Source organism: Hyperoodon ampullatus (assembly GCF_949752795.1).
Source record: "Hyperoodon ampullatus genome assembly, chromosome: X".
NCBI lineage: Eukaryota > Metazoa > Chordata > Mammalia > Artiodactyla > Ziphiidae > Hyperoodon > Hyperoodon ampullatus.
In genome coordinates, this window is record NC_136913.1 from 43,404,410 (window position 1) to 43,548,588 (window position 144,179).

The 144,179-nt window shown below is 45.0% G+C and overlaps 6 protein-coding genes across 10 annotated transcripts; 2 read left to right on the forward strand and 4 right to left on the reverse strand.

Moving 5' to 3' along the window:
* Positions 1–28,829: 28,829 nt before the first annotated feature.
* On the forward strand, positions 28,830–37,700 carry ARAF (A-Raf proto-oncogene, serine/threonine kinase; the record flags this gene model as incomplete). Of its 2 annotated transcripts, none has more annotated exons than XM_079726920.1 (15): positions 28,830–28,925; positions 29,065–29,168; positions 29,930–30,032; positions 30,123–30,277; positions 30,381–30,488; positions 31,930–32,071; positions 32,176–32,203; positions 32,288–32,433; positions 32,528–32,730; positions 34,454–34,630; positions 34,734–34,780; positions 35,308–35,426; positions 35,665–35,796; positions 36,787–36,921; positions 37,125–37,700. In XM_079726920.1, the coding sequence occupies 15 exons, from the start codon at positions 28,830–28,832 to the stop codon at positions 37,257–37,259; spliced, it is 1,830 nt and encodes a 609-aa protein (XP_079583046.1). In that variant the 3' UTR covers positions 37,260–37,700. The 2 variants fall into 2 exon arrangements, with proteins under 2 accessions (XP_079583046.1, XP_079583047.1); XM_079726921.1 differs by having other exon boundaries at positions 30,390–30,488.
* A 924-nt stretch (positions 37,701–38,624) lies between these two features.
* SYN1 (synapsin I) lies at positions 38,625–81,337 on the reverse strand (the record flags this gene model as incomplete). Of its 2 annotated transcripts, none has more annotated exons than XM_079727707.1 (13): positions 38,625–38,760; positions 39,719–40,310; positions 40,409–40,496; positions 40,851–40,997; positions 42,342–42,444; positions 42,533–42,607; positions 42,705–42,847; positions 43,938–44,000; positions 67,740–67,829; positions 68,002–68,158; positions 69,777–69,868; positions 69,972–70,029; positions 80,961–81,337. In XM_079727707.1, the coding sequence occupies 13 exons, from the start codon at positions 81,335–81,337 to the stop codon at positions 38,625–38,627; spliced, it is 2,121 nt and encodes a 706-aa protein (XP_079583833.1). The 2 variants fall into 2 exon arrangements, with proteins under 2 accessions (XP_079583833.1, XP_079583834.1); XM_079727708.1 differs by having other exon boundaries at positions 38,695–38,722.
* On the forward strand, positions 48,340–51,960 carry TIMP1 (TIMP metallopeptidase inhibitor 1; the record flags this gene model as incomplete). The annotated part of the gene is given in 7 exon segments (XM_079727742.1): positions 48,340–48,379; positions 48,382–48,481; positions 49,335–49,471; positions 50,235–50,314; positions 50,498–50,624; positions 50,873–50,997; positions 51,693–51,960. Coding segments are annotated over 7 exon segments (780 nt in total). The 3' UTR covers positions 51,864–51,960.
* Positions 81,338–85,800: 4,463 nt separating the features above from the next.
* CFP (complement factor properdin) lies at positions 85,801–90,380 on the reverse strand (the record flags this gene model as incomplete). Its single annotated transcript, XM_079727938.1, is given in 10 exon segments — positions 85,801–85,827; positions 85,829–85,967; positions 86,663–86,774; positions 86,934–87,125; positions 87,378–87,551; positions 87,742–87,933; positions 88,071–88,241; positions 88,714–88,889; positions 90,071–90,221; positions 90,305–90,380. Coding segments are annotated over 10 exon segments (1,410 nt in total).
* A 6,016-nt stretch (positions 90,381–96,396) lies between these two features.
* ELK1 (ETS transcription factor ELK1) lies at positions 96,397–109,109 on the reverse strand (the record flags this gene model as incomplete). Its single annotated transcript, XM_079727803.1, has 6 exons — positions 96,397–96,495; positions 96,581–96,682; positions 97,370–97,837; positions 98,538–98,987; positions 101,656–101,867; positions 109,058–109,109. 6 exons carry the CDS (start codon positions 109,107–109,109, stop codon positions 96,397–96,399), a joined length of 1,383 nt encoding a protein of 460 aa, XP_079583929.1.
* Positions 109,110–110,389: 1,280 nt separating this feature from the next.
* UXT (ubiquitously expressed prefoldin like chaperone) lies at positions 110,390–116,616 on the reverse strand. Of its 3 annotated transcripts, XM_079727379.1 has the most exons (6): positions 116,492–116,616; positions 115,439–115,520; positions 115,236–115,303; positions 114,859–114,966; positions 110,694–110,757; positions 110,390–110,480 (listed from the first exon to the last, which is right to left on the reverse strand). In XM_079727379.1, exons 1-6 carry the CDS (start codon positions 116,587–116,589, stop codon positions 110,430–110,432), a joined length of 471 nt encoding a protein of 156 aa, XP_079583505.1. In that variant the 5' UTR covers positions 116,590–116,616; the 3' UTR covers positions 110,390–110,429. The 3 variants fall into 3 exon arrangements, with proteins under 3 accessions (XP_079583505.1, XP_079583504.1, XP_079583503.1); XM_079727378.1 differs by lacking the exon at positions 114,859–114,966 and having other exon boundaries at positions 116,492–116,597; XM_079727377.1 differs by having other exon boundaries at positions 110,390–110,757; positions 116,492–116,597.
* Between the last annotated feature and the right edge of the window lie 27,563 nt (positions 116,617–144,179).

Consider the following 144,179-nt stretch of genomic DNA (forward strand, 5'->3'; position numbering starts at 1 on the left):
TCTAACATATGAATAGTTACCTCAAATATAAATGGTCTAAATTCATCAATTAAAAGAGATTGGCAGAGTGGATTAAAAAACACGATCCAATAACATGCTAGAATAAAGAACTCTTAAAGCTCAGCATTAAAGAAACAAACAATTTCTTTAGAAAATGGGCAAATTGAGGGACATTCTACAAAATAACTGCCCTGTAATGTTCAAAAGGTTATGAAAGATAAAGAAAGACTGAGGAATTATTCCCGATCACAGAATAATAAAGAGATGTGAAAACTAAAGGCTAAACATAATCTCCAATTGGATTCTTTTGTTATAATGAACACTGTTGGGACAATAGGTGAAACCTGAATGGGGTCTGAGGATTAGATGGTAGGGATGTTAATTTCTTGATTTTGTTGGTTGTCCTATGGTTATGTAGGAGATGGTCCTTGTTTGTAGAAAACACTGAAGTATTTGGGGATGATGGAGTATCAGGTTGGAACATACTTTCAAGCAGTTCAGAAAAAAAGTTACTTTTATTGTACTTGGAACTTCTCTGTATGCTCGAGATAGTTTCACATAAAGACTATTAAAGCAAAGCAAAATAAAATTATTCATCTAAACACATATGCAATAAAAGCCATATTTTTATGGCAAGACAAGAGAGATTTAAACCAAAAAATCTTCTCTGCCCTTTGGCCTCCTCACTTCCCCCACTGTGCATTGTGTATCTGCATTATGCATCTATCAGATCTGCCCCATCAGCAGGAGCACCTGCTCAACCATAAAGAGCAATATTCTCCTAGCACCAACAAGACAACTCCTTAAAAGATAACATTCCTTCTTGATCTTGTAAGGGGTACATGACCCACCACAATGCTGCTTAGATCTGGATTATGTAAACTGTCAGTAATACGTCGTTTGATGTACAACCCTCTGTCTCAAAAAACTTATATAACTGTGCCTTGACTTCTAACTGGCGGAACAGTTCTCAGGGCTTTCTGAGATGGTCTTCCTGGGTTATAACCTCAAATTTGGCTTGAATAAAATTTTCCATTTCTTTCTTAGATCGACTGATTAATTTCTTATTGACACACGCCATCAAAAAGTGAAAAGAAAAGACACAGACCAGGAAAATATATTTTCTATGCATATAATGGACAAAGGATTAGTATCCAGAATATAAAGTATCATTAAGAAAAAACATGGACAACTGCATAGAAAAAAGAGTAAGAAATTTAAGCAGGCAATTGAGAAAAGAGGCAAATAATCATATAAAAGATGCTCAGCCTCATGAATAAAACCTCATAAAGAACCAGAGGTGGTATCATTGTGCTATTAATCCAATACTGGAGATTTTCCAATACTGTGAAACCCATTTAATGAGAAAAGGATTGTTTTCCTTATCATACATATAAAAATGATTTGTAACTAGTATATTCAATATCATATGAGTAAATGTAGCTAAAGTGTCTGAGAATACAATCCACAGTTTAATCTTCATAGTGATTCAAACCTGTTCAGCAATATTTTTAAATTAATTAATTAATTAATTTATTTATTTAACAGCTTTATTGAGATATAATTGTGCAGGCAAAAAATGTTGCCTGGCATTCCAGGAAACAACAAATGTTGCCTGCCATCTAGCCTCAGCCACTGCATCCACCACCACCGGGGCGCCTTGAGGGGAATTCAGGATGGAGAAAAACAAGACAGTGGCCCTAGATAGTTAAGATGCATATCTAAGGAATAATTTTGATGAATCTGGATTCTTGCATCTTCCCATACATAGAAAAGCACTAAAATAATTAATTTGAGATGTCTGTTTTTCTGGTTAATTGTAATCTTTTGATGTTCGATTATATGTTTTTTTCCCCCCTAACAAAAAACTCCTATATATCCTGGCTCCTCCCTTACCTCTTTGGGGCAGTTCCTCTGAGCTATCTGAGAGGCTGCATCCAAGGCTATAGTCCTCAATAAGGTCCTTGAATAACACATAACTCATAACTTTCAGATTGTGCTTTTTTCTTCAGTCAGCAACTGGCACATAACATAGTGTTAGGTACCACCTCCATCCTGTTGCATAGTTACGATTTCTTCTTTGTGGTGAGAACATTTAAGATCAGCTTTCTTGGCAACATTCAAGTATATGAAACAGTATCATTAGCTACATTCATCATGCTGTATATTAGAACCCCCAGAACTTGCTCATCTTAAAGCTTGAAGTGTGTGCCCCTTGACCGCTACCTCTCCATTTTCCTACCCCCAACTCTGGATAACCACCACTCTACTCTCTGTTTGTGAGTTTGGCTTTTTTACATTCTACATATAAGTGATATCATTCAGTATTTGTCTTTCTCTGTCTGGCTTATTTCATTTAACATAATGCCCTCAAGGTCCATCCAAGTCATCACAAAAAGTCCTTCTTACTCATGGCTGTTTAAGATTTTAGTATATTTTGGATATTAACCCCTTATCATATAAATGATTTGCAAATATCATCTCCCATTCCATAGGTTGCTTTTTCATTCTGTTGATGGTTTCCTCTCTGTGATATAGTCCCACTTATTTATTTTTACCTTTGTTGCTTATGCTGACATATCCAGGAAATTGCTGCCAAGAACAATGTCGAGGAGATTTTCCCCCATGTTTTCTTCTAGGAGTTTTATGGTTTCAGGTCTTAAATTAAGTCTTTAATCCTTCTTGATTCCATTTTTTGTGATTGGTGTATGTTCAGCAATATTGTTTTACCCAACAAATGGATAAAGGAAACACATATTTCAGTTAGCTGTCTTACATTCTGTTGGCTCAAAGCCAGAGAGCAAAATTTACTTGTATTATTAATCATTTTAAACAACTCTTCTCTTATAAACTTAAGATGAAGGCAATGAAAACCTTTTCCTTCCCTATCAACTTGGAGATTTTGATGTCAAAATAGCATGTATCATGATTTCCAGGTGCTGTGACTTTTCCCTATTCAAGTAATGTCCTGACAGCGTTCTATTTCTGGTAGTGATTATTTTAATTACCTGTTCTATGGCATTGTCTTTCTCTGTATCTCACTACTTATAAAACTGCAGATTTTTAAATAAAAAATAAATGAAATATTTCCAATACTTCTAGAGTATCTAGTAGTTACTTGGGGAAAAAAATGAAAACTTGAGATCTGTCTTCTCCTTGTACCAGAAAAGAAATTCCATCTGGTTTGAAGCTTTAAATGTTAAAGAAAAAAAAAGAAAACTAAAGGAAAGAAAAAGCCTTTGAAAATGTTAAATTAAAACAAGGCTGAATATTTTTATAATTGACAAATCAGATGTCATGAAAGAAAAAACATTGATAAATTAAGCCTCCTAAAAATATAATTGTTTGTGTGTGCTTCTGGACATCTTGCTATTCTTATACCAACATATTTTTTTAACAAAAAATGAGATCAGTGAATAATTATTGCTCTGCAACTTATTTTTATTCACTAGACAATAAAATAAAGGCATCTTTCCAAATCAGAGCCTTTGTTTTAATGAATGTGTATCTCATTATATGGAAATCTATAATGTATTCTCTTTTGTATTCTTCTCTTTTGTTAATATCTTAACTAACTAGGTTATAGGAGGAACAAAGAGTAAGCCTATACCAACACTTATAACGCCTAGAGATTCTTATCAAAGGGTTTCAAAGCACCTAATCCAATGCTTTCATGACTTCCTCTTCTCCAGCAAGTGGCTGGAGATAAGTGATTCTGAAAAGAAAACTGCTGAGTCATGGAGCATAATTTTTTTTTCACCACCCACAGGTGGATATGAAGTTTAATATTTTAAAAAAGTAATTAAGATTCTGAAGACTGTAAAGTTATGGATGTTGAAAATTACATAGTTTTGCTTTTTGGAGTGATGATAAAATGCACCATGTTAGTAGTTAACTTTTAAACGAGGAGGGAGAAGGGCAAGCTGGGACAAAGTGAGAGAGTGGCATGGACACATATACACTACCAAATGTAAAATAAATAGCTAGTGGGAAGCAGCCGCATAGCACAGGGAGATCAGCTTGGTGCTTTGTGACCACCTAGAGGGGTGGGATAGGGATGGTGGGAGGGAGACGCAAGAGGGAGGAGATATGGGGATATATGTATATGATTCACTTTGTTATAAAGCAGAAATTAACACACCATTGTAAAGCAATTATACTCCAATAAAGATGTTAAAAAATAAATAAATAAACTTAACACACCAATACATCTCAGGTGTTGCTAACAAAAAGGAGAAGAAAAATTAGATTTCTAATTTCATGATCTAAATATTGTGTCTTCCAAGCAACTTCCAAATTGTGTACAAAATCAAATGTATACTTAGTTGTTTTCTTTGGTTCTCAGAAAAATTTTTCCCTACCTTCTCCTTGGCTTTTTTCCTTCCAGAAAGTTCCCTGGATGGAATTTTGCACATAGCCCAGCAGAGGGCTCTGTGTTCTGAGCCACAATCAGGCATACATAGAAGACGCTGCAGACACCAGTTAGGGAATCAGGAATGAGGGCTCCTACCTCCCACACGCTACCCACGGGACTATCAGCTTCCAGTTACAGCTGTTCAGCGAACAACAGATGGTGTCTGCACTTCCTTATTTAACCAAGGAGGCAGAAGAAATGGTTTCTAAGAATAACTAGCAGCTCAGAAAAGTATCCCTATTATGTGAATTGCCATGCAAGTGTTTTATATTGCAGCTTTTATTCCCCTAAGATTCCTATTTTAATTTAAAAATGTATTTGAAAGATATACAGACATATAACATAAACGCTCAGGGAAAATACATTAAAAAGAAATATGTTACTGTGGTAAACAATGGTTATTAACGAAGAGATTATGGCTGATTTTGCTACATTCTTTTTTCCCCCGGATTTTACAGTTTGTGCAGTTCTTTTGTTTTGAATACTCCATTTTCAAAAAGGGAAAATATAGAAGAATGAAAAAGCAAGAGACAGGAAGTAAATAATGTTTATCAAAAAGATTCAAATCATTTGGAGCAACTTTGGGAATTCCCTGGTGGGCCAGTGGTTAGGACTCAGTGCTTTCACTGCAGGGGCCTAGGTTCAGTCCCTGGTTGGGGAACTAAGATCCCACCATGCGGCCAAAAAAACAAAACAAAACAAAACAAAAAAACCCACAGAACAAAACCACCTGGAGCAACTCTAAGCAATCTTTACTGAAAGAGTTTTTAGAACAGCATAAAGTGGTGTACATGAAAATGATTCATTTAGCCTTTATCTAATTGGTCATTTTTATCCTTTCAGCAAAAAAAAGTAGAAGAATTCACTTATTTGAAGAAGGAATGGATCTCTTTTCCAGAAACAAAGTTTAAAAACTGCTGTTGTTTTTATCTCGATTTCAAGGAGGGGGGAAAACCCTGTCTGATGACTTTCTGTCATTAAAGTATATTTTGAATTAAAGGATCATTTACTCTTTTATTCCACAAATATTTAGATTCCTTTTATGTGCCAAGCACTTTTCACACCCTGAACGGCTCCCCCATCAAACCCACAAAAAAGGTTTGCCTCACTAATCTAGATCACAAGCCCTTGTTATCAGGAAACTAGAACTGTTACTATCTTATCCCATCTAGGTAGGTCCCCTATCTCCCCAACTCCAACTGTGACTTAGCTAGGCCTCCTTCATTCTTAAGTTCTCCAACTATTCTTTTTTTTAAATGGAAGTATAGTTGATTTGCAATATTTTATTATTTCAGGTGTACAACATAGTGATTCAATATTTTTATAGATTATACTCCATTTAAAGTTATTGTAAAATAATGGCTATATTTCCCTGTGCTGTACAATATATCTTTGTTGCTTCTTTATTTTATACATAGTAGTTTGTACCTCTTAATCCCTTACCCCTATCTTTTCCCTCCCCCCTTCCCTCTCCTCACTGGTAACTACTAGTTTGTTCTCTATATCTGTGAGTTTGTTTATCTTTTGCTGTATTCATTTGTTTGTTTTATTTTTTAGATTTCACTCTCTAGCTATTCTTCAGGGAGATCTTCTCCCCCCCACTGCAACTGGCTTCTGCCCTCTGGACATTGGCGTCCTCAGTATTCTTGGATGCGTGCCCTTATCAAACTCCTTGCAGATACTACCAGGTCATTTGCTGAACTGTGGGCACCAGGAAGGAAGGACCAGGAAACCCTTGAGCCAAACCTGCTGACATGGAAGTCCCATGTATGTGTAAATGAACTGTACTTATAGAATAAGTAGGTTTCTAAGCATTCTCTAGTTCTGATATGGGGTCTTTCTTCTCTTTCCCACCATATTTTATTTTACTTTTTAAAAATCGAAGTATAGGGCTTCCCTGGTGGCGCAGTGGTTGAGAGTCCGCCTGCTGATGCAGGGGACACGGGTTCGTGCCCCGGTCTGGGAAGATCCCACGTGCCGTGGAGCGGCTGGGCCCGTGAGCCATGGCCGCTGAGCCTGTGCGTCCGGAGCCTGTGCTCTGCAACGGGAGAGGCCACAACAGTGAGAGGACTGCATACTGCAAAAAAAAAAAAAAAAAAAAAAAGAAGTATAGTTGATTTACAACATGTAAATCAGGTGTACAGTAAAATGACTCAGTTATATACATATATATAGATATAGATATTTCAGATTATTTTCCATTATAGGTTATTACAAGGTATTGAATATAGTTCCCTGTGCTATACAGTAAATCCTTCTTGCTTATCTACTTTATGTATTGTAGTTTACAGCCATTAATCCATACCTCCTAATTTATCCCTCCTCCTCTCCCTTTCCCTTTTTGTAACCATAAGTTTGCTTTCTATTTTACATTTTAAAATGTTTATTTTGAAATTATTTCAAACTTAACAGAAAACTTGCAAGAATAGTACAAAGAACTCTTGTATACCCTTCATCCAGATACTTCACTTGTTAACATTTTGTCCCATTTGTTTATCCTTCTCTCTTTCCACCCCCTCCATTTGTACATATAATATTTCGGCATGATTTCCATTTACCCTTAAATACTGTGGGACTGTAAAGAAAATATTTTCATGTTTCTGCATAGTTAGGGTTTTCTGAGAAAAGAAATTTGGGCTAAAAGACAAGACTTGGAAGCTAAAGGGTAAATAGATAGTAGGAAATCATAGGGAGAAATTTGGCATCCCAAAGGTATGTGTTTACATTTCAGAGTGAGATGAAACCCAGAGCCAGGTGTTTACATTCCAGAGGATTCGGAAAGGCTGAGACTATGGTGCAATGGGTTCTCTCTGTCTCTCTTAGAAAGGAAGTGGCTGGGCAGCTGTCCTATTCCTATATAAGCTCCAAGATTCCTAATTTTGGTGCACCTCCCTTAGAGTCCAACCCCTGTGTTGCAGGTCTGTCCATCTGGCTCTGAATGCATTGCCCCAGAAGGGGGAAGGAATGGGGCAAAGGGAAACTGATGTAGTTATTCCTGTAAGTAATAATAACCTGCCTGAAATCTTATATTTACTTTCAATATAATATGAATAAATACAGATATTAACATTTTATCAAATACTTCAGAGTGTATATCCTATTAACAAGGGCATTTTCTTACAAAATCACAATTCTATTATTAAATTCAGGAAATTTAACATTGATACAAATATTATCTAATCTTCAGTCCTTATTCAAACTTTGCCAATTTTCCTAATAATGCCTTTTAAAGCAATTTTTTCCTGGTCCAGGATACAATCCAGAATCACACATTGCCTTAATTGTCAAATTCTTTTTAGCTACTTTTAATCTGGAACAATATATTTGTTGCAATATTAGCTTTGATCACATGGTAAGGTGATGATTGCCAGGTTTCTCTATTATAAAGTTACTGTTTCTCTCTTCCTAATTAATAAGCATCTTGTAGGGAGACACTTTGATGATGAATAGGATATTTTGTAGACTCAAACTCCTCCCCTCCCATTTAGTATTCATTGATTACTCTTGCCTAAATCAAGAATGGTTGAAAATGATGATTTTCTAACTGTCATTATTTTTCTAAATTTAATAATTGCTTTCTAATGTAAGGAACCTGGTATAGATTGAATGTTTGAATACCCCTAAATTCATATGTTGAAAACCTAACACCCAATGTGATTGTATTAGGAAGTGGAGCCTTTAGGAGGTGATTAAGTCATGAGGGTGGAGCCCTCATGAATGGAAGAAAAGAGACCCCAGAGAGCTCCCTTTTCATTTCCACCGTGAAGACACAGAGACAAGTTGGCAGTCTGTAACTCAGAAGAAGGCCTTCACCAGAACCCAACCATGCTGGCACCCATGCTTGGACTTCCAGTCTCCAGAATGGTGAGAGATAAATTTCTGTTATTTGTAAGCCACCCAGTCTGTGGTATTTTGCTTTAGCAGCCCAAACAGACTAAGATAACATATATATATACACACATATACACACACACAAATATATATACATATATATATATATAATATATATGTTATATAGTATTGGGGGCTTCCCTGGTGGCGCAGTGGTTGAGAGTCCGCCTGCTGATGCAGGGGACGTGGGTTCGTGCCCCGGTCCGGGAAGATCCCACATGCCGCGGAGCGGCTGGGCCCGTGAGCCATGGCCGCTGAGCCTGTGCGTCCGGAGCCTGTGCTCTGCAATGGGAGAGGCCACAACAGTGAGAGGCCCGCGTACCGCAAAAAAAGAAAAAAATATTACAAATATGGTAGATATTAGTCCAACTACTTCAATAATCACTTTTAGGTGAATGGTCTAAATATACCAATTAAAAGAATGTCAGAATGGATGAAAAAATCCAAGACTCCACCATATGTTGTCTAAAAGAAACTCATTTTAAATATAAAGATACATACGAATAAAAGTAAAGGGATGGAGGAAGATAAATCAAGCTAACACTATTCAAAAGAAAGGTGAAGAAGTTATATTAATTTCAGTCAAAACTGACTTCAGAGCACAAAAAATTATCAGGGACAAAGAGGGACATTACATAATGGTAAAGGAGTCAATTCTGTGAGAAAATACCCTTACTGTGAATGCTTCTAAGAACAGAGCATCAAGATACATGAGGTAAAAGCTGATAGAACTGCATGGAGAAATAGACAAATCCACTATTATAGTTGAGACTTTAATACCATTTTACCAGTAATTGATCCAGCAGGCAGAAAATCAGTAAGGACATAGTTGAACATCATTAATCAACTGGATCTAATTGACATCTTAGACTACTTCATCAAGCCACAGGAGAATATACATTCTTCTCAAGCTCACATAGAACATTCACCAAGATAGACCACGTTCTGAGCCACAAAACACACCTGACCAAATTTAAAAGAACAGAAATCATATAAAGTATACTCTCAGGCTACAGCAGATTAAAATAGAAGCCAATAACAGAGATAGCTAGAAAATGACAAAATATTTGCAAATTAAAAAACACACTTCTACATAACACATGGGTCCAAAAAAAAGAATTCTCAAGAGAAATTTTAAAATATTTTGAATTAAATGAAAATGAAAAAAACACCTTATCAAAATGTATGGGATGCTGTAAAATCAGTGCTTAAAGGGAAATTTATAACATTAAATGCATATATTAGAGAAGAATAAAGATCTAAAATCAATAATCTAAGCTTCCATCTTAAAAAACTAGAGAAAGAAAAGCAATATAAACCTAAAGCAAGTAAAAGAAAAGGAGTAATAAAAATTAGAGCAGAATTCAATGAGACTGAAAACAGTAAAGCAATAGAGAAAAATGACAAAACCAAAACCTTGTTCTTTAAAAAGATCAATAAAATTGATACATCTCTAGCCAGCCTAACTAAGAAAAAAAGAATAAAAGAAACAAATTACTAATATTCGGAATGAAAGAGGGACCATCACTACCAACCCCATGGACATTAAAAGGGTAATAAAGGAATGTTATGAATCACTCTATGCCCACAAATTTGGTAACTTAGATGAAATGGACAAATGCCTTAAAAAACACAATCTACCAAAACTCACACTAAGTGAGATAATCTGAATAGGCTCTTTCTATTAAAGAAATTGAGTCAATAATTAATAACCCTCCAAAACAGAAAGCACCAGGCCCAAATGGTTTCCCTGGCAAATTCCACCAAATATTTAAAGAAGAAATGACATAAATTCTCTATCATCTCTTCGGGAAAATAGAAGAAGAGGGAATACTTCCTAATTCATTCAGCGAGGTCATCATTACCCTAATACCCAAACCAAATAAAAACATTACAATAAAAGAAAACTATAGACCAATGTCTCTCATAAACATACATGCTAATATCCTCAACAAAATATTAGCAAATTGAATCCAGGAAAGAATTATACACCATAACCAAGTAGGATTTATGTCAGGTATGTAAGGCTGGTTCAGTATTTGAAAATCAATTAATGTAATTCATCACATCAACAGCCTAAGAGGAAAAATCATATGACCATATTGCTAGATGCAGAAAAAGCATTTGACAAAACCCAACACTCTTTCATGATAAAAGCTCTCAGCAGGATAGGAACAGAGGGGTATTTCTTCAACTTGATAAAGAACATCTACAAAAACCTACAGATAACATCATACTTAAGAGTGAGAAACTAGAACTTTCCCATTGAGATCAAGAACAAGGCAAGGATGTCCCCTCTCACTACTCCTTTTCAACTTTGTACAGGAAGTCCTAGCTAATGCAGTAAGGAAAGGAAGTAAAAGTTATACTGATTGGGAAAAATGAAATAAACTCTTTGTTCACAGATGACATGATTGTCTATATAGAAAATCCCAAAGAATCAACAAAAAAACCCTGGAACTCATAAGCAGTTAAACAAGGTCACAGAATATAAAATTAATATATAAAAGTCAATTGCTTTTCTATGTACCAGCAATGAACAATTGGTATTTGAAATTAGAAACACAATACCATTTACATTAACATCAAAAAATACTTAGGCATAAACCTAACAATATACAGACAGAATGTACATGAGGAAAACTACAAAACTCTGATGAAAAAATCAAAGAAAATATAAATAGATGAAGAGATATTCTGTGTTCATGGATTGGAAGAATCAATGTTGTTAAGATGTCAATTCTCTGCAACTTGATTTATAGATTCAACACAATCTTAATCAAAATCCCTGCAAGTTATTTTGTGGATATTGACAAACTGATTCTAAAGTTTATATGGAGAGGCAAAAGACTCAGAATAGCCAACACAGTACTGAAGAAGAACAAAGTCAAAGACTGACTCCCAAACTTTAAGACTTAATATAAAGCTACATTAATTAAGATAGTGTGGTATCAGTGAAAGCATAGGCAAATTGGTCAATGGAACAGAATAGATAGAGATCCCAGAAATAAACCCATACAAATATAGTCAATTGATCTTTGGAAAAGGAATAAAGGCAATTCAATGGAGAAAGGATAGTCTTTGCAACAAATGGTGCTGGAACAATTGGACATCAATAAGAAAAAAAAATCTAGATACAGTCCTTATACCTTTCACAAAAATTAACTCAAAATGGATCTTAGACCTAAGGGTAAAACGCAAAACTATAAAACCTCTAGAAGATAACATGGGAGAAAAATCTAAGTGACCTTGGGCCTAGCAGTGAGTTTTAAAATATAATACCGAAAGCACAATCCATGAGAGAAAAAATGGGGGACTTCCCTGGTAGTCCAGTGGGTAAGACTCCGCACTCCCAATGCAGGATGCCCGGGTTTGATCCCTGGTCAGGGAACTAGATCCCACATGCACGCCACAACTAAGAAGCCCACATGCCACAACTAAAGATACCATGTGCCACAACGAAGACCGGGCACAGCCAAAAATAAATAAATAAATAAATAAGTAGTAAAATATTTTAAAAAAGAAAGAAAAAATCGTTGTTGGGCTTCATTAAAATTTAAAACTTCTGCTCTGCAAAAGACACTGTTAAGAGAATGAAGAGACAAGCCACAGACTCAGAGAAAATATTTACAAAACACATATCTGATAAAAGACTTGTATCTAAAATATACTAACAACTCTTAAACCTCAACAATAAGAAAACAAACACCTCAGTTAAAAATGGGCAAAATATCTGAGCAGAATAAAGAACAAAGAAAATATATAGTTGACAAATAAGCATATGAGAAGATACTCAACATCATATGTTATTAGGGAACTGCAAATTAAAACAATAGTGAGACACCACTACATACCTATTAGAATGGCTAAAATCCAGAAACTGACACCATCAAATACTGGTGAGAATGCAGAACAACAGGAATGCTCATTCATTGCTAGTGGGAATGCAAAATGGTGCCACTTTGGAAGATAAACATAGATTTACCATACTACCCAATTGAGTTGAAAACTTATGTCCACACACAAAAAAACCTGCACGTGGATGTTTATAGCATCTGTATTCATAACTGCCAAAAACTAAAAGGAATCAAACTGTCTTTCCTTAGGTGAATAGGCAAACAAACCGTAGTACATTCATATAATAGAATATGATTCAGTGATAAGAAGAACTGAGCTATTAAGCCATGAAAAGACATAGATGAATTTTAAACACACATTGCCAAGTGAAAGAAGCCAGTCTGAAAGGCTACATACTGTATGATTCCCAGTATGTGATATTTTGGAAAAGGCAAAACTACTATAGAGACAATAAAAGATCAGTGGTTGCCTAGGGTTCGGGGTAAGGGAGGAAAGGGATAAATAGGTGACACATGGGGATTTTTAGGGTGGTGAAATTATCAAGTATGATGCTATAATGCTAGATACATATCAGTATGCGTTTGTCAAAACCCATAAAGTTATATAATACAAAGAGTGAACCTTAATGTAAGCTATAACTTTTAGTTATACTTATGTGTCAATGTTGATGTATTACTTGTAACAAATGTACCACATTAATGCAAGATGTTAGTAATAGGGGAAACTTGTACCAGTGCCAGGAGGGATGTGGAGGCCATGGGTATATGAAACTCCATGCTCAACTATTCTGTAAATTTAAAACTAATTTTTTAAGAGTAAAAAACCTGTAGTTGGTCATTATGAAGTTTATTTGACAAGATTGGAAGAGACATGTTTATTTAAATTTTTAGTTTGATTTATAACTTTTAAATATATATATTCATATATATGTATATATATGAATATATATATGTGTGTGTGTATGTATGTGTATGTGTGTGTATATATATATATATATGCATTCTTGCTTTAGGACCTGCTGGAGGTGGGCTTAGATTGTGTAGATGATCTTTTTGAAGAAAAGCAAGTTTGGAAGACTTGTTCCACCAGATGTCAGAATGTATATAAATTAGGGCGATGTGGTAATAGTGCAGGGATAGGCAAGCAAATAAATGAAGTTGAATGGAAAGTATAGCAGTATGTCCAATACAGAGCCTTGACCTATGATCAAGGTGTTATTACAGAGCAATGCGGAAGGTAGGCCTTTTCAATAAGTGGCTCTGGGCCAATTGTGTATCTACGTGGAAAAAGGCTGAAATTGGTTCCCTATTTCACACTATCCACTAAGCATTAACTAGCAGGGCATTATAGTTAAATAAGAAAGGCAGAACTATAAATCCTTTAATAGATAAGATACGGGGATAGCTTCATGACTTGGTGGTAAGGAATTTCTTTTTAAACAAAAACTTCAAATCACAAAACTTAAATGAAAAGTGTGATTTATTTTACTCTATTAAATTAATAAATTTGTTCATCAAATTATACTATAATTAAAATAAAGAGACAAGCCACAGAATGGGAGAAAGTATTTGTAACATAGCTATGAAAGTTCTCTTATCCAGAAGGTGAAAAGGGTTTTTGCAAATCAATGTAAAAATGGGCAACCCAACAGAAAAGGGTCTATACAAGCAACTCATAATTGAGGAAATTCAGATGGTATATAAACATATGAAAAAGGGTTCTATTTTACTAGTAGTAGGGAAATTGCCAATTAAAACCACAATAAGATGTTACTAAACACCCAACAGATTGTCAAGCATTTTAAAGCGTGATGGAACTGTAAAAGGCGCACATTTATAGGAAACAGCTTGGCATTATCTAATGACATTAAGGATATGTACTCTCTATGACACAGAGGTGCAAATACATGTCTGTCTGAACCATCCCTCAGGATAGGCTGGCTGCAGTTTAATCCATGCCAGTGCAGGGATTTCCCTAAATAGTTCAGTCGGTGTATATATCCTGAACCTCAGTAATCTGACCATTGAAAGCACATTTTTAACATTCACAAGCTAATAACAAGCACTAATTTTGCAATTGAAAAGACATTTTAAATGTTCATTACACAAATTAGTGAAGCTTCAAGTGTTGATCAGAGATAATATAGATGAACAACCAGAGTGAGCCCTTTCCGAACAAATGCTAGCTCACTGTCCTTGCTGTGGGAATTCTCAGTTAGAACAACTTGTTGTCTTAGGTGTCAATTAAAATCAACCCACCTATGTTGGTCAAAAGGTACATACTTATAGTTATGAATAAACTCTGAGAATCTAATGAACAGCATGGTGACTATGTTAATAATAATGTATTATATACTTGAAATTTCCTAAGAGAGTAAATCTTAAATATTCTCACTATTTAAAAAAAAATGCCAACTCTGTGAGGTGATACATGTGTTAAATAGCTTAGTTGTGGTAATCATTTTGTAATGTATAGGTATATCGAATCATCAGGTTGTACATCTTAAATACATATAATTTTTATTTTGTCCATTAAGCTAGGGGAGAAAAAACCAACCCACCAATGGTAGACACTCTGATGTGGTACCTAGATCCCCCTTCAAGCAAGGACTTGTGGACCCAGCTGCTGGGAGCACTGGGAGCGCAGTCCTCAGCCATCAGTCCCTTCAGAGAGCCTCCTTGCACAAGGCCATGCCCTCCCAGGGTGGTCCCTGCCCAGTCATTGACCAATGTGGGATGGGGATGGGGTTGGGGGCATAAAGGCCTGGCTACCTTCAGCCCAGCTTGGGAAATCTCTGATGGGCCAACCTATCTCCAGAGCTTTCCTGTGTGATCAGCCAAGGCTATCCTAGGGACTGCACGTAACAACTCGACGTGTCCCTCTGTCCAGTCTGGCCTCTCCACCTCCCCTCCACATGCACCGATACCAAGAACATTCCAGAACAAACAGTCTGAACACTAAACTCCATCGTGGGGTCTGCTTGTTAGAGAGCCCCACCTGCAATACCACCTTCCTATCTTGCAGCCTATGCTGTCAGGTTTTAAAGGAAATGACAAACATTGCAACTACCAGACCACATGGATGAGTCTTTGGCTTCAAGGCATATGGTTTCAACAAACTTCTGTATATAACATAGTTAATATTATATAGCTAGAATACACCTCAAGTTGCAAAGCTTTGGCCTACTCTGAAACGTGTGCATTTTGAAGATATAAATGGAAAAAAATCCTTTAACTCAGCTTAGATTTCAACTAGTTTGTACGAATACTAAGGCACTCAGATTCTTGGATTAAACCTGAAAACCTGCCCATTAATTGGAAAAAAAAATAGAAGAAGAAGAAGAAAGAAAGAAAAAGAAAAGAAAAAAAACTGGTGATCTAGAAATGTAAGAATCTTATCTGAATTAAAACTTCATATTGAGGATGAAATGTTTTTTACCATCTCAGCCTTTTTTGTTTCTTATACTTTAGTGTGACATAAATTTTAAGATTAATCTGAAGAGAAATATTTGAACTCAGAGCAAAATATTTGCATCTTTTTACAATCTTGTGTTAGTTTCAGATGTATAGCAAAGTGATTCAGTTATATATATATACATATATATGTATATATATACACACATATATTCATATATATATTCTTTTTCAGATTCTTTTCCATTATAGGTTATTACAAGATACAGAATATAGTTCCCTGTGCTATACAGTAGGTCCTTGTTTATTTTATATATAGTAGTGTGTATCTGTTGATCCCAAACCCTTAATTTATACCTCCCCGCCCTGCATCTTTTTGATATAGAAATTTTTAGTGCAGTATAAATGACTAAGTCCCTGTTGAAATCTTTCAACAGTGCCACTAGAGGGCCTGCACCTTAGGAAACACTTGGTATAGTAGAGGTTGCTAGGTTTAGCAATTGCTCGTTTTAAGAGTCTTAAAAACTTTAAGATAGAAAATAACTTGCGTGAAGAAAATGAGAAAGAGGGAGACAGAGAGAGAGAGGTAGACAGTGACAACAAAGCATTAGGTGTTGATGGGTTACAGGAAGAATCTTAGATGTCCTAGGGCTTAACAGTGCCGATACTGCTCTTCAGAATTAAGAAGTACCATTTCTCATGGGAGCCTGAACTTTTAAAGAAAAAAGGTTAAAAGAAACTCACCCTTCTGTGGCATTCTTAAAAGCTTTGGCACCGTTTTTAGCATCACTTAAATTTCTTCTAGTATTACAATGCAAATTACATTGTTTTAGGAGCAAGATTGGGAATAAAGGAGTGGACAGAGGTTTAGAGAGCTAGGCTAGGCCCTGCTGGGAAGGGTGGGTCTAGGCCCCCTCATTCCGTCCCTGGTAATTTTAGCCCCCTCATCCTTAGGACCAGGGAGGGAAGAAAGGGAGTCTGATTCTCCTTACTTATTCCAACTTCATGTTTACCAGCCTCTGCCTAAATTGTCTCAACCTTTGGGCACCTCACTCTACATTAATGCCTTAAGACATCTCTTTTTCCTTTTGCATTGGAAGAGGTTTCGCATGAGACAGAATGACCTTTAGACTGGAAAGTTAGGCATTATCTATAAAATTGTAAAGATTTTCAAGTGAGTGTGCATTTCTGAATGCCAAGAATTGTTATTTTTCAGTGATTTCTCAAGGGAACGCTGATAAGATGTTTTGAATATTTTCCTTCCATGCCCTTTGCTAACATCATCTTTGCTCACATAGTTGTTGAGAATGTGAAACTGAGACAAAAATGTTGTGTAATCTAGAGGAAAGAAATGTTCCCAGATCCTTATCCTTGAACAAGAAATACAGTGTATTTAGCTTCTGGAGTTGCCATAACAAAATACCACAGACTGGGTGGCTTAAACAACAGAAATTTAATTCTCACAGTTCTGGAGGCTGGAAGTCCAAGATCAAGCTGCTCCCAAAGTAAATTTAATTCTGAGACCTCTTCTCCTGATTTGTAGGTGGCTGCCATCTCACTGTGTGCTCACATGACCTCTTCCTTGTGAAGGGGAGGGGAGTGAGAAGAAGAGAGGGAGGAAGGAAGGGAAAGAGGGAGAGATAAGAGAGAGAGGGAGATGGAGAGAGGGAGAGAGAAAGCACTTTTTGATGTCTCTTCTTTAAAGGACACTAATCCATCACATCAGGGCTCCACCCTTATGACCTCACTTAACTGTAATTACTTCCTTAGAGCCACATCTCTAAATATAGCCACACATGTGAATTTTGAGGGGACACAACATTCACTCCAGAACATATGGTGAAGATGCCTTCATTCTCTTCCATAAATAACAAGCTGAATATACTGGATGTACTTGTTCCCCATAAATATATTGGTAAAATCTCTTTAAATATTAAAGCTAAAGATGGAATTCCACAGCATAGTAAAATTTTTTCAGAAGGCTCAGAGAATATTCTCTCTATGCCTGAAGGTATTTATGTTTCCTATAAAATATCTGATTGACAGAAATATTGTGCTGAAGCATATTGTATACCTAGACTATTTCTATATTAAGCATTTAACTGCTAACCTAGAATTAAACCCAGGAATAACAGACAGGCCTTTTCAAGAGGAAGGATGCTGTGTGTAGCAAAACTTCTCCTGCCACTGTGAAAAAAACCCCAAAACCCAAAAGTTTCAGGGAAACAGCAGCTTTTAAAGAGAATTTAGCCAGAGTTATATCATTATTTTGGAAAAAGCACCCAAGGTCTTGGTTTGGGGGATTGCGTGGAGTCATTAAGAAAAGGAGCAGGCACTTCTGCTTCCAGCCAAGATGAAGTAACAGGTAACAGACATAACCTCCCATCTGAAAGAACCAAAATAAATGAATCAATATAAATGACAGTGGACAATATAAATGAAACAATGGTTTTTTAAGACACTGGATATCAGGCAATGAAGGACAATGATCCCTGAGATATGGAACATAAACAAGATGAGACCTGTGATTGCCCCAGCTTACTGCCTTGAGAGAGTTTCCGTGCCCAGCAAAGCGTCAGAGAATGAGATGAAGCCCAGTAGACTCCTTGAGTTGAGAAGATCTCCTGGTTGTGATAGTGTACTACAGTTTTGCAAGATGTTACCATTGGGGGAAATTTGGAAAAGGGTACATGGACTTCTCTGTATTATTTCCTACAGCTGCATGTGAATCTACAATTATGTCAAGATGAAGTTTTAAAAAACCTTAACTTTAAAGATAAGAGAGGGCTTCCCTGGTGGCGCAGTGGTTGGGAGTCCGCCTGCCGATGCAGGGGACACGGGTTCGTGCCCCTGTCCGGGAAGATCCCACGTGCCGCGGAGCGGCTGGGCCCGTGAGCCATGGCCGCTGAGCCTGCGTGTCCGGAGCCTGTGCTCCGGAACGGGAGAGGCCACAACAGTGAGAGGCCCGCGTACCGCAGGAAAAAAAAAAGGGTAAAAATAAGAGAAATAAAGGTGCTTTCAGATATAGAAAATCTGAAAGAATTAATCACTAGTAGACCTGCAGCATGAGAAATATTAAAGCATGTCCTTCAGGCAGAAAGCAAATGATAACAGATGGAAATCAGGACCTACACAAAGGAATGATGAGGGACTTCCCTGGTGGTCCAGTGGTTAAGAGTCTGCCTTCCAATGCAGGGGATGCCAGTTCGATCCCTGGTTGGGGAATTAAGATGCCACATGCCATGGGGCAACTAGGCCTTCATGCCACAACTACTGAGCCCACATGCCATAACTAGAGAGAAGCCTGCATGCAACAATGAAAGATTCCGCATGCTGCAACTAAGACCCGACACAGCCAATAAATAAATAAATAAATAAATAAATAAATAAATAAATAAATAAAATATTTTAAAAACCCCAGAGGAATGATGAACACTGGCCTTGGAAACTACATATTTAAATATATAAGATTTTGTATATTCAAATCTCTTTAAAAGAAAATTGCCTGTTTAAACAAAAATAATAATAATGCATTATGGGGTTTATAAGATGTAAAAATATAATGCATGACAACAATAGTATAAATTTCAGGAGGGTAGAAATGGAAGTATGCTATTGTAGGGTTCTTATACTATATATGAAGTGGTATATTGTAACTTGAATGTAGACTATGATAAGTTAAATATGCTTACTATGAAACCTAAAGCAACCACTAAAATAACAGTTATAGCTCATAAGTCCACAAAGGAGATAACATGGAATCATCATAAAAATATCAATCCAAAAGATGGTAGAGAAAGAGATAAAAGGGCACAAAGAACAGACGGGACAAACAGAAAATGAATAGCAGGATGATAGGCTCGAACCTAACCATATCAATAATCACACTGAACATAAATGGTCAAACATCCAAATTAAAAGGCACAGATTGTCAGATTGGATAAAAAGGCAAGACACTACTATATGCTTCCTACAAGAAACGCTTTAAATATAAAACCAGAAATAGGTTAAAAGTAAAAGAGTGGGAACAGATACACCGTGCTAATACTAGTGAACACTAGTGGAGTGACTATATAAATATCACACAATGTTGATTCCAGAGCAAAGACCATATCACAGAAAAGGTCATTTCATAATGATAAAGTAGCCCATTAATCAAGGGGACATAACAATCCTAAACATTTATGCACCTAATAACAGTGGATCAAGATACATGAAGCAAAAACTGATTGGACTGCAAGAAGAAATAGAGATTTCAATACCCGTCTTTCAAAAGCTGATGGAACAAGTAGGCAGAAAATTAACAGGGATATAATAGATGTGAACAACACTGTATTATTCTGTTCAGGCTGCCATAACAAAAAAGACTGGGTGGCTTAAACAACAGAAATTTATTTTCTTACAGTCCTGGGAGCTGGAAGTCTAAGATCAAGGTGTTGGCAGATTTGGTTTCTCCTGAGGCCTCTCTCCTTGGCTGCAGATGGCCACCTACTCGCTGTGTCCTGACATGGTTTTTTCTCTGTGTGTGTGTGTGTGCTCCTGGTGACTCTCCCTCTTCTTAAAAGGACATCAGTCATACTGGATTAAGACCAACCCTTATGACCTCATTGAACTTTAATTACCTCTTTAAAGGCCCTGTCACCAGATATAGTCACATTGGGGGTTAGGGCTTCAACATATGATTGTGGGGGAATACAATTCAGTTTATAACAACACTACTAACCAGCTTGACCAGACTGACACTTATAGAACAATCCACCCAATAATAGCAGAATATATTCTTCTCAAGTGCACATGGAACATTTACCAATATAGACCATATTTGGGGCCATAAAACAAGTTTCAGTAAATTTATAAAGATTAAAGTCATACAAAGTATGTACTCTGACCAAAATGAAATTGAATTAGAAATCAATAACAGATGAATCCACTATCGTAGTTGGAGTCTTCAACACCTTTCTCTTATAAATGGACAGATGCAGCAGGCAGAAACCAATAACAAAAAGATCCTTGGAAAATCCCCAAGTATTTGGAAACTAAATAACCCATGGATCAAAGAGAAATCAAGAGAAAAAATTTTAAAATCTTAGAATTTGTGGGATGCTGCTAAAGCAGTATTTAGGAGGAAATACCTATATTAGGAAAGAAGATCTCAAATCGATGAGCTTAGCTTCCACATTAAGGAACTAGAAAAAGAGGGGAAAATTAAATCCAAAGTAAGCAGATGGAAGGAACTAATAAAAATCAAAGCAAAACTCAATGAAACAGAAAACTGAAAAACAATAGAGAAAATCAATGAAATCAAAAGCTGTCTTTTTGAGATCAATAAAATTGGTAAACCTCTAGATAGACTGATGAGAAAAAAAAAAGGCACCACTTACCATTACCAAAATCAGGAATGAAAGAGATGACATGACTACAGATTCTACAGACATTAAGAAAGATAATTAGGAGGGCTTCCCTGGTGGCGCAGTGGTTGAGAGTCCGCCTGCCGATGCAGGGGACACGGGTTCGTGCCCCGGTCTGGGAAGATCCCACATGCCGCGGAGCGGCTGGGCCCGTGAGCCATGGCCGCTGAGCCTGCGTGTCCGGAGCCTGTGCTCCGCAACGGGAGAGGCCACAACAGTGAGAGGCCCGCGTACCGCAAAAAAAAAAAAAAAAAAAAAAAAAAAAAAAAAAATATATATATATATATATATATATATAATTAGGGAATATTATGAACCACTTTATGGTAATAAATTTGACAACATGGATGAACTGGGCAAATTCCTCGAAAGACAAATTACCAAGGCTCACTCCAGAAGATAATCTGATTAGCCTTAAAGAAATTGAAATTGTAGTTTAAAATGTTTCTACAGAAAAACAAAAAACAAAAAACTCCAGGCTGTGGCTTTACTGGTGAATCTACCAAATATTAAGGAGGAAATAATAACAATTCTACACAAACTCTTCCCCAAAATTGGAGAGGTGGCAATACCTCCCAACTCATCCTATGAGGCCAGCATTATCCTCATACCAAAATCAGACAATAACATTACCAGAAAAGAAAACTACAGACCAACATCCCTCAGTAATATAGGTAAAAAATTTCTAAACAAAATTTTGGCAAATCGAATTCCATAATATATTAAAATGATAATACATTGTGACCAAGTGGGATTTATCCCAGGAATGCAGAATTGGTTTAACATTTGAAAAGCAATTAATATGATTCACCACAATTACCACAATGACAAAGTAAAAAAGAAAACCATATGATCATCTAAATAGATGCAGAAAAGCATTTCACAAAATCTGATACTCATTTTGACAAAAAACCCCAGAAAATTAGGATAGCAGGGAACTTCATAGGGTATCTGGGAAAAGGAAAGGAAAGGGAAAAAAAAAGAGGAGAGCTCCTCAAGGCCATAGCCCTGGCTGGCGAAGCTGGGTACCTGCAGGCCACCAGGATTGCTAAAACATCTGTCAATGCTGGGAATGAGCCTTCTGAAATGAAACTAGCCTTCGTATTGGATTCTTTGAGATGTTTAATCTCTCGTAATCCTGTCGGTGTCCTTGAACTTGGATCATACATCAAGTTCTGCCAAGGGACATAGATCTTTGCTTTGATACTTTATTAATATCAGTGGTGATGATAGTGATAATAGGAATAGCTAACAGTTACTGCACAGCTACTATGCATCAGGCACTGTGTAAAGTTTGATATAGATTAGTTCACAGAATCTTACAACCACCCTATGATGGAAGTATTTAAATATATATATATTAAAGATAAGGAAACCGAGACACGGAGAAAGGAAACAATTCGTCCAAGGTCACACAGTTACATAGCAGGACATGGGGATACTCACCCACTCTAACTAGACAAAAGGTCAACTCTTAAGACATTCTGGGTAACTTCAGAATTGATTTTCTCATACTACATGATGGTACACAACATGTATATGGGCGACCCAAAAACTATGAGGAATTTTTATATATACAAAGCACTAAATATAATACATATATAATATCAAGAATGATATAGCAAAGACCACATGTGGGTCATTTATCCAGAAATAATGAAAATTTATTTGGGGCATATTTGTCTGAAATCTCATTTACAATGGTTTTACAAATTGAATAAAAATTTATTGAATATGTGTGAAGTAAACCAACAGATATTAAACTTTTTTTTTCACCTTTGATGGACCTGTGGGTCGGTGTACATGTGCTTGGAATAGATATGCTAACCTTGAGAAATTTTTTACCAAATGCGTTTCTCATCAAAACCAAAAGCAAACATTTCAGAATCACTTCCTTTGGGGAAATTGCTTTTTGTTTGTTTAATTAAAAATTTAAAAATAATTGCTGAACATATTGAATTGCAATCCCTACCAAAGGAGCTACCAGGGAGGGCCAGAGGTGTGTGTCACTGTTCATGGCATTTCAAAGATGGTTCCACTGATCAGTTTGTAGGTTTATATTGATCCCTTTGTTGGACTATTAAATATTTTCATATTCGAGTTTTGCTTTATTTCTAAGAAATAAGCATAGCCACCGAAGGATTTCCTCATCAGAGTAAACTTTAATAACAGAATTACAGGACCTGTTATTTGGTTTAATTATTTTTTTCTTTTTTCCCCCAGCTTTATTGAGAAATAGTTGACTTTTTCTTTTTTTTAACTCATCTGGTCCTTGAGTTTGGAAACTGAAAATATACAAAACCGCACGTTTTATGAAAACATGGAAGTATCATATTTAACATATAAGGAACTTTTAAAAAAATTAATTTAAAACAAAAGAACCCTGTCTGTTGGTTTAATGGTATGTTTCTCATCCATTTGGATCACAGGGATAGCAAATTCAAATTACCACCCAATGCATCTTGTAGGACAGACTTTTTAATAAGGAATATTAATGTTACAGGTAGTGTTTCAGTTCACTTGCAAATTTCCCACACTTCTGACCCCTGGGTTGTATATTAAAAATGTCTTCAAGAAATATTCAGAAATGGAAACTTCCACACTCTGCTTTAGATGGAACAATTACAGTTGCACTGGCACTCATCTAAGAGCAACATTAAAGCTGGTTTGCAGCAAGTCTCAGGCCCGCACCACCTCTCATTGGCTGGGACGGCCCAAAGACCACCTGGGCTCAGAGTGACTCCCTGCAGACCACTGCAGTGGCCTAGAGGAGCCGATAATTGAGGGCGCTGAGCCAGGACTGTGGGACTCCCGGCTAAGTCTTGGTTTGTCACTCAGCAAAATGTGTATACGCAGTCCCCTCCCACAGTCATCTCTCCTGTAATGGGTTGCTGAGCGGGAGGCAGGGTGATGGGGTTTCAGAGGTGGCGTTAACCTGGCTGCCACAGGGGCGAGCAGTGGCCTTGGGAAATGGGAGTGGCAGGTTTCAGAGGGGAGCCTCAGGCACGCAGGACTGCTGGGGTAGATCCAAGATTCCTTAAGGAGGTGCCCCTGGCTTGCACCCTTGTTCAACATATTTTTGTTAACCAAACGTTTATTCCTGGGGCTCCCTCACCTCTGTCCAGTAAGGGCAGCCTGAACCTCAATTTGCTCAGCTGTAAAATGGGTAGCCTTACAACAGCAGTCGGTGGATACTTCAGGTTTTGAATGTTTCTCAGAATTTAAAATCAACACTAACAAAAATCAACAACGAGTTTAAAATCTTTTAAAAGTTTTAGGTGGATAATTTCGAGGGCGATGTCAGAAAACCATAATCAGCTAGTTTGGGTTTTAATTTTTGTTTTAATACATGGTGCTTCTGATGATTTTAATGTGATGATGATTAAAAACCCAAATCCCTTTAATGGCCTTCATGGCTTGTCAGGTACCTGTGAGGTACATGGCTGAAGTCGTGTTAGTTGGGATGGGTTTTGAGTGAGTCTATGAGTCTTTGGAGAGAACGGATTGCCTTTGAGTGAGCCTCGCCCCCCCCAATCCCCCATCCCCCCACCCCATCCTTCCTCTTCCCCACACAGCACTGTGCAGTGAGCTTACCCTGGGATTTTGCTCATCTTTTTATAAACGTTGTGCAAAGGAGTCAGAAATCTGTCTTCAAATACTGCCTAGAAATTAAAGTTTTTAATCAAATTAAATAACATTTAAATGAATTGAAATTTAAAATGCACTCTCCCCATCCATGAAATTACTGTTTCTCCTGGTGAGCATTTTGGAGCCCCTCACTGAGCTCCAGCTGGAGTTGTTCCTTACACCACGTGGCGCTAAGGTGGCCGCCAGGGCTCCTGCACTGGGAGACAGGCATGCCTGGTCCAGGGATCCAACTTCAGAACAGAGAATTTGTTTTTAAATCCTCTAATCAATAAGAATTCATAAGAAATCAAATGTTTAGAATTACGTTTGAAGCCATTTTTTTGCCATGCATTTTAAAAATCAAGGTGTATTTTACATACAATAAAATATGCCCATTTTCAGTATAGAGTTCAATGAATCTTGACAAATGCATAGAGAACGGCCCAATCAACCTCCAAAATTCCTTCATGCTCATCCCAGTCATTCTCCCCCAAGACAACAACTAGTTTGATTTCCTTCACTACGGATTATTTTTCCTGGCTTAGAATTTCATACAAATGGAATAATTACAGTATTTCTATTTTGTGTCTGGCTTCTTTCACTAAACCTTGTGCTTATGAACTTCACAGACATATGAAGTAGTTTGTCCCTTTCATTTGCTAAGTAGTATTCCATGATCCCATTGTTGTGTTTCTTTGTCAATTCTTATGTTGTTGGACTCCTGGGATGTTTCCAGTTTTTTTGCTATCATGAAGAACGCTAACGTGAACATTTGAGCACAAGTTTTTTGTGTGGACATATTGCGGTAGCATGCTGTGGCCGGCTCACCAGAGCCAATTTTGCAAATCTCTTCTCAACTCTGGTTCTGTGACGTCGTATTAGTACACAGTTTGAAATAAGCCATGATGGGAGTGTTTACACCATAGTTGACAATCGCTACAAATTAGAGCTTTTTTCCCCCAGAGAGCTGGTTGGTAAACACTTACCAGCACACCATTGGACATACGTTTTCTTTTTTTTTTTTTGGAGTAAATACCTAGGAGTGAGATTGCTGGATTGCATGGTATGTCTGTTTTACTTTATATGAAGCTGCCAAACTGTTTTCAAAGTGGTGTAACATTTTACACTCCCAATAGCAACATATGAAAGTTCCAGTTGCTCCACATTCTCATGAATACGTGGTATTGTCAGTCTTTTTAATTTTAGCCATTGAATGAAGGTCTGAATAGAAGAGGGGTGATGGAAAATGGAGGTTATATGGCAGCCCAGTAAGCTGTACATTTGTCTCTCTCCTTATAGACAGAGAAAGTCCTCAGTAAATCCAAGTTGAAGCATGTTGAGATCCCCTCACATAATGCCCTTTCCCTGATCCTTCCCATTTTATCGCAGAGGAATGCTGAGGCTCCTAATGGGAGAAGGTAGTCACTTCAAACACAACAGGCTGCGTTCATACTGTTGGGGAATAATTAAAAATAAAATCTTGTGCCAACCCAGTGAATTCGCTCCACAAAGGTAAAAAAGAATGAAATAGTTTTATTGTCGAATAAGCATTAAACCAGCTCGTGATGTGCATCACAAGCAATTCACTGAAGAGATTTCAGAGAAGGAAAGAAACCTCATCCTTTTATATAGCCAGGCAGAAACAACCTATTGCATACATGTTCTTAAGACAGATGATAACTTGCCCTCAAGAGAACTTGACAGCACCTTTTACTACACACAGGTCATCTCAAATTCCCTGGTAATCGGTGTAGCCATCTGCCTTTAGGCAAAGGAAGAATAAAACACATATCTCTTTGACAAGCAGGTGACGACTTGGAGCCAGCCGCCTAGGTCAAATTCCTAGGGTCGTGGAGATAGGGCACTATCTCCGCTGACGTTTACATTTCAAAGAGATGGCTCCCAGGCCCTCAAGAACAACATTCCTGAGTTGTAAAACTGGCAGGAGGCCTATTTAGATTTTTTAAAGAGTTACATATATCTTGAAGGTATGGAGAAAAAAATTACACGTTTTCTGAAGGAAATACTCCAAGAAAAAGGAGGATGGAAAGTCTCTTTCACTTGTGACATCAGGAAAAATTCAACTTTTAAAAACTTTGTGTCTACCCTACGATACTTCCACACTCTTCCCTGCGTTATGGCCTACTCCAGGTCCACAATTTCCCCTGACCTTCTACTATTAGTCTTTCAAAATCCTTATCAACTCCATTCCTAAAGGAAGCCTCCCCAAACAGCAGGCCGCCACTCCTAGAGCCACAGCCACGGCCACACTAGAGACTCGCTGTTATCAAAGGCTATGACTACAGTCTCTTAGAATTGGAAAACTTTGCAGATATTTGGTCTGATTCTAACCCATTTCAAAGACGGTAAAACTGAGACATAGGAAAATCCCAAATGGGTACTTAGGGCGCTGGGTCACACTGGAGCAAAAAGGACGCTTAAGGATCCCCCGCCCAAATTCGGGGATCCCTAAAGTCAGCCCCAGGTGACCAAAAAAAAAAAAACACCCTGCTTGATTCCACTACGGCACGATTGGGGTTAAAGCCCATGGAACGCAGGTCTCCTCCCGACTGCGCCTGCGTGAGTCAGGACTTGCGAATTTGCCCTGGACCCTGACGTTTCAGGCAGCCCCTCCTAATGCGGAACACGACCCACATTCCGCCGGTCCTGCCTTGATAGGCGTGACCCTAATCCAATAAGAATGGAGGGCTAAGTCCTCCGGAGCCAATAGCCAAAGCCCAAGGGGCGGTGGAGGCGGACTCTGTAAGGAAACAAGAAGACAGGCCCAAGATGGAGGCGGCGGCGGCTGTAGCGGCGTGACAGGTGAGGGCGGGCCCGGCAGGGTTAGGTTTCTGGAGCGACCGCTGGGCTCGGGTAGGGAGCCGGGACCGAAAGCTCAGCTCCAGGATGGCTGCGCCTGGGCCCCAATGCCCCCCGCCCGGAACCGGAGGAGTGGTTTGACCCGGGGTGAGACCATCGTCGACAACGCGGGGGGGGGTAGCCTGGAATAGGGGTGCAAGGCTGCGGGGGATGGTTTCGCCCGTCGCGTGTGGCAGCGCGCCTGCGCAGAGCTGGAAGGCCCTCGGTGGGCGGGGCCGGGCCGAATGGGGCTTGCCTTGTGGTGTCTTGTCATGTGCAGTCCCTCTTAACCTCCTTAAGGTATCTGATGACCCTTGCTTACCGACAACGGGGAATGCGTGAAGACGTAGCTCACTTCTCTCTTTCCTTATTCTGGATCAGTGTCTAGCCCACTAGGAGAATGTTTGAGGATTCCCCCATTCCTCCTCTTTAACCCTCCCCAGCCTCCTTCCATTATCACCAGTAATATGACTGCAACCCTTTCATTAGTTGTCAGGGAGAATTTTGGAGCGCCCTCCGCCCCACCCGCGCTTTACCCCCATTTATCTCACCTCATCCATGTCTGGTGATGCTCCATTACCCTCCTTTCCCCCATGACAGTGTCTGGTGACACCCGTTATCCACTCTTCTTCCCATTACAGTCCCTAGTGACCCCTATTACATCTCCCCTCAGCGTAGTGTCTGCTGAGCCTCTATGAACTCCCCATCACAGTCTGGTGACTCCCATTAGCCACCTAACACGGTATCCATGAACCTACCATCATTACAGTTCAGGGCTTTGGGATGCCCACAGTGCCCTTATGAACACTGTTTGGTGCAATTCCCATTTCCCTCAAACTAAGCGCAGTATCTGATGATCCTCTGTTAGTTCCCCATCACCCTGTCTGTGACTCACCCCACACCACAGCATATGAACCGCCTTCTCCATTAGAAAGCCAGGGCAGCCTGTTCATGTCTATTATGTACCTGACAGGCCCCAGTGCAGTGCGTGCTGACTTCCCCGTTAGTCCCTAGCACGGAGACTTATGTGCTCCTGTGCCCTCCGGGACAGTGTGTGTACCTCTCACTATGTCCTACCCCCCACCCCACCCTGCCCTACGCAGTGAATCCGAGACCTTGGCCCTTAAGTGTGAGACAGACAACAGGAGTGGCTGAACAGAGGAGGAACTGGATCCCTTGGGCTGTGTGGAAATTAGGCTACAAGGGGTGACGTGGAGCTGGGAGATTGAATTTTTGACCCCTGCCACTTTGCTTCCAGACCATCATTATGGGACCTCTGAAGTTTCCCTCTGTCTTCTAGGAGCCCCATGGCACCTGCTCAGCCTCACCTTAGCCCGTCTTGACAAAGTCCTAGGCTCCATGGAGCCACCACGGGGCCCCCCTGCCAACGGGGCCGAGCCGTCCCGGGCAGTGGGCACCGTCAAAGTGTACCTGCCCAACAAGCAACGCACGGTGGTGAGTCTGACGGGAGCAAAACTGGCAAGGGGTGGGCATGGACCCGGTTTTAAATCTTGGATCAGAAAGGTGACAAGGGCTGGGAGAGTCAGCTGGGGACCCCACTGAGTGCTGACTCCTCACATCTACACACACACAGGTGACTGTCCGGGATGGCATGAGTGTCTATGACTCTCTAGACAAGGCCCTCAAGGTGCGGGGACTCAATCAGGATTGCTGTGTGGTCTACCGGCTCATCAAGGGGTAAGTGTGGCACCGCCACCTCCAACTGGGTGCGCAGCCTCCCAGCCCCTCCTCAGAGTCATGCGACTCTCCACTCTGCTGTGCAGTCTCCGTTAGTCTTCCCTTCATTCAGTGAATCCGTGAGTGCATCCAGCTTTTGTCTTATTACTTCATTAGTTTATTGGCCTGTAAGGGCAGCAACTCATTTTCTTCTTGCACCCCAAATCCTCACCGTGCTCCGTCATGTCCTCCCGGAATTCATCTGTTTCATCTTTCACTGTTTTATCAATTTGTCAGCCCTCTCCTTCCTCCGTTTCCTTGTTCTCTGTCTGCTGTGTGGGCCTCGCTGACCTTCCATTTATTCCTCTGCTTTAGAGTTCCTTAACTTTTTTGTATTCAATTCACGCATTGCTTTTTATTTGTTATTTCAGTGCCTCACCAGCTGCTTTGTCGGGGGCTTGCTCAGGACTTCTAAGATTTAGTTGTTTCTTCAGTCTCATTTGCTCCTTGTCTTGTGGCTAAGAGCATGGAGTCTTCGCACTGTCCTGCCACTCACAATCCCTTGTGGCTCTGGACAAGTCATTTCATCCCCCTGAGCCTCAGTTTCCCCATACATAAAGTGGGGGCAAGGATAGTACTAGTTCCTAGAGTTGCTGTACTGAGAATGAAGCATGTCATCTATTATTGCATGGATGGCAGGCTTGGAGGGACTTTTGGGGGGTTCCCTTCTTCCCCATGGCCCCGTCCACCCTCCCACTCACTCCCTTCCATGCCTTCTGCAGGCGAAAGACAGTCACCGCCTGGGACACAGCCATTGCCCCCCTGGATGGCGAGGAGCTCATTGTGGAGGTCCTCGAAGACGTCCCCCTGACCATGCACAATTTTGTGAGTGCAGGGTAGAAAGTGGGGGCAGACCGTGGGTGTGGCGGGAGGGTCCCTGACCAGGCCTCAATCTTCTCTACTCTGTGACAGCAGGTACGGAAGACGTTCTTCAGCCTGGCCTTTTGTGACTTCTGCCTTAAGTTTCTGTTCCATGGCTTCCGCTGCCAAACCTGTGGATACAAGTTCCACCAGCATTGTTCCTCCAAGGTCCCCACAGTCTGTGTCGACATGAGTACCAACCGCCAACAGTGAGCCTGGCCTGGGGTGGGCAGGGGGATGGGGAGGACAGAGGCCCAGCCACAAGGCTCTTACAGACAGCTGACCCATGTTCCCTTGCTTTACACCCTGAATGCCCTCAAGGTTCTACCACAGTGTCCAAGATTTGTCCGGAGGCTCCAGACAGCATGAGGCTCCCTCGAACCGCCCCCTGAATGAGCCACTCACCCCTCAGGGTCCCAGGTAGGGAACGCCTTAGCTGAAGCGCCGCTGTCAGAAGAAAAAGATCTGGAGGCCTCTGTAGAGTACAAGCCATACTTAATCCATTTGTTTACTCCATGAACATTTATTTAGCACCTACAAGTGTGAGTAAGGGCATGGAGCTCTGGGGCCTTGGGTGAGTCCCCTAATCTCTCTGGGCCTTAGTTTTCTCATCTGTAAAGAGCAGATAATGACCACATAGGGTTCTGGTGAGGATTAAATGAGTTAAGACGTGTCCAATGCTTAGAACAAGATCTGGTATAAGATAAGTTCTTATTAATTATAATATATATCTATATATATGCATCTAACTACTTAGTTAATTCTTCCAGTATAACCACGCTCAAGCCTTTCCACTTTGAAATACATATTATTTTATCGTAAATTCCCTTTCACTTCTCCTTTATGTTAAGTATTATAATACTATAGTATTTCAATGTTGAAATATATTATTGCTCTAATATATCGTGTTCATATGATATGCATTTTATATATCTATATTTTATAATGTCAATATTTATATGCTATATTTATGCTATTATGTGTTATGTTGATAATATTTTTATATAATGTAGAACATCAAACATTTTTATGTAATGTATGAAATAGTAAAGTTAGAGCATTATGTTATTTTTAATTATGGGTATATGTGAATAAATTATCTATGAATTGCATTTCAGGATAGTGAAGGGACCGTTAAGAAATATTTTTGTAACATTATAATATATTTAGTATATATCATGTATAACAGATGTGTATGTGTAACATATAACATTATTATACTATGTGTAAAGCATTGTAACGTTAATATAGATAACATACTGTATGTTATATAATACATAATATATTTGAATAGTACATATAGTTATACAATATTATATATTGCTCTTCCCCCACTATCTGCATGGCTTGCTGTCCTTCCTTTAAGTCTTTGCTCAAATGTCACTTGCTCAGAGAAGCCTTTCCTGACATCACCAGGGACACTTCCTATCTCCTTATGTTGCTTTAGTTTTTGCTTTATTGCACCTATCACCATTGGACATATTAAATATTCTTTGTTTTTTATTTCTCTTTTTTCCTGCTGCAGTCAGCCCCATGAGGGCAAGAACCTTTATTTGTTTTTTGTTTCTTTGTTTTTTTTTTAATTTTAAAATTTTAGTACAGTTCAAATCAGCATGCGTGTAGAACCTTTATTTGTTTCATTCACAGTTTTATTTCCACTACCTAGAATGGTATCTGGCACATGGCAGGCACTCAGTCAACGCTTCTTGAACAAATGCATAATAGTAATGACAGTGGACGTTTACTCTGTGTGAGCTAAACACACACTTAGGACAGGACGGGGCGGGGCGTGGGCGGTGGTGGCAGCTCTACTGGTTTTCTCATTCACTCGACAGTGATTTCACAGCCTTTCCCCTGCCAGCTCCTGCACCCAGCACCGCGACACCAAGCACTTCCCCTTCCCTGCCCCGGCCAACGCCCCCCTCCAGCGCATCCGCTCCACATCCACCCCCAACGTCCACATGGTCAGCACCACGGCCCCCATGGACTCCGGCCTCATCCAGGTTGGTGTCAAGGTGGGAGGTCACGGGGAAGCACCGGGCAGAGGGGAGGGCCATTCCTGTTGTCTTCCATGTCCTCTCTCTGACGCCCAGCCCTCTTCTTCCAGCTCCCTGCCCAGAGTTTCAACACTGACGGTGAGCCCCCCGCTACCTGCACCCTGAGTCCCCCACCCCACCCCACCCCACCCGGCTCCACTCACATCCTCTCCGCAACTGCAGCTGCCGGGAATAGAGGTGGTGGCGATGGAACCCCCCGGGGGAGCCCCAGCCCAGCCAGCGTGTCCTCGGGGAGGAAGTCCCCACATTCCAAGTCCCCGTCAGAGCAGCGGGAGCGGAAGTCCTTGGCCGATGACAAGAAGAAAGTGGTGAGCTCCAAGGGGCACCTTTGGTGGGGGCACCGCAGGCCGAGTGATGAGGGGTGTGGGCAGGCCCCTGAGATGCCGCCCTTGTGGCCCGCAGAAGAATCTGGGGTACCGGGACTCGGGCTATTACTGGGAGGTGCCACCCAGTGAGGTGCAGCTGCTGAAGAGGATCGGGACGGGCTCGTTTGGGACCGTGTTTCGTGGGCGGTGGCACGGCGATGTGGCCGTGAAGGTGCTCAAGGTGGCCCAACCCACAGCTGAGCAGGCCCAGGCCTTCAAGAACGAGATGCAGGTGCTCAGGTGAGATTGCTTGCGCGCAGGGATGGGGGCAGGGGCGGTGGGCACCGCCTTGGTGCCTCTCTGGGGGAAGGCCATACTGAAGGCACTTCCTGCACATCCCCTGTGTTTGTGTGGTGTTATAACCATAATGGTAAGTTTCTTCTCTATCAGAGAAACCCCTTTCCCCTCTGGGAAAGGGGTATGTTTAGAGGACCTCTGGTCACATTGGTGTTTGTGTTTGTGTAAATACTGATATTAATTAATGGCTCTGCCGCCAAAATGTGGGTCTTTTCATTTGTCTGCTGTGAAATGGGTATCACTAATGTTACTGTGGTACTTACATCAATAGCATAATGTGAGTTAACTGCATCGCCAGGCAGCCTGGCATCCTTCCCTCTCCTCTGCTTGTTCTGCATCATTAGTATACGTTTATTGTGTTGCCTTGTTACTAATTATAACAATACCATACTTTAAAGAACAGTATTAGAACTATAAACAGAACCATAACTTAATCATTGTTTGATTAATGATTGTGGTTGCTCTACCTAATATGTCATTCATACTATATTAACTCATTTGTGCTAAGAAACCCTGGCGCTCCGTTTTTGCCACCCTAGTTCCTACCACTCCTGGGGTTGCCAGTGTGGGCTTTCCCCTCTGACAAGTGGGCACAATTGTGTTGCAGAGTTGACGTTATCATAATTCCTTGTGCTATTTTAATACTCATCCTCATAATGGATGCCACAGTAAGGAAATTTTCAGTCTCTGCTCCTCTCTATGAAATGGCAATGATTTGAGCAGGCTGTGAATTTGCGTTGTGTTCGTATTGAAACTATAACCTAACTGCTGTGAAGAATACTAATGCGCTGTGAGCAAAATTGCAGAAGCATTGTTGATGTTCTTTGCGTGTAAGTTACCATTGTAAATGCAGTTAATACTTCTATAAGGAATGAAAGTTTTCTTCTAAATGAGGGTGGCTCCATTCATACAGGACAGAGTTTCTGTCAGGTAACCTAGGTACCCAGTAGCGATAACAGCAAGGACAGTGATGTTTTCAGAGTGCTTGCTTGTGTTCAGCTGTTCTCATAAGCACCTTACAGGTTATTTACTCACATATTCCTCCCAACACCCCTGTCAGGTAGCTCACAGAATTATCACAGTTTTTCAGTTGAGGAAAATGAGGCACAGAGAAGTTAAGTGTCTTCCCTGAGATTGTACAGTGAGTACCCAGGGAAGCCTGGATTGGAACTTAGGATCTAATTTGAGTCCAAATCCCAAGCTCTTTACCTCTAAGCCTCTTATGGTTAACAGGATATAGTCACACATCACTGATATTTTTACCCAGCATTTATCAATATTATGTTGATATATCACTGATGAAGGTTGGCATTCCACTTTCTCATCTCAAATGGTCACAGGCTCAGGTCATGGTCAGGGTCAGAGCTATGGCAGGTATTGATGATTAAGACACTCCTGGTCAGTAGGGGGTGAGGGGTGATCCCTCCCTCCTGCTTTTGTTGGGAGACTTGGATGAGGAAGCCCAGGACGTAAGCGCCCAGCGTGGAATCATAGCCCAGCAAACATATCTCACAACTTCATTGAATCTGGCCATAGTCTGGCCCTGAGCCTCCTGAAAGCCAGGGTGGGGATGATGGCAGAAGGCAGCAGTGAACAGCGCCATTCCCAATGCTCAGAAAGTTGCTGTTTACCCTCCCTGCCCTGATACCTTCTGCCCTGCCTGCAGGAAGACACGTCACGTCAACATCTTGCTATTCATGGGCTTCATGACTCGGCCGGGATTTGCTATCATCACACAGTGGTGCGAGGGCTCTAGTCTCTACCGCCACCTGCACGTGGCCGACACACGCTTCGACATGGTCCAGCTCATTGATGTGGCCCGGCAGACTGCCCAGGGCATGGAGTGAGCGTCCTGGCCCGGGGACTAGGGAGGGGCCTGGGGGATCTGGGGGTGGGGAGATGAGGTAGCCCCCAAACAATCTGACACCTGCTTGTACTCCCAACAGCTACCTCCATGCCAAGAACATCATCCACCGAGATCTCAAGTCTAACAGTATCTACATGTTCCTCTAAGGGCTGGGCTGGGGTGGGGGGCATCAAACAGGCTTAGAGGGATGGCTCTTGTGGGAGGCTTTCTGGGGGCAAACAGGGAGGGGCACATGTGGCATTTCCCTTTGCCAGGTGCCAGAGCTGTGGCTGGTGAGGGGCCTTTAATGGGAGTCTCTTGGTCAGGAGTCAGGATTTTGGCTGGTTCAGGTGCTCTTCTTCGGGACTCTGGTCAGGGTCTGAGGAACGGCAGCTGTGGAGGGCGTTAGGGGGAGCTCCTGACCAGTGTCACAGGCATGGTGAGTGTGGGTGCCATTAGAGGAGCTTCCTAGTCAGGAGTCACAGGAGGGCCAAGTGTAGGGGGAATTAATTGGAGCTCCCCACCCAAGTCAAGGTTGTGGCTAGTTTGTGTGACATTGCGGGGCTTCTGGTCAGGGTTAGAGGCATGACTGGTGAGGTGTCAACGAGAGCCTCCCAGTCAGGGCGAGAAGCCTGGCTACTGGGAGTCCCTGTAGTGGCCCTTGACCCTGGCGGACATCTTCCTACACGAGGGGCTCACGGTGAAGATCGGGGACTTCGGCCTGGCCACAGTGAAGACGCGGTGGAGTGGGGCCCAGCCTTTGGAGCAGCCCTCGGGCTCTGTGCTATGGATGGTGAGTTGGGCCAGGCTGGACTGAGGGCATATAGGGACATGGGCTGCTGGGCCAGGATGTGGGAGGCCAAGTGGGGCCGGGGATGCCTGTACCCCGAGGTGTGGGTGTCTGGACTGCTCATGCTTCACCCCGTGTGGGTGGCTCTGAGTTACACCCAGTGTGGCTGGTGGGCCCTGGGCCTATGGGCCAGTCATTTGCTGACCTCCACATTCCTCCTGCCCGGTCTGGCCTATTGAAGGCAGCTGAGGTGATCCGTATGCAGGACCCGAACCCCTACAGCTTCCAGTCGGATGTCTACGCCTATGGGGTTGTGCTCTACGAGCTCATGACCGGCTCGCTGCCTTATAGCCACATTGGCAGCCGTGACCAGGTGAGCCCCATGCCTTACCTGCTATCTCCCAGGCCAAGGGATCCCCTCAGCCTCCAAACCTCTGATCTCCACCTTTGCACAGACCAAGAACACCACACTTCCCCCAGAAACCCCGAGTTTTCTGAGCTGAGGATTCCCAGATTCCTCTGGGTCTTCCGTACCCAGAATTCCCTCCTTCACCCACATCTACTCCTCTGGGTCCTCAAAGTCCAGAATCTCCTGAATCCCTTATACCCAGAATCCCCCTAGGCCCCCAAAAGCCCAGAAGCCCTCTGGACCCCTGGACACACACAGTCCTCTGGCCTGGGTACTCAAACTCTCCAAAGTCCCCAAAGCCCGGAATCCCGTTTCTCCCAGAAACAATCCCTTTGTACTTCTGGAATCCTCACAGATACCTACAACCATTCAGGCCTTAGGTATCTGTCAGACTTCAGGGCCCTTGAATCCACAGTACTCTAGGCCCCAGACATTTCTCCAGGTTCAAGGCCTGGAATCTCCCAGACCCTCAGAAATCCAGGATCCTATAGGCTTCACGTACCAATAGTCTTTGGGTCTTGAGCACTCACAGTCGTACAGACCACGTGGACCCATAGTCCTGTAGGCCCCAGACCTCTACAGAAATACAAACTACTGAGGGCTAGAATCCTTTAGCTTCCTCCAGACCCAGAACTTCATGTTTCCCCCAGACTCAGTACTTTCTAGGCCTCTAAGCCCCCTAGAAACCTGTGGACCCATAATCATCTGGGCCCCGGATACTTACAGTCCTTGACTTCCCCCAAGCTTAAATCCTTCTGTTCTATAAGCAGAGAATCCTAAGTCCTCAGAGACCCAGACTCTTTAGATCCACAAGATACCCACAATCCTCTGGGCCCCAATACCCAGAATACCCCAGTTCTCCTAAAAGGAGCCCTCCAGGTCCCTCAAGACTCAGAATTCCCTGGGCTTCCCAGCCCAGACCCCCAGATCACCCCATTCCTGTCCCCCTCCCAGATTATCTTTATGGTGGGCCGTGGCTATCTGTCCCCGGACCTCAGCAAAATCTCCAGCAACTGCCCCAAGGCCATGAGGCGCCTGCTGTCTGACTGCCTCAAGTTCCAGCGGGAGGAGCGGCCCCTCTTCCCCCAGGTGGGCCGAGGAGGAGGGCTGGACACCCTGGGGTGGGAGCCTCTGAGGAGAAGGACTCTGAGGTGTGAATGTGAACTGTGTTGTGTTCAAGGCTCCGAGGTGTACAATGTGTGAGTGTGTGCTTCCCCATTAGGCTGGGGTCTGGGGGTGTCGGGGTGCCCACGCGGCTCTGGACACCCCTCCTCACCCGCCCCTGCCCCCAGATCCTGGCCACGATTGAGCTGCTGCAGCGGTCACTCCCCAAGATTGAGCGGAGTGCCTCCGAACCCTCCTTGCACCGTACCCAGGCTGATGAGTTGCCTGCCTGCCTACTCAGCGCAGCCCGCCTTGTGCCTTAAACCCCACCCCCAGCCACCAGGGAGCCAATCTCAACCTGCCACGCCAAGGAGCCCTGTCCACCAACCAATCAATGTTCTGTCTCTGCCCCGTTACTGCCTCAGGATCCCCCATCCCTGCCCTGGGAGATGAGGGGGTGCCCATGTACTTTTCAAGTTCCTCTGGAATTGGGGGACCCTCGAAGACCGAGACCCCTGCCTCCTCCATAATTCGGTTTCCTCTGGGCTTTGGCGATACTTCTAAATTCAGGAGCTCCTCCATCTCCAACGGCTGGGATTTGTGGCAGGGATTCCACTCAGAACCTCTCTGGAATTTGTGCCTGATGTGCCTTCCACTGGATTTTGGGGTCCCCAGCACCCCATGTGTATTTTGGGGGTCCCCTCTGTCTCCCACCATTCAAGGACTCCCCTCTTTCTTCACCAAGAAGCACAGAATTCTGCTGGGCCTTTGCTTGTTTATTTTTCTTCCCGACTCTTCTCATGGGGTTCAGAGCCGCTGAGGGGTGAGGGTGAGTCCAGGCAAGGGTTGGAGGTTGGGGGTAGGTGCGGACCACACAAACAGCGCCACTGCACGCATCACCACAGGCGGCACGATGAACGAGGACCACATATGCCAAGCACGGCACGAGAGGAGGCCACGTCAGTCACAGACACAGACATCACTGCAAAGGTGGGGAAGTGGGGGACCACTGGCCTTCTGTGTGCAAAGGATTCTGGGAGGATGGGTGGAGTTTGCATATTTAAAGACAGCTGTCAGAGGCAGGAGAGTGGGGCAGGGGTCCCTGGGGAACTGAGGGGTCCTAGCAGTGGGAGGAGCTCCCAGTGTGTTGAGTGGGGTTGGTTGGTGGGGGTGGTGGTGAAGGGAAATCCTTGGGGAGCTGGGTGGGGGCAGTTGAAAGGTGGATCTCCAGAGATGGGAGATCCACAGAAAGGGTCTCAAAGGTAGGGGTTTCTTAAGGATTTGGGAAATTTTGATGGGGAACAAGGTGAGCTTGAGAGATCTGGTACCAGGAGTGGGGTTTTCCAGGAATTTCAGGGCTCCGGGAGTTGCCTGGTGTTTGGGAGAGCTTCCAGAAAGGAAAATGCACTCTGAGGGCACCAGGAGTGGAGGTCTTCGGGGATTTGGAGGTTCTAAAACTGAGAAGTAGGTCTCAGTTTTTGAAAGGCCTTGGGAATTCTAAACATGAGAACTGGATTTAGGACCAGGAGTGAGGTTTCCCCAGGGACTTGGGCATTCTGAGGAGTGAGAAGAGGGATCTTGGCGATCCAGGAGAGGGCTTCTCAAGGGATGAGATTCCAAAAGTGAGAAATAGATTCAGGGCCCAGACAGGGGTCGCCCAGGGATTTGGGGGCTCTCAGGGTGGGGTGTCAGTCGGAGAAGAGGCTGGCGAAAGACTTCCTCAGGCTGCGGATGGTCTCAGCTTTCACCTCATCCTGGCTAAGGCTGGGCCTGGGCGGGGCTGGCTCTGGAAGGTTGAAGGCATTGGTCAGAGACTGGGATTTGCTAGAGAGAAACAAGGTGGAGGCGTGGGAGGAAGGGGGGAGAGGAAGGGAGGAGGGGGAGAGAAACACAACGTTACCCCAGGCCCGGCCCCAGCCCTGCCCCTCTGGTCCTGGGGCTGTGCCTGTGACCCTCCCACCCCCCAGCACGGGCCTGGACCCTGAGGGATTCTCAGGACGGATGGAGGAGCCCTGGGCCAGGCTGGGAGGACTTGGATCCAAGGTGAAGAAGCCTGGGATTGATGGGAAGAGTTCTGGGCTGAATCTTCTCTTATAATTCTAGGCTAGATTGGGAGGAGTGTGATATAAAGGTGACGATGGGCAGGGAGGTTTCCAGTCTAAGGGTGAGGAGTCCAGAAAAGGGGTGGTGGTTCTTGGACCAAGGACAGGCTGGAAGGGGCAAATCTAAGGGGGAGCAGTTGGGTGGGGCAGGGAGGACTTCTGAGCTAAGAGAGGAGGTCTGGAATGGACCAGAAGAGGCAGAGAGGATGGTGTGATTTGGGAGGAGACTGAGATGGGCTAGAAGGGAGCCTAGACTGTAGGAAAAGCATGAGGACGACTGGGAAGAGTGAAGTAACATAGGAGGACTGTGGATTGGGCCAGGAGGAGTTTGCGGGTTCGGCTGGGGGGAGTCAGGTGGGGCACGAGGAGGATGGGTTTGGCAGGGAAGTACTGGAGGAGGGTCAGCAAGGCGCCTGGGGTGGGCCGAGAGGAGCTGGGCTGGGGGGCTTTCCCAGGGCCTACTGGGAGGATTCTGCACTTCAAAGGGGGTTTCTCTAGGATGGAGGGCAGGAGCCTCTGTGAAATGGGAGGGGTCTGGCCCAGACTGGAACTGGAGAGAGAGCTCTCAGGAGCCCTGTACAGGACCTGGGTCTGAGGAACCTGGGAGCTGGGGCTGCCCTCCAGGTGCAGGAGCGCATTCTGTGAGCAGCAAGGCGAGGGCTGCTGTGGGGTCCCCTTACTTGAGCTGGGGGTGTGGGGGTCCCCCGGCAGCGGCGGTGGCAGGTGGTGGCACGTCCTGGCTGGGTTTCTGGGCCAGCTGTGGCTTGGTGGGACGTCCAGCGGGGCCCGAGCCACTGGGTCGCGGCTGCTGCGTGGTGGGTGGCCCAGTGCGGGGCATGGGACCCGCCTGGCTGGCCTGGCGTGTGGGGCCGGCAGGGCCTGGGGGTTTCTGGGGTGGGCCCTGGCGCTGCTGACCACCCGGTGGAGCCCCTGAGGCCTTTGGCGGAGCCTGACCAGCAGCCGATGTCTGACGAGTAGCCTGTGGGGGGCCTGCCTGGCGCTGGGGAGAGGGCGAGGCAGGCGGGCGGGCTGCTGGAGGTGCCCCGGGGCCTCCCGCCACTGGCCGGGATTGGCGGCCTTGACCCTGGGGCAGCGGTGTGGCCTGGGACGCAGGCTGCTGGGGCGCTGATGTGGGACTCGGTAGGCGCTGGGGCAGGGGGCTGCCAGCTGGGGGTCCAAGGCCCGAAAGGTGCTGCTGACCCTGCGGGGTCGGGCGCTGCTGCAACGGGGGTCCCTGGCGTTGGGGGCCTGGGCCCGGCTGTGGAGGGCCGCCTGAGGGACAGAGAGAAAGTGCACACGTGAGAGCGAGCAAGTGAGAGGTGGGGGGCTGCCGGCAGGGTCCGGGCCCAGGAAGCTGGCCCCTCACTTACCCTGTGGCGGGGGTCGTTGCTGAGCTGGGGGCCCCGCGGGCTGCTGGGAGGTCTGGCGGCCCAAGGGCAGGGCCCCTGGGGATGGAGTCTGCGGCAGAGGAGTGGAGCAGGAGAGGTTAAAAATAGTTACCAGCCGGTGGAGCATCAGCCAATCAGAATGACATGGGTTCCCTGTGTGCTGGGTGTTGCCGAATTTGTGGCTGAGCTGAGAGGATGGCAGGTTGTGGGGTGCGGGACTCATTCCCAGGGGAGGGGTCAGGAGGCACTCAGGGAAGTCAGGGTAGCAGCTATTTATCATTTTTTAAAATAGTCGGTAACTGCTGCAACACGGGTGTGTCATGGCGATGCCCTTAGCCTGCTGATTATCAGCTCTGTGACACAGTATGACCAAGGGCTGGCCTGCCCACCACTAGCCTCCAAGGGCCAGAGCCAGGGGCCTGACCTGGCTGTGGGAGCCCCTGCCGGGAGATGCATCCCGCTGCCGCTGCCGGGGCAGGGCCTGGGCCATCTTGTTGACCACAAGCTCTACGATGAGTTGCTTGTCTTCATCCTGGTGGTCACCGATGAGCGGCATGGAGGAGCCCACCACCTGGGGGAGGAGAAGGGATCCAGTGAGGAGAGAAGCAGGAAGTGCATGGGAGGGTGACGATGACGAAGTGCTGTAACTTGGGAAAAGGCATGACTGGCGGCTGCCCAGGAAACCAACTTCAGTATGGGAAGCACCAATTACGCAGTGTGGGGAAGGCTTGTCTTTTACAAGATACCTTACAGCTTAGGACATACTAGCAAGGGTGAGCTAACGAGGGCCTACCGGCCAAATCCGGCCCAGCACCTGTTTCTGTGCAACCCCAGGCCCCGGAGCTAAGGATGGGTTTTACATATTTTAATGATTGAAAAAAAAACCCAAAAGATTTCATGACGTGAAAATTATATGAAATTTAAATTTCATTGTCCACAAAGCAAGTTCCATGGGAACACAGCCACCCTTACTTTCTTTTTTTTTCTTTTTTTTTTTTTCTTTTCCTTACTTTCTTGCCATATTGTCTGTGGCTGCTCTTGCAGATTGAGGAGCTGCGGTAGAGACTGTATGGCCCACAAAGCCTAAAATACACACCATCTGGCCTCGACAGAAAACGTTTGCCAATCCCTGCTTTATAGTTTACTAGGTGCTCTGTGTTTTACAAAGAACTCTGTGGTTTACATGGTACTTTACAGTTTACAAAGCTCCTTGCCCTTTACAAAGGACCGTTACATATATGGTGTGTTTAGACTTTGGAAAGTGCTTTGCAAAGGGCACCACTGTTTACAAGATGCTTTACCATGTATAAAGCGCTACCGTTTACCATGCACTCAGAAGTTTCAAGGTATTTTACAGTTTGCAAATTGCTTTACTGTTTACCGGGGACACTGCTGCTTATAAAGAGCTTTAGAATTTTGAAAGTGCTTTGCTTCAATAACGAGGATTTCCCGGTTTACAGAGCTCCTCTTTAAAATAATTTTATAAAGCACTTTGCTGTTCACCAAGCAGTACCTTCCTAAGGTACTTTACAGTTTACAGAATGCTTTAGTATCAGCCACCACTCTCTATAAAGTTCTTTATAGCTTACAAAGTACTTTGCTATTGGTCCAGTACAAATTCACAGAACACTAAAGGTTACTAAGTGCTTGGTCATTCACCAGAATGTCTCAGTTCACAGAGGACGTTATAGCTTCACAAGTGTTTTGCTCTTCACTAAACATGTCCAAGTTCACAGAGCCGTTTAGAATTCAGTATTTTGCCATTTGCCAGGGATGTCCCGGTTCACAAGGCACTTTACAGTTCTACATCTTGCCATTCACTGAGGGCTCTCTAGGCCCTGGCGTGCTTCACAGTGTCACTGCCCTGCACCTGCTCCCCCGTCTGTGCCCCCACCAAATTCTGGGGTGCTCCTACCTCAATGATGTGATCCCTTCCGTCCTTGCCATGCAGCGCTTCCACCGCGCAGATGTCCAGTCCCCCGAAGATCTCTGAGCACGTGTCCACCCACAGCTTGTACCTGCCAAGACACAAGGCAAGGCAGCCCGTCAGTGCCTGGTCTGGGCGGCCACACTTCTACCTCCCACCCCCGAGTTCAGGCCGCCCACCTGTCAGACATGGCGATCTGCTCGAGCATCGCAGAGCCGGTGTTGGTCTTCCAGTTTCCTGACACTGACGTCCTCCTGGAGAGTAAGAAGAGACAGGAGAGAGGCTTGGGGGGCCTGGGCTGCACGAGGCAGGGCAGGGGACCCCTACCCAGGCCTTGGTCTCCTTCCTCACATGTAGGCCTTGTAGTTCTGCCCGATCTTCTGGACGCGCACGTCGTATTTGGCATCAATGAAGGGCTCGGCAGTGGCATATGTCTTGGTCAGTGCCACGACACTTGCGATGTCCTGGAAGTCGTGCTGGTTGTCCACCTTGACCTGTGGGAGTGGGGTGGGGAGCAGGGCCCGGTCAGGAGGGGGCGGCAGTCGGGGTGCCTTAGGGCAAATGACACAGGTGAGGTGAGTGCACAGAAATTCGGCGGACACCCCAAGGCACTCAAGCATGCATTAATTCTGGGTCTCCTGGTTTTTACATGTACACACAGACACTAAATTGGGTGTCTACAACTCTGTGAACACACAAAACCCGATCTTTAGACTTGTTTACTTTAAATGGTTAAGTTGTATGGTATGTGAATTATATCTCAATAAAGCTGTGGGAAAATTGTGTGTATATACAGTACATGCATGTGGGCACCCAGACAAAATCAATTGTACACACAATATATAAACATACAGAAGCATGGACACACTCAAACATACAAATTACAAGTCTGCTTTTTATGGACACACAGACAAAATCGGATGGACAGCATACAGGACCCCAAGACCCTCAAATGTAAAAGATGATGTAGTGTGTGTTCAACACAGAGGCCTGCCTATATACAGACACAGTGCTGGATACACTAACAAAATAACAGGACACACAAAACTGGCTGAACGCATGATAGAAAATTGGGCCACCAAAATGTAAGAATATGAGGAAAAATACAAATAGATAAAGGACACACAATTATACAGAATTATTGTGTGCACTGAATACACAATATACTTCCAACAGGCATACCTTCTCGGAGATACTGTGGGTTCAGTTCCGGACCACCGCAATAAAGCGAAGGTCACAATAAGGCAAGTCACACAATTTTTGCACACAATTTTTTTGGTTTCCCAGTGCATATAAAAGTTATGCTTATACTGTAATCTGTTAAGTGTGCAATACATCTAAGTGTCTAAGAAAAACAATGTACATACCTTAATTAAAAAATACTTTATTGCTAAAAGATGCTAACCATCATCTGACCACGCAGGGTTGTCACGAACCTTCAATTTGTAAAAAAAATGTAGTATCTGTGAAGCGCAATAAAGCGAAGTGCAATATAACGAGGTATGCCTGTACTTATATCCGCATGATGCCAGGAACATGCATCTTTTACAAGCACGCACGTACAAAGCCCACCCGGGGACTTACCTTACCCATCCCAGAGTGTGCATGCCCCATCTTCACAACCACAGGGTACGTTGTGCTGCTGAGCTGGTAGGGTGGAAAGGGAGAGCATGGTCAGGGCAGGAGGGCTGACAGCCATGGCTGGGGGTGGTGCTGAGGGGAGCCCATCCAGCGGGAGCCACACTGAGAGCGATTTTCCCAGAAGAGGTAGGTCAGAGACAGCCAGCCACCAGCTTGGGGTCACACAGTACCTCGGAGTCCAGAATTGAACCCAGAGCCCTGCCTGCCTGTCCCTCCCTCCACCACCCCCAAGTCCCAGACTTCCCGCCTCTGCTTTCCTGGGCAGAGGCATGGGATAGGGGTGGGGGATTTTCCGGAAAAGGGAAAGTTTGTTTTTACAGTGAATGGATGATAGAGAAGTGAGTGTGTGCATGTGCATGCGTGGGGGTGTAGTGGCGAGCATGTAGCAACTGGACCCCTCAGCCAGGCCTTGTGTGTGTCTCCTCCACACACATACGCAACCCAGAGACACACAAACCCTCAGAACTCAGACCTACACAGCCAAACCCAGAGCTTCCCACACATGCTGAGACCCACGCAGTGGAAAGATCCACCACCAACACTGGTTCCGGAGCATGCCTTACTGTGTGGCTGCACGGAGACCCTCACAGCCAGCCAGCCAGCCCAGCAGCACACACTCAACACTCGTAGACACGCAATCAACACTTTGGGGCAGAGACATACACACAACCCTCCTCCTCTCACCCAAATCCATGTAACAGGGACACGCAACACGAAGGTTATCCATGCAACACAGAGATGAACAACCCTCAGAGGCACAGCCACAGAATGCAGAGGCACACACAACTCTGACAGGCACACAAAACAGAACTGGGCACATACTCAACACTGACAGATACACATGCAATGCTCCTAGGCATACGCACAACAAACAGAAGGACCCACACCACATAGACAGGTATACACACTTCCAGGTATTCACACTTCTAGGTATTCACAGAACCACCGAGACCCACAACACAGAGACTCATACTCCTGGGCACACGCAAAGTGTATGCAGGGACGCGCACACAAAAAACGTGCCTTGCTATATATACAGATGGAGAGGCATGCACACGACCAGAGACACCCACAGCCTCCTAAGTACATGGACAACACCCTGGGGTGTGTACATGCACAGACACATTCAGGCGTGGGGATACCTCAAGTGTCCCCCAACCCTGGGTGGAGTAGAGGGGACCTAGTTGGCCCAGCGCCACCATACACGGGTGAACATGCAGGGCTTCACCCTCCCTCCTCTGTGCGGACAGGGGTGACAGGGTAGAGGATGGCATTCCCGGAGGGGCTGCTGGGGGCGGTGGTGGTTCCCAGTTCCCGACAGGCACAGGAAGCCCGCAGGGTCAGGGTGACCAATTGGCCTTCAGGCCTCACCCTCCCTCTGCACGCCCCCCCGCCACCTTCCTCATTTCCCAAATGACTGGCGTCAGTATGGGGCGCTGAGAGGCACTGAGTTGTTACTGGGATGCTCTGATTAGCATTCCAAGGAAACCAGGCTGAAATGGCAGGTGACGTAACACAGGCACACACGCAGCTCACAGAGGTGACAGCACGTCCTCAATTCCATTCGCAACCCAGACCTGTTTTACAGGGGCAGGCACAACTCCAGAAGCAGCACAAAACATACTGGGCTCGGGACTTCCCTGGTGCCACAGTGGTTAGTCATCCGCCTGCCAATGCAGAGGACACGGGTTCGAGCCCTGTTCCAGGAAGATCCCACAGGCCATGGAGCAACTAAGCCCCATGCGCCACAACTACTGAGCCCACGTGCCACAACTACTGAGCCTGCGTGCCACAACTACTGAAGCCCGTGCGCCTAGAGCCCATGCTCCGCAACGAGACGCTACCACAATGAGAAGCCCCATGCACTGCAACGAAGAGTAGCCCCCGCTCGCCGCAACTAGAGAAAGCCCGCGCACAGCAGCGAAGACCCAATGCAGCCAAAAATAATAAATAAATAATACAATTTAAAAAAAAACACTAACAAAAAACCATACCGGGCTCAGGTACACTCAAGTACACACACACACACACACACACACACACAACACAGAGGGGCACACATCACCTAAAGGCACACCCGCAACCCTCAGAGGCAGAGACACAGCAGGAAACTGTGTGCAAGCACACACGCACACCGCCCCCTGCCCCGAGGTTGTTAGGCTCTTTTCATAAACCTTCCTTGTTTTCTCTGGACCTAAGCCTGAACACAACACTGTGTATATGTGTATGCGTGTGCCCACACATGTGTGCATGCAGGGAGCTCTGAACACTGGGATCCCCTGGCCAACCCAAGGTTTGAATCTTGGCCTCTCCTCTTCCTAAGGCCATGTTCAACCCCAGGCAGGTCACTTAACCCTCTCTGGGCCTCAGTTTCCTGATCTGTATAAAGGGTACAATCAGGCCCAAGCACTTGGTGTGTGTGGGGACTGCCAGGTGTCTGCTGTGCACACCCAGCTGGACCCCACGCCCCCCACACCCATCCAGCTCGCCAGGAGGCCATACAGCCGGGCACCCACCCATGAAACGCCACCCGTTTCAAAACCTGCACAATAACCCGGGTCCACACAACCCCTCACATGTAGACAGTGGACAAAACTCTGTGCTGACTCAGGTTTCAAAGTCATGATGCTGCAGCAGGACTTCCCCTGCCCTAACTTCTCCCTTCGCACCCACCACTGACTTAGCCCCCGTCTCATTCACTCTCATTCCCCACTTTCACCATCAGCTTCTCCAGATTCCTGGTTTACTTCTCTTCCCCCTTACCTGGTCCTGCCCGCCCTGCCCCCGCAACAGAGTCACTTCTTCACTCTCCTTCCTGGGCAGATCACTTGACCCCTTTGTGTATCTCATTTTCCTCATTGGTATAATGAGCACATGAACAGTCTCTAACTCACAGATGTTGTGAGGAACACATTAGTTATTTCAGGCAAAATGCTTAGCACAGTATCTGGCACACAGGAAGCCTCCATCCTCAAAAGGTGTTGGGCACTATTATTATTATTGGTTTAATATCCCTAGGTTAGCCAATATTAATTAACAAGGAGGTAATCGGGATTGACTGATAGATAAAGTACTTCCAAAGATTTTAGAGCCGTGTTTGATACATAGTAATAGTAAGCACTTCATAGTGCTGGCGGTAGTTTCTGTTGTGGTGGTAGTGTTGGTGGTGATGGTTGTGCTAACCACTCTGAGTTAATCAAGCTTAATTAGCAAGGGGGTAATGGGGATTGGATGAGAGAACTACACAAAGGCTTCAGGGCACAGTACACAGTAAGTGCTCCATAAGTGGCTCCTATCATCACTACCATCATCATTATTATTATTGGCTGGTCCTCCTTGACCTAACCAAGGATGTTAATCGGCTCTCAGAGCCCTTTCCCAGGACCCCAGGGAAGATTCAGGCAGCATCTGGAAGTTGGTGGACAGAGATTGCCTCATGCTGACCCCCACCAGGGGCGTGGGAGGGTTGGTGGGGAAGGGGCAGGGCAGGATGGGAGGGGATCAGTTTCCTACTGACTCACTGGCCTCTTTCACCACCATTCAATTCCCCCCACCCCAATGCTCATTCATTCACCAGCGACCTCCCCGCTTGCCAGGACTGTGCCCAGCCTGGGTTAAGATCCTGGTGCCAGTTAGCCTAGGTTCAAATCCCAGCCATGCCCTGTGGTCCTGGCAAAGTTCTTCAATTCCTCTATGCCTTGTCTGGGAAATGGGAATAATACTGATAACCATCTCAGCGGCTTATCGTAAGCTTTAAGTGAGATAAATTATGCCGAGTGCTGCCCCGTACACAGTTGGTGCTATATAAATGCTGACTATTTGCCTGCGTTTTTTTTTTTTTTGAGAAGGGGTAAGACCCAGGCTCTGGCTCCATCCAGGTCTCCTGAGTTCCAATCCCAGTTCTGCCACTTATTAACTGTGACCTTGGATAAATCACTTAACCTCTCCGTGCCTCAGTTTCCCCACTTTGTATCCTTCCTCCATTCACCTGCCCTATCTCCCTCCACTGCTTCTACTTGTTTGCTCTCTGCCGCTCACCGCCCCCCCCCCACAACAGTAGGTGCACAAGAAATGCTTATTGAAGGAATGAACTAATTTGGACTTTAGCCATGGGGATTTTCGGGAATGTGGGTGATCGGATAGATTTTGGAGACTTTAGGGAATTGCACTGGGTGGAATCCGGCCTGTAAGCCCTCCATGAGACCGCCTGGAGGGACTGATGCCTGACGTGGAGATGGGGGAGGGGGATGGTCAGGGCGAGGCTCAGGGGGAGGGAGAGGAGGAGGGTGCATCTCTTTTTCGGCAGCCCAGGGCCCGCCCCTTGGCCTCCACGGATGGTGGGCGGATGAGTAATGCATCCAGGAAGCCTGGAGGCCTGTGGTTTCCTACCAGCTGCCACCCCGCCCCTCGCTTGGATATTTATCCTCCGCTGCTCCGGCCCTGCCGCCATCGCCGAAGACCCAGCGCCCAGAGAGGCTACACCAGAGGTAGGCAGGGGCTTGGGCGGCCCGCAGGGCCTGGAACTGGGCTGGAGCTTTCCTGCCTGATGATACTCGGCTGCTCAGCCTGGCCAGCGGGTACCCGGAGCCTAGGCTGGTCCAGGGGAAGAGGGTGGGGGGCTGGAACTGCTTCCCTCAATCCCGACACTCCAAATTCCTTTGAACCCCTGACATCCATCCTCAGCTCCCCGAAAGCCATGAGCCCTTAATGTCAGATGCCTCCCAAGCTGCCAACTCCTCTAAATTCCCTCCCTGTCCCCCAGCAACCCAAACCCCTGATGCTCCCTAAACTCCCCCAGCCTCCCAATCCCCAGCCTCCCAAATCTCTAAACTCAAAGCTTCCTCTGAACCCAAATCCCTCAGGCACTCCCACCCCCTTAAGCCCCCAAACTCCGTCAACTCCTTAAATCCCCAACCTCCTCCAAATTCCTCAACTTCCCTCAACTCCCCCACCTCTTCCACCTCTCAATATGCGTAACCCCCAAACTCCCAGCCTCCCCGAAAACTCCTCCAGCTCCTCAAAGCCCAAATTCCTCAGCCCCCCACTTTCCGACTTCTTCAACACTCTTAAATTCTCAAACTCCCCAGCCCCCTTATTCCCCAAATGCTACAGCCCCATAACTCCCCCACTCACCTAGTCCCCTAAATCCCTCAAACTCCACAACTCCTAAACTCTCCTGACTCCCTACCCCCCTAGACTCCCCTGGGCTCTCAAATCCCCAAGCCCCTTAAAATCCCCAAACTCCCCAACCCAGTGTGTGTGCAGGGTAGAATGGGGTGGGAGGCCTGCCCAGGTACATGGATTGGCTGAGCTGGGGGCTCTCTGAACCCTCCTCCCCAGCCCCACAGAACGCACCATGGCCCCCTTTGCACCCCTGGCCTCTGGCATCCTGTTGCTGCTGTGGCTGACAGCCCCCAGCCGAGCCTGTACCTGCGTCCCACCCCATCCACAGACGGCCTTCTGCAGCTCCGACCTCGGTGAGTGTATCCGCCCTGCCCACACACTCTGGGCTTTGGTTTCCCTCTCAGTCCAGTGGGGTTCACGATGATGCCTACCTCTAGAACAATTCCACTCAGCCCCACACTGACTCTGCTTTAGCCGCTCTGCCATCCTCACACTTTCTTGATTACTCAAGGCCCAATCCCACCTCAGGGCCTTTGTACTGTCTACTTCCTCTGCCTGGTATACCCGTCCCCCCAGGTATCCACATGGGGGGACGGGTATACCAAATGTCACCTTCTCAGGGTGGCCTTCCCTGACCACCCTGTTCAAAACTTGAGCCCCTGTCCCCTACTATTCCTGATCCCGCTCACCCAGCTCTGAAGTTCCCCATCACACTTAATACTGTCTAACTTCCTATACACTTAATTATTTTGCTTGTGTTTAGTCTCTCTTCTCCTGGCTAGAATGTGAGCTTCACAAGGAACGGATTTCTGTGTTTTGTTCACTGTTATGTCCCTGACGCCAACAACAGTGCCTGGCACAGAGAAGGCGCTCCAAAATATTTGTTGAGTGAACGAACACATGATGAATATGTGAAAAAGGCTTGAAGCAGTGCTTGGCTAAGAGTAGGCACCAACATACAGATGAAGCAATTAACAAATGCATAAATCGCTAGGGTGCTGTATGGCATTCAGCAATCCCTATTTAAGTATGTGCTTTGCTAGTATTATTATTGTGATTGTTTTTATTGGCTCATGCAGTCCCTTTTACTCGTTTTTTTCCCCTGTTCTCCTGCAGTCATCAGGGCCAAGTTTGTGGGGACTGCAGAAGTCAACCAGACCACCTTTTACCAGCGTTACGAGATCAAGATGACCAAGGTATCCCTCCTGCCCCTTCCCCCAGCAGTTCCTAAAATCTTCCTCCCTGTCGAAACAAAAGCCTTTGGCCACTGGTTTGGCGAGGAAATTAGCTGTGATATCAGAGTGCTATACGGCTTCAGGGAAGAATGTGGAGTGGGAGGAATATGTCAGTAAAAGATCCTTCCCCTCATCCGTTGACAGATGTTCAAAGGGTTCAGTGCTTTGGGGGATGCCTCTGACATCCGGTTCATCTACACCGCCGCCATGGAGAGCGTCTGCGGATACTTCCACAGGTCCCAGAACCGCAGTGAGGAGTTTCTCATAGCTGGTGAGGCCCCACCCCATCGCCCTGTGCCACGCCACCCCTCCGCTGCTGCCTGGCAACTGCAAGGGAGGGAGGGGAGGCTCTGTGGGAATGGTCCCAGTTGAAATGGGGACCGCCCCAATTTCAGCCTATCAGAAGGCTGGGGCTTTGCCCAGCGGGGTCTGTGGTCCTGGGATACCAATCTGGCGCCACTCTGTCCCTGGCCCAGCCAATCAGAATCCGCCTGTTGAACCCCCCGCCCCCTCCCGCAGGACAACTGTCGAACGGGAACCTGTACATCACCACCTGCAGTTTCGTGGCTCCTTGGAACAGTCTGAGCTCCGCTCAGCGCCGGGGCTTCACCAAGACCTATGCTGCTGGCTGTGAGGAATGCACAGTGAGTGCCTGGACATTGCCCGCCACCTGGGGAGCAGTCCTTGGGCTCTTCCCCAAACCATGGCTTGTTTCTGGTTCCCTCTGACTATTCCTTGTCCCTATGGCTGCTTCCCAAACCCTAGGGATGTCCCTGATCTCTCTTGCTGTTCCCTCAAATCTGAGACTGTTCCCCTGGACATTCTGCTTGTTCCTTTGCCCTGTGTCTGATACCTGGGAATTCACTGTTTCCTGGACTTTCTGGCTGCTTCCTGTCCCTCTGACTCCCCCTTGTGACTGCTCGGCCACTCTGACTGTTCCAAGACTGCTCCCTGATGGCCCTGAATGTCCTCTGACCCCAGTGACTATCTCTGAGCCCCACATCTCCTTATGCTTAAGTTTCCTGCCCACCGGTTGTTCCCTGCTACCGCCAGCTGTTCCCTATCCAATGGGACAGGTCCCCAGGAGACCTGCCTGACTGTTCCCCCATCACCATTCCGGGAAGCTGATCCTTTCCCTGGATTGCTGTCACCTCCTCAAGCCCAATGACTGTTCCCCACAATGGGAGGGAGTGTTCTTGAGTCTGTACCCAGGTGGGGTGACACCAGGTCTCCCCAGCAGCTCCAAGTTAAAAGCTGAGGAGCAGAAAGTTCTCCTCTGGAGGGGAGGTAGGGGCAGGAGGAGAAGCCCTCAGAGATGTGTTTCCCTCCCCTCCTCCAGGTGTTTCCCTGTTCATCCATCCCCTGCAAACTGCAGAGTGACACTCATTGCTTGTGGACGGACCAGCTCCTCACAGGCTCTGACAAGGGCTTCCAGAGCCGCCACCTTGCCTGCCTGCCCCGGGAGCCAGGGATGTGCACCTGGCAGTCCTTGCGGCCCCGGATGGCCTGAATCCTGCCCCCAGCAGAAGCTGAAGCCTGCACAGTGTTCCCCATTCCCACTCCCGCCTTTCTTTCTCCAAGACAATGAAATAAAGAACTACCACTCAGCAGGCAGTGTCCCTGTGTAGTGTCTGGGAACAAACCTATGTCAGACGACTTGGTGGGAGCAACCTGGGACCAACGCTGAGGGGGTGTGGCATGGGGTCCAGCTCCATGGGTAGCCTGGGGGCTGGCCCTACCCTCACCCAACCTTCAGTACTTCTCCCTGAAAAATGGGTCTCACAGTCCCTACCCAGAATCCTTCCGAGGTCTGTGCTAGGGTTGGAGGATGATTAATGGGTGCATTCATTCATTGGGTATTTTTTTTGGGGGGGTCAAAACACATGAAACTCTCATAACAATAACTTCCTGTGTAAGATTACTAACAGTGATTTTAATTTCTAGACTGGCAGTGTAGTGTAGTGGTTAAGAGCCTAAACACTAGAGCCAGGTCATTTGCAGTCAAATCCTGCCCCTTCCATGTACTAGCTCTGAGACCTTGGGGAGATCACATTACCTCTTTATGCCTCAGTTTCCACATCTGTAAAATTCGTATAAAACGAATGCCTAACTCCTAGGGACAATGTAACTTTATGTGTAAAGTGCCTGGAACTGTGTTAGGCACATAGCACTTACAAGTATTAGTTCGTAGTAGTAAGATAAATGTAATTTAATGTATAACTTTAGTAGTGATCATTCTTCTCACTAATGATTATTTACAATATTGAAAATCACATTTAATGTCAGGAATGATAATTTACAATATTGGAAATAATGTATAATGTCAGTAGTAATAATTGAATGCACCCTGGAAACTTAGTTTAACTCGTGATCCTGATAATCTCCCCCACAGATGTTACAAATATTTAATATGCTCATTTGTTTTTTCTTATTACTATGATACTTTTACACTGCTTCCCAGTGTGCAAATCACCCCACTTAAAAATACCAACATTAAAAAGACTTCTGAGGACAACCCCTCTCCCCACTGATAACGTTCCCCACTATGAAGTCCTCACTGTGGACAAATCACCACATTTATAAATCTCTATTGTTGCCAAAACTACAGGTGACAAATCTCTAAGCCCTTGGTAAATGTTTCCTTTGAAAAGTCCCCTCTCTTCACCGTACAAATACCTCTTTCACAAATACCGCATTAACAAATACCTCTGTTGAGCTACCCTCTTTATTCATAAATATCCCATTGACATATCTCCATTGAAGACCCCCCCCATTGACAAATATTCCCATTCACAAATACCCAGCAGTAATCTATCACCCACTCATGGACCCCAGTGACAAATATCTCTCTTCATAATTACCTAATCCATTGGCATATCTCCTATGACCACTCAGTTGACAAATCTCTCTATTCATAAATACCTTTCTATGACATAATTCTCATTGACAACCTCTACTGACAAATCTTCCCATGTATTCTACTGGCGTATCTCCCCATTCAGACATACCCATCAAAATGCTCTCATTGTCAATCTTCCTATTCAGAAATACCCACCATTGATATCTACCTCATTGATAAGCCCACTTTAAAATCTTTCCATTCATAAAACCCCATCCATCCATCCATATAGCCCCTCTTGATTGACTCCCCCCATTGACACATTTCCCCATCCTTAGATATCTCTAGTTGGAAAATCTCCCTGCTGGAACAGCTCCCAATATATTACCCTATATGTTGAAACATCTCTCCACACCCCCCAATGACAGATGAAGAGGCAGATTTCTATACGAACAACCCTTCCTTTTTATCAATACTGACACCTATATCTCACTCTCCAGCCTTGGACACTTCCTATGCCAGTAGTGGTGAAATCTGATGACCAACCCCAGTTATACTGTAGAGCGCCCACCAAAGGAAGTGATTAGGGCACAAGTTCTCTCTGGATGTAGGGGTGAAGGTGGAGTTTAAAAAAGAGATTAGTTGAAAGTCTGCATGAGAAGCTGTGAGAACCCCAGACAAGCCCCAAATACCAATCCCCACTCCAATAGAAGGCTGTAGACATGATCTCTTCTAAGAGTAAAACAGAGGGTTCAAATGCGCAGGAGTGCCCAGGCCGCACCTCCCTGTTGTTGACTATTTATCCACCACTGAGCTTGGGCCTCCTGCTGAACCTTTGTGGAGAGCTACAGCTCTGATGAATGGAGGTGGGGCCGTTGGTACCAGAGGCCCAGTCTCAGTGTCCTTTCCCCCCACCACACCATGGGGTCCTCCCCTGACCCCAGGCCCCTGGAAAGTAGTAGTGTTAACTAAATGTTCCCTGAATCTTCTCTTGATTGGGGGTGAGCTGGGCCAGGGAAAAGTCATGCTTCAACTCCCCCCACCCCCACTGTGTCTACAGGTCCTTGCCATGAGTTCCGACTTCCTGCTGGTCCCTGCTTTGCTCCTGGCTCTGTCCCTGACCACCCTTGGGCTGGCTCTCATACTGTTTATTGTAACTCAGACATGGGTAAGTCTGGGTAGACCTCAGAGAAGCCTCCGATGCAGGGACTCACAGTGAGGTTCCAGAAGGGTGGATAAAGCCCCTTGAGGTGGTTGAACCTGGATGGTAGCTGCTCTGCAAACCCTTTTTTCCCAAGAGTCTTGGGGATGGGGAAAATCTTGAATGTTTGAACCCCAAGGGGTCCCCTGACACATTTCCCCCACCCTTAGTCCTTGTGGCTTAATTCCTGGGTCTTCTCACTGAGATCATGAGGCATTATGAGTTCAAGTAACCAGGGCACCCTGCTCACCTCTTCCCTGTACCCACCTCCCCACCAAAATACAAGCCCCTACCTTGCTCTGACTGAAGGAATAGGGTGGGTCTTTAAGATCCAAAAGCTAATGATGTGATACTAAGACCCAGCCACTCACCCCATAAATGCTCCTCAGTCCCAGTGTCCCTCTCTTTTCCCCCCGCCCACAGACAATCAACGTTCTGAAAGGGGTCCTGAAACTCTGGGTCATGAAAGTACCCAAATATAAAGAGCAATGTGGTTGTATCTATCTACACACCCACCAAGAACAGTGGTGGTGACACCCATGGGGAGAAGTTTTCTTCTATCTCAGGTCAGCCAGCCTGTCCGCACCCTGCATGGACTCCTCATCCTCAGACTTCCGGCTCTGTCCCAGCCCTGGAACAAAGTGCCCCTCCCTGGGGCATTCTTCCACCAAATACTCCCAACCTCAGGATACTGTGCTCCTCATTTCAGCCAACCACAGCAAATTCTGTCCCTGACCCATAATGCCCTGGATCTTTGGGACTGACCACCTGGGGATCACAATCTGTCCCAGCCAAATGACACTTTACTGACCATCAGGACATGGCATCCATCCCCTCTAGGCTCTTTGAGGGTTGGGAACCTGCACTGAGTTGTGTAGCCTTGGAAGGGGCTCGGGGAGGAGTATATCAGGAAGGTATCTTGAATGTCTACAGGTAAGGATGCTAGGCCTTGAGTGTGCCCCCCAGGTATGCCTGCAGCCACAGCTCCAGCTCCTCCCTGTTCTTTCTGCTCCCTGTTCCTGTTTGCTCGTCCCTACTTCCTCTCCTGATCCCCTGCCCCAGCTCCTTCTCTGTGTTCTATCCCTCCCCCCGCTGCTGCGCCCTCTCCTCGCTCTCTTCTTTCCTCTCTGCTCCCCACTCCTCTTTGTTTCCTCACTGTTTGCTCTTCCCTTTCATGGGTCCCTGGCTCCCCTGCCTATCCTTAGCGTCTGTGGCCCTTCTCTTCCAGGAGCAGAAGCTATGAGGAGAAGCGAGTGGAGGAGTGCCCTGCCCAACCACCCCCAGGTGCCTCCCTGCCACCCCTGCAAAGCCACATACCTCAGTCCCAACCTTGCACAGTGTCCGTGGAGGGACCTCTGTTTATCTGAGCACTGGCAAGAAGAACATGGAGCCATGAACTTGGCTGTCTTCCCCGGTGACCTGATATCTTTTATTGAATCTTCCTGTACAACAGCCTCTGGCCTTGGACCCAGACTTCTCTTCAGCCACAGTGGGCTGGGGACACTTCACCTCCTTCAACATCACAAACTAATCTAAGCCCATCAACCTCCCCCCACCACCCCCTCAAGCCTCCCAAAGACCACCAGCTTCTAACTGTGCTAGGGGTCTATCTGGTTTGTGTTGTGTTTCTTTTTTTTTTTTTTTTTTGTGGTACGCGGGCCTCTCACTGTTGTGGCCTCTCCCGCTGCGGAGCACAGGCTCCGGATGCACAGGCTCAGCAGCCATGGCTCACGGGCCCAGCCGCTCCGCGGCATATGGGATCCTCCCAGACCGGGGCACGAACCCGTATCCCCTGCATCGGCAGGCGGACTCTCAACCACTGCGCCACCAGGGAGGCCCTTGTGTTGTGTTTCTTGATCTGGGTGCAGAAGACAGGAGTGTGTTCACTTTGTGAAAATTCAATGAGCTGTACACTTATGATATGTCCCCTTTTCCAAACTTGTTATACCTCAATGAAATTGGCCCCTCAAAACGAAACCCCATAAGCTACAAGAATATACTGTACAGCACAGAGAATATAGCCAATATTTTATAATAACTGTAAATGGAGTATAATCAATAAAAATTCTGAATCACTATGTTGCACACCTGAAACTAATATAATACTTTAAGTCAACTATACTTCAATAAAAAAATAAGAAGTTAAAAAAAAGAAAGGGAAGAAAAAGAAACCCCCACCCTGTTGACATATCTCCCTCTCTCTTTACTTCAATTGCTCCCTCACTCCTGCTCTCTCTCTTTTCACACAATCCCCACATCCCTGACCCTGTTGATTCTCACCCCAAAGCACCCTCTCTTTCCTCATAGCACAGGGACCATGAATCCTGGGCTCAGAGAGGGGACTGGATCCAGAGAGACCTTGGTGTTGGACTCCACCCGTCACACCATGAACCCTCTGCAAATATCTGCTGAGCCACAAATCACCTGGAGTGCAGGTAGCAAGGGAAGGGAAGTCCTTATTCCCATAGCACCCCACCCTCTATGTCTGCATGACCAAGTTGATGTAAGTAGATCACCAGGTTAGGGAAGTCGGGGTGAAAAGAAGTCAAACTGTGCTTCACAAGATCTTCCCTGTGCCCCACCCCTGACTGGTGACTATTTAGACACATTGAGTTGAGTATCCCTGAGGATTCCTGGTGGTCTCCAAACTGGATGGGAGTAGATGGGGTAGGGGGGCCAGAGTCCTGATATGTGTCTTCCAGCTTCAAAGTACGGGGTGGCGCAAGACTGCTCCCACAAATCCAGGCCTAGCTTTTGCCCCTCCATTCTGCACAGTAGGGTTGGGGACAACAGAGGAAATAGGGGAGGCAAGCTGGCCTGTGGGAAGTCTAATGCTTCTGCCACCACTCGCCACCATTACCCACCATTAACTTTGTCTTCTTCCTGGCCTCTGAAGTCCTGTTCTTTCTGTCCCTTGACAAAAATAGCCTCTGCACAGCTACAGACAGCCAGGAGGTGCGTCTGCCCTACTAGATATCAGGAATTAATGAGAAAATATAGTTACTAAGACAGTACTGCACTGGAACAGGTATAGAGAAAGTGACCGACGGAGTAGAACAGGGAGTCCTGAACTTGCCCCACACATATATAGGATTTTAGGATATGACGGAGGTGGCATACCAGATCAGTGGGGAAGAAAGTGTTGCCTATAAGGAAAAAGATGAAACTGGATCCCTACCTATCTCACACTGTATATGAAAATCAATTTCAAGGAACACATGTAATAAAGATGTTTGGAAAAGTGCTACTTGATTGCTACACTGAGAACAGCATAATGTAAGTGAATGGATGTGATGACCCCTCTGTAATGCATGTAGAAAAGCATTAAAGAAAACATGTAATAAAGATGTTTGTAAGAATGCTAAAAAAAACAGAAAAAGAAAATCAACTTCAGATGGATGAAGAACTTAAATGTCAAAAACAAAGCTTGCCACTTTTATCATCTGCTAAATTTCCATATGTACATGGATCTAAATCTGGGTTTTTAATTTTTCTTCTTTTAGTCTGTTAATCTATCTATTCATGTGTCAGCATCATATTGTTTAAATTAGAAAAGCTTCATAAAATGTTTGCTGGCAAACGCATTAAACTCCTTGTAGGCTGGTAGGGCTAGTCCCCCCTCATAGCTCTTCTTTTTCAGGGTTTTCCTAGCTATTCTTGCATGTTTGCTTTTCCATATGAACTCTACTGTCAACTTGTCCAGCTCCAGATAACAGCTTATAGGTATATTTTGGGGGTCACATTATATTTATAAATTAAAAATAGAGACCTAAGAAGGGGAACTGACATCTTTATGATGTTAATTAATCCTATCCACAAATAAGGAATGCCTTTCCAGTTGTGTAAGTCTACCTTTGAGTCTTTCAGGAGTGTTTTAAACTTTTCCTCATATAAGTTTGCACACCTCTTGCTAAATTTATCCTGAAATATTTTATCTTCTTTGTTGTTACCTTAAATGGGGTTTTCTCTTCTATCTGGTTGTTTGTGTATATGAAAACTACTGATTTCTGTATGTTGATTTTATATTCTGCTATGTTATTAAGTTATTTTATTGTTTGAATTTGTTATTGGTTCTCTGGAGGATTTCCAGATATACTATCATATCATCTATTAATAGAGATATTTTTACATCCTCTTTACCCATTCTTGCATCTATAATTGCTTTGCCTAGTCTAACTGCATTGGTCTAATACCTCTAAGTATTGTACAATGTTGAAAAGGAATGGAGACAGTGGGCACCTTGCTTTGTTCCTGACCTTACTGGAAATGCTTTCAATGTTGTCCTATTAAGTTGATAATAACTTTCAGATTGAGGTATACAAATTTGATTATGTTAAGAAGGCATGAGTTGATTTCTGTTTTTGAATGATTTTATCATAATGGGTGCTGAACTTTGTTAAAGGCTTTTAAAATATCTATGGAAATGATCATATGACTTTATCCTCAGATCTATTAATATGTTATATTATATTAATACGTTACCTATAAGAAACCATCCTCACATTCCAAGAAGGAAATTTACTTACACAGTTATGCTATCTTATTTTCTTAATTTAGTTCTGGGTTTGTTTGCTAATATTTTATTTAGGATTTTTGCATTGATATTTATGATTGAAAATGGTCTATGCTTTTCTTTTTGTGTTATCAATGTTATAATTGCTTTAGAAAAATAATGTGGAAGTTTCTCTTCATTTTCTGTTCTTTGTAACAATTTATGTGGCATTGGGATTAACTGGTCTCTAACAGTTTGGTAGAATTCCCCTGTGAAACCATCTGGGCCTGATGCTTTTTTAGGGGGTACTTCCTTAATAACTTTGTTTCTTTTATGGAAATTGGTCTGTTAAGCTCAAATGGGGTCGATTTTGGTAAACTGTGTTTCCCTAGAAAATTATCCATTTCCTGTAGGTTTAAAATTTTATCTGTGTATGCCTTTTTATATTTTAACTTTTGGAATCATGCTTACATATTACATTTAAATGCATAAAATTAAGTCAGTATAGATGGGAAAAAACCTAAAATTTAATATAAAGGGAAACAAACTATATTTGAAATAACATGAATAATATAACCATGTTGAATGACAAAATGAACTAGACCATGTAACATTTGAATACTGTACTTCGTATATCCTCATCTAAAGACATAAAAAGGGCAAACAAATCTCAAGCTATACCTTACTACAGTTGTTTTTCACAGTGGTACGGATGTTGAAATTCTAAAAATACTTTCTGTGTATTGTAGGATTGAGCAAATGAGTAAATATATTGATGATGTTGGAAGCTAGGGTTCTCAATGTTAGAGAAGAGAAATATAAATATAGAAAGGGGGAAGGCTAGAAGGAACCCTATGTTGCGTTGGGATTAGAATTGAAAGTATCGGGGATCCCAGCTCAAAGAGAAGAAACTTCTCCCAATTCCCTGGTCCAACTGATTGCTGATCACCAGGATCCAGTGAGCTTCTGCCCAGAATGAAAAAAACAGTTTTCATCAGATACACCACACTAATACTGGTAGGAATGTTTCCCTCCTGCTGTTCCAGTGACTTGCTGATCTGCACCCTTTCTCCTTCAGTGGAGCCAACCTGCACAGTGAGACAATGTGGTGAGGCACCTCCTGTGGGTAAAAGGCGTGTAAATCCAGACCCTTCTCCCTCCATTTTCCTGCCTGTGATCTTGAACCAGTCAAGGGCGACCCTCTCTCCATGGCCTCTGTTCCTCTCAGGCTCACATCCCCCCTTCTCCCAGAGATGCAGGAAGGAGGAAAGTGTGTGAAGTAAACTCTGAAGAAGCCCCAGATGAAGTGACACAGCCAGGAAATTTCAGAATAACAAAACTCTGGGGGAATTTCATGACATTGAAAACACAAAGGATCCAATGTGGAAGGCTGATCCAAACTTGGCAAGGAGGATGACAATTTACAAAGCATAGAAATAATGTTGGCTCCCTGTAATCAGGTATGCCATGAAAAGAAGGCAGTCACTGCTCACGCTACTGTTGATAAGTTTATTATAAAGAAATAAAACAATTTAATTCTAAAAAAAAATAGAAAGTATCAGGGGAATTCCCTGGCAGTTCAGTGGTTAGGACTTGGCGCTTTCACTGCTGGGGGCCCAGGTTTGATCCCTGGTTGGGGAACTAAGATCCCACAAGCCGTATGGTATAGCCAAAAAAAACCCCCAAAGAGTATCAGTATGAACACATTTCATATATATGTATATATAAAATTTCATATGTATATATTTCATATATATATAATGAAATTTCCTAAGCTCTGCACAATGAGAGGATCTAGAAGCAAGGACATTCCAGTAGCAATGAGTACATCTAGCTCCCAGATCCTCGCTTTGAAATACCATTATCCTAGGGTTGTGAAAGAACAAGATATGCCTGGAGGTGATGTTGGCAGAAATGCCAAGTAAGGGCCTATAAAAATCCTCTCCTCCATAAAAGCAATGAGAATATTGGTAAAAATTGTCACAATCAATTTTATCAGAACTCTGGAAACTGACCAGAGGTTTACAATAATTCAGGAAGCACTTATTGAATAAAAAGGCTGAATCTCACTAAGAACAGTAAGTTTTGTGGCATTTGAACTTTTCCTGTTCCCATTCTCTTCTTCCCACTTCCACAAGAGATTTTAAAATCAACACCCTTGCAATTCTGATGAAAACACAGCAGGCTGGCTAGCAGCCAATGGAGGAAACAGAACAGGGTAGGAGTTCCTCCAAAGCCCCATTCCCAGAAACTATCTTTATTTGACCTGTATGGCACTTCCCCAGAAAATTCCATTCACAGGACTTGTCTATTTGACCTGACTCAGAATTCACCTGGTGTGAACAGTTTTTCTTGGGGGTGCTTTTCAAAAATAATCAGCAGCAATTGTTAAACACAGCAGCTGTTTGAGGCAACGATTACAGTTAAGACAATCAACAAGCTGACCAAAACCTAACAGAAAAATCTGAGTAATAAAACATTCATAGGAGGCTTTGAAAGTTCTGACATATTCCTAGGAATCTAGAAAGCCATAAATATGCATAATGCTGTGTGGATGCCTAGGATCTCTGGCTGACCTTGAGGCTCTGCACAGGCAGGAAGTAAAGGCTAAGGCAAAGTTGTAAATAGCCTGCCTGAACATTGAAGGCATGCCCCCAACATGCCCTCAGAGCTCATCAGCAAAGGCTGGGAGACTTACTATATCCAAGTGTTTAAAGAAATATCTGTCCAATCATTAGTTGACCACTAAGCTAATAAAGCAGAGACTTCAATGACCATATATGACAAAGAATACAGACTTTACAGAATTAGTTCAGGAAAGTCCCTAAAAAACCCCCCAAAGAACAACAAAAGCAAACCCTGGGGAGGAGGGGGAATCTGAATTCCAGAGTTGTCACATTATATAATTTAAGATATTCAGTTTTCAACTAAAATTTATAAGACATGCGAAGAAACAATAAAGTATGACCCAAACACAGAAAAATAAAGCAGTCAGTAGACACTGTCCCTGAGGAAGTCCAGATGTTGGAATTAATAGACTATAAATCAACTACTTGGAATATTTTCAAAGAACTAAAGGAAACCATGTCTAAAGAACTAAATGAAAGTATAAGAATGGTGTTTTAACAAATAGAAACTATCAATAAAGAGATAGAAATTATAAAATAATAGAAATTCTGGAATTGAAAAACACAATAACTGAAATGAAAAATTCATTACAGGGGCTCAACAGTAGATTTGAGCTGTCAGAGGAAAGAATCAGCGAATTTGAAGATAGGTCGACTGAGATTATCCAATCTGAGGAGCAGAAAGAAAACAATAAACAAAATGACTGGAGCCCCAGAGGCCTGTGAAACACCACAAGCATGTCAACACACACATATTGGGAGTCCTAAAAGGAGAGAGAAAAGAGAAAAGTGAAATAAAGAATATTTGAAGGAATAATGGCTGAAAACCTCCCAAATCTGATGAAAAAGATTAATCTGTACATCCAAGAAGCTCACTGAACTTCAAATAGGATAAATCATAGAGATCTACATCTAGGCGCATCAGAAACAAACCTATAAAAGTGAAAGACAAAGAGAGAATCTTGAAAGTAGTAAGAGAGAAGTGACTTTTCACATACAAAGGATCTTCAGTAGGACTGACAGCTGATTTCTCATCAGAAACCTTGGAGGCCAGAAGGCAGTGGTAGAACATATTCAAAGCACTGAAAGAAAAAGACTGTCAACTAAGAATTCTATATCCTTCAAAACTATATTTCAAAAATGAAGGAAAAGTTAAGACATTCACAGATAAGCAAAAACTTAGATAATGTGTCACTAGCACACTTCTCCTACAAGAAATACTAAGAGAATCCTTCAGGCTGAAGTGAAATGACACTAAACAGCAACTCACATTCACATGAAGAAATAAAGAGCACCTGTAAAGGTAACTACATAGATAAATATAAAAGACAGTGTGAATGCATTTTTTATTTGTAATGCTTTTTTCCTCCTGTCTGATTTAAAAGATAACTGCATCAAGCAATAATTATAAGTCTATACTCATGGGCATATGATGTGTAAAGATGTAATTTGTATGACAATAATAGCACAAAGGCAGAGTGAGGGAATAAAGCTATAAAAAGGCAAAGTTTTTTTTAATACTATTGAAATTAAGTTGGTTTTAATTAAAATGAGAGTGGTATAAATTAAAATGTTAATTGTAATCCCCAGGGAAACTACAAAGAAAATAATTTTTTAAAAAACATGGAAAAAGAAACAAGAGAATTAAAATGGCACACAGGAAAAGATTTAACACATAAGTATGCATTAATGGAGGAATACAGGAACACAAAAGGCATAAGAAATATAGAAAACAAATAGCAAAATTACGAGCATAAATTCTACCTTATCAGTAATTACACTAAATGTAAATTAATTAAACACTCCAATTAAAAGGCAAAATAGGTGAAAAACATGACATAATTATATGCTGTCTATAGGAGACACACTTTAGATTCAAAGATACAATTAACTTGAAGGTAAATGAATGGAAAAAGTTTTACCATGCAAATTGTAACACAAAGAGAGCTGGAATGGCTATACTAACCTCAGATAAAATAGACTTTAAAACAAAAATTGTTACTAGAGATAAAAAAGGACATTTTATACTGATAAAAGGGTCATTCCATCAAGAAGATATAACAATTATCAACATATATGCTAACAACAGAGACCCAAATACATGAAACAAAAAAAACAGGCAGAACTGAAGGGAAGAAATAGACAATTCAATAATAATTGTTGGGACTTCCCTGGTGGCACAGTGGTTAAGAATCTGCCTGCCAATACGGGGAACACAGGTTCAATCCCTGGTCCAGGAAGATCCCACGTGCCGTGGAACAACTAAGCTCGTGCACCACAACTACTGAGCCTGTGCTCTAGAGCCCGTGAGCCACAACTACTAAGCACATGCACTGCAACTACTGAAGCCCGTGTGCCTAGAGCCCGTGTTCTGCAACAAGAGAAGCCACTGCAATGAGAAGCCCACGCACCACAATGAAGAGTAACCCCCGCTCGCTGCAACTAGAGAAAGCTCATGCACAGCAACAAAGACCCAATGCAGCCAAAAAATTTAAAACAAGCAAAAAAACAATAATTGTTGGAGATTTCAATACTTCACTTTAAATAATGGATAAAACAACTAGACAGAGGATAAACAAGGAAAGAGAAGACCCAAACAACACTATAAACCAACTAGACCTAACAGACATCTATAGAACATTCCATCCTACAACAGCAGCATACATATTCTTCTCAAGTGTACATAGAACATTCTCTAGGACAGACTATATGTTAAGCCACAAAACAAATCTCAATAATGTAAAAGAGCTGAAACATACAAAGTATGTTCTCTGACCACAACTGAATGAAATTAGAAACCAATAACAGAAGGAAATTTGGGAAATTCACAAGTATGTGGAAAGTAAACAACACACTCCTAAATAACCAATGGGTCAAAGAACTCACCATGAAAATTAGAAGATACTTTGAGATGAATGAAAATGAAGACAACATACAAAAATTGCTTATAAGGAAATTTTAGCTGTAAACTTCTACATTTAAAAAGAAGAAAGATATCAAATCAATAACCTAATCTTCTTAAGAAACTATACAGAAAACAAAAACAAACACCAGAGCAAGCAGAAGGAAAGAAGTAATAAAGATTAGAGTGGAAATAAATGAAGTTGAGGATAGAAAAACAATAGAGAAAATCAATGAAACCAAAAGTTGGTTCTTTGAGAAGATCAACAAAATAAGCAAACTTTTAGACTAAGATTTTATTTATTTATTTATTTATTTAAACTAAGATTTTAAAAAAGAGAAAACTAATTACTAAAATCAGGAATGAAAGAGACATAACTACTGACCTTAGAGAAATAAAAAGGATTATAAGAGAACACTTTGAACAATTCTATGCTAACAAATTAGAAAACCTAGTTGAAATGGACAAATTTCTAGGAAGACACAAACTCCAAAACTAATTCAAGAAGAAATGGAAAATCTGAATAGACCCACAATAAGTGAAGAGATTGAATTAGTATTTAAAAGAACAAAAAAACTTCCTACAAAGAAATACCCAGGACCAGATGTCTTCACCAGTGAAGTATGCCGAACATTTAAAATAAAATTAACACTAGGGACTTTCCTGGAGGTCCAGTGGTTAAGACTCCATGCTTCCACTGCAGGGGGCGCAGGTTTGATCCCTGGTCGGGGAACTAAGATCCCACATGCCACATGGCACAGCAAAAAAATTTAAAGATTTTAAAAATTTAAAAATTAAAAATAGGGGGCTTCCCTGGTGGCGCAGTGGTTGAGAGTCCGCCTGCCGATGCAGGGGACACGGGTTCGTGCCCCGGTCCGGGAAGATCCCACATGCCGCGGAGCGGCTGGGCCCATGAGCCATGGCCGCTGAGCCTGCGCATCCAAAGCCTGTGCTCCGCAACGGGAGAGGCCACAACAGTGAGAGGCCCGCGTATCGCAAAAAAAAAAAAAAAAAAAAAAAAAATTTAAAATAAAATAAACCCTAATCTTTCATTAACTCTTCCTACAAATAGAAGAGGAGGGAACACTGTCCATTTCATTCTATGAGGCTACTATTACCCTGATACCAAAACCAGACAAAGACATCATAAGAAAACTACAGATCAATATCCCTTATGATTATTGATACCATAATTTTCAATAAAATACTAACTGAATCCCATAGCATATAAAAAGGATTATATGTCAGACCAAGTGGTATCTGGCCCAAGAATGCAAGTGTGGCTCAATTTGCATGAAAATCAATTAACGTAATACACCATATTCATAGAATAAAGGACAAAAAGCCGTATCATATCAATAAACATAGAAAAAACATTTGACAGAGTCCAGCATCCTTCCATGATAAAAACACTTCAACAAATAAAGAATAGAAGGGAACTTCATCAACACTTAGGTAGCAGTTAATAAATGTCAGATGCACTGTTGTAACCACTTTATGTTCATTAAATAATTTAATTCTCACATTAACTCTGTAAGGCAGGAACTATTATTACCCATATTTTACAGATGGGAAAACTGAGGCACAGAGCATTTAACTAACATTTCTTATGTTTGGAAGCTAATAAGTTGTGGAGCTAGGATTACAATACAGAAATTCTGACTACAGGGTCCATGTTCTTAACCGTAGCCAGCTATACTGTCTCTCAGTGAATGTAAAATAATAATAATGATAAACAAACTTGGTTTCCTAAGAACTAATGATTTGATCTTCATCTGTTAGTAAACTTAATTCATATCGCTGTCGACTTATATCAGTGACCATAATTTGTAATACTTGTAAGAATTTTTAATATTAGTACCAATGTTTATTTAAGTTGGTAAAGCTGGGTCAATATTGATATTTAATTGTAATTTAATTCATAAAACTGGTGATCATTTATATAAGTAAACATAATTTGTAACATTGTAAAAAACTTGTTAAATTAGTTATAAAACTTGATGGCATTGGTAATGGTGATTCAATTTCTTTTTTTTTTCCAATTTCTATTTGTAACTAAAACCTGATTCATAACTGTGGTACTCATAATTTATACTAGTAAACATAACTTTAATATTAGTAATTGCTTATGATATCAATTGGATGTTAACCATATTAATAATGATTTCTGTTAGTAACTGTAGGATAGCTCAAAACATAGGTACTCATAATTTATATTAGTAATCTTAATTTGTAACATTGGCAGTAATTTGTAACAGTACTTTACAATGTTTGTACTAATAGTTTAATTTCTTTTAGTAATTATAACTTAATTCACAACATAGGTACTAATCACTTATATTGATGATCTTAATTTGTAACACTGTAATAAATTGTAATCTTAGTTGTAATATTTGATGACATTAGTAATGATAATACAGTTTTTATTATTAAGTATAATATAATTCAAAACAAGGACTTATAATTTAGATTAGAGCATAATTTATAATATTGATAATAATTTGTAATAATAGTTATAATCTTCAATGATACTAGTAATAATTACTCAGCTTCTATTAGGAACTATAATATAATTTAATTCGTAACATTGGTACTCACAATTTTTTATCAATAACAGTAATTTGTAATACTGGTTATAATTTATAATATTAGTGATTATATTTGTGGTAAAAGTAGCCAACAATCCAATTTTCTATTTGTATGCAATCTAATTTTTAACATGGCTACTGATAATTTTTATTGGCAATCCTAATTTGAAACACTATTAACAATTCTATCAGGAGGAATATTTGGTAATGTTAGTAACAGTGACTTGATTTGTATATGTAACATAATCTGATGTGCATCATTTTTTTTAAGTCTTTATTGAATTTGTTACAATATTGCTTCCGTTTTATGTTTTGGTATTTTGGCCGTGAGGCATGTGGGATCTTAGAATTATGGAACGCTTCATGAATTTGCATGTCATCCTTGAGCAGGGGCCATGCTAATCTTCTCTGTATCGTTCCAATTTTAATATATGTGCTGCCGAAGTGAGCACTATAATCTGAATCATTACATTAATTCTGCTAATTTACATTAGAAATCAGTTTTTTAATACTGGTGAGAATAGATACTATAACAGGATCAATGATTTAATCACACTTGTAACTACATAGTAAATTCCTGGTAGTAATAAACCCTATCACGAAGCAACGTCACCCTCCATGTGCATGTGCCGGCTGCACTTTCTGATAGCATACCACTGGTAATACATCCATTGGCAATACTATTGCAATAGGCATGATGCTTTTCCCTCCAGCTCACTCCCTTTCCCCAGACTCACCATCTCTTTGTGATTGGGGTAGAAGGTCTGATCGATTAGAGGGAATTCCTCTGTCCCCAGTTTCTTGTGCAGTCGAACCATCTGAGCGAACTATGAGAGGCAGGAGAGACAGGTCAGCAAGTCCCTTTACCTGGAGGGAGTCTCCAAGCTGGGACTCCAAGCTTCCAAACTTCCTCCGTTCCCCCAGATCACAGTGGTTTCAAGCTCCCACATGCATGTATGAGCTGTTCCCTCTGCCAGTAGCACCCTTCCTGTCACTTACCACCCAGGGCTTGTCACAGAAGTTGTAGACAGAATGCAAAGAGTTAACGCTGGGGATTCCGGCATACTGCAGCCCAATGACCAAACTGCGGTAGTCTCCATTCCGTGCCATGCTGAAGGCATGCTGGCGGATCAGCACGAAGTCTGGTTTCAGAGACCTGGGGTGGCAAGGGTAGAGTGTAGATGGTCCTCCCAGAAGCTCCCCACCACCTTTAGAATAAAGGTCAAGTCTTGAAATCTCCACAGCTCCTAGAAACTACACAATGGTTTCTCACCTCAGCCACATACACAAGCTGTTCCCTCCACCACATGTGCCCTTCCTACCCTTTCCTCATCTGGTGGCCCTCTTAAGCCTTTCCTGCCTGCTCCTCTCCTCACCAAGGTGAGCTCGCAACTTGCCCGCTCAGCTCTCACAGCTCCCAGTCACATAGGATGCTGCCCAGAATAAATTCCAGCCTCAGGGCCTCTACATGGGCTATTCCCTCTGCCTGAAACGCTTCCTCCCTAGATTTCTACATGCCCCACTCCTCCACCTCCTTCAGGTCTTTCCTCAAATGTCTCTCACACTACTGGTCTACCCCCAACCAAACTGCAGACCCTTCCCCAATCACTTCACCAATCCCTACATCCCTTTGCTGATATTTTTTTCTTAGCACTTTGACATTTTCTTCTTTATTTGTTTATTGTGTGTATCCCACAGTAGAATGTAAGCTTCATGAGAGCAGAGGGTTTTTGTCTTTTTTGGGGTCTGTTTTGTTCACTGCCAGGACCTCAACATGTACAACAGCTCCTGGCACACAACAGATACTCAATAAATATTTGTTGAATGTAAAATGCTGAGAGCAGCACCTGGCATGCAGTAGATGCTCAAGAAATGTTTGTTGAATTAATATTTGGTTGGCCAAAAAGTTCGTTTGGATTTTTCTGTAAGATGTTATGGAAGAACACGAATGAACTTTTTGGCCAATCCAATAACTGAAAAGTTTGGCTTGTGGTCTTCTGGGATCCTTGGCTCTTCTCCAGAAGAGAAGTTATCTCCTTACATTCTGTGCCTACGTTCTTTTTCTAAAAATTGTAATATAATGGGCACGTTATATGTCAATTATTGTATAAGTTTAAGGTGTATAACATGTTGATTTGATACATTTATATATTATAATATGATTGCCATTGTAGCACTAGTTAGTACCTCTACCATGTCACATAATTATTTCTTTTTTCATGGTGGGAATAATTAAGATCTGGTCTTTTAGCAGGTTTGCTGATTATGATACAATATTGTTGTCTGTATCCACCATACTGTGGATTAGATCTCTAGGATTTATTTATCTACCAGTTGCAAGTTTGTACTCTTAAACAACATCTCTCCTATTCTTCCACCCCACTCCCCAGCCTCTGGCAATCACCTTTCTACTCTCTGTCTCTATTAGTTTGGCTCTTTCAGATTCCACATATAAGTGATAGCATACAGTATTTCTCTTTATCTGTCTGATTTATCTCACTTAGCATAATGTCAAGATCCATCCACGTTGTCACAAATGGCAGGATTTCCTTCTTTCTCATGGCTGAATAACATCCCATTGTGTGTGTGTGTGTATGTGTGTGTGTGTATCACTTCTTTATCCATTCATCTGTTCATGGATACTTAGGTTGGCTATTGCAATGTGCCTAAGTTCTTGCTCACAGAAGGATGGGAGGGGAGGTGGGGACTCTCCCTCAGCTCTAAGGGAGCCCTATGCCTCCCCCATAACACCAAGGTAACCTTTTTACACTCACCGCACAACCTTCACCCCATTCCGAAGAACTTCCATGTCCACAGAGAATCCACCATTGGCATGAGCCACGAGGTTGAGATCAGAGAATTCAGCCTGGGAAGAAAAAAAAATCAGGGATTCACTCACATCACACAAAAAAGACCACTCAGTTTGCAGTCTGGACAGTTGACCCCCATGTCCACCTGCCCCAACTGACCTGTTCTACTTTAATGTCAATTTCTCCATGGATCTTTTTCCCTTTGAAGTATTTCGCCCTGAAGAGGAAAAGCAGAGCACATCCGTCAATACTCCAATCTCAGGAAGACAAAACCCAGGCTGGTCCTTTGACCCCTTTGCCCCTCCAGTGCCACTAGAGAAACTATAATGTGATTTATAATTGTTGAAATGCTTTGAAAAACCTAACAGCTCTTTGTGAACAATGAAGTCTGTTGTAATCCTTGTGGAGTTATGTAAATGTCAAAGGACATTGCAAACTATAAAACAAGTTCTTAAAACACAGAGAGCAGGCATTTCCCAAAGTACGGTCTGCTTGTCACACTGCTATCTGAAAGGCTTTGCAAAACAAGGAGTGCTTTGTAAAGTGTAACATACTTTGAAATTGCATGGAGGTTTGTAAATGGCAAAGAACCTTAGGGGGTATATATATATGGAGTGTGCCCAGGTATGTGTCAGCACCTATGTCTGCTTGTGTGGCCTGAAGCATCTCTCTGCTCTCTAGCCCTTTCCCAAGGAAGAACACATTCACCATGTGTGGTTGTGCACTGAGAGGGACACAGCAGCCATGAGTGGGCAGCTGCATTAGAAAAGGAGGAGCAGATTGAGGGGTGCAGGCTGGTGGGGGTTCTACAGAAGCCAGAGTCAGCCATGATGAGGGTGAGGAGGAATGCAGCTGAGGATGAGGGGAAGCCACAGGAGCAGAGAGGCGTAGGAACAGCAGTAGACACATCACGAACTGCTAAGTCACTGTCCCTGGGCCCATTCCCATATGGGCTTCTCCCCCAGGCCCAGGATTCCTTCCTGACAGGCTTCTCCACAGACAGAAGCTCATCCCCAATCAGGTTTCCCGTAGAAGAAGGCTGAGGGGATGAGCCACTCCTGGGATTGCCTACATGCACACAATCAGGGTCTCTGATATACACAGCACAACCAGCCCTAGTGATTTCACTGACATACCCCTAAGACCCCAAGCACAGCTATTTTCTCCTCTCTCTCCCTCTTCCCTCCTACCCCCTACTCCATCACTGACACTGTCCCCTCACAGATGTTGGAAGAGAATCTCTTAGACCTGTGCATTTTTCATTTAGAAAATGATGGTGATCGTATGATATCGCTTATATGTGGAATCTAAAAAAATGGTACAAATGAACTTATGTACAAAACAGAAATAGACTCACAGACGTAGAAAACAAACTTATGGTTACCAAAGGGGAAAGGTGGGGAGAAGGGATCAATGAGGAATTTGGGATTGACATATACATGCTACTGTATATAAAACAGAGAACTAGTAAGGACCTACTGTATAGCACAGGGAGCTCTACTCAGTACTCTGTGATGACCTATATGGGAAAAGAATCTAAAAAAGAGTGGATATGTGTATATGTATAACTGATTCACTTTGCTGTACACCTGAAACGAACACAATATTGTAAATCAACTATACTCCAATAAAAATTTTTTTAAAAAATTAGATGAATGGAAAAAGAAATAAATAAAAGTTATATATATATATATATATATATATACACTACTTTTTGACCATATATGTAGTGGATACTGTGGTGTATATATATGATATATATCACTTTTTTAAACTTTTTTGACCATAAATGTAGTGGATACTGTGGTGTTCTGCTCAGATCTCTTCAGGGCCAATGCACCCTGAATATCAGCTGAAAGATCAGAATATCAGTTGAAAGATCACAGCTGTGTCCCCTTGGGAATTGTCTTCTGTCACAGAGCACTTCCTTGGCCAAGGTTATACTTACTTACTGGCAGCCCATGGCTGATATCTGGTCTATGAGTGAGTACAAAGGCCAGCCTCTTTGCCTCAATATAGGCTGACTCTGAAGGGCCATCCTAGCTCTAGAGCTCCCCCTTAGGATCAGCTGAGGCCTTGGATGCAACCGCACTGGGGACCCACTTCTCCCTCTGCTCAACCTTGCCCTCCTTACAGGTGCTGTTTCCAAAGGGACTCCCCTATAAGCCTGTGCATGCAATTCTCTGCCTCAAAATCTGTTTTCAGAGACCCCAACCTAAAACAGTGGGCCAGAGAATTCAAACCACAAAGAAGACTCTACTGCCTTTCTGGAGCTGGGCCACCCAGCAGCCAGCAGGCAATAATGAAGCATCATTTGTGGGGGTGGAGCACAATAGTCCCTGACGTGCTGTAGCAACACAAAGCGCCCTGTGACATGTCTGCGCTGTGGTGCAAGCAGGATGCCACTTGAACCATATGATCTGACAAACCCTATGATACTGGAGATGTCTGTAGTGAGAAAAGATGCAGTGTGGAGTTGATTCTCCTGAGTGGGAGACTTATAGTGCAGGCCTATGGGGTTTTGAAGCAGCAGTAACTTTAACTGATGGTGGACTGTAATGAGATATGAGTGGAAGGGAATGCACTAGCTGGTGAAATATTCCTGGTACTAGAGAGGTGTGAGGGAAATGGTAACCAGACTTGGGTGACTATTCGCTAAACACCCTTGATTAGCTGAAGAAAGATATGGCATGCTCAGGGTGAATAATCACCAATTCAAAGCAAAATGTAAAAGGCAGAAGACCTCCTTGGCTGTACTTAAGGAAACCCCAATCTTCTGCAACCAGAGGGCAGACAGAGGAGAAGATCAGACTTAGGACTTAACTGTAAGTGTAGTACAACTTCAGAGAAGGTTGAATTCTCAGGCCCAGTACATCTCTTATGCCATGCTCAGGGCCCTAAATAAGGACAGGAGTGGAGCTCTGAGATTGTGATGGGGATATCTGGGAAGATGCATGTAACACCTTGAACTTACAGATTCACCTGAACCCACTGGATCTGCTGGAGTAGCCCATTCCTTGTTAGAATACAGAAACTTCCCTCTGCTTGAAAATAATGCAGAGGCCTAGAACGAAGCATATGTCTTACAAAACAATTCTTACCCCTTTCAGAATCAACTTCCCTTCCCCTCTCGGCAACCAGATCAATAACCAGGGTCAAATCCTAGCACAACCTGACTGGAGAGGTTCTAAGCTTGCAAAGGAAGGAAAGGAACGATACACAGAAGCTGAAGAATCTGGCTAACAGGTATCAGCAGGAGCTGGGAAAGCATGCCTGAGACTGGATGCTGAGGACAATGGACCAAGGGAGTGAAGCATGAACTTGGAGCACTCTCCCAGGACACAGAACTTAAAACCATGGCAAGGGCTCCAGGAAATGTTGCTGATACAATTTTGGATGACTTGTGGAAGCTTGGAAAAAACAGTGGCCCACACCAAGTGAAGTAGAAATACCAGACTTCCATGGCAGATTGTGGAGGAAAGGATCAAAGGGCTCAGAGAAGCAGATGTGTTAGAGTAGATACACAATACTTAAGTCTGGAAAACCAACCAGCTGACTCTATTCTATGGGAGTGCCCAGAGGATATACCCGACTTACAAAGTGAGGAATATGTTGGTGAGAGTGGCACCAGCCATGTTGAGAAGCACAGTGGACATAAGGTCATAAATGAAGTCCTGGCCCAGGTCCTGTTCACAGTGGGTACATTGGGTCCACAGGTCCACCTAGTGGTCACTTCCCCAGCTCACAAATACATAATTGGAATGGACATATCTGTAGTTTTCAGAACCCCTACACGAGTTCCTTGGCCTGCCAGGGCAGAGCTATGGTAGTGGGGAAGTTCAAATGGATGCCTCGGAAATTATACCCCCCTCCCCTGATCAAAACTGTAAATCAAAGACAATATTGTATCTATCCTAGGGGTGATGGTGGAAATTAGTGCTCCTCTGAAAGAGCTAAAGGACGCAGGGGTGTTAGTCCCATCATATCTCCACTGAATTAACCAGTTTGGGCTCTGAGGAGGCTGGATGGATCCTAAAGAATGTAGACTACTGTGAGCTCAACCAAGTAGTAGCCTTGATTGAAGCTGCTGTACTGGTCATGCTGTCATTGCTGGAGCAAATTAAAGGATCTCAGGTACAGCAGGTGGGCACTGACTTAGGGAATGACTGCTTTTCTATTCTGATCAGAAGAGAGGATCAGAGACATTTCACACTCATGTGGGACTGACCACAATATATATTGATGGTCTTGCCATAGGGCTATGTTATCTTTCTCACCCTATGTCATCCTATGGTCCAAGAGGACATGGACCATCTGTATATCCCAGAGAATATCACATTGGACTACTATATCGATTACATCATATTGATTGGCCAAGATGAGCAAGAGATGGTTAGCACATTGCCTTGATAAGACACATGCACTCCAGAGGGTGGGAGATAAACCCTGAAAAGACTCAGGGTCCTGCCACATTAGTGCGATTTTTAGGGATTCAGTGGGCCAAGGTATGCCAGGACAGCTCCTCCAAATAATCGCGCAAAGCACTGCATCTTGCACCTTCCACCATGAGGAAGGCCTCTTCAGGTCCAGAGGAGAGGTCTCTTTAGGTTCTGGAGACAGCGTATTCCACACCTGGAAATACTGTTCCGATCCATATTTCAGGTGACACGTAAGGCTGCCAGCCCTGAGCAGGTCCAGGCTGTGGTGTGAGCAGTCTTGCCAGTCAGGGCATATGATCTGGCAGATCCTACGATACTGGATAGTGGGGAAAATGCAGTGTGGAGCTTATGGGATGCCTGGAGTTCTGGAGCAAGGCCATGCCATCTGCAGCACAGAATTACACAGCTTTTGAGAAACAAATCCTGGTGCAGTACTGAGCCCTGAGACAGACAGAATGCTTGACCGTGGGGTACCAAGGAACCACGTATCCTGGTGCCTATCATGAGCTGGGTCCTGCCAGGCCCACCAAGTAATGAAGTCAGATGGGCCCAGGAGCCAGGATCGACCCCAGGCAGGACCATGCAAGCTGCCTGAGCAAGTAACCCGGATGCCCGTGTCATCCACACTGTTGTGTTAGTGTCTCCCTCATCTCACTAAGGGAACACCTTACAACCAGCAGATGAAGGAAGAAAAAGCCTAAGCTTGGTTCACAAATGGGTTGGCTTGGTACGTGGGTGGAAGCCAAAAATGGACAGTGACGATGCTATAGCCCCACTCGGAGAGGTCTTGAAAAACAGTGGCAAAGCTCCCAATGGGCAGAGCTTTGGGCTGTGCACCTGGTCATCTATTTTGTGGGGAAAGAGAAGTGACCCAAGATTCGAATACATATTCACTGATGGGCAGTGGTAAATGGCTTGGCTGATTAGACAGAGGCCTTGAATGAACAATATTGGAAGATCAGGAAGAGGAGGTCTGGGACACCAAAATGTGGGTGGACATACGGGAGTGGAGATGAAACAGAGTGAGTGTGTTAACACCCACCAGATAGTATCCACCCTGGAAGTGGCACTAAGCAACCAGGTAGACAGAATGACTCAGCCAGATGATGTCAGCCAGCTTCTAGAATCAGCCAGTGCTGGCAGATGGGCACACGTATGAAGTGGCAAGGGTAACAGAGATAGAGGCAGCATGTGAGGCCTACGGCATTATTGCTGAATGTCCAACCTGCCAGCACCAGAGACCAATATTGAGTCCCTGACACAGCACCATCCCTCAAGAAGACCAACCGGCCACTCCATGGCAAACTGACTACACTGGGCTCCTTCCACTCTGGAAAGAGTAATGACTGATTTTGACTGGAATATTCTATATATGGGTTTGCCTTTCCTGACTACAGGACCTTAGCCAGCAGCCCTGTCCAAGGGCTTACATAATATTTGATCCACCAGTATGGGATCCCGCATAACATTGCATCAAACTGAAGGACACACTTTACAGCAAAGGAAGTGCAAAAGCAAGCCCACGACCATGGAATCAACTGGTGACATTATATACCGCGCCACCCAGAAGCTGCTGACCTGATAGAGTGAAAGAACAACCTGGTGTAGCCACAGCTAAGACCTAAGCTTGGTGGTGATACCGTGCAGGAATGGGATACCATCCTCCAAAACACGGTGTACACGCTAAATCTGTTGTTTGTGCTGTGCTCTTTAGAGGTAGAATACACCGGTCTGGGGACTCGGAGGTGAAAGTAGGAGTGGCCCAGCTTACCATCAATTCCAGTGATCCACTTTTGGAATGTGTGCTTCCTGTTCCCTCAGGGTTCTGCAAGGTTAGAGGTCCTGGTTTTCCAAGGGGGAACACTGCTACCAGGGGACACAGCAAGAATCCCATTACCTTCTAAGCTTTGACTGCTACCAGGACACTTCAGGCTTCTCATGCCAACGGAACGGAAGACGAGTCACTGTCTTGGCAGGGGCACGTGACCCTAATCATCACGAGGAGATAGGGCTGTTGTTACACAGTGGGGGCAGGGAGGAATATGTTTGGCCCCCAGGCGATCTGCTTGGGCATCTGTCGGTACTCCTTGCTTAACACTGATGGCAAATGGACGAGTACAGCAGCCACAGCCTGGGGGGATGGGGACCAGGAGCTCAGGGATCCCTCAAGGATGAGGGAATGGATCACTCACCAGATAAGCCACTGAGACCAAGGAGGGGGGAGCTAGCCGAGGGTGAGGGGAATCTAGAATGTGAGGTAGAGGAAGGAAACAATGCATCATTTACTTATGCCACATTTATCAACTATGGCAGTGGAGGCTGTAGTTTGTCCAACTAACTGTGTTCTTTCAAGTGTCTCCCAGAAAGCAAGATCAATTAGAATCCTGGAAACGCTGTTCCCAGATGGGTGAACTTACTTCTAAAAAGCAAGTGAATCTGAGCAGTCCAGGGGGTAGGCTGTGCGCTCCACCCCGATCTTCACACTCCTCCTTCTTGTCACATCTGTCCCCCAGCTTCTGGGAATACCTGCTGCTGAAGGCTCACAGTGCTGTCCGTCCCTGGGAACTGCCCTCTGCAGCAGGGACTCACCTTCTGCAAGATTATGCCTCCTCCCAGAGGGCAGCCTGCAGCCAATGACTTACTGATGCAGGACTACAAAAGCCTGGCCACCCCATCTCAACTGGGACAACTCTGAAGGGTCATCCCAGCTCCAGAGCTCCCCAGATGATCGGACAACTGTTGTGAAGCATCACAGCTCAGCCTTTCCTTCTGCCAAATCCTGCTTCCCCCACTCCTCCCCTGCAACAGGTGTTATTCCCAAGAGCTCTCTCCGATCAATCTGCACACAAATCTCAGAGTCTCAGGGTCTGCTTCCAGGAAAGTCTAAGAAAAGAAGCCACAAGAAGAAATATATAACCCACTATATACACATTTACATAATAACCCATCCTATATATGTAATATATATTATATAAGACATATAATGTTGTACAGAAAATTTAATATAGGATGTCTTATATAACATATTGCATATTATATATTATGTGTTACAGTACCTAGAATGTGTATAAATATGCATATATTAGAATGAAAGTTTCAGTAAATAATTACCTTTAGTATTTGCAATGGAGTCTGATATTTCCTATTCTATTCCATTTCATGAAGAAAAACATACACATATATATGTATTATATACTATAAACTCATCATATAACAAATGTATTAGAGAATATACATAATATATATGGTACACATTATTGATTACATTTCTTGTTGGAGTAACAGTTTCACTAAATAATAATTCCACTTACTATGTGCAATATACTCTGTTACTATTTTCATGTAACGATATTATTTATCATAGTTCTACTTTCATTTCATGAAGAAAAAGAAATGCTGGTCACAAGCCAAGAGGTGACCCACAGCCTAAAAAACACTGGACTAAATTATCTGTAAAAAGAGGTGACGAGTCTCAACTCTGAGTCTGCAACTTTAAACCACACAGGACTCAAAGACCCAGGAAGGAATGAGAGTGGTGAGGTTTGGTGGGAAAGGCATCAGACTGTACTTAGGTGTACAATCCATTACAGAGTTTGCACAACTCCTCCTTTATTCCAGGCTGAAATCCCTAAGCTTGCGTGGTTCTGAATGTCTGCAAGTTGGTGACTCAGAGGTCTCTGTTCCTCACACTGAACCTGGTGTACACAGGCTCTCCCCCTTTGCCCATCCCACCCCACCTATAGCAGACACTAAATAAATGGTTGCTAGGTTGACTGGAAGAAAAGACTGGGGTGGCTGCTGGGATAAAGGAGGGCTTTCGGGATACAGAAGTGGAAGGGAAGAATTGTTCACAGAATTCAGCAGATGCTCAATAAATGCTCGCTAGACAAGTTAGGAGAAAAAAGTGGAAAACACTGGAGTTGTGATTATGGAAAGGGGAAGGGTCTTGTCAGTAGTCGGTAGATAATTAATAAATGCTTGATGGAACGAAGGAAAAGTCAGCAAAGGACCTGCCTGGAGGGTCGAAGTGAAGAAGGGAAGTCTAAAGGAGGGTAGTTACCAATATACAGCAGGGGCTTCATTAAGGTTTGTTGACTTCAATAGATCAAATTTAGCCAGGAAGATGGCATCTGTGTGAGTGGGTGTTAGTGAAGGAATTACAACATGTGTTCAATAAATGCTTTATGGATTGAGGGAGAAGAGAGTGGAGGAGTCTGCTGCGGCGAGGGGAATGTCGTTGTTTGAACAGGACACAGTAAAAGAATGATAAATGCTTTTTGGATTAATTGGGGGAAAAGGGCAGTTGGGAAGATGGCTACTATGTGGGGGAGGGAACCTAGCCCGAAAACAGTAGGTACACATCATGAGCTTTCGATTGTGTCGTGTGAAAGGCAGGATGGAGATTGTTGAAGGGGGAGTTAGGGCTACAGGAGGGGGAGAAGAGGCACTGAATATGGGGCTCTCAGTAGCATACAGCAAGTGTTCATTAAAAGATTGGTGGGGCTGAGTGGAGGAGAAAGTATGGAGAATACAGCTGGTGGTTGGGATTAGAAGGAAAGGGAACTGAGGAGGGTTCATCCTAGTATATAGTAGTGCTTAGTAGATGCCTCCCATACTCTTACACATGGAAAGTGTGCAATAAGTATCTGTAGAATGAATAAATAGAGAGAGCTCTGAAGAGAGACAAAGGCTTCTGGGTAAGGGCTCCTGGGGAGAGGGGTGACTAACCAGTAAAGAGCTGGTACTCAATAAATTCAGGCTGAAAGAGACCCCTGGAGAGAGAGCTCTTGAGACAAGGGAAGGAACTTCCAAGCTTGGCAAGAGGAAGTTGCGAATGGCTCTTATATAGTAGGTGCTCAGTAAGTGTTTACTGGCTTAAATAGAAAAAAAGGCCCTTTGGGGTACAGACTTAAGATTGGGAGAGGGAATCCTAGTGATACTGAAGGGAGTGGGAAAAGGGTAACCCTTCTAAATTTGGTTCTAGATTCATTGAAGGAAAGGACCCTGGGGAGAGGCTTTATGATCGGCACAGGTTATCCTAGGAGTAAAGAAGGGGAATCTACTTCCTACGCACGACAGGTACTGCATACGTGCTCACTGGACCCACTGGAAGAAAGGCACTTTGGGGAGGAGGTGTGACTATAGAACACACAGAAGGCACTCCATCAATGCTCACAGGAGCTATTAGAGGAAAAGGCTTTCGGGGAACGTGATTTAGAATCGAGCACCTGGCAGACAATGACTAAATGCTCACTGGATCCATTAAAAGAAAAGGTCTTTGGGGAAGGGGGTTGGCTAGAGATGGGCATATCATCACCGGATCCATTGGAGGAAAAGTCTTTGGGGGAAGGCGAATGGGGATACAGTAACTTGATTTATGTAAGCTTGATTCTCCATTCTTGGGAGGAAAGGCTTTTACGGAGAAGGCACAGAATCAGGCACACAGTGGGTGTGCCACAAATGCTCCAGGAGTGATTTTTTAAAAAGGTCTTTGGAAAGAAAGATTGAAACGGTGCACATAGTAAGTGCAGATATATGATCACTATTAATTGAAGGCAAAGGCCTTTATGGAGAAGGTCTAAGGTTGGGTCATGCAGATGGTGCTCAATATATACAGACTGAAGCCACTGGAGGAAAAGGCATTGGGAAAGGGGTCTGGGGCGAGGTAAACAGCAGGCACTCAATAAATGCTTGCTGAATACACCGAAGGAAAGAGCCTTTAGAGAAGGCTCACACCTTTAGATCAGGCAGTTGATAAATGCTAAGTGGGTCCACCAAAGGAAAGGTCTTTGAAGAAGCAGCTTGAGAATAGGGGATAAGGGAGTTACTGAAATGAATGCTTTCTAGATCCGTTGTAGGAAAAGGATTTGGAGCAGAGAGTCTGAAGATGAGCCCCACACAGAAGGTTCAAAAATGCTCATACAACTCATTTGAGGAAAATATGTTTGAGGAAGGGGCTTGGGGGTGGGGCATACACCAGGCACTTAATAAATGCTTCCTAGATCCTTTGGAGAAATAGGTTCTTAGAGAGGGGGACTGAGTTGGGGCACACAGAAGGCATTCAATAAAGGCTCACAGGATCCATTAAAGGCAACGCTTTGGGCGAGAATCTGGGATGGGATACACAGCAGGCACTCAATCAATGTTTAGTGAACAGTTTAAAAGGTTTTTGAGGTGAGGGCTGGGGTGCGGGCACATAACGCACTCTGGATACATGCTCACAAGATCAGAGAAGGCCTTAGGGCAAGGACCGAGGGGGACAAGACACATATCAAGCTCTCAACGAATGTTCACAAAATTCACGTAAGCCAAAGGCCTTGAGGAAGGGCTCCCAATGAGGCACACTCCAGGTACTTGATAAATGCTCACAAGATCCATTAGAGGACAAGACCTTTGGGCACGGGTTGGGGGTGCAGGGCACATCAGGCTCTTGATTGCTCACAGGATATACTGAAGTCAAGGCTTTTGGGAAGAAGGCACACAGCAGGCGCCCGATAACTGCTCCCTGTATGGATCTAGAGGGTCTGGGTGGGGAGAGGGGGGAGGCAAGGGCGGGGCACACATGAAGCGCTTCGCATAATAATTTAAAGGAAAAGGGTTTGGGTGAGGGGCCCAGGCACAGGGCACACAAGCGGCGCTCGATAATTGCTCATGATGGAACCATCTGGGGACCCAGAACCGCGGGGGGACGTCCGCAGCAGTGGCTTACCAGTCGGTGTGGGGCTCGTCGATTACCAGCAGCACCCTGGCGGCGGCGCCCCCACGGCCTGCGCCCCCAGAGCCGCCGCCCACTTGCTCGCTGAAGGTGGCGGCCGCGGCCGCCGTGGTCTGCTTGACCGCATTAGACAGCGACGAGAAGAAGCCACCGCCCCCCGAGGACCCGGGGCTAGGGGCAGCCGGAGAGGCCACGGGGGCTGCCGATGAGGCCCTCTCAGCAGTGGCGGTCGCAGGACCGGGCGTGGCTCCCGGGCTGGGGGCAGCGGGCGGCGGCGGGGGCGGCTGCGGGCGCTGCAGGTCTGTCATGTACCCATTTGGCAGATTGGCCATGAAGTTGCTGTCCGACAGGCGGCGCCGCAGGTAGTTCATGGCTGCGACGCGGGGCAGGGGGTCCTAGGAGCAGTCTGGTCAGGACCGCGGGGGCGGACCGCGCGGGGCCCAGGAGCACAGCTGTGCTCTCAGGCACGACGCGACTCTTCCGCTGCCCGCTGCAGACTGAGGCAGCGCTGAGTCGCCGCCGCCGCAGCGCGGATGGTCGCGCCCGTGACCCCCTCTTTCGCGCCCCGCGTGGTGCAGTCCGGCTGGGCCGGTGGCGGCGCGGACGCGACCAAGGCGACTGGGAAGGGGAGTTTGCGGAGGAGCGGTGAGTGACGTCAGCGCGCCTTCAGGGCTGGGGTGGCGGTGGCGCGCGCCGGCAGGCGGGGGCGAAGGCACTGTCCGCGGTGCTGAAGGCGTCATTGCGCAAGCGCCACGCCGCATCCTGTCTCCCCTCCCCCGCCTCCGATTGGGGATGCGCAATTTGGGTAGTGGGGGTGGGGTGGGTGTTTGTCCGGAGGGTCCGGGTGGGTGCGTCAGGCAAGCCCCCCACCCCGCCTCATCCTGGTCTTCACACGCACTCGCACTCACACGCAGGACCCTCCGCAGATACTCGGATTCCAGTGTTGATAATCACCACAGGAGGCATTTGCGGGGGGTGGGAACACCCGGAGACTCAAAAGTAGGGAAATAACCCCCTCACGGCGAGGGTTGGGGGTCACACGCACTACTCCACGAGATCAGTTTCCCACGTCCACATAGGCTCAGCTAGGCAGAGAGATGCATGCGTGGGTGGTGTAGACAGCATCAGACAGGGGGACGTGGACACTTGTGGGGAGTACATACCCTTGCGCTGGGGAGGGGGCTGGAGGCACACAGGGAATGCCACATATGTGGAGAAACATAGACACACACAAAAGTAAGGAAACATACGGAGGCATGTGCAGAGAGAGAACACGCCGATCCAGGTATCTATACAGACACACATAAGCCCAGGGTAACAGTCATGGACATGCATGCATTCATAAACGCAAATACGCCTACACACGCACACAGGCACCACTCGGACACACGGAGACCCAGGGAAACTCACATGAGCATGCACACCCAGACAAAACACACCCACAGACAATCATGGACAAACCTAGATCTCCACACAGACACATTTCCTGAAGCTCTAGCCTTGATGTGTGTTCACTTCCCCACCTCACCTCACCCCCCTACACACACAGTTGGCCTATAGGTCCCCATCCGTTTGCCCTGGACACAGTCAAAAACCACGATAACCATCTGGCATTGTCAGTGCCCAAGGCCATCTTTCCCTGCACCAGAGAACTTTCCACAGACAGAGGCAGACCCATCCTAGGGTATGCAAACTGTAGGTGCCAAATAGTGTTTGCCACATGAGCAAATGATCCTTGTAGGTTAGGCAGAGGTGGGCTGTGGAAGCTCCTGTAAGATCCTGACTACAATGAAAACACAAATCCATTTAAAAATAATCATTTGTTGACCGATTGTACCCAACCCTCACTACAATACTATGGGGCGGGTAATGTGATTTCCATTTTACAGATGGAATCCACGAACTCCAATTCATTCCCAAAGGGTCATGTTCACTTTGTGATCCATACATTTGTTTTTTTCTTTTATGAATGTGCCAGAAAGAGGTGTCAGTGTGGCTGGAACAAAGTGAGTGAGGGAGATTGTGGCAGGAGATGGGGTCAGAGAGGTTAGCAGGGACCAGATGGAGCAGGGCCTTGTGGGCCATGGTGAGCGATAATGGTGGACCAAGTGAGGTGGAAGGAGATATGGCAAGAAGTAGGCAGATTTGGAGTCCCTTGTGCCATCAGGATTTTCAAGTGAATCATCCACTTATTCATTTGTACATTCTTCATTCATTAAATCTTTGGCCTGTTTAAACAAGGTCATGGTCTGGAGTCAGAGAGCCTGGGTTCAAACTGGGCCTCCACTATACTCTTGAGAAAGTAACTTACCGGCCTCTGAAACTTGGCTTCCTCATCTGTAAAAATGATCACCCAACCCGACTCTAAGAGGGTGGGGGTGGGGGAGTGCTGTGACTTCTGCCAGGAATGTCCTTTCCTTCTCTCTCTCTCAAGGATCATCTTTGGCCTAGTTCTCCAGGAAGTCCCCTCTTCCCTTAGGCTCTCACAGTCCACTATCTCTGTTCCCTCCTCCATCGCAGCCAGCTTCAGTCCACCTGCAGGCCTCTGCTTTGGCCATTCCTTCCCCCTCTCATGGTTGCCCTCTCTGGCATCCCATATCCCAGTGTTCCCCAAATGGGGAACTCTCCAGAAATTGGGTATCTCCCAACATTTTTTTTTTTTTTTTTTTGCAGTACGTGGGCCTCTCACTGTTGTGGCCTCTCCCGTTGCGGAGCACAGGCTCCGGATGCACAGGCTCAGCGGCCATGGCTCACGGGCCCAGCCGCTCTGCGGCATGTGGGATCCTCCCAGACCGGGGCACGAACCTGTGTCCCCTGCATCGGCAGGCGGACTCTCAACCACTGCGCCACCAGGGAAGCCCTCTCCCAACACTCTGAAGTATGTGCTCCCCAGTTTTTGCTCAGTAACACAAGCAAACAAGCTCTGCTGGGCCTGTGGCGCCTCTCTGGGGGATGGGAGCAGCTGCAGGTCTACAGATCTTTCTGGCTCCTCTGAGAGTGAGAAGTTGGGCTCCTTAGGAATCTGTCTCCAGTCTACCTCTTCCCAGTAGCCCCATTGCCAGGTTCCTAGTACTCATGTCCCCCAATGTCATTCCCTTTCTCCAGGTGGCTCATTTTCCAGAAATTAATTTTTTTGTAGACTGTTTTGCAGAAAAACGAAGATTCCCCCGATCCTCACCCCAGGAGTGTCTCAACTCCCTGAGGCAGAGGTAAGGCTCCTCTGTACTGGCTTCATCTTCTCCAACAGGAAGGCACATACAGAAGGGGCTCCAAGAATGTGTTTCTTTGTTGTGCATTGGTGAGCAGTGACTCTGAAACACACACACTTGACATATGTTCGTAATCAGTATTGTACCCATGTTTATAACTCACACATACATATTCATGCCACTTTCATGAGCATGCATACACACTCACACTCCTATAACTTACACATTGTTATGTGCACACGGTTGTAACTTCACACACACTCCACATACACTCAATACATCCTTAATTCCTGCACAGACCCATAGGTCTGCATATCACACATTCACAGAGATATGTGCCTCATAACGCACACATATTTTTCTCATACCCTGGCAGTAGCACCGGAACCTCTCACTTAGGCTCATTCCTTCCAAGATAACCGAATATCCATCGATTTCATCTTCACCCCAATCCATCAACTGACCCATTTTACACAAGGGAAAATTGACCCAGAGAAGTGAGCACCCTGACCGTCTCCGGGTGTCACAGATTTCCCATCTGAAGCCTCCCACACAGAGGTGCCCCTCCACTCACAGGACAAAGTCCTAAACTCTGCTCCTGACATGGTGTTTCAAAAATGTCCAGCCCACTACCTATCTGTGCCTGTTTCCTCCTTGGTAAAATGAGGATAATAATATTAACCTCATATGTTCATTGTGGATTAAATGAATTCATGCTATGGAAAGTCTTAAAACACTACCAGGCACACAGCCTGGGTTTGTTCCCTTCACTGTGGAGACACATACGGCTCTGACTCTTCTTCCCCATCCCCCATGATGTCCAGCGCTATTGTTAGTATACAGTAGGCGTTGGTAAGTGTTGAATAAAATGTTCGAATGAAAGGATCACCCATTCTAGTCTGTTCCCTTGCTTAGATGTCCTCCCCTTCTACCAGCCCTCCTCCACCCGATGCCCAGACTTAGCTCTAGTATACAGTAGATGCTAATAAGTGTTGAATGAATGAACAAACGCTAAAGGAATGTGTCTGAGTGTCTTGGGGGGCTCCTCCTGGCAGATGCTGACTCTAGCTTCTCTTTGCCTCTGTCCCGGCTCAAAGCACCTCGTAGGCACTTCCTCGGTCCGCCCCCCCGCCTCGCGGGAGCTATTTGTCGCCGCTAATTGCAGCGTTGGAGCTGGGCTGTTGGGAGTGGGTGGGTGCAGGTGTTCGCTCCGTGCGGCGCCAACCCCTGCCATGCCTCATTGCCGGATGACGCGGAATCCGCCAGCGGAGGGAGCTTTAGGAGCGGGGAGATGGAAAACAAGCACTCCGACCAATCAGAAAGTGCCTGCCAGGGAGGGTAGCCAATCAGGAAGCCCGTAATTCGTAAATCGGGACTCTGCAGAGGGACGTGCTAGGGGACCCGGGGCACTGCGGGGAAGGGGGGCAGACATCAGGAACGGACACTCGCCTTCACTCCTGTCACACCGTGGCCACGGTGGAAAATACTGTTTTCCACCACAGGCCACTGCGACTTTGCCTGTGCTGCGCTCTTTGGCCTAAAAGATGCCATGGCCCCACTCCTGGGGAAGAGGCTGGTTTATTGAAGTCTGAGAGGTCAGGGGGTCAGAGTGGAAGAGAGAGATGTTAGAGCTTCTCATCCTCAGGGTTCTTCGCAGGGAGGCGCGTGTAGACATGGCCGTTTCTCCTCCACCACCACCTTCTGCCCTTGCAGCACATCGCACAATGCCGACGGTTTCCCCCAAAAGGTCACATTCTTCTCACCCTGACCTTCGACCATGGTAATGGTGGGCCTGGTGCGTTAGGGGCGGGGGATGAAGGCGAGAAGCTCAGGGAAGGCAAGAATGCATTCAACAAACTCTTATTGAGTGCCTACTGTGTGCCCAACACTATTTTTAACCTGTGAGATATTGGGCAATTTCTTTATCTCCCGTGTACCCCAGTTTTCTTCATCTGAAAAATGGGAATGCTAGGAATACCCACCTCACTGGGCTGAGTAAGGATAAATGAGTTGATTCAGGTAAAGTGCTCAGAGTCATGTCGGGTACACAATAAGTGCTCAATAAGTTCTGTGTGTCTGCAACTGTTGTTGCCAAAAAGGCCTTAGAGTGCTTTGGGGCACGGGTGACTGAGGGAATGAGAAGGTGAATGGAGGCATGAGTGACTGAATGAGCAAGTCAAAGCTTGGGTAACTCAGAGGGCAGAGCCCATGGACACAGGAAGGACGGAGTGAATGGGAGAATGGCTGAGTGACTGAATGAGTCACTGAAGGGCACGGAGGCTACGGATTCTCCCCTCAACATCCTCTTTCTCAGCTTCTTCTTTAGTTTCTCCCCTCTTCCTACAGCTGGGAGATGGCACTCGGCCAGACAGGCACCTATGGACCCAGTGGTGGAAGCCCTGGTTGGGAGTGGCCAACTCTCCCACCCTGACTGCTGACATATCAATATCAAGACCCCTTCCAGGGCACACTGCCTCCCTCACTCACAAGAATTTGGGGAGCGTGGCCTTGCAGAGGCGCTGGCGGGTGCGGATGGGGTTGGGTCCACACGGAGGCATGCACAGCCCCCAGGTACTCCACTCCGACCAGGAGCCTTTCCCTGCCAGGAGGGGAGGGGTTCCCGAGTCAGAATTAGAGGTCTTGGTGGGGTGATGAGAGAGAGGCTGCAGGGACGTGCGGTGTGCGGCAGAGAGTCAGAAAGCCCCTGTCCCTGCACGGGCTGCCGCACCCTCACAGCATGGTCTCTGGGGCCACTTACAGAGGCAGCGCTGGATGTTGTAGCAGTGCCGGATATCCTGTTGTTCCCCGCGACATCGCTGTCCGTCAAACTTGCGGCCCTTGCAGAGCCTGGAGCGGGTCTGCTGGCCTGGGATCTCCTGGCAGCTGATGTGTTTTATGCTCCGGCGGATGCAGGTGCTCCACTCCCCCCAGAGCTCCCACTGTCCGTTCACTGCAGAGACAGGGGCAGCTGGGCTTGCACCAAAGAAAGGAGCCAGTAAGGGGCTTCAGAGGGAGGAATGGGGGCTTGGAGACGGGGTGGGAATGATCAGATGCGGGAAAGGGGGATCAGAGTTGGAACCAAGGCATCGGAGCCAGGAATGGAGGAATTAGAGACAGGAACAAGGCATTAACAGAGGGAACTCGGCAGCAGAGATGGGTGGGGGGGCTTATGCATGGAAATGGTGCATCTTGGGGTACTGACCAGGGCAGTGCACAGCCGTGTTGCAGATGTGGGTCCGGGTGGCATCACCGACACAGAAGGGGCCCCCGTGCTGGGGCACAGGGTGATCACATGTCCGTTGTTCCCGGGTCTGACCCAGGCCGCAGGTCACAGGGCAGGGGCTCACAGAACCCCATGGCCCCCAGCCACCAGCCACTGTTGGGGGAGACAGGAGTGAGGAGAAAGGCCACCTCAATCGTCCCCCTCAGCCCCTAGACCCTTGAGATGGACTGCCCCCAAATGAAGAGCTCCATGGTCACATGGTCTCAGATCGCTGTCCCTTGAAATGGCAGAGCATCTGTGCCTAAATAAAGAGCAGAGTGTTAGAGGTCTCATCCCCGAGTACCTGGGCAGGGTGGCAGGCCGGTGCAGGCCCGCTGCTCAGAGGATGACCCTGGGCAGGGATTCCCGGGAGGCTGCGTGGAGGGCTCAGGTGCAGAGCATGTGCGGCTTCGTCTCTCCTCAGATGCCTTGGGTCCATTGTGGCAGGTGCCGGAGCAGGGGCCCCAGGGGCCCCAAGCAGCCCAGGCCCCGTGTGCTGTGATGGGGTGGGGGTGGGGAGATGCCGAGTGTGGTCATGCATGCTGAAGGCCTCCTGCCCTGGAAGTTCCCTGCTGTAACCCCCAGACCCACCCTGGGTGCCCACATCATTGCCCTGTGGTTGCCCTCACTCACTGGGGCAGACCTGTTTGGTGTCACAGGCCTCTGACTCCTGTGCCTCTCCTGGGCAGTGGCCCCCACACTTGGGGGTGGGGCGATCACATGCTCGACGACGAATCCGGGTCCCTTTAGAGCAGGTGACAGAGCAAGATGCCCAGGGCCCCCAGTTGGACCAACCGCCCATCTCTGTGGGAGAGAAAAGAGGGGGACAAGATGGAGGTGGTGGTGTCATTCAGGGGTCCAGGCTTCCTCATGTATCCCACATCAGCTAATCCTGTGCTCATTGTTTCTGACACACCTGGCCCACCATCATTGCTCATCTGGACTATTGCAGTAGCCTTCACAGTGGTCCCTTTGCTTCACTACTCACCACATACAGTCTGTCGTCCTGACAGCGAGAGGGATCTGTCACAACCCAAGTCAGATCATGTTTTTCCGCCAGCACTACATCACTCAGAGTAAAAGCCAACATCCTCACTGTGGCCCACAGGGATCAGTCCCCCTCTGACTTCCCCTGCCACCACTCTCCTCCAGCCACGCCGGCCTCCTCCTCGACCTCACAAACATGAAGCACACTCCCACCCTCAGGGCTTCTGCCCTGATAGTTCCCAGTGCCGGGTAACTGACAGTGCTCGCCCGCCTTGCTCCTCCTCCTCACCAGGACAGCACGGCTTGTCCTCACACGCCTGCAGCTGCCACTGGGGGGTCCCAGGCTCCACCTTCTCGGGGCATTGCCCACCCCAGCCTATGCAGCGCCGGTGCCGCAGCTGGGAGCCCTCTGTGCAGGTCACTGAGCAGGGGGCCCACTCGGACCACGCTGACCATTGTGGGAGCCTGAAGAGAGAAGCACATGTCCCATCCTGGCACGCTCTGACAAGGATGGTGTATGGGACCACAGAGTGTGGGTAGGCACAGACAGGGGTGCGGGATAAACGTATGTGGAATGGAGTGATGAGAGTATCTACCTCTTAGTGATGTTGGGGAGGAGGTGGGCACACAGCAAATACCTAAATATCATTTACCTTCATGATCAGGAACCTGGAGTTACCCTTTGAAGTCCCCCAAGGACAGTGCCAGGCACGCAGTAACCAAGTGCAAGGACTAGGGGACCAGAACTGCTGTCAGAAGCCTATCAGGCCACAGCCATGCACGGTAGCAGGCAAACAGGAAGTGCATAATAAATAGGAGCCATCATCCCAATGAGCTCAGAGACTCCATCAGAAATACCCCAGATCCAAGCCCCTGCACAGCATAACGCTAAACAGATGGGACCTGTTGAGACTAGGGGCCCAGAGCTGCCTTCAAAAATCCCCAAGCTCCCCATCCCCATGGTGTATCTGGGATATATATAGCAAAGAGTTAGAAAATATGTCTGACATACAGAGAGGGCTCAGTACACGTAAGCTGGCATCACGATTAGGAGACTAGAGATACCCTCAGAAATTCTCTGGCTACCCCCAACCTCTGCAATGCATCTGGTATGCTGGAAGTGCTCAATGAATATGAAGTGTCGTTATAATTAGGGACCTGCAGCTGCCCTCAGAATTGCCCAAACTCTCCCCCTCCAGAAATGTGTCTGTATACAGTAAGTGCTCCGTATGAGCTGTCATCACTATCTGGGGACTTGAGCTACCTTCAGAAATACCTGAGCTGCACCCCACCCACAATGCTTCTGGTATGCAGGAAGCGCTCAACACATGTAAGCCATGGCAGTTCTCAACTCGGGATGATTTTTACCTGTCTGGAGACATTTTAGTTGTTGCAAGTTGCTACTGGCATCTAGTGGGAGGCCAGGGATGCTACAAAACATCCTGCAATGCACAGGTCAGCCCTCACAACAGAGAATTTTCTGGCCCCAAATGTCAACAGAGCCGAGGCTGAGAGACCCGGAGCCATGGTCACGATCAGGGCCTTGGAGCCACGCTTGAGAATCTCAGAGAAGGCCAGAGCCCAAGTTCTGGGTTGCCCCGCAGACAGTCCTTTCTGCCCCCCTCAAACCCCAGGCTCCCCCTAACCTGCACGCCATACAGAGCTTGCTGCCGGGCTCCTGGAAGGCATAGTCAGCATTGAGACAGCAGTCTTCCGTGCTGACACCTCCCCCAAGGAGGCCCTTGCACTTGCCCGTGGATTCTTCATACTGGGTGAAGCAGAGTACAGGGTCTGAGCCTGTAACGGGGCGGGGGAGCAGGGTCAGGGGTGTGGGGGGGCCCAGGCACCCCTGGGGGCCAGCCGGGCCCCCACCCACTCACCTGTGGCTGGCAGGATGAGCAACAGCAGCGGCAGCGGTAGCAGCAGTAACAGATGGGCCTGCCCTCGGGTGGGCATGTTGGGCACTGTACTGCAGCCCCTCCAGAAAGGAGGCCCGGCTTTATGTGGGCTGACCTGTTCCTAGAGTCAGTGGGAAAGAGGAACCAGGGGCAGGAGGAACTAGGAGGGTGAAGGTTAGCGGGGGTGATAGGGGATGGCGGGGAGGGGAGGGTATCGTGCAGGTCTCTTCAGCTCCGACCTCTCCCTTGCCACCTCTGTCCCTGAGCTTCCTCTTCTCCTCTCCCCTCCCTACTTCCTGCCTCACGCTGGGTCCTGTTTTCTTTGTCACTGTGTCCCCAGCACCCCAGGCCCCGCCCAGCAGCCCAGTGGCACTCAATCAATGCTCTTTGGACAAATTCTCACTGAGGGGGAAGTGGAGCCTGGAAGTTGGAAGCAAGATTGAACTCCCTCGCTGTGACCTCGAGCAAGTCACTTGAACCTCTGAGCCTCAGTTTCTCCACCTGTAAAATGCACGCCCTCTACCACAATGACAGGGCCAACCTCATGGGGGGGTGTTGAACAAGGGTGAAGTGAGCATGGCATGCTCAGCGTGTCCCTCCTCATGGGGTGGAGCGGGCATCGAGGTAACTACTTCGTCCTCCATCCTGACTTCACCACCACCCTCCGCTTTCCTAAAAGTGAGGTTCTTTGTGGTCAGCAATGTGGAGGGGAGGTCAGCACAAGGGAAGTGAGAAGGGGAAGTGGCAAGGGTATGGGGAGGAGAATTCAGAAGCACTGAACTGGGTATATCCACTGCCCCAGGGGCCAGCTGGGGACACCCTCAGGGCCCGAAGAAGGGGATAGTTGGCTTGGCCATGTTCCATCAAGTATCTTGGGTAGGTAATACCTGCCACCCCGCCCCACCCCATACACAGCCTACATCGTAGGGCATGTTGTGAAGATTGGGAGTTAAGATTTTTAAAAGTCCTTAGCCCAGTGCCTGGAATACAGCAGGTGCTGTTTGTTAAATACACTGATGCAACATCTACTGAGCAACTATTGGGTGCCAGTTGTTCTGGGCATTGGCTGGAACAGACAAGACAGCCCTAAATCCTGGCCCTCAAGGGATTTATGCTCTAAAAGAGGCAGACAATAAATGTCACCTCCCTCACAGAAGCCTTCCTCAGCTTTTTGTAGGGCACCTCTCATTCTCTAGCCCAGTGGCTCTCAAACCTATATGTGTATCAGAATCATCTGGAAGGTTTGTTGAATCCAGATTGCCAGGCCCCACCCCAGATTCTGATTCTGTAGGTCCGGGGTGGGGCTCAAGAATGTGAATTTCTGGGCTTCCCTTGTGGCACAGTGGTCGAGAGTCCGCCTGCCGATGCAGGGGACACAGGTTCGTGCCCCGGTCTGGGAAGATCCCACATGCCGCGGAGCGGCTAGGCCCGTGAGCCATGGCCGCTGAGCCTGCGCGTCCAGAGCCTGTGCTCCGCCACAGGAGAGGCCGCAATAGTGAGAGGCCCGTGTACCGCAAAAAAAAAAAAAAAAAAAAAGAATGTGAATTTCTAACAACGTCCCAGGTGACACTGATCCTGCTGGTCAGGGACCACACTTTAAGATCCATCATTCTAGTTCCTGACCCTTTACTTTTCTTTGTGGATCTCATGTAGAAAAATTTTTCTTCGTAATCCTTCTCTTAATAATTAGTTCCAATGCAGCCCATTTTCCATGCTTCACAGAGCCTTTTTTTTAAAAGTAAGTCCTAATGAGTGAAACTCCAGAGCCTGCTTTAAAAACAGGAATCTTTTTAATCAACAAAAAGGAGTCTAAGAATTAGGAAGGCAATATCTCATTTCCCCTGCATCCAAGGAGGAACACCATTCTGCAAATTAAAACAAGGTTGAAGGATTTGATTTGGTCGGGCATTAAAACAGAACTTTCTCAGGAATACTGGTCTTGCTTTACGAGTGATAAGGTGTGTTGACATTCGTATCCGTTACAGATGTACTGTTTCCTGATAACATAAGCCTGTCTTTGAAAGTGTGCTTTGAACAGAGGGGTCTTGTTATGCTTCTAGGACTTCAGACATCAGTGCTGTTATCCTATGAAAACAAACTCCCCAAGAAACCTGTAATTCTGGTTGGCTGCTTTATCTAATCACCTGTTGCCCTGGTAATAATGTTATAATCGATACTTCCTTTGTTCCTAAACTGTATACCTACTCACTGGATTCCCTTGGGAAGAGGACTGTCACCACTTTCATCTTCTCCTACACGTTTGGGCAATAAAATGACTGCAGATTTCTTATTTAAACAAAGACTGAGTCTTATCTCATGTAATCACTGCAACACCACCTAATATGATGTATTTGTCTGTTGTCCTCACTAAAATGCCAGCTCCACAAAGGCAGGGATTTGTGTCTGGTTTGTTAACTGCTGTGTCTGGAGGTCCTGGATGGGCACCAGCAAACAGTAGGTGCTCAATAAACCTCTGCTGAATGAGTAAATAAATGCAATAAACAGAGCTTTAAAGATTCTGATAAGCGTGAAGACGAATAATCTGGATTGGAGGTAAAAATGCGAGCATCACGGCAGGGAGAAGTAGTGCCTCAAGTGCCGGGACTGGACCAGACCACCTGGAGAGGGCTTGGCTCATGAGAAGAGGGAAGGGAAGCCCAGGCAAAGCCCCGGCGAACTCCAGCATTTCACGTTTTGGAGAACTGGGCGAAGCCAGCCCAGGGGCCTGAGGAGGAAGAGGACAGATGCAAGAGGGCTTTCCCCTAGGCCTGGCACATTCCATCCATGGGCTCTCACACACGAATTCAGCCTCAGTCATTTTTTTCTTTTTTTTACATATTCACACACACACTTCTGAATTTACAGTCTCTACTATAGTCTCTTACAAACAAGCTTACATACATACTCAAATGCACAGCCTCTCCCAGCCACTCAGGGAGTCGTTTACTGTCATTGGCCCCCAGTCTTACTATGGTCTCCTTCGGCCAAGACCACAGTTACCCTCACGGGTCAGTTTTGCACATCCACACAGTCACGCCTTTTGATAGGATGTTTCCACCGCTCACTCGGGCCGTCATTTTCTCACATACACAAATGGTTAGTGATTTATAGCCACCACTGGTCTCTCTGGAAGTTTCTCGTGCACACACCCACACCCACAATCACTCTCTCACCTCTTCACACTCACACCCATTCTGCACACCCAGAGTCACTATGCTAAGAGTTTCACATGCATACACAATCCCACAGCGTCTCAGACACCGTCTTAGTCGCCTAGTCTCATATTTCTTCGCAAGCAGCTTCCAACGTGTCCAGTCCTTGCTCTACAGCCTTTAATAAAGTCTCTTGCAGTTTTACACAGACACACAGTTTCTCAGACACTCTGTCACTTGTTTTCTCACTCTCAGTCACCCAATCAGTGTCACGGTCACTTGCCCTCACTCAGCCTCTGACATCCTGTTGTCACTAATTCACCAATGTTACTAGGCTCTCAGTAAGTCTCACACACAGAGCCTCTCAAGGCCCATCTTAGTCGTTTACACCATCATCTGCTGCATCCAGCCAGCATATTGTGTACCCTCAGACACAATTACAGCCTCATCGGTTTCTCACCCACACTGATCGCATGGTCTCTGTGTCTCATTTACTCTGTTCCATTTTCTGTTTTTCACCAGCATGTAGTCTCTGGTTTAATCTCTCATGAAACGTTTCACACTCTCACATGCTGCTCAGTCATCAGTTTTCTCTCTGGCGGCACTGACTTCCTTCTTTTTTACTCATCGCCTCTCACTGACAGCGAGGTAGTCTCTAGCTCACTTTCACTCACTCAGTCTCACCATCATTTTCTCTTACACTTTCAGAGTCCCTGAACCTGTGGGCTAGACTGGAGTAGTAACTGCAAATCAATCTGCCACTAGGCTCAGGTATACACCCACACACGTACACACACACACACACACACAATTACAGCCTCTCACACTCTTCCAGTTGCGGCCACATTTCCTCAGTCTCTCACGCAGTCTTCACTAGTTTAGTCTCGCAGGAACGGTTTTCATACACACAATTGCGTATTCTGGTATCTTTCGTCTCAGGCACCCATCTGGCCTCACAGCCATTTTCTCTCATACCATCAACCTCTCACACATGCACTCCCATTACTTTAGTTGATCCAACAGCCTTGCGTGAACAGTTTCACGCACAAGCCATCTCCCAAACGCTGAGTCACCTGCTTACTTACAGTGAAGTTCCTTACCTACGCGTGGTCCCTGACAATCTCTATGGCACTTTCGTGCTCATACAGGCTCTCACATGTTGTTTTGGTTACTCAGTCTGTTTTGCTCACCATCAGCCTGTTCAACAGTGACTGATGTGCAGTCCCCACTTCCTTCTCATAAACGTTATTTTTACACACACCACCAGTTTCTTGTATAGTACCTTAATCACTCATTCAGTCTTACAGTGGTTTTTCTGCCACCCAGCCACGATTTCTCACATAGGCACAATGTCAAGTATGCGGTTACAACTTCCACTCTCTCAACACATGGCTTCACAGACGAACGTGCGCAATCACAGCTTTCCATAGTTTTCTCTTTTTCACAAACCTGGTTACCAATCCACAGTCTCTACCACTGTTTCGGACACACACCACTATGCTCTCTCGCTCTCGCGATCAATCTCACACCCTCACCGCCTTTCACACAGAGCCACGCCTTTGCACACAGTTACTCCCAACGGCTTTAGGGGGAAAAAAAAATGCTAGCGGCCTCCAGCATCACCTTTAAAAATATATATTTACAGGAACAATTCCCCATTCTCTGGGACTCTTAGAAAAAAAGATCCATTTTTGGGGAAGTAAAACAAACAGTGGAGACAGGTGTAGCACCGTCCCCCAAATCACCAACCCCCAGGTCCCTAGGCCCAGGCTGGGCCGGTGCTGATGGGAGGTGAACCCAGGAGTCCTTTGAACCCGCCCTTCTCCAGCCTGGAATTCACACAGGACAGGCTTTATATCCCTCATTCCTCCCTCCCAACTCCAGGGACACTTAAAGGGTCCTTTGTACCCGCCCGCAGGAAACTGGGGGGCTGGGAGGGAGGGAGCTGAAAATACACGTTTGGTATCAAAAATAAACACTTGGGGGCGGCAGGAAGACCTCCCCCCAAAATCCCTTCCTTCCCACCCACCCTATCTCAGATATAGGAAGAGATGCCTCCCTCTCCCCTATTGAAAAGCCCTGTTTAAAAATAGATTATACTATCAAAATGGCAGGGGGTGGGGGACAGGGAGACCTGGAGTACTGGTGGGAGGGGCCCCCCAGACGGGGGCCACTCCCCAAAAAAACCCTCCATTGGGAGGTAACAGGCAGGACCCCAGGAATTTGGCAGACACAGGAATGGCTTCTCAGGGGAAGAAGAAGAAAAGGGGCAATTCCTCCCCGGCCAAAAAAGGTGGTTGAAAGAGGACAAGCTGTCTGAGAGAAAGGCCGGGGAGGTGGAAATTCCCATTCCCAAGGGTGTGAGTCTTCCTTGGCCGAAACTCCCAAACCTTTAAAACAGCAAAACTTCTTCCTGGACCCCTGGGGAGGGCCAGGAATAATAAACTACAGCAATCTAGCTTTTCTACCCACACCCCAAAATGGAGACAGGGCTCCCTCAGCTCCCCAAGGGCAGCCTGAGAAATAAATAAAGAAAGTTCCTTCTCAAGCCAGACCCCAACTGTCTCATCTTGGGGAAAAAATGTGGAGATGGGGGAGATGCCCTCGCCAATCCCCCCCCCAAAGAGTTGGGCCAGGCTCCTCCCAGTGGCCTTCAAAAAATAAATAAATAAACCGTCCCCACCACTGCAGTAGAGACGTGCAAGAGCGGCCACTGGGGGACTGACCAAGAAGAGAGAAGTTGTATGTTTTCTGTGGAAGGGTTACCGAGAGATCCTTTTTCCTAAGAATCCCCACCCAACCACGACCACAGCACGAGTCTGTCAGCTGAACTATGTTTCTCCTTGAGACGGCTGGCTGAAGAGAAGTGCAGGGCATGGATGGAGTGACCCCAGAAAGGGGTGGTGGCGGTGGTGGTGACAGTCATGGCTTCTGGGGCCCTGGGGAGAGCACCACGGGGGTTGAGAGGCCATCCACGCTGATGGAAGGGATGTGCACCTGGGCGCTGCCACTGGACGGAAACTGGGGACAGAAATAGGGAGAGGTCATGGATCGGGACCGTGCTAGGGTCTCTCACCCTTTCCGAGATGGGGGGAGCTGATCCTACCTGGAAGGAGAGCTTGGCCGGGCTACGGGGTGCAATGGGACTCAGGGTGCTCCAGAAGTGAATGCTGGGGGGCAGCGAGCTGGGCGTCAGCAGCACCGGGGTCTGTGGGGAAGGGGTGGTCAGGGCGCAAGTGAGCAAGAGGGCAGGTGTGGGAAAACCAAAGGAACTTGGTTCCAGCCCCGCCAGATTCCCCACTCGTACTTCTGAGATCACTCCTCAAAAGTGCACAGGCCTAGACCATAACTACTAAGGCCATGCCTGTGACAGCTCTCCAGCTTTACACAGACAACCCCTCCTAACTCCTGAGGGCCCACCCCAGCCTCATTGGGCAAGACCACCTACAAGACCCCACCCACATGCCGCTTTCAAACCTCACCATCCCAGTAGCTCAGGGTCAACTTCCAACTCTTAACCCCCACCTGCATACCTCACAGGAAACCCGCTAAGCAAATCCCAGACCCAAAAGCCCCGCTTAGGTTCCTCAAGCTATGCTCCAACCCAGAAACGGTTCCTGCAGAAAGCCTCTCGGGCCCCTCAGTCCCTGCCCACAGAACTCCCCAGACCTGCCCTTCTTTTGGGGACCCGACCCCTCGGCATTGCAGGCTCGTTCGCCTTGCAGCAATCAAGCCCAGTCTCTCCGCGCAGCCAACCCCACTCGAAGGCTCCACCCTCCCACTCACTCAGAGGTAACCGCATTGGCCCTCGCAGTCAGTCTAACTCCTCCCACCCCCACCCCGCCCCAATCCCATTCATTCCAGGTGCCAGCCCCGCCCCTTCGAAGGCTCTCACCAATGTGTGCGTAGGTAGCAGGGAAGGCGTCAGCGCTGGGCCGGGCGCCTGCAGACCGGAACCAGTTCCCGATCCTGGAGTCCGTTCGGGTCCCGGCCCACCCAGCAAGCTCGGGCTGAGTGGAAGCTCCAGGTCCCGGGGCTTCCGGCCCTTCTGAGGCTGGGCGATCTCCGGGCTGGAAGTTGTGGAAGCCGCAAGGCCGCCCACCGGCGCCGCAGTTTCCATAACGACCGCAGGCAGCCGGGCTGGCACGCCCTCCGCGGGAGGGGCTTCGGGCTCGGCCTTGGGCTCAAAGGGCTCGGCCTTGACGGCTTCCAGGACAAACCCCGCCTCCCCAGTGGCTGAGGCTTCTAACTCTTCCTTGGGCTCTTCCACTTTGACCTCTGGGGGCAGTGGCCGGCCCAACCCAGGCTCCATATTTGGCTCTTCGGATTTAAGGTTTGGGGCCTCGGGTGGGGTCAGGATGACCTGGGAGAGGAACAAGTGCAGAGGGGGTGCCTAAAGATTGCTGAGGTAGTGAAGCCAATTATTTCCCTTGGAAAGCGGGACCTGGTAATGGGAGCAGGTCCTCCAACAAGACGTGGGACTTTGCCAAGGAAGTGGGGCTCCTTCTGGAGTAGGTCCTCCTATCTGGGGGCAGGGGAGGGGTGAGACACCTGATAGCGGCACAGCTGCCTTTAGGGGCGGGACACCATGAGATACCGCCCCCATTCACGAAAGCAGTGGTTCTCAGAAATTTGCTTTATGGACCAGCAGCATACGCCTCATCTGGAAACTTGTTAAAAATGCAAACTCTCAGACCCATCCACAGACCCACACAAACAGACATTCTGGGGGGTGGCCCCCCGAAATCTGTGGCTTAAAGAGCCCTCCAGGTGCTTTCTGATGAGTGCTAGAAGTGTGAGAACCAGTGCATTAAGCAAACACATTCAGGACAACTACTACATGTTGGGTGTGCTACTAATTGTCGTGTGCTTAATTTCCTTCTTCCTTCCCAGGCTTTGCATAGCTTTCCTCCCCATCCCTTTCTCCAAGGGGACTTCTGTGTCCCTCCTTCCACTATATCTCCTTTAATAGGACGTTTATGTCCCCCCTCCTCCCAGCCCCCCTCCTCGTTTGGGAATTGTACATCCCTCCTCTTGCTGACTTTCCGTACTCTAGTCCTTACCTGCAGAGGCAGGCCGGCCTCCTCAGCCTCCAGGCAGGCCTCCAAGGGGCTTGGGCTGGTGCTCCTGCCCCCCGAGGGGGGCACTGCTGCTCCTGCAGGGGCGGTGTTGGGGAGCACTGTGGAAGGCCGAGGATGAGAGGGCGGCTGTGGCTGCGGCTGCAGGGACTGGATGGTGAAGGTGGAATAGAGGCCCGAGCGCATGTAATCGTTCCGGCTGCTGCGTGCCAAGCCGCCCGGGCCTGCCACTCCTGCACCCCTGGGTGTGCCTGCCTTCCCAGAGGCAGTGTCCCCGGGGACAGCGTGTACAGCTGTGGTGCCCACATTTGCCACAGTGGAGGTGACAGACACCTCAGGCTGGGGTGGGCAGTCCTCAGTGGAGCACCCCGCGACCTCGGGGTAGGACACAAACTTGTAGACGAACTTCTGGCCACTCACTTTGCGGATGATGTTCTGGGAAGGGGGAGACAGGATAGAGGGTCTTAGAAGAAAGGGCCAGGGAGGGTGTGGATGGTGAGGGGCTGAAGGGGTGTGTCTCCTATAGGGCCTTTCTTTCCTCGTGCCCCTCTCCTGTCCTTTTACATATACACCGTCCCACCTCAGTGTCTGCCTCCCCATAGGTTCCCCCTCCCAGCTTCTTTCACAGCTCGCCCATCTCTCAATTTGGGGTCTCCTCCCTTCTCCTCCCGTTTCTACCGCTCTCCCCCAACCTGATTCCCCTCTCTGTATTCTCCCCCAGCTTCTCCTCCTTTTCTGTCCCCCCCGGCATAATCCTTCCTTTAGTCTAATGCCCTTCTCCCCTCCACATCTCCTTCCTGTCCATCCCCCTCCAAGTCTCCCTCTGTCACACTCTCTTCATCTCCATCTGTCCAATTCCCCCACCCCCACCTCAGATACACACAGCCACACCCACGGGCTCCTCTCCACACTGGGGCCCACGTAGGGGAGTAGATCCAGGAGCAGGCTTTCCTCCTGGCTCCAGGAACCAGGAGTGTCTGTGGGCTAACAGGGCCAGGCCCTGGGGCTGGCTGCCAGGACAGTTTTGGAGTCTAGTTTATGCAGTAAGGCAGGAAAATGAAGTCACTGGTAATAAATGTTGGAAGAGACTAAATGAATGTAGAAGAATGTGGTGATGAATTGTTAATAAACATGAATTATTACAGGATTATTTAAAGCTCTTGACACAGACGTGGAACAGGGCAAGGTCATCAGGGAGGACAGGATGAGGAGCCTCATTCTTAATACTGTTGGGGAGGTTTAAGCTGAGGCAATTGGAAAATGAAGTCACTGATAGCAACTAACAAGAATTTAAACTACTGGTATAAATATTGGGAGAATCTTAAGGCTGGCTTGGGTGGGTCACAGAGCACGTTTGGGGTATTTCAGGACAGGTCTGGAGGGTCTCAGGGATATTCTGGTGGTCTCAGAGCACAGAGTGAGGCAGCCTCATTATTAATATTGTTTTGGAGGCTTGAGCTAAAGGATTAAAATATAAAAACGGAATAAATGCTATAAATGAGTTAAGGGTGTGCACCACAGGTCCAGGGCTGTTCTGGGGGACAAGAGGCATCTGGAGGGCACTAGAGCACCCTGGGGACATCTTAAGTGTTGTCCATGTATCTCACAGGGTGGGTTTGTGTTTCTCAGAAAAGGAATGAAAAGGGAGATTCATTAGTATTGTTTTGGAAGTTTCAAAGGGGGTTGAAAGGAAGGGGAATTGGATGAAGGCAGTCAAAAGGTACACACTTTGAGTTATAAGAAAAATAAGTACTAGGGATGTAATGTACAACATGATAAATATGATCCACACTGCTGTATGTTATATATGAAAGTTGTTAAGAGGGTAAATCCTAAGAGTTCTCATCACAATATTTTTTCTTCCTTTTTCTTTTATTTTGTATCTATATGAGATGATGGACGTTCACTAAACTTATCGTGATGAACATTTCTTGCTGTATGTAAGTCAAATCACTATGCTGTCACCTTAAACTTATACAGTGCTGTGTGTCAATTATATCACAATAAAACTGGAAGAAGAAAAATATTGTTTTGGAAGTTTCAGGTAAAGAAATAAGAAACTGACGGGACTTCCCTGGTGGTCCAGTGGTTAAGACTCCACGCTCCCAATGCAGGGGGCCTGGGTTCGACCCCTGGTCAGGGAACTAGATCCCGCATGCCGCAACTAAGAGCCCACATGCCACAACTAAAGATCCCACGTGCTGCAACTAAAGATCCCCCACACAGCAACGAAGATCCTGCATGCCGCAACTAAGACCCGGTGCAGGTTTATTAAAAATAAATAAATAAATATTTTTTTAAAAAAAAAGAAATAAGAAACTGAAATAACTGGTATAAATATGGGGGGTATCTAGCACTGGTTTGGGAGTCTGAAAGGATAAGATAAGGAAAATGTACAATTTTAGCTATAGGAATAAGATGATAAATTAAAATAATTGATATAAATATTGGAGTGGACCAGTGTTGCTCTGGGAATACAAGAGGATGGGGTGTGGGGCAAGCATTATACATGTTGTTTTGGAGGTCTTAGCTAATGGAGTAAGAGATCAAAAGAACTGATAAAAACGTTGAGGGTCCTGGAGAATGAGGTAAGGAAAGGTTAGTATAATGCTGTCATGGAGGCTTTGATTCTAAGAATAAGGATGTTCTAGAATTCTTATTCTGGGATACGAGCAGATTATGAAATAACTGGGGGAGCCCAGGAGTGGCCCAGGATGAGGAAGAGTCATTACTAATAGAGTTTTCAAAAGTTTTGGCCAGAGGAATAAGGCAAGAAGATGAAATGTTGTGCGGGGCATGGTGCGACAGCAGGACTCTGGGGATCTCAGAGAGTGGAGTGAGTAGGGGGTCAGTGTTAATGGTGCTATGAAGGTTTTAGTCGAAGCTAAAATAAAATACAAGAAAATAAAACAACTGAGATAAATGCTTAGGGGCCCCCACGTTCGTGTAAGAGTATCAGAGGATGGGGTAAGAAACGGTAGATTTTAATATCGTTTTCAAAGTTAGAGCTCTATCAATTTAGGCAAGAAAATGACATAACTGATTTAAATGTTTGGCACAGGCCGGGGGGTGGGGTTCCTGGCCCCAGTCTCAGACACCTTACCTTATCATAGTAGTACCGCAAGGCCCGGCTGAGCTTGTCATAATTCATGTTGGTTTTATTCTTGCGCAGTCCCCAGAGCCGGGCCACCTCCTCAGCATCCACCAGCTTGAACTCACCGCCATCCCGGGAGGTCCAGGAGATGATGTGGCCATTGCCTTGCTCTCTCAACAGCTGCAGCAGAAACTGCCACAGCGTCACAGAAGGGTCCATTGCTGGGCGAGCGCTCACGCCATCCCAGGGGTACCTGGAGGGCAGAAAGCTCAGAGCTGAGAGGTTGCAGACACAGGAAGGGGAAGAGGTCAGCAGGAGGTGGATTCCTTTCTTGCCATCTTGCCTCCACCTCTGTCCCCAACTGCCACCACCATTCCCTGAACGCCCTCAGCCTGGCTTTGGACGACTCCTGTAATGCGATGAGACTTCTGGGGATGCTAGGATAGCGTGAATGTCTTCTGCGTGTGGGACAAACGTGAACCTCTGGGGGCCAGAGGGCAGACTGTGATACGCAGAATAATGCCCCTCACCCAAAGATGTCCACATCCTAATTTCTGGAACCTGTGAGTATATTATGTTACCTGGCAAAAAGAACTTTGCAGGTGAATTTAAGGTTATGGGCCTTAAGCTAGAGACTACTTGGGTGAGCTCAATCTCATCACATGAACTTTTTTTGTGGTTACAATATACCCTTGTTGCTTATTTATTTTATACAAATCCTACAACCTCAAGGAATTGAATTCTGCCAACAACCTAAACGAACAGGAAATGGATCATCCTCTGGAGCTTCTGGAAAGGAATACAGCCCTGCCGACACCTGGATTTTAGGCTGGTGAGACCTGTGCTGGCCTTCTGACCTCCAGAACTCTAAGAGAATAATTTGTTTTAAGCAGTTAAAAGTTTGTTATAATTTGTTACAGCATGAATAGAAAACTAGAATAAGGCCCCTCACCTGAACATTTTCATTTGCATCTTCTACCACATCAAATATTAAGTTTTCCAGGAGGTTCCTTCTGCCAGCTCCTCGCAAAGGCTGTCCACTTCATGCTGGGTTCCCTTCCTCTGCCTAGAAGTCTTCTCCATCGTTCAGTTCCCAGCCCCAAGGGCCTTGCCTTTATGAAAATTCCTGACACTGAATGTCTGCTCTCTTCTGTCTCTCTACCCCACGCTCCTCTGACCGTCTCTGTCCCTCTGTGCTCTCCTTCTTGACAACAGCAATAATGAACATTTATTGAGTGCTAAATACATGCCAGGCATTGTACCAATCAGAGGCAATATGGCCTACTGGACAATCAGCCCCTCCAGGGCCAGACCGCCAGGGCTGGAATCCTGGTTCTGCTCCTTATTAGCAGTGTGACACTGGGCACGTTCTTTAACCTCTTGTGCCTCAATTTTCCCATCTGTAAAATAGGGATAATAATAATACCACCTAGCTCATAGGGTTATCGTACAGATTAAATATACTATGCCTGGGGTATGATAAGCTCTTATGAAATATTAGTTTCTAATTTGTTCACAATTCCTCAACTGCTATGCCAAAACCTGATCTGAAACAAAATAAGGCCTTTTGTGGTCTTCACTGATCCTCACTTGGTGTGACTGTTCATACACCTATCTTGCTGCAGAAATCTGAATGTGGCTGATTACAGAGCCCACTAAGGGTGTTATGTAACATCTTGTATGTATACCTTGTCACCTTTCTAAAATCTGAAAAATTCAAAATTGTGAAACACATCTGGCCCCAAGGGTTTTAGATAAGGGCATGTAGACCTGGATTGCTATTTTTATAGCTATTGACTCATTTCTCTCTCATCACAACTTTGGGAAATAGGTACTCTTATTATCTCTAATTTACAGATGAGGAAGCAGAGGCACAAAATGTCTAAATGACATGTACAGGCCACACCGCCCTAAGTGGCAGAGCCAGGATTTGGACGCAGGCAGCCAAGTTCCAGGTGTCTGATCTTTTCAACCATTAGACTAAACTGCCCCTTGCACTGACTGCTCCCTCAGCATGTCGAGCAGAGAACAGGACCCTCCTGGCGCCCCCACCCACCCCATAACTGCTCCCTTTGCTGAGTGTGAATTGGAAATAAACATGAGGTTCCTTTTCCTTAAGGAATGAGCTTTCATCAATCAACTGTTCACCCAGCTGTTGGGACTGTTGGGTTAAGAATAAGACCTTCCAAATTGGAAGGTTTCAAAGAACCTCCCTCTATTATTTATAGCTTGAGTCTTTAATCTGTAATGAAATACAGTCTGATCCTCTTATGTCTGAGCTGTTTCGAAGTTCATTCTGCAGACACAATTTTAGGCAATTATGTAAGTCACAAGGCCACGAAGTGTCCAGATCAGAGGCCCATCATCAGAGACCTTGCTGGGTTTATTTGGAAGGCCTGTTTGTTTCAGAGGCACAAAGAGACCAGTGTGACTCCTGGTGGCGACAACAGGCAATTTTACCAGTTCCTCTTTCGGTAGCCACAGAATCTTTTACTTAAGGTGAAACCTGACGGTTGGCCTCAAGCCTCAGCAGCGCATGGGGTTTTGTATTTTGTTTATTATCACGTCTCCCACGTGACCCCTAATAAGAGTTCTAGTCATATGCCTCACTCAGATGTGTTTACTTCTCTTTATTTCGTTCATTTAGCAAGCATTTTTGGAGGGCCTACTGTGGGCCAGGTGCTGGGGATACAGCAGTGAATACAACAGTCAAAAATCCCTGCTCTGGCGGAATTCACATTTTAGTGGGGAAGACAGACAAGAAACAAGATAAACAAGAATATGTCAGATGGTGATAAGAGCTCCGGGGCGGGGGGGAAACGAAGCAGGGAAGGAGTTGTTATTTTTGAAAGGGTAGTCAGGGGAGGGTAGTCACGAGGAGGTGATATTTGAGGAAAGACCTAAGAGAGGTGAAGGCATCAGGTCTGTGACAACCTGGGGAGCAGCCATCCAGGCAGAGGAAATAGCCAGGGTGAAAAGCACTGAGGCTGGAGAGCCTGTCAGGTCAGCGGAAGGGAAAGGAGTCTGGCGTGGTCGGAGAGAAGGCAGTGACGGGAAAGTAGCAGGAGATGAGAACAGAGGGGCAGCAGGGGCCAGACTGAGTAAGGCTTTTTCGGGCCCTGGAAGGGCTTTGACATTGACTCTGAGTGAGACAGGAGGCATGAGAAGGCTGTGAATAGAGGGGTGACAGCCTGTGATTTGGATTTTAACAGGATCCCTCTGGCTGTTGTGAGGAGAACCAACTGTACGGGCTGAAGAGGCTACTGCAATAGTCCACGTTAAGAGATGGTGGTGGCAGCAGTGGAACTGGCGAGAAGTGGCCGAGTTCTGGATAAAATCTGAAGACAGAGCGAACAGGATTTGTTGGCAGATAGGATGGGGGTGGTGTGGGGTGAGAGAGGTGCCAAAGGTGATTCTAGGTTTGTGGCCTGATCACCTGAGATGGCAACACTGCGGGAGAGCAGGTTTTGAGGGGAGATCAGGAGGTCAGTTTTGGAGATGGTCAGTCTCAGAGGCCCTGTGAGATACCAGGAATAATAATACTAATCTAAACAATAGGAACCAGTCACAGAGCCCTTACTGTGTACTGCAGACCATTTTAGTCATTAACTCATTCAATCCTCAAACCAACACTATGGGTGGGCATTATTATTACCCTCCCGTTTTCCAGATGAGGAAATGGAGGCACAGAGAAGTTAAGTAACTTGCCTAAGGTCACAAAGCTGGAAGCTAGCAGAGCCAGGGTTCAAACCCAGGCAGTTTGGCACTAGGCAGTGATCCTGGACACCTTGCTCCACCAGCTCTCTATAGAGCAAAACAGAAGGGTAAGATCCTACAGGGGGACAGGGATGCTATTTTACACAGGGTGAGCAGGGAGGGCTTCCCTGAGGAAGTGACATTTAAGCAGAGATCTGAAGGAGGGGAGACAGCAGGCCATGCTGACATCTGTGGGAAGGGTACTTCAAGCACAGGGAACAGTGTGCACAAAGGTTCTGAGGTGGGCCCAAGCTTGGCATGGGCACCCTGAGTTAATCCAGTTCCCATCTCTGAAAATATGTATGTGCTGTTCTCCCTGCCAGGAGTGCCCTTCTCCCTTCCCCAGACATGATGAACCCTTTATTACACACATCATCAAGTTCTGGTATCTCCCAGGCAGAGTTAATTCTTCCTCTGTGTGATCCAATGTGCCGAATAACCTGTCTGTCCTTGCAAATGTGTTCTTCTCTCTGGGTCTCCAGCCTCGTACTCCTGTCCTGTTCTAGCTGTGTGACCTTGAGCGAGTTACTCAACCTCTCTGGCTCTGTTTCTGTACCTGTAAAATGGGGGATACGTCACCCTCAAAGTAAAGTATCTGCAAGATACACTTACTCTCAAAGGCCTTTGTGAGGATTAAAGGTCAGTATATGTAAAGGACCTAGAAAAGTTATCTCTGGGACATAGCAGACCCTGAAATGTTACAATTAGCTGGCGTGATAGTCTTCTCCCTCCCCAACCCCTCCCGCACAATCTTATGTATCAGCATGGCCTCACCATCTGGCTCCCACCACCTTTCTGACCTTGCCTCCTACCTCTCCCTCCACTCTGCTCCAGCCACTCTGGCCTCCTTCATGGCCCTTGAACATGCGAGGCACAATCCCACCTCAGGGCCTTTGCACCGGCTGTTCCTTCTGCCTGGTACACTCTTTCCCTAGGCATTATGGCTCCCTTCCTGAACTGCTTCAGGCCTTAATTCAAGAAGCACCTTCTAAGTGAGGCCTGCCCTGTGCCTAAGATTTCAACCACCCTGATACTCTATTCCTACCTTCCCTACTTCACTTTTCCTCCTTAGCACTTGTCTAACATGCTAACTAATTAGACTTATTTATTTATATAGTCGGCACTCTTAGCAAATGTCTGCTCCACAAAGGCAGGAATTTCTGCCTGTTTTGTTCCCTCCCATATCCCCAGCACCTAGAATGCCTGGTGCTCTGTGTTTATTGAATGAACAGTCCCGACTAACCAGCCTCTTTTAACTAGCTCTTCATCTCCATCTGCCCCACACCCTGATTTGTCTGATATTATATTTTCCCCATTCATTCGTGCAATAAATTCTTATCAAGTACTGGATAAGAGTTTTAGGTGCTGGAGACCCAGCAGTGAATAAGCAGACAAAGAGTCCCTCATGGGACTCCCATTCTAACGGGGAAAGACAATAAATATGACAAACTGGTAAAATATACAGTGTGCCTGACAGTGATAAAGGGCAAAGACACAAATAAAGCGGAGAAGGGGTCTAAGTCCTGCTGGCTGTGCAGGTTCAGATGGTCAGGGACGGGTTGACATTTGAACAGAGCCCTGAAAGGATCCACAAAGAGAGGGGGGTAGAGTGTTCTGGGCAGAAAAAATAGCCAAGGCAAAGGCCCCAAGGCTGGGTTGTACCTGGTGTTTTTGAGGATGAGTTAGGAGGCCAGTGTGGCTGGAACAGAGTTGGGGGGGGCGGCGTGTAGGAGGTAAGGCCAGAGAAGTTACTTGTTTTATTAACTCACAGGTATTCTTTATTTACATTGGAGGGTGTTCTAATTCTGATTCCCCCATTTAACCAGTGAGGAAAGAGGTGCAGAGAGAAAGTGGTTAAACCACTAAGGCCACATAGCTGCTGGGATTGGGGGTGGATGGGTGCTGAGACAAGGTGTGGAATGGAGACAGCTCTGCAGGCAGAGGGAACAGCAAAAACAAAAGCATGAAGATGGGAACTAATTTGGTTTTTAAGGAGTGGGGCCTCGTGTGAGGTGAGATGAAGTGAGAGAGGAAAGCCTCAAAAATTATCCTAGGGCTTCCCTGGTGGCGCAGTGGTTGAGAGTCCGCCTGCCGATGCAGGGGACAGGGGTTTGTGCCCCGGTTCAGGAAGATCCCACATGCCACGGAGCGTTTGGGCCCGTGAGCCATGGCCGCTGAGCCTGCGCGTCCGGAGCCTGTGCTCCGCAACGGGAGAGGCCACAACAGTGAGAGGCCCGCGTAAAAAAAAAAAAAAAAAAGGTTATCCTATGTTCTGAGGGGCAACCTAACCTGGTACCTACTGATCACCTCTGTGTAAGGTATTTAACCTCCCTATGCCAAACTTCCCTCAGTACCTAGCTCATAGGATGGATTAAATGAGCTCATTAACATACAGCGTTTTGCCTGGTACACAGTAGGTGCTCAATAAGTGTTAGCTCCTATTGGCATTATCACTATCACTAATGTATTCATTTACTGGAGGGAGGCAGGATGTCTTAGTGGTTAAGAGTGTGTATGAGAGGATGTGTTCTAGAGTAAAAAAGTCCTGGGTTCAACAAGCACACAGGCTGATCTACTATTAAGAAGGAGGGAGGGTGGCAGGGAAGGCCACAGACTGATCCACCACAAGGAAAGGAGGGGGGAAATAAAAGCACACAGGCTGACCCTCCTGGAGGGATTACAAAGCACTGGACTCACAGGAGGGTATACTGGAGGGGTGTGAATGCAGCAAGCACATGGGTGGCAGGAAGGCCAATGAACAGATCCACTGCAAAGGTGTGTGCGTGCGTGTGTGTGTGTGTGTGAAGGCTCACCTTACTCACTAGGGGCAAGGAGAGCAGAAAAGCACATTGACTCCTGCACAATAGTGGAGAGGAGAAAAGCCACCCCATAGACTGATTAAAAGGAGAGGGGGACAAGGCCATGGACTGGGCTACTGAAAATGGGGAGATACAAAGCACTAAACTGACCCACTATTAAAAGGAAGGGAGAAGCCCAAGGACTGGACTGACAGTCTACAAAAATGGGAGGACAGGGCAATGGGCTGATAAGCAGGAGGACATGAAAACAAACATGTAGACTGATCCACTGTAAAATGGTGTGTGTGTGTGTGTGTGTGTGTGTGTGTGTGAGAGAGAGAGAGAGAGATAAAGCCATGGGCTGATGCATCGGGGGATTGGAGGCAGGAATACAAATTCACAGATTAACTCACTGTTGGGGGGGGGGTACAACGCTACGGATTGACTCACTACAGGGATGAAAAAACAAGGCCACAGACGGGGTCCCTGAAAGTTGAGGACAGGAGAATACAAACACTCAGATGCACCTACTGTCAAGGAGGTGGACATTGCCAGAGACTGGTTCCCTATAAGCGGGGATCTGGGGCAAGACCACGGCCGAGTCTACTGTAAGGTGGGGTGGGGAGAAATACAAGCAGGCAGACCGACCCATTATAAAACAGGAAGGGGAGTTAAGCCACGGGGCAAAGGGCCAAAGGGAGGGGACAATGGCACAGGTAGGTCCACCAGCCGAGGTGGTGGTGGTGGGGAGTCGAACACCAGCAGGCCACGGGACAAGCCACATCCCCCCGCGCGGGGGCGGGAAGGATACGTAGGGTCACGGACCGGGCCCTCCACCCTCCAGGCCCCGGGCTCACCTGTGTGTAGCGCAGCGGCGGTGTTGGCAGCTCCGGGGGGCGGGGGCTCCATGCGCGGCCCCACCGCCCCCCAGGCCCGGGCTCCGAGGCGGTGGTGGCGGCGGCGGTGGCGGCGGCAGCACCTAGAAGCCGCCCCTGCGTTTCCCCACTGCTCACGTGGGCCCATTAAGGAGGAGCCGAACGTTCCGCTGCTCGCTGATTAGCCAAAGAACCGTGGATCAACGGCGCGACTTCCAGGGCTGGGGAGGCGGGCCTTGTTCCACAGAGCTATGTTGTGATTGGTTCGAGGGGAACTGATGGAACGCAGATGGCCGCCTTGGTTCCGAGGGGGCGTGCTCAGCCCCGCCGGTGCTCCACGCTGATTGGTTCAAGACAGATGGATACGCCATGGGCGACAGATAAGGTTCGGGGGACGCCTGCCTCGCACTGATTGGCCTATATGGGGTTGATGGAACACAGCCAGCGTCCGAGGATAGGGGTGGTTAGGCCCTGCTTTCTGCTGATTGGCGGCCGAGGGACTCTTAGACAGCTGCCAGAACCCCTAAGGGGGCGGTGCCAAACCCTACGCAGCTCAGCGGAAGCGGGACTTGTATAGAAGTACACAGGCGTAGCAGCCCGCAGGGAGGAGGTCTGGCCAGGGCTCTGCGTAGGCGGGCAGGGTAACTCTGTAGTGATTGGCTAGAAAAGACAAATTTAGAACCGAGCGGCTGCCAGACAAGCGAAGGAGTGTTGAGTGGCGGAAACTAAATGCCTACGAGGGCGGGTCGAGCTGCAGCCAGTAATAAAGCAGTGGAATCAGGCTCTGCATCGATTGGCGGAAGCTGGACTCAACCTAGAATAGGGGCTGGACCAGGGAGGGCGGGATCAGCCCTAGACCCATTGCTGGAAGCTGGAACTATCGATAATTAGAAGCTGGGGCAAGGCCAAGGTTGGGCCTAGACGGGCGTGGGTGTAATTTAAGGTACCTGAGAAATGATTGGGGTGTGGGAGAAGGGTAAACCCTAGGGCCAGGAGTGAAAGGCTGCCTTGGGGAACAAACCTCCACCCTGAATCGGCCCATTCTCTAAGGTAATTCAAAGAGTATTGTACAGGAAAAGAAATGGAAGGGTCAGGTGGGGGCCCAGGTTGTCAAGGCGATGGTATAGAGGGCAAAGCAGAAAGTCAAGTGGCACATTCTGCCAGGGGACAGGCTGAAGACGGGACTTCAGTGGTTTTTAAAGTTTCCACACAGACTGGATCTCTAGGCCTCCTAGTAACTTTGTGCTTTAGAAACAGGGCACTTTCGCAAACAGCAGGGGTTAAGGGGGGAAAGAAGGGCCAATATGACTCAAAGACATTCAGGCTCTTTAATGTCAGGGGAGGTAGGAAGAAGTCAATGGTGAGGCTCCGGGAAATTCTGCAGGCCTTGTAGTTCTCTAAGCCCCTGAAAAAGAGAACAGAAAAGACTGAACGGAGCCTGGGTCCAGGCCCCACCCCAGGCTTGCTCAGAACTCCCTTCCCTCCGAGCCAGCTCGGCTCCAATTTGACTGCAGTTTAGAGGGAAAGACGGTACTTCCCATCTCTGGCTCTCTCTTCCTCAGGTCACCGCCCTAAACATTTGGAGATAGAGTCTGGGAATGGGGTGAGTTGCTCTCACCTCTAGCAACATGTGGATATGGGCCTTGATATTCATGGAGTCCTTGGTGAGGCTGTCGCTGAGCCTGGAGAAAAGAAACAAGAAAGGGCAAAGTGGGCCCCACTTATGATCATGAGGATGATGCTTCCTCATCATTTCAGGAACTACCTACATCCTGGATGACTTCCACATGGCAGGTGGTAGGACATCCTATTACCTGGCCTGCTCCTATGCAGAGATGCCTGGCTGCCATCTGGACGGCACAGATTCAGAGACATTTATTGAACGACTACTCTATGCCGGGTCGTTTTAGGTACTGGGGAGATAGCAACAAACACAACAAACAAAAATCTTGGCATCGTGGAGCTCAAATTCTCATTAAGAGGGACAGTGATGGAATAAAACACAGAGTATGTCAGATGGTTATAAGTACAATGAAAAAATTAAATAAGAGAGGATAAGGAGTGCAGGCATGGGGGCTGTAATTCTAATTAGAGTGCTTAGGGATGGCTTCACTGGGAAGCATTTGAGTAAACACTTAAAATGAAGAGGCGAATCATGTGAATACACGGAGGATGAGTGTTCCAGACACAAGGGGCAGCAAATGCAGAGGCTCTGAGGTGGGAGTGTACCTGGCATGTCTGAGGCCAGCCTGGGTAGAGAAGAATAAGCGAAGAGGGGTTGTAGGAGGTGAGGTCACAGAGGGAAGTGGGGGAGACAGATCATGTAAAAGCTGCCAGGCTACGGTAAGGACTCTGGCTTTTACTCTAAGTGAGATGGGAGCCAGGGGATGATTGTGATCAGAGAAGGGATGTGAAACAACTAGGGTTTAAGAGGATCCATCTGGCTGCTGTGCGGAGACTGACTAGGGATAAGGACAGCTAGTGTGGAAGAGGAAGCCCAGTGAGGAGGCTATTGAAATAGTCCAGGTGAGAGATGTAGACTCACACCACAGCGGCAGCAGTTGAGGTGATGAGAAATGATTGGATTTGGGATATATTTTGAAGGTAGAGTCAACAGGATTTACCAAAGGAGGATGCTGGGTGCGAGAGAGAGGACTTAAGAAAGACACCAAGGCCTAAGCAACTGGGAAGCTGGACTTGCCTGAAACCACTCTGGCTCTGGACTGTTGAGTTATGTGAACTAGTCAATTCCTTATATCTATGCCAACTGGGACCAGTCTCACCCAAAAGAATCCTAATTGATACAAAGGATCAAGGAAGGCCTTTCTGAAGAATGAGTAGGAGTTAAACAGTAGGACGGTCTTTTCCACAAAAAGTCCAAGAGGCAGGAAAGAGCTTTTTGAGGAGCTGTCAGGAGATCCGTGTTAGAAATCAAGCAAATGGTGGAAGGAAAGTGGCACAGGATAAGATCCAAGAGGTAGGAAGGGGCTAGATCATGCAGGGTCTTGATATCATGGTAGGAATGTGGATTTTATTGGCTGAGCTATCTGTCAGTGTAGGAGTGTTTTAAAGAAACAAAATACTGTTAATAAAAGTAGAAGGCAACAACATAGGATGTCAAATTGGGAAAAAATAGTATGAACCCATTTATATATCACTATCTCCCAAATTTATATTTTCAGTCCAGCCCTCTCTCCCGAACTCCAGCCTTGGGAGTTTTAACTACATCTTCAGAAAATCTACTTCAGTGTTTAATGAGCACCTCACACTTAACAGGTCCTAGACTGAACTCCTGATCTTGCCCTCCAAATCTGCTCCTCCCTTATCTTCTCCATCTCATAAAATGGCAATTCCATCCTCCTAGTTGCTCAGCCAAAAACCTGGACTCCTCTCTTTTTCTCACACCCCACATCCAATCAAGCATTCTACTTAAAATTGCAACTGCTCCCTTGGAGGCAATGTTTCTAATCTCCAATCCTTGTTGTTCTCTGCAACATTGTCAACCTGTGACATACTACATCCTTTACTTGTTTACTGTCTGTCTTCCCTGACTAGAATGTAAGCTGCGTAAGGGCAGAGATTTGGTCTGCCTTGTTTCCTGCTGTATCCTCAGGAACAAAAACAGTATGTGGCACATAGTAGGCACTCAAATGTACAAGCTTAGTCTATGAAAGGTTTCAACGCTTTTAAAAAAAGGAGAAAAGTATAAAGTTCACCAAATGCTAGTTGTAACACAAAAGGGATATGTTTAATTTATTGCTACTGATTAATATGTAAGGCAGTGTTAATAGTCATATGGTTATTGTTTCTTCTATAATCATGTCTGCTTATGGGTGTGGATGTGTACTCCTTTCTCTGTAATCAGAAAGAATGTACACAGAGACCTGATCCTCCCACTCCTCAAAGAAACAGACTAAGAACAGAAAGGACTGATAGGCCATTTTGGTTACATAAAATAACCTGAAAGAAAGTTACTTTAAAGTGTGTCCAGAATAACCAAGTATTTTAAAGAAGAGAGCGAGCTACACAGACTCAAATCTTCATCTCCTAGAAAGATTCAATTACTACGGAGTTCTACTAATTATCATAAAGTATTAAGAGATTCACATTTCTCATCACACTAATAGACCAGGTCAGTAGATCAAAAAGACCAGACAGGGGGCAGGCAATGACAAATACCTCATTTTGGGGAAAGACATCAAGTCTCATAAAATTAAAACCTATTTGAAAGACTCAGGAATCCTGTGACGTAACAAGGAAGGCTTTGTCATAAAAAATTGGACTTGGTCTAAATGGCCACCAAGTTCAGAATTGCATCGGCCTATGAAACCAGGTCCCTCGACCAAACTATTCACCAACTGGCCTGATCAGTAAGACTTAGAAATCCCAGTGGGTCTGAGGCTCATTTGGGTCTACGGACACTGAAATCCTGAAAAGGTTTGAAAAGAGAAGAATTACTGAAACCTAAGGGAGGCAACTCTGGAAGAAATGAATGTAGGAATAAAGAGAAATATAACCTAGAAGGAATCTTAGATCGGTGGGGTTCACACTTGTGAGATGTTGTTAATCTAAATGTATTTGCTCAGCGTCCCCTCACTCACTCCTTCTGAGTGAGTGAATGCTCACCATTCTCGGCAGTTCCTCCTAACATGGCAGGCACACTGGTTGCCTTGCCAGGAATGCTCTTCCCCAGACAGCCCTATGGCTTGTTCACTCAACCAAGTGACTCAAATGTCACTTCCTCTGGGAGGCCTTCCCTAGCCACATTTTAGACCTCCCGTCCACACTCCCAATTCCTGTTCCCTGCACAGAACCTTAAACTCAACTGGAGCCCATCCTTTATCCCCACATTACCTCCCCATCACCACCAACAGAGATCTGCTTCAATCCCCACTTAAATCTATTTCCAGCATATGCTTTTAAATTCATTCAACAAGAGTGCTCACTCTATGCTATGTGCTATTCTAGTGACTTGGGATATAGAGAAAATCTCTCCCTTTGCAAAGCTTATATCCTAATGCGAGGAGGCAATGAACATTGTAAAGAAGTAAATTACACAGTCAACATTAGGAGGTCATAAGTGCTAGGGAAACAAAGAAAAAGTAGAACAAGGGAGGGGAATCAGGAGTGCCAGGGGTTGCAATTTTAAAGTTAGGTTATAGAAAGCCTCATTGAGGAAGTGACATTTAAGCAAGACTTAAATTGAATAAGGAGAAAGGAAGCAATGCAGGTACCTGGGCAAAGAGTGCTGTAGGCAGAGAGAAGAGCCCCTGCAATCACGCTGAGATGGGATCATTCTGAGGGTGTTTAAATAAGCCTGTGAAGGTTAGTGTGGTGAGAGCACAGTGAACGAGCAGGAAAATTAGCAGGAGGTGAAGTCAGAGGTAATTTGTTTTATTGTTTCTGATTTACAGGCTGAGACCTCCAGGATCTGGTCAAAACTGTGCTGATGTGTAATAGTTATAGTCCTTCTAGAAGGTAAGCCTTCAAGGAACGCTTCTGTCTTGTTCCCTGCCGCCTCCCCACCACCAAGCACAGAGCCTGGCACACAGCAGATGCCCAATAAATTTTTGTGTGAGTGAACAATACAGACCATTTATCAGTGCTTATTATGTTCTACACCTGGGGCTAAGCTTTGCATCCCCGCTTTCCTCAGCCCTAGCCCTGAGGGGGAGGGGAGATGGGTTCCTAAGTATCATCCCAGGCAGCCATGGGGAAAGGGCGAAGAAGGGTGTTGCAAATGGTGGTGTTTTTTAGGCACTATCCTCATGCAATGGACTTACTCTGTGAGGAGACTGCTCTTACGATCAATGAACCTGAGAGCTTCTGCCAGTGTCAACTCCAGGAAAAAACCATATCCAAGGGCCACAAAGATCCGTGAAGTGTCTGGGCTAAGGAAACAGTGGTTAGAGGAAGCGGGGAAGTCCTTATCACTGTTTAGCACACCACACAGTTTGAGATTGTTTTTACTCCCCTCTCCCCCGTCTTCCCCAAATTGAAGCTCTGGCTGGGCAGGGATTTTGTCCTATCTTATTTACTGTCACATCTCCAGCACCTAGCAGTGTCGGGTACATAGCAAACACTCAAAAAGAATTTTTTGTTGAATGAAGGAAAGAGGAAGCTGAACCCTGTGGGCTCAGAGGGGCGGGTAGACACTCACACCACTGTGTCAACGAAGAAGTTACAGCCCAAATCCACCTGCATATATAACTCCGAGTGATTAGCTTCCTGTGGGGCCGGGGAAAAAGAGGTAGGGATCAGTGGTCAATTTTTAGGTTAGGTGACAGGTTTTGGTGTGGGGTATCTCCTCTCTTCCCCCTCCTTTGCCCACAAAAAGATGGTACCTAACCCTGGCATCTTTACCTGGAGTCGCTCAATGACATTTCTCAGTTGAAGGTATTTGGCCAGCTGCTCATATACCTTGTCGCGATGGTCCAGCACCTTTCTGATGGGATAAGAGTAAAATGGTGACCAAGAGGAAGCCCTGTCTCTTGGAATACCTCATATCATGACCTTCTGAGACTCTCATGTCACCATGCCCTAAAGAGGTGTTTTAGTGCAGAAGTCAAGATTTGAACTCTGGGTCAGACTACTTCGGTTTGAATCCAGGCTTTCCATTTTACTAGCTGTGAGACTTTGGCAAGTGAGTAACCTTTTTGGAACTCAATTTCCCCATCTTTAAAATAGGAATAACGAGTATTACCTCACAGAGTCATTAGAAGGATTAAATGAGTTTACTATAAAGCATTTAGACTAGTGCCTGCCAAACAAAAAGCTCTATATATGTGTTAGCTATTATTTATTAGTATTATTACACTCTACTCCCAATGCCTCCCTCCAATCAGGATACCCCATTCTCACCCTAGAAAAAAATCCTCCATCCCTTTTTGGATGCTCATAATCCTAGACCTGAAAACTCTACTTCCTCCTCAGATTAATAATGATAGGAATAATAATTTTTCATACTCATTGAGCCTCTAGTATCCAAGTTAAATCCTTTACAAGGGCTGAACACGTTGAAAACTCAAAACCACCACATGAGGAAGGGTGCAGTAACTTCCCCATTTCACAGATGAGAAAACTGAGGCACAGAAACTCGAGGCGAGGTACAACGTGTTCACACGTAAAGCGAAACGGCGAAGCCAGGATTCGAACCTGAAAACTCGCTCGTAACCCTTAAGTGCCATCTGAGCCTGTGCATGCGCGGACACACGCTCCATTAAGACCTCCATGTCTTCCCTCCCCCCACCCCGACACCGTCGCACCCCGGATACCGCCCCTCCTACCCCCTCGAATGGCGCGCGGGGTCGGCTTCTGAACGCCTCACCCACCAATCAGAAGGCTACGCCCTGGCTTCGAACGCCCCGCTCACCACGTGCACAGCTCCAAGCGCCCCGCCCCCATTCTGTCGCTCACCTCAGGTCCCGCTGCAGCACATCAGAGATGAAAGCCTCGTAGCGCAGCACTTTCTCCGCGGTGGCATCCACCGCCCGCCGTTTAGGGGGCGTCGCCATGATGGGCTCCTGAGGAATGAGGAGGGGGAAGACCACGATAACCACTCAGTTTGCTCTCAAGCACAGTACATCTGCACCCTCTCAACGTTAGGAGTGGGGTCATCCGGCTCAAGCTGGGGGTTCAGCCTTCTGCCCCTCCCAACTCTGGGACCCAGTCACACAGGCACACCCAAACGCGGCCGTTACCTGAGAGCCGCCGGCAAAAAGAAGGGTTGGTAAGAACCTTAGCTTCCGGGTGGCGCGGGTAAATGACGTACAACGAGGGTGCTGGCCAACCAAATAACCAGGTGGTGTGGGGTGGTCCTGAACAGAAGAAAATGCCTGAGAGAAGAGAAGGGCGGGGCTTTACAAAATCCGATGAGATTAAGTAAGGCTGCAGAGGGTGGGAACCGGGACTGAGCGCGGAGCCTATGAGGACTGTGCGTGGTTGGTGGGGGTGGGGTTTAATGGGATTTGGCGGGTTCCAGAGGAGGCGGGACGCACAGGTAGAGAGACTAAAGCGTTTAGTATTTAAAAGTAGGAGCTTCACAGGGAGATCAGCTCGGTGCTTTGTGACCACCTACAGGGGTGGGATTGGGGTGGGAGGGAGACGCAAGAGGGAGGAGATATGGGGATATATGTAAACCTATAGCTGATTCACTTTGCAGAAACTAACACACCATTGTAAAGCAATTATACTCCAATAAAGATGTTGAAAATAAAGAAATAAATAAACAAACAAATAAATAAATAAAGTCTGAGCTTCAGAAGCAGACGGGCTAGAATCGATCATGGATTTGGTCAGTAAAAAGGAAAGTACATCCTCGTATCGCCCTGGATTTTGATTTTTCACACGGGAAGTTTGGGTTTGACTCCCGATAATGGAAATGACTGTGAGCATTAAAAAAACGTTTTTAAAAGGAGACAGTTTTTCTAAAATGCACCTTTGATGGCTCCAGCTCTGTGGCCCGCAATCTAACTGGGGTTCAAGCAGAGACTGACAATGCACTATGTCTAATCACGTCATTTAATAGGGGCGTCAAATGGGAGGTCGCTGAAGTCCTCTGCCCAAGATAGGTTATCTTGTAGCTGAAATAGTTCCTATGTTTTTATTTAAATGTGTAAGCTTTTTATTAGTTTATTTTTAAGCGCTCAAATTACCGAATGGATTTATTTCCCATGTTAAATTTTCAAATAATAGCATCTAACCCAGTAAGTCCAGGCCTGAGCCTGGAGGAGAACCTGGGTGCTGGATCCCCCAAATGATATTCCCACCTGCAGGGCCTAGAGCACCCACCCCTATCAGGGAATTCTCCCCAGATAATTTGCGGGTTTACGTGTCTTTTAAGCAAGCTTTGTGTCAAATACTCAAAACCTGAGCAAGTCAAGCTTTTCTTTGCCCTTAGAACAAGATGATTGCAAAGGAAATATTGTGAGTTAAAAAAATTTTTTGGTAAATCTTCTCATGTTACATATGGTTACAATTACATTTAGTTTGATCAAAACGGACACTAGGTAGTTAGACAAATATTATCGAGTTAATCTATACCATTTTCTTGTGAAAAAAAGGTATTTCATTTATTATCTTTACTTAACATGGAGAGCACAGAGTTCTGATGAGCTGGAGATGGGTTTGTGCAAGTCTATTAGCTTACATTCCCCCAAAAACATTTTTTTTTCTTTTAAAAAATGTTTCCAACTTTATTTTTCACATTTCAAACCTACAGAAAAGTGGGCACTGAACACCAATATAGCCTTCACTTAGATTCACCAAATGTTAATATTTGATAGCATTTCTTTTCTCTCGCTTCAGACCATGCAATAATTGTTGACATGGATGCATAGCATTCTGTCTTTTGGATGGCCTCAGATTTTTGATCCAGTCTTCTGTTCCTCGATGTTTGGATGTGTCCAGTTTTTTTCATTGTTATAATCCAGGATAAGATAACAGTCTTTGCTTTCAAAATTTTGTGTGCAACCATGTTTATTTTCTTGTGACAGATTTCTAGGACTGTAATTTATTGATCTAAGGGAGGTCACTGTATTGTAAAGCAAGTGTTAAGTGACAATTGTACACCTACTCCCAATAACAAACTACCTCATCCAAGTTTTACATCGAGGTCAGCACACTGTGGCCCCCAGTTTGCTGACCCTTGTTTTCCTACTGCCTGCAAGCTAAGAATACTATTTACAATTTTTAAAGGCTTGAAAAAAAGTAAAAAGAAGAATACTTTGTGACATGTGAAAATTATATGAAATTCAAATTTTAGTGTCCAGTAGTAAAGTTTTAAACATAGCCACACTCATTCATTTACTTTGATGAAAGAAATTTTCACACATTGAGGTATGGGGAAGTCATTCTGGCTTATACATGAGTTAACCTGAATTTTATGCTTACTAAAACAAAACAGCCTGTTTGTGGCTTATCAAAATTACACTGTGCATCTGCTTTAATTATTAAAGAAAAGGGCGCATTGACCAGAAGTAAAGAATATCCATGTTAAAGATTAAATTCCTCCCTTCCTGGGATGCCAATGCTGGTACTCCTTCAATGATAAGACTCCCTTCCCCAGTGCTAAGGCCATACCGACTTGCTCTGCACGTGCTGATCTGTTTTTTTTTTTGTAACTTTGAAGGAATGTATCCCTGACCTGTTTGATATTCTTTGTTCTGACAAGATACAAAACTCGGCTGAAAACCAAGCTTCTCCGGAGCAGTTCCTCAGAGTTATCTAAGAGTCTGTCTTCTGGGCTATAGTCCTCAGTTTGGCTCAGTTTTACTCTTCTCTATTCCTATTCCTATCATAGATTGTTTATTGATTATTTCTGTCGACAACTTATTGTCTGTGGCTGCTTTCGTGCTGTGTTAACCAAGAATTCCAAGAACGGAGGCGTGGTTGAAATGAAGAGGCATTTATTTGGGGTTTGTTAGGACTAGTCCAGGAGACACAGACCCAAGAAGCACTTGAATTGTGTTCTGCAGGACTACGAAATGGGGGAGCTTTATAAAGGCAAAAAAAGCACCACAAGGTTACATAAATTGTCAAGAATTAGGATTGCAGCCGGTAAGAAGTGAGTGTGCTTGTTAAGCAAGCATTGGCTGGGGTTCAAAATGATTACATAGATGCCAAGGGGGGACTTTGAAACTACAAGGTTGCAACTAGCAACTGCTAGCAGATATTGTTTTGAAAAGGGCTGCTGGTGTCCTTGAGTTTGATACAGTTTAGAGAAAATTCAAGTTCTCAGTGGTGCAGGGATGTGTCTGAGACCAGATCCCCAACAGCTGCCCGACTCCATTTTTTGTATGTCTGAACTGTGATTACTCCATTATAATTTCAATTTGTCATCACTACAATGGCAGAGTTGAGTAGTTGCCAAAGAGACCATATGGCCTGAAAATTCTAAAGAATTTACTATCTGGCCCGTTACAGAAAAAGTTTGCCAATCCTAGCTCTACACAATCATGTCAGTCACCAATACATAGGTTGGGACTATAATAAGCACATGGGCCTCCCTGGCTTCAACTTGTGACCTCTTACTGGCTTATGGGTGGGCGTTTTCAGGCTTCTGGGAGATATGAGGCTCTTATATCTCTATTCATATTTTCTCTTCCTCCAGTCCAACCTCCTATCCCCTAACCTCCCCCAGCTCTGACTTAGAGATCTCTGCCTTTGCCATCACCCAAGAAGAGTAAGAAATAACTGAGGCCCAGATGAGTTATAGCTCATTTGTTCATCCACTACCTACTTTATTTTCCACTGGATATTTGGAACCTGATAAAAATACATCCCATTAGGGCTTCCCTGTTGGCGCAGTGGTTGAGAGTTCACCTGCCGATGCAGGGGACACGGGTTCGTGCCCCGGTCCGGGAAGATCCCACATGCCGTGGAGCGGCTAGGCCCGTGAGCCATGGCCACTGAGCCTGCGCGTCCGGAGCCTGTGCTCCGCAACGGGAAAGGCCACAACAGTGAGAGGCCCGCGTAAAAAAAAAAAAAAAAAAAAAGATTAACACCAAAGAAGATTGGGAAGTAGGTATGAAATTCACATCTGTGCATAGCTGTGAATTTGTCTCTGATCTTCCCACAGCCATAGCAAAAAGGAAATTGGGTTAGTTATGTCGATGAAAATAATCATTAAACAATCTAAATATAATAGGAATAGAAAAGAGTTTTATTTGAGCCAAATTGAGGACTCTAGCCTGGAAGGCAGTCTCTCAGATAACTCTGAGGAAGTGCTCTGGAGAAGCTTGGTTTTACATCTTGTCAGAAGAAAGAACATCGAACAAGTCAGGGATACTTCCTTCAAAGTTAAAAAAAAAGAAACAGATCAGCACATACAAAGCGAGTCAGTACGGCCTTGACACCTGGGAAGGGCGTCTTAAACATTGGAATACAACCATTGGCAACCCAGGAAGGGAGGCATTTAATCTTTATCTTTAACATGAACATTTTTTACTGCTGGTCAATGCACCCTTTTCCTTAATAATTAAAGCAGATGCACAATGTAAGTTTGATAGGCCACAGGCAGTTTTAGTTAGCATAAAATTCAAGTTAACTTATGTATATGCCAGAATGACTTCCTTATACCTCAATATGTGAAAATTTCTTCTTCTTTTTTAACATCTTTTTTTTTTTTTTTTTTGCGGTATGTGGGCCTCTCACTGTTGTGGCCTCTCCCGTTGCGGAGCACAGGCTCCGGACATGCAGGCTCAACGGCCATGGCTCATGGGCCAAGCCGCTCCGCGGCATGTGGGATCCTCCCAGACCGGGGCACGAACCCGTGTCCCCTGCATCGGCAGGCGGACTCTCAACCACTGCGCCACCAGGGAAGCCCCCTAACATCTTTATTGGAGTATAATTGCTTTACAATGTTGTGTTAGTTTCTGCTGTATAACAGTGCATCAGCTATATGTATACATATATCCCCACATCCCCTCCATCTTGCATCTCCCTCCCACGCTCCCTATCCCACCCCTCTAGGTGGTCACAAAGCACCGAGCTGATCTCCCTGTGCTATACAGCTGCTTCCCACTAGCTATCTATTTTACATTTGGTAGTGTATATATGTCAATGCTACTCTTTCACTCTGTCCCAGCTTACGCTTCCCCCTCCCCATGTCCTCAAGTCCATTCTCTCCCTCTGCGTCTTTATTCCTGTCCTGCCCCTAGGTTCAACAGAACCATTTTATTTTTTTAGATTCCATATATATGTGTTAGCATACGGTATTTGTTTTTCTCTTTCTGACTTAAAACCATAATTCAAAAAGAGACATATACCATAATGTTCATTGCAGCATTATTTACAATAGCCAGGACATGGAAGCAAACTAAGTGTCCATCAACAGATGAATGGATAAAGAAGATGTGACACATATATACAATGCAATATTACTCGGCCATAAAAAGAAACAAAATTGAGTTATTTGTAGTGAGGTGGATAGACCTAGAGTCTGTCATACAGAGTGAAGTAAGTCAGAATGTGAAAATTTCTTTCATCAGTTATGTGATTTGTATTGTTTATGAGGGAAAAGCATACCAGTTCATCAGCAGAAGGAAATATTTCATGGCACTCAGCAGGAAACTATAAAATTAGAACTCTCCTTCACTTCCTGCACTAAAATGAATTCCAGATGGATTAAAGATTTACATGTAAAAATAAAACTATGAGCGTGCTAGAAGGAAACAAATGGAAGAATCTTTTATTATTCTCTCAGAGTGAAGTCCTTTCTAATCATGACATAAAATTCTCAAGTCATGAGAGAATATACTGATACATTGTGTACATAAAATTAATGTATGCATGGTTAACTTAAAAAGCCTTAAAGCCAAATGACAAATGTGAAGAAAAATTTGCAAGAGATACAATCAATGGCTAGTTTACTTAATATATAAAGAGCTCTTACAAATCAATATAAAAGGCCAATAATTTAAAAGGAACTAGACAGAGACAATTCATAGATATACAAATCACTTTTATTTACTTATTTATAATATTATTTATTTATTTATTTGGCTGTGCCGGGTCTTAGTTGCGGCACATGAGATCTTCAATCTTTGTTGCAGCATGTGGGACCTTTAGTTGCAGCATGCAGGATCTTTAGTTGTGGCATACAAACTCTTAGTTGTGGCATGCATTTGGGATCTAGTTCCCTGACTAGGGATTGAACCTGGGCCCCCTGCAATTGGGAGCACGGAGCCTTAGCCACTAGACCACCAGGGAAGTCCCACAAATCACTTTTAAATACATGAAAATGTGTTCATCCTAAATCATAATAGAGAAATGCAAGATAAAGTTATGAAATGCTGTTTTTCATCTATCAGGTTGGAAAAGACCAGAAAGATTTGTAATACAGTTGACCCTTGAACAACAGGATTAGGGTTTGATCTGCATGGGTCCAATAAATATACTGGAAAATTTTTTGGAGATTTGTGACAATTTGAAAAAACTTGCAGATGAAACATGTAGCCTAGAAATATTGCAAAAATTAAGAAAAAGGTATATCATGAATGTGTAAAATATATGTAGATACTAGTCTATCCCTACAGAGGCATGATGAGTGATATAAATATAAAATTAATGGTTTTAGTTTTCTTACTGTTTTATAACTTTGCTTTCAAAGAATAACATTACCATACAATATTCCTCTCTCCTCTCTCTCTCTCTCTCTCTCTCTCTCTCTCAGTTGGAGAAACTGAGTATCAGCCTATAATCACAGGTAACTGTTGGTTGTTTAACAGTAACCTTGTTTCTAAATTGGGAGATTGGGATTGACATATACACACTACTATATATAAAATAGATAAATAATAAGAACCTACTGTATAGCACAGGGAACTCTACTCAATACTCTGTAATGGCCTATATGGGAATAGAATCTAAAAAAGAGTGGGTATATGTATATGTATAACTGATTCACTTTGCTGTACAGCAGAAACTAACACAACATTGTAAATCAACTATACTCCAATAAAAATTAATTTAAAATTTTTTCAAAAAGTAACAGTGTTTCTAATATTGTATTATGAATATGACAAATACTGTATGCCATAAAAATTTTATAATTATTCATTTATTAGTGTATAGGCTAGGCTACTGTGAAACAATTGTATCAATTATACTAGCCTATCATAAAGCAATCATACTGTGCTTCTTCGCTATCAAGCATGAAACATTATAACTATAAATAAATATGAATATCTTTTTCACATTATCTTTTCATTTTTGATGTCTAGAGTTAGTAATACAGATAACATCTACAGTGTTCTGTTTTTAATGTTTCTTTATTTATTTGGCTGCACCAGGTCTTAGTTGTGGAGTGCAGGATCTTTAGTTGCAGCACGTGGGATCTAGTTCCCTGACTAGGGATCGAACCCAGGCCCCCTGCATTGGGAGCGTGCAGTCTTAGTCACTGGACCACCAGGGAAGTCCCTACAGTGCTTTGTATCATATAAGGCAATATTGATGTAGGTACTGACAGACGATTCATCTTGTAAACAGATGACTTAAACTTATCAATAAATACAGTACAGTACTATAAATGTATTTTCTCTTTCTTATGATTTTATTAATATCATTTTCTTTTCTCTAGCTTACTTTATTGTAACGATACAGTATATAATACATATAACATACAAAATATGTGTTTATCAACTGTTTACCTTATCAGTAAGGCTTCTGGTCAACAGTAGGCTATTAGTAGGTAAGTTTTAGGGAAGTCAAAAGTTATACGTGGATTCTTATGGGGAGCACCCCAACCCCTATGTTCTTCAAGAGTCAGCTATATACTGTTGGTGTCACAGCTTTAGTTCTCTGGGAAGCAGATACTGAGATAGAATAAGTAGTGCAGGTTTATTGGGCAGTAACATCTGTGAAAGAAAAAGGTGGGAAGGAGGATTGGGCAGGACTGGAAGCTGTCAGACCATGATGCCAGCCTGACAAAGTTGCAGCTAGCTGAACGAGGAGCTCCAGAGCAAAGATTACCTGTTAGAGGAGTCCTGCCTCACACTTTGAACCACCTCATTGCTCAGTAATTGGCTGGGGACAGTGGGACCTTGGCGCTAAAGCTGAGGTGAACCGCAGCAGAGCTAACAACTGGAGACTCTCAAGTAACCATACCTCTCGAAGCTGGGCAATGAGTCCTTTCTTGAAGAGGAGTCTGACAGGCTCATCTCCACGTTGGCCGCAGTTGACAGCTATGTGGGAAAGCAAATATTGTTACATGCTGTTTGGGGAGTAAAGAGAGGAATATATATATATTTGAATTTTTAAAATTTTGTTTATTGTAAAATATACCTAAGATAAAATTTACCATTTTAACTATTTTTAAGTGTACTTCAGTAGCATTAAGTACATTCACACTGTTCTGCAACCATCACCACCATCCATTTCCAGAACTTTTTCATCTAGAATATCTTTAACTAGTTTAAAATACACCTAACTCTTTGATCCAGAAATTCCACTTCTAGGAATTTATCCCACAGGTATATTAGCACCATTATGTACTGAAGTACAACCAGAACATGCATGGCAGCATCGTGTGTATTAGCAAAATATTAGAAACAACCTGAATGTCCATCAATGGTGGACGGGTCTAATTAAGGTACATCTGTACAAGAGAACATGAACTATTCACCAGAAAGTTATAATCCAGGACCTGTATGTACCCAACAACATGGCCTCAAAATAATAAAGTTTACAAATAAAATTCTAAAACTTCTTTTACGATTTCTTGTAAGCCAGACAGACCACCCAGCAAAGAATTCTCTTAGTCTTTGTTTCTCTAGAAATGTATTTTGTCTTCATTAAATTTTTGAAATTTTAAAATAATTGTAGTTTCACTAGAATTTGCAGAAATAGCACAGAGAGGTCCTGTGCATGTTCATCCAGTTTCCTGCAATGGTTAAATCTTACATAACTATAGTACAATATTGAACAAAGGAAACTGACATCAGTACGATGTGTGTATATAGATAGTTCTATGCTGTTTTATTACATGTGCAGATTCAATAACCTCTACCACAATCAGGATACAAAAATATTCTCGCACTGAAATTATCTGCCTCATGCTACACTTTCATAGTCACACACACCCCTCCCTAATATCTCTTAACTCCTGGCAACCACTAATCTGTTTTCCATTTCTATAATTTTGTCATTTCAAGAATGTTTTATAAATGGAATTATACAGTATGTGTCCTTTTGAGATTTATTTTTTTTCTCTCAGCATAATGCCCTGGAGATCCATCCAAGTTGTTGCAGGTATCAATAGCTCCTTCTTTTTTTTTTTTTTTTTTTTTTTGCGGTACGCGGGCCTCTCACTGTTGTGGCCTCTCCCGTTGCGGAGCACAGGCTCTGGATGCGCAGGCTCAGCGGCCATGGCTCACGGGCCCAGCCGCTCCGCGGCATATGGGATCCTCCCAGACCGGGGCACGAACCCGTATCCCCTGCATCAGCAGGCGGACTCTCAACCACTGCGCCACCAGGGAGGCCCAATAGCTCCTTCTTTTTGTTGCCGAATAGTATTCCATGGTATGGATGTATTACAGGGTGTTTAACCATTCACCTATTGAGGGACATTTAGGTTGTTTCCAATTTTTGTTTTTGTTCTTTTAAATTAATTTTTATTGGAGTATCGTTGCTTTACAATGTTGTGTTAGCTTCTACTGAACAGCCATACATATACATATACATATATCCCCTCCCTTTTGGACTTCCCTCCTATTTAGGACACTACAGTGCATTAAGTAGAGTTTCCTGTGCTATACAATATGTTCCCCTCAGTTGTCTATTTTATACATATTATCAATAGTGTATATGTGTCAATCCCAGTCTCCCAATTCCTCCCATCCCATCCCTTTCCCCCTTGGTATCCATATATTTGTTCTTTACATCTGTGTCCAATTTTTGGCTATTACCAATAAGATTGCTATGAACAATTGTGTACAGATTTTTGTGTGGATTTAAGTTTTTATGTCTCTAGGTTAAATGTCCAGGGATGCTATTGTTGGGTTGCATGGTAGTGATGTTCAATTTCTTTAAGAAACGGCCAAACTATTTTCCAGAGTGGCTGTAACATTTTATAGTCCCACCAGCAATGTATGAGTGACCCAGTTTATCTGCATCCTCTCTAGCATTTGGTGTTGTCACTATTTAAAAAATTTTAGCCATTCTAATAGGTGTGTAGTGATATCTCATTGTGGCCTTAGTTTGCATTTCCCTGATAGCTGAAGATGTGGAACATCTTTTCCTGTGCTTGTTTGTCATTCGTATATCCTCTCTGGTGAAATGTCTTTTCACATCCTTTGCTCATTTTCTAATTGGCTTGCTTTTTTTTTTTTAACACTTTTGAGTTTTCAGAGTTCTTTACATACTCTAGATACAAATCCTTTGTCATACATATGGTTTGCAAATATTTTCTCCATCTGTCTTTTTGTCCTCTTTTTTTTTTTTTTTTTTTTTTTTTTTTTTTTTTGCGGTATGTGGGCCTCTCACTGTTGTGGCCTCTCCCGTTGCGGAGCACAGGCTCCGGACGCACAGGCCCAGCGGCCATGGCTCACGGGCCCAGCCGCTCCTCGGCATGTGGGATCTTCCCGGACTGGGGCACGAACCCGTTTCCCCTGCATCGGCAGGCGGACTATCAACCACTGCGCCACCAGGGAAGCCCTGTCTTTTTGTCCTCTTAATGGGGTCTTCTGCGGAGCAAAAGGTTTTAATTTTTGGAGTCCAAGTTATTGATTATTTTTCTTTTTGGATAATGCTTTCGGTGTTATACCTTCACAAGCTTAGCTCCCAAAGATTTTCTCCTATATTTTATTCTAAAAGTTTTGTAGTGTTATGTTTTACACTTAAGTTTACAATGCTTTAAAAAACAGCTTTATTGAGATATAATTCATATGCAATAAAATCCACACATTTGAAGTGTACAATTCAGCGGTTTTTAGTATATTCACAGAGTTGTGCAACATCACCACAATTTAATTTTCAAACATTTTCATCACCCCAAATCGAACTCCTGTGCCCATTCTTCAGTCCACTCCAGCCCTAAGCAACAACAAATTTATTTCCTGTTTCTGTAGAGATGCATATTCTAGACATTTCATATAAATGGAAACATACAATATGTGAGCTTTTTTTTTTTTTTCTTTTCTGCGATATGCGGGCCTCTCACTGTTGTGGCCTCTCCTGTTGCGGAGCACAGGCTCCGGACCTGCAGGCTCAGCGGCCATGGCTCATGGGCCCAGCCGCTCTGCTGCATGTGGGATCTTCCCGGACCGGGGCATGAACCCGTGTCCCCTGCATCGGCAGGCGGACTCTCAACCACTGCGCCACCAGGGAAGCCCCTAGATTTATTCTGTTTAGAGTTTGCTCAGCCTCTTGAATCTGTAGGTTTATATTTTTCACCAAATATGGCAAAATTTCGGGCATTACTTTTTCAAATACTTTTTCAGCCCTGCCCTCTTTCGCCTCTCCTTCCAGGACTTTGATGACACAAATGTTGGAGTTTATGTTCTACTGGTCCCTGAGGCTCTACTCATTGTTTTCAATCTATTTTTTCTCTGATGGTCAGATTAGGTATTTTCTATTGTTCTATTTTCGGGTTCACTGATTCTTTCCTCTGTCCTCTCCATTCTGTTTCTGAACCCATCCATTGAGGTTTTTTTCATTCAGTTATTGTATTTTTCAGTTGTAAAATTTCTGTTTGGTTTTTCTCTGTATCTTTTGTTTCTTTGCTTATACTTAGATTCTCTGTTTTTTCATTTGTTTCAAGTGTGTTTGTAACTGAAGCATTTTTATGATGGCTGCTTTAAAATCCTTGTCAGATAATTCTAACATCTGTATTGTCTTGGTGTTGGCATCTGTTGTTTGTTTTTTTATTCAACATAGGATTTTCCTCATTCTTGGTATTACAAGTGATTTTCCATTGCATCCTTCACTTGTGGGTATTACGATATGAGACACTGTGCTGACAGCAAAAAGGGAGTATTGCCTCATTACTGCCAGGTAGTGGTCAAAGTCCCAGTTCCCCCCATAGCCCCCCATAGCCTCTGTTGATACCCTGGTGGGGGTACCTCATTATTGCTGGGTAGAGGTGGGAGTTAATACTACCCACTAGGCCTTTGCTGACACTGCCCTGGCTAGGAAGGGGTCAGGGTCTCATTGCTGCTTCCCACTTGGCCTCCACTGACACCAGTGGGTAAGATCTTTGTTACTGCTGGGTGTGGAAGTCCAGGTTCCTTACAGAGTGTCTAGGTGTCTGGGGCATCACAAGGGGTGTAGCCTCATTACTGCAGGGTGGGAATGAAAATCTTGGCTTCCCATTCAGCCTTCTCTGAAACTACAGTGGCACGAATGGGCAGAGATAGTTTGCCTTCATTTTGAAGCACATATTTGATATAGAGTTATTCATTGACAGTGTTTTTCTTTCAGTACTTTTAATATTATTCTATTGCCTTCTGCCCTGCATTGTTTCTGATAACATGTCAGCTTTAATTGTATTGTGATTCCTTTTCTGTGTGATTGTTTTTTCCTTGTCAGTTTCTAGGTTTTCTCTTTGTCTTTCAACAATTTAACTATGGTGTGTTTAGGTGTGGGTCTGTTTGTGTTTTCCCTTCTTAGAGTTTGTTGAGCTTGTTGGATGAGTAGGTTAATGTTTTTTATCAAATTTAGGAAGTAAGTGGACATTATTTTTCAAATATTTTTTTCTTCCCTATTCATTCTCTTCTCTTTCTGAGACTCCTATTACAGGTATGTTTGTACATTTAATGTTGTCCTATAGGTCTCTGAGGCTCTCTTCATTTTTCTTCATTCTTTTTGTCCTGTTTTTCAAGTTGGACAACCTCTATTGATCTACAATTCACTGATTCTTTTTTCTACCGGGTCAAATCTGCTTTTGAGATCCTATAGTGAAATTTTCATTTCAGTTATTGTACTTTTCAACTCCAAAATTTTCATTTGGTACTTTTAAAAATAATTATCTTTCTTCATGGATATTCTTTTTTTTTTTTTTTTTTTTTGCGGTACGCGGGCCTCTCACTGTTGTGGCCTCTCCCGTTGTGGAGCACAGGCTCCAGACGCGCAGGCTCAGTGGCCATGGCTCACAGGCCCAGCTGCTCCACGGCATGTGGGATCTTCCCAGACTGGGACATGAACCCATGTCCCCTGCATCGGCAGGTGGACTCTCAACCACTGCGCCACCAGGGAAGCCCCATGGATATTCTTTATTTGATGAGTCATTGCCATCATACTTACCTTTAATTCTCTAAACATAGTTTCTTTTATTTATATTTATAATAGCTGTTTTGAAGTCTTTGTCTACTAAGTGCAGCATATGGGCCCCTTCGTGCACAGCTTCTACTGAATGCTTTTTTCCTGTGTATAGGTCATACTTTTCTGTTTTCTTGCATATTTCATAATTTTTTGTTGTTTTGGGGGGGAGGTGTGAAAACAGGATATTTTAGATAATATATTGTAACAGCTCTGGATTCTGATCCCCTCAACCTCTAAGGCAGCAGTCCCCAACCTTTTTGCTACCAGGGACCGGGTTTCATGGAAGACAATTTTTCCACTGAAGGCGGGGTATGGTTCAGGAGGTAATGCGAGTGATGGGGAGCAATGGGGAGCAGCAGATGAACCTTCTCTCACTCGCCTGCCACTCACCTCCTGCTATGTGGCCTGGTGCATAACAGGCTGCGGACCTGGGGGTTGGGGACCCCTGCTCTAAGGGATGTTTTTGTTTGTTTTGTGACTTGCTTGGACTATTTCTAAAGAGTGTTTTTCCTCAGTGTCTGGCTGCTTTTATTTCTGCTCAGTGTTTAAAAACATTGTTTTTGTATATTTAAGCCTGGCCTTGTTAGGGTAGTCCCTGGGTCAGCACAGCTTAGCTGTCAGTCAATGATTGGTCAGAGATTATACTAGACACCTTGAGGCAGTAAGGCGACTACCCTTTGCTGATGGATCTGTGTGTAGCTTGGGGGAATGCATTAAAAGTTCAGCTATTTTCCAAGTATCTCCTGCCTTTTACTGTCTACATTTACAGTGTTTTATGTTCAACCAGGGTTGAGTAGCTTGCTAGGGCTGGCTCCAGTTTTTCCTGAAGATACATGAAGATTTGCTCATGTGCGCAGTTCTTCTAGATCACTTGGTAGTTAGGATCTTATCAAGGCCTGTCTTCTCTGTGTCATTCCCTGGATCTCCCTGTTAAATTTATGATCGACTTGTTGGTTTATTGCTTGCCCCAATCAGTATTGAGGCCTCAGGCTAGCTGTGATGTTGACCTTTCCTGATTGTTAGCCACTGAGATCACTGATGTTTTTGATAATGCCCCTGGGCATGGAATTTTCCTCACTCTGCTCTAAAAAAGTCAGCCCCCTCCTGCAGCAGAGCTGCTTGTCCTTGGGGACTGTTCTTTCCTAGTGAAACTTCTGTGTCTCAGAGCTGGAGGGGGCAGGAACAGCTCCAGGTTAAAACATTACAGACTCCCATCATTCTTACTGAGATCCAAGTAGATTTTCTCGAATAAGCACTTTTCAATTTGTTGTATAATTTTGGTCAATTTCTAGAGTCTTTAACTGGTTGTTTTTTGACAATTTTGTCCACTTTTGTAGCTGCTTTTTGGGGAAAGGATTTGCCAAGCTCCTCACTTAGCCATTCTAGAAGTCTCTCCATTCCTGAAACTAGATTTTTTGATTGCATCATTTAATAAGTGTTAGTATGCTTAATGAAAATTTGTGCCAGATTGTGACCGCCTGGAGGGGTGGGATGGGGAGGGTGGGAGGGAGGGAGATGCATGAGGGAAGGGATGTGGGAACAGATGTATATGTATGACTGATTCACTTTGTTATAAAGCAGAAACTAATAAAAATAAATAAATAAATAAATAAAAGCAAAAAAAAAATAATAAATTAACAGTTTTGATACAAAAGACTTATGCATGCTGTGACTTAGACTCTTAATCAGTTCCAAAAATGCTTAGTCACCATGCAGAGTCTGCATTTTTATACGTTTATTCATATATACGCGATGCTTGTGACACATGAGAATGAAGAGATATTGCATTATTTCCCAAAATGGGTGACAAAAGTTTGAAGTATCAATAAATGAGTAATATTATTACTCTCCTTATTAATGGTGCCTTTATTTCAGGAACTAGTTTTTTGTCTTTTTTTCACGTTAGGTCTGTTTAACATTCTTTTCTCACTTCTAGGGGAAAAATGTGTTTCTCCTTTACTATCCCTCATAGCAGATGAAATATTGCCTCCTTGCCATGGACATTTCAGTTCATACATTGACATGCTCAATCAGATGGTGTTTAAAGTATGTATTAATACTTACATAAAGAAACTAGATATCACTTTAAGCTTCCTCTGCTACTTCTTTCTTTTTTTTAAAACTTTTATTGGAGTATAGTTGATTTACAATGTTGTGTTAGTTTCAGGTGCACAGCAAAGTGAATCAGTTATACATATACATATATCCACACTTTTTTAGATTCCTTTCCCATATAGGCCATTACAGAGTACTGAGTAGAGTTCCCTGTGCTATACAGTAGGTCCTTATTAGTTATCTATTTTATATAGTGTACTACTTATTTCTTAAGCTGTTACCTTAGATTAGGTAATAGGAATAATTTTGTGGTTTTATTTTTCTGTAACCAACTGGAAGAATGATTAATGTCACATTCTAATATGTTCTGAAAATTTAAAGACTTTAATTTAAAATTGTGGTTTCTAAGATGATTTCATCTAAAATGATTCTCCTGGTATCATAGAGTGAAAACAAGTTCTAAAGAAGGTGAATGTTATTTATTTATTTATTTATTTGCTGCACCGCACAGCTTGTGGGATCTTAGTTCCCAACCAGGGATGAACGCGGGCCCTCAGTAGTGACAGCGAGGCGTCCTAACCATTGGACTGCCAGGGAATTCCCAGTGAATATCATTCTTGTTATTACAAGTATCTGGTTCAGATTTTTCTTATCCCTCTTAAGAATATTTTTAATTCAGAGAAGACTAATTTTAGAATCTTAAGTCTGTTTCCCTTTAAATATTCTATAATATTTATCCAACAAGTTTAAGTTCTGAAAATGCCTTGATAGACATAAATTGTAGATAATATCTCAATTTATGGTCTTACAAATGAATTGTAATTTGTGTATTTTTTTGTTATTTTGTCATCTGTAATGGTTATACACAAATACTTCTTTGAGTTATTTTTGTTTTTGTTAGTTATGTTTGAAACTAAGCACTGTGAAAAATTATCAATCCACTAAAAATTGCTTTAAAAAAAGTCTGCCAGGACTTCCCTGGTGGCGCAATGATTAAGAATCTGCCTGCCAATGCAGGGTACACAGGTTTGATCACTGGTCTGGGAAGATCCCACATGCCGCTGAGCAACTAAGCCTGTGTGCCACAACTACTGAGCCTGAGCTCTAGAGCCCGCGAGCCACAACTACTGAAGCCGCGTGCTGCAACTACTGAAGCCAGATTTGGCTTATAGGCCATAATTTGCTAACCCCTGATTTATGGAATTGTTTTCCTTTGTCTTGAAGAACATAAACTTTCAGCTGATCCAAATTGGTAAGATTTTTTTCATGATAAGAAATCTCTCATTACAATGAAATATTCTGCTGTAGCATGGGAAAACGTAAATCTTTCTTACAACATCTATCAATGTGAAATAAAATTTAATTCTGAAAAGAAAATAAGCTATACTAAAATATCATTATCTACTCCAAATCCAAGTTTGGTTCCATACTCAGTTGGTGAGTCTGTGGGGAAATGGGCATTTGCTTATAGCTCAGGTACAGCCTCTATGGACAGGAAATTTCACATATATTTACCCTTCTATCCAGCAATCTCACTCCTTGCAATCCATTTCAAAGTTACACTGGCAAAAATATGAAAAGGTGATTCATTGCAACACCATTTTTAACAGCAAAGACTAGAAACAATTTATTTTAAAATTTTAAAAATATTTATTTATTTAATTATTTCTTTTGGCTGTGTCTGGTCTTCGTTGCGGCACGTGGGCTTCTCTCTAGTTGTGGCATGCGGGTTTTCTCTTTCTAGTTGTGGTACGCGGGCTCCAGAGCACATGGGCTCTGTAGTTTGCGGCTTGCAGCCTCTCTTGCTGAGGTATGTGAGCTCAGTAGATGTGGTGTGTGGGCTTAGTTGCCCCGCGGCATGTGGGATCTTAGTTCCCCCACCAGGGATCAAACCCACGTCACCTGCATTGTAAGGTGGATTCTTTACCACTGACCACCAGGGAAGTCCCAAGACTAGAAACAATTTAGATATTCATCAATAGGGGACAGTTCAATAAGCTATGGTACAGTCATACAATGGAATACTATTCAGCTGTGTAAAGGAATGAGGAAGATCAACCACCATGAGAGATCTCTGATATACATTGTTAATTGCAAAAGTAAGGTGGAAAAAAGCATATAGTATGCTACCATTTTTTTAAAAATGGAGGAAAAGGCTTCCCTGGTGGCTCAGTGGTTAACAATCCACCTGCCAATGTAGGGGACACGGGTTCGAGCCCTGGTCCAGGAAGATCCCACATGCCACAGAGCAACTAAGACCATGCACCACAACTACTGAGCCTGTGCTCTATAGCCCAAGAGCCACAACTACTGAGCCTGCGTGCCCTAGAGCTCATGCTCCGCAACAAGAGAAGCCACTGCAATGAGAGGCCCATGCACCACAATGAAGAGTAGCCCCCACTCGCTGCAACTAGAGAAAACCCATGTGCAGCAATGAAGACCCAATGCAGCCAAAAATAAATAAAATACGATAAATTTTTTAAAAATGGAGGAAGATGTGTGTGTATATACATAGTCATGGTAGTAGTGTTGGCATTGTTATTTTGAGACTGCTGCATCTGTTGTGGGCTAATGTAAGTCTTGTACTATTGTTAGTGGAAGAATGAAGAGATATATTGTATTAGCTAATAAATTACCACAAACTTAGTGGCTTAAAACAACAGAAAGGGGCTTCCCTGGTGGCGCAGTGGTTGAGAGTCCGCCTGCTGATGCAGGGGACATGGGTTCGTGCCCCAGTCCGGGGAGATCCCACATGCCGCGGAGCGGCTGGGCCCGTGAGCCATGGCCGCTGAGCCTGCGCGTCTGGAGCCTGTGCTCCGCAATGGGAGAGACCACAACAGTGAGAGGCCCACGTACCGCAAAAAAAAAAAAAAAAAAAGATTACACTAGATCGTATAGCAGGCAGGGAGCTTTGGAAAGCACATTGTAAATCAACTGTACTTCAATAAAATTTTTAAAAAATGAAAAAAATAGTCTCAAGACTTACAAGACAGAAGTTGATAGTACTACTAGGGAAAAAGAAAAGAAATCTACTGTATATCATACATTACTGCTCTCAACTATCACTTGTACTTGGCTAGGATGTCGGGGGACAACTCAGACGAGATGTCTCTACTGAGCACCTTCAGATATCACTCCAGCGCTGAGAGATATTTGACTCTACCATAGAATTTATGTGAATTCAGATATGTTAATCTAATCTCTCTAAGCTATAGTTTTCTTTCCTTTTTTTAAACTTTTAATTTTATTTATTTATTTGTTTATTTCAGTTTCCTCATCTTTTATTATTTATTTAAACATCTTTATTGCAGTATAATTGCTTTATAATGGTGTGTAATTTTCTGCTTTATAACAAAGTGAATCAGCTATACATATACATATATCCCCATATCTCCTCCCTCTTGCTGCTCCCTCCCACCCTCCCTATCCCACCTCTCTATGTGGTCACAAAGCACCGAGCTGATCTCCCTGTGCTATGCGGCTGCTTCCCACTAGCTATCTATTTTACATTTGGTTGTATATATTAGTCCATGCCACTCTCTCACTTCGTCCCAGCTTAGCCTTCCCCCTCCCTGTGTCCTCAAGTCCATTCTCTACATCTGCATCATTACATTATTCCTTTCCTGCCCCTAGGTTCTTCATAACCATTTATTTTTTTTAGGTTCCATATATATGTGTTAGCATACGATACTTGTTTTCCTCTTTCTGACTTACTTCACTCTGTATGACAGACTCTAGGTCCATCCACCTCCCTACAAATAACTCAATTTTGTTTCTTTTTATGGCTGAGTAATATTCCATTGTATATATGTGCCACATCTTCTTTATCCATTCATCTGTCAATGGACACTTAGGTTGCTTCCATGTCCTGGCTATTGTAAATAGTGCTGCAATGAACACTGTGGTATGAGACTCTTTTCGAATTATGGTTTTCTCAGGGTATGTGCCCAGTAGTGGGATTGCTGGGTCATATGGTAGTTCTATTTTTATAAACTTTTAATTTTATATTGGAGTAGAGTTGATTAACAATATTATGTTAGTTTCAGGTGTACAGAAAAGTGATTCAGTTATAAGCTATAGTTTTCTCATCAGCAAAATGGCAATAAAAATCTTTATCCCTTGGAGATATAGTTGGGAATAAACTATATAGTGCATGTGTTGGAAAGTTTCTTCTGCCCATCACTTCCATAGCTGGTTCTGCCTAGATGAAATGCCAAGGTTCAGTGGGATCTCCCTTCCAAAATCCCATTACCTTTCTAGGCTCTCAGCAGGTCACTGTTATTCTGTGAGGGGCTTATGAGTGCCCTGGGCCATGGAAAACAGAGTTGTCACATGAAGTTTTCATAATATGTGCAGCAGGGATGACATTTATCATAGCAGAATGTGGACACTATGTTCACTTGTGACCAATTATGTAGGATGAGGTACTCCAAGTGTTTTCTCTCTTCCTCATTGCCACCCCAAGAGTTATGTCCCATAAGCTGTGGGAAAGACTGAACATAATTATGCCCTAATTGGGATCTGGAATGCTCGTGCCTAGGTCCTCTGCCTCTTTGTCATTTCCTAACATTTTCTATTCTCATCAGCTGAACATGTAACTGGACCTAGGATCTCTCCCTGTCCAACCTACCCATAATATATCACAGAAAAGCCCTGCTTTGTGGGGTGCAGAAATCCCTTCACTTTGACACCTTGTTGGGGGGACTTGTTCTGGAAAGCTCTCACTCTCCTTTCCTGAAGTTGGTAAAATTTTTTTTAAAAACCCTGTCGAAATTTGTTTATTAGTTTGTTTATCTTTCTAGCTCCCCTGTATTAGCCATGAGGACCATGGCCAGCTTCACAACCACATTCCTTTCCAAGTTGCATTTTCTTTCTCTTTCAGTGACATTGGGCTTCCTGTTTTTCCTCCCGACCATCTATAATGCAAGAAAGAAGTCAAGGATGGAATTATAATTCATCTGGTAAATCTTAGAATTCATTCGTAATAGGGCAAAACAGGAAACAGTCCAAATATCCATCAGCTGGTGAATGGATAAACAAATTGTGATACATCCATACAATGGCTAATTACTCAGCAATAAAAAGAAGCAAAAGTGCTGACATACAATACGGATGAGTTTCAAAAGCATTATGCTGAGTGAAAGAAGCCAGACACAAAAGACCATACAGTGTGACCCCATATATCGAAATTCCATATCACTCTATAACTCCATATGCATGCCTCTGTACTGTATGTTTACCTGAAACTCTAGAACAGGCAAATCTAGTCCATGGTGACATAAAGAAGGTCAGTGGTTACCTCAGGTTGGAGGCGGTGTATAGACCAGAAGTATCATGAGGGAGACTTCTGGGGACTATTCTATATTCTGATTTGAATGAGTTGTCAAAACTCATCAAATTGTACACTTAATATATGAGCACATTATATACCTTACTGTGTATATTATCCCTCAATAAAAGAAAAGTTTTTTAAAAAAACAACAAAACTTAGAACACAGGATTTACCTCAGAATAATACCAACCCACACCTTTTCCAAGAGGCATAGGTCTGTTTTTCCCAAGCATATTGATGCTTTCACAGATTCTGATTTTCTAACATTTGCACCCATGGGATCTTCCTTGGTGGTCCTCTCCCTGCCTGAAGTCTCACCTGAAGGTGTTGGGGACTGAGTGATAGCTGCCTGAGTAGATGGGATGGATCCATTTTGTCTGATGCTGTCTTCCTCACACCTCAACAATGCCTGGACCAGGGTTAGTGCCAGAAATATGTGCTGAAGGAATGACACTGGAAAGCCTCCTACAGTAACTGAGAGGACATTTCATCTCATGAACTTTTTAAGGTGCATGGTTCTCCACAACGTACTTGGTTTGTGTGCAAGAAGAATCCTCACTCAAGGAGGGAGGGCTGCAACAGGGTGGAACAGTGGGAGCTGTTTGTCAGTCTCTTCCCATGATCTCCATTTCCATTGGTTCCCAGCAGATCTTTTCCCAAGAATCAGTATCCAGCGGATTTTACATAGACGTGCATACAAGTAACTATCTTGCTGGTACAAACAGATCCAAAATAAACATTCCCACAGTATTTCTGATTATTTTCTTTATTGGGGTATAATTTACATACAGTAAAAAGCTACCATCTTAGGGTTTACAGGGTGTTGAGTTTTCACAAATATATAGACCCATGTAACCTCAACCCCTACCAAGATATTTCTATTACTCCAGAAAGTTTCATCATGATCTCTTCCCAGTCAATCCTCCCCACCCAGTAGTAACCATTATTCTGACTTCTATCACAATAGATTAATTTTGCTTTTCTAAAACTTCAAGTAAATGGAATCATACAGAATGTACTCTTTTCTTTGTGGCTTCTTTTACACAGCATATTGCTTTTGAGATTCCTCCATGCTGTTGCATGTATCAGTTTTTTGTTCCTTTTTATTGCTGAATAGTATTTCATTGTATGGATGTACCAGAGGTTGTTAACCTAGTCACCTGTTGTTGGATAGTTTGGAGCTATTATGAATAATGTTGCTATGCATATCCATGAAGGGCAATGAGTTGGTTTCTGAAATGAAAGTCATAACATCCTTCAGGAAAGGTCTGTGTTTGGCTGCTCCATAGTTTCGGTTTTAGAAACTATGTGGGTCAGTAACCGGCAGTCTGGGAAGATGGATGATTGGAAACCTGCCGGGGGTGTGGCACTGGTGTGCCTGTGTTGGGCATTATTCAAGGTTCCTGCGGTTATCACTGTGGATTAGTGATACGAAGAGCCTGGCCATTCCAGTGATTGGGGGACTTTGAAGTGTCCACTGGCAGTCCCTGTAGTTCAGCCATGGGTGGCTTCTGCTGGTCAGTAAATGATTGGCAGCAAGAGGAATCAGGGGCATGGTCCCAGGGATTTGGGACCTCACGTGACCAGAGATCAACTTTCCTGAGTTCATCAATCACTGGAGCACCTGGTGCACACCTGGTTTTCAGTGTCTAAGAAGTGGGTGGGGAGGGTGAGTTTGAGTTTTCATCTGTTAGAAGAGGGAGGGCCAGGTAGGTTGCCCTGGATGTGCACTGAAACATGCAGAAGCTCAGTTTATGCACACAAGATGTTGCCCCCCCTCAGCCTGAACACTTTGAAGACAATGGAAAATAGGAATATTGTTTATTGGGAGCCAACCCTGCATGGGGTTCAGAATCGCAGAGTGACAGGGACTTCCCTGGTGGTCCAGTGGTTAAGACTCCATGCTCCCAATGCAGGGGGCATGGGTTTGATCCCTGGTCGGGAAAGATCCCACATGCCGCGTGGCATGGCAAAAAAAAAAAAAAAAAAAAAGAAAAGAATCGCAGAGTGACTGAGTATGGGCACTTTGGAGTCAGCTGAACTTGGCTTAACTATTTCCTGGTCCTTCTACTTGCTAGCAGTGTGACCTTGGGCAACCAACTTCACCTCACTGTGCTTCAGCTGCTTCTACTGTCAAATGGTCCTAATGATAATCATTGTCATGTAGCTGACAAGGTTGCAGTGAAAATTAAATGAGGTACCTGACATTGATCACCAGGGCCTCAGGACAGGGGCAGGTGTGTCACAGGAGGAGCAAATTCCAGACTTGGTGTCCCTGAGACAGGTCACCATCCTCCTGCTGTGTGAGCACCATGGGGCTGGTGTCCCACATCCAGAGCCCTTCCTGTTTCCGTGGAAAATGTGATGCAGCCGATGGAGGAGAGGTGGGATGGGAGGGTCAGCCCCACAGCCTAGAGGAGGGGGAGGCAGCTCCCTGCAGGGTGTCTGCGAGCAAAGTCTGGGTGGGGGTGTCCACCGGCCCCAGCCAGGGAGACGCTACCCCCTGACGCCCAGCACAGGCCCTTCAGTCCTCACTGGCTCTGTGCACATGCTCAGTTGATCCCCACCAGAGCTGCTTTCCCCCCAGCACAATACTGTTAGTTAAGCTATAGACCTAATTCAAATTTCACCATTTTTCCCACTAGTGTTCTTTTTGTTTCAAGATCTTCTCCAACCTTTGTTCCTCTGTCTATCCTTGTCTTTAATGACCTTGACACTTTTGAAAAGTACAGTTCAGTCATTTTGTAGAATGTCTCTCAACTTAGGTTTGTCTGTTGTTTTCTCATGATTAGATTGAGGTTTTGCATTTTAGCAAGAATGCCATAGAAATGTCCTCAGTGCACTTCTTGAGGAGGTACGTGATGTCGATGTTAACCTTGATCATTTGGTTAAGGTAATATCTGCTGGTTTCTCCATTGTAAAGTTTCTATTTTTCGCATTGTACTTAATAAATACCTTGGGGAAGATACTTTGAGACTATGCAAATATTCTGTTTCTATTCAATCTTTTGCCCACTGATTTTAGCATTTATCAGTGGATCTTGCCTACAACAATTATTACTGTGGTGTTTGCCCAATAGTGGTTTTGTATTCCCTTCATTCCTTCTACATTTATTAATTGGGATTATTCTCTAAGAAAGAGCTGTCCCTCCCTTCTCACTTATTTATTGGTTTTTTAATTCACTTTTTAATTTATATCAGTATGGACTCATGGATATTTATTTTATTCTCTGGGTTATCCTCCAATACAGTAACCCCTCCTTATCTGCAGTTTAGTTTTCCACAGTTTCAGTTACCCATGGTCAAATGTGGTCCAAAAATATTAAATGGAAAATTCCAGAAACCAACAATTTATAAGTTTAAAAATTGTGGCCATTCTGAGTAGTGTGATTAAATCTCCCGCCATCCCGCTTCGTCCTGCCTGGGGCTGTGAATCATCCCTTCATCCAGTGTATCCCACCTGTTTGTTGCAATATAGCAGTGATTGTGTTCAAGTAACCATTATTTTACTTAATAATGGTCCCAAAGTGCAGGAGTAGTGATGCTGGCAGTTTGGCTATTCTCTACTGTGCCTAATTTATAAATTAAACTTTATCATAGGTATGTATGTGTATAGGGAAAATAGTATGTATAAGGTTCGGTACAATATGTGCTTTCAGGCATCCATTGGGGATCTTGGAACATATCCCCCATGGATAAGGGGGGAGCTACTGAACTAGCATTATTTATTGTGTTGCTCACATTGTCCCAGTGTGGCCATTGGGAGCTCCTTCAGGTTGGCTCCTGTGTCCTTTTTTTATTGTTTAAATAAACTTCTAAAAATCTACAATAGCTTTCGATTTATAGAAAAGTCTCAAAGATAGTTTTCCCTATTGTTAACATCCTACATTGCTATGGTATGTTTGTCACAACTAAGGAGCCAACATTGGTACATTACTGTTAACTAAACTCCACACTTTATTCGCATTTCTTTGGTTTTAAACTAAGGGCTTTTTTCTGTTCCAGGATCTCATCCAGGACACCACATTACATTTATTCATCATATCTCTTTGGCTTCCTCTAGACTGTAACAGTTTCTCAAACTTTCCTTGTTTGTGATGACCTTGACAATTTTTAGGAGTACTGGTCAAGTGATTGATAGAACATTCTTCAGTTGGTTTTATCTGACATTCTTCTCATTATCCGACTAAGGTTTGAGATATGGGAAGAATACCACAGAAGTGAAGTGCCATTCTCATCACTTCATATCAGGGGTACATGCTATCAACCTGACTTATCCCCAGTAATGTTAACCTTGATCACTCCCTTGGCAGATGTTTGCCAGCTTTCTCCACTATAAAGTTACTCCCCACCCCCTTTCTATAGTCTACTCTTAGGAAGCAAGTCACTAAGCACACCCAGGGATGGGGAGAGGATGTTAACCACTACTTCCTGGAAGGGGAAATACCTACACACATTATTTGAAATTCTCCAAATTATTTGTCTCATCTCCCCCATTTATTAATTTATTCAATCATGTATTTATATCAGTATGGACTTATGGATATTCATTTTTATTTCATGGGTTATAATCCAATACTATTGTTTATGTTTGTTGCTCAGATTTCTAGCTTTGGCCATTAGGAGCTCCTCTGGGTTGGCTTCTGTATCTTTTTCACATGCCCTGCCTTTTTTGAGTATGTTCTTACTTTTTGGCACCACAAGATGTTTCAGGTTCATCTTGTAGTTTCCCTGCTCCAGCCCTGGACTCAACCACTTCTCCAAGAAGCCCTAACTCCTTTTATTGGAGAATGGTATTGAGAAACAGGATCTGGGCACTAAATGTGCTCACTGACTAGTCAGAACACTCCAGTGTTACCTAATATATTCTTAGAGCCCAATCAAGAGACAGAAATCACACAGGAGTTTGAAGAGAGCATGTTTAATATAAGTAATTAACTATAACAGGGAATTGGAGTAATGGGAGATTGGCTCCTAAGATGTAAAGAGCACTCCAAAGAATAGCAAATATAGGGAGTAGCCTTTATCCCTAGTGCTGAGATAAAGCACCTGAGAAAGAGGCCACTCCCCATCTCTCCACCCGGCTTAAAATTTGATCTAATTGGAAAGGGCACGACCATGACCCATTGGATGGCAGAGAAGTTTGCTGAGCTGGTTGGCAGGGCTTGATGGAAGTCTGCCCTCTGGGATGACGGGGGAAGATGCTTATGGGATGTGCCACATGCTTATGGCCGCTGGGTGCTGCTGTCCACCTAGGGATGCATTGCAGAAGCCATGGGTGCTGCAGGAACTTGGTGAGAGCAGCACACCAGAACTAGGAAGAGAAGTCTCTTCCTCCTCCAGTGTCTTTCTATGCCCTCTACTGATAACTGAAATACTTAGGCTAATTTCTTTCCTTTCCCATCCTCTTCAGTGCCGTTATACTATTCATTTTTAATATAGGTATGTTCATTTGTTAGCTTATATATCATTTAGGGTTCACCCCACACTGTAGTTAATTTTAGTTTTTATTTTTTTGGAGTATGTGAAACAATATGGTTCCATGAGTCAAAGCTACACAAAAAGGTATATTCAGAGAAGCGTCACTTACCTCCTTGTCCCTACTATCCTATCCCTTTCCCACCCATCCCCTGTAGGTAAGTGAGCTCTTTAGTTTCAAGTGTATCCTCCTGTATTTCTTTTGCAAGTACATGTATGTCTTCTTATATCCCCTTCTTTCTAGATACTCTTTAAAGCTTCACTTTTTTCATTTAACAGTATGAAATCATTCCATATCCATTCATAATCTTCCTTTTGTTGGAGATCTTTAAGGTGGATTTCTAGATGTAGGATTGCTGACTCAAGAGGTAAGAACAAATGTAGTTTAGTTAGATATTACCCAATTCCTCGCCAGAAGGATCGAACCAGTTTGTGTTCCCAACAGAAATATACTAGAGTTCTTTTTTCCCCACAGCCTCACCAACATAATATATTGTCACACTTTTTTTACCAGTCTGATAGATGAGAAATGGTATCTCGGTGTTATTTTAATGTGCATTTTCCTAATTATAAGTAAGTTTGAACTTTAAAAATATATTTGGTGGCCATCGTACATCTCTTTTTCTTTTTGTGAATTGCCTGTTCATGTCTCCCTTTTTTTTTTTTTGCGGTACGTGGGCCTCTCACTGTTGTGGCCTCTCCTGTTGCGAAGCACAGGCTCCAGACGCACAGGCTCAGCGGCCATGGTTCACGGGCCCAGCCGCCCCGCACCATGTGGGATCTTCCCGGACCAGGGCACGAACCCGTATCCCCTGCATCGGCAGGCGGACTCTCAACCACTGCGCCACCAGGGAAGCCCCATGTCTTCCCATTTTTTATGATGTGTTTGGGGTTTTATTTTCAAACCCACGCATTTTTTTTTTTTTGTGGTATGCGGGCCTCTCACTGTTGTGGCCTCTCCCGTTGTGGAGCACACGCTCCGGACGCTCAGGCTCAGCGGCCATGGCTCACAGACCCAGCCGCTCTGTGGCATGTGGGATCTTCCCAGACCGGGGCACGAACCCGTGTCCCCTGCATTGGCAGGCGGACTCTCAACCACTGCGCCACCAGGGAAGCCCTCTTCCAATTTTTTAAATTTATTTTTTATTAAAGTATAGTTGATTTACAATGTTGTGTTAATTTCTGCTGTACAGCAGTGATTCAGTTATACATATACATACATTCTTTTTTTAATATTTTTTTCCATTGTTTATCCATTCCATATATGATAGCTTGCATATGCTAACCCCAACATCCCACTCCATTCCTCCCCCACCCTCCATCCCCCTTGGAAACCACAAGTCTGTTTTCTATGTCTGTGAGTCTGTTTCTGTCTCGTAGATGCATTCGTGCCATGTTTTAGATTTCATATATAAATGATATCATATGGTGTTTGTCTTTCTCTTTCTGACTTACTGCACTTAGTATGATAATCTCTAGTTGC

Coding starts and splice junctions, on each gene's coding strand:
- UXT (XM_079727377.1), bottom strand. CDS start 116,589: ATGGCGACGCCCCCTAAACGGCGGGCGGTGGATGCCACCGCGGAGAAA. Junction 115,304..115,438: donor ATGTCATTGAGCGACTCCAG/GTAAAGATGCCA, acceptor CCGGCCCCACAG/GAAGCTAATCACTCGGAGTT. Junction 114,967..115,235: donor TTCTTCGTTGACACAGTGGT/GTGAGTGTCTAC, acceptor CTGTTTCCTTAG/CCCAGACACTTCACGGATCT.